We start from the raw sequence: 122,634 nt of genomic DNA, 5'->3' as shown, positions 1-122,634 counted from the left end.
TCCTGCCTTTCTACTGCTTATAGCAGTACTTTCACTAGTTGAATACTTTGCTTCCACAACCTACCTCTTTGGTCACAACCTAACCTTTTGACTTTCACTAGTTGAATACTTTGCTTCCACAACCTACCTTTTTGGTTACAACCTAACCTTTTGACTTCTTGCCTTACTACTGCTTACAGCAGTATTTTCACTAGTTGAATACTTTGCTTTCACAACCTACCTCTTTAGTCACAACCTAACCTTTTGATTTATGCTTTAAAACTATCTTTACAATAGTATATAGCCTTTTCTTTATATAGTGCTTAGTCTATCTTTTTTTCTGCTTGTCTATAAGCTAGCTTTGATTAGCATGTAAGCTAAAGATTTCTAGGAATTCCAAGACATTCTTGCTATTAAAGATTGTAATTTCCTTTTGCAAAGGCATTAAAAGCACTGACTTGACCTAATATTAAAAGCCTGCTATTAGAAAAGGTTTTGCTATAGGGGGAGGTTTTGCTATAAAGAAAGGCATTGCTATTCTTAAAGGTATTAAGGTTTAATCTTGTAGCAAGCTAAAGGTAGGTTAATATGATAGAAAGAGAGTAGGCTGCCTTAAAGAATTGGAATCTTTAGTAAAAGCTTATATAACTTGCAAGGTAAATAATTGCTTAGACTTTCTCTTTTTGTAATTTGGTTTAATTTCCTTTGCCTGCAAGGAGCTTATTGTCTAATTCTTGCTTTCCTAGTCTCTATAAAAGTGGCTTGCCTTTTCTAGATATCTAATTAGAAGCTTTAGGTTTTTTGCAATAGCCTATCTCTACAATTCTAAGTCTTTAACAAATACTAGAATGCTTTTTAGGCTTTCTATACCAAGGAATATAAACCATAGCAATATTATTACTACTCTAGCCTAAACGTAAACTTTTGCGTCATTACTAATTATAGGTTATTTCTTTACTACTTTTTAAACTAGAGAGTCTTTTTTCTTAGGTTTCTCTTTTAGGCAATTCTTTCCTATCTTAATGTTTTGGCATCTCTTTGCGCATATATTAGCCTTCTTAGCAACCAACTAATTAGTTTATACTAGCTAGTTTTTAGGCTTTAAGATAGGTTGTCTAGTCTAGGCTTTACTAGCTTTTGGCTTTCCTAATCTTTTTATTGTAGCTTTTAGCTTTAATCTTTGTCCTTTCTCTCTTTCTAATCCTAGCACTTGTCTAATTATACTCTTTTTCTCAACATGCTACTCTTTTAGCTAATTGTAACTCTAGGTTTATATTATCTCCTTCCAAGATTTTTTGGAAAAAGAAAGAGAAAGGGGAAAGGTTTTCAACGCTACTTTAGCATAATCAAGAGTTTTTTTTTGCTTAACGCTTGGTTGCCTTAGCAATGCAGAAAGCTAGTTGCTTTGCAAAATAAGAAAGCTATTGCTTTTAAGGCATCTTTGTATTTGGTTTGTGACAAAAGAAAAGAGTGTACTGACTAGAAGCATTTAGGGTTAAGCTAGTGCCTTGGCTTTTCTTGTGGTTGCGTGGTTTGATTAGACTGCAGCTTTTTAGTAAGCCTTGTGAATCAAATCTCAAATCGCCTTTTAAATATAAAGAGGAGAGATATAAAACTACCTACCTACCTACCTCTTAGCATAGTATACTGCTGCTAAAGCGTAGGCTCTAACAGCAGTAGCTATGTAATTGGCTAGCAGGTAGATAAAATCGTGCTTTTTCCTTACCTCTAGCGCATGTGACTAGTTAGGTAACCCTAATTAGCCCTATTACATCTTACAGTAGTGCCTAAATCTAGTCATATAAGTAAGGTAGGAAAACGCTAGTGGCGTAATCAATTGAATTGAAGGTGTAAGAAAGGAATAGAATGCAGTAAATCAAGTATTATTGCATAGAAAGCTTTGAAATAACTAAGATGTAAAGAGTGCTGCTTGTAAATCTGTGTAAGTCTGCGTAATTGATGATGATCTTACAATTTAAAGCTCTAATCACGCTTTTATATAAAAGCGCAGAAAATCTAGTCCAAAGCTGACTCATCCTAGCCTAAAGCAGCCTGTGCCTTTTCCATTCACCACGTTATTACAAGGTGGTAATACGTATTAAGTGGTTTGACAAGGTTTGAAAGTTTTAGGTGGTTTGATTTTCTACACCTACCTTGTACTTGCAAGGCTACCCTAGACTTGCCAGGCTACCCTGGACTTGCTGGGCTACTCTAGACTTACAGAGCTACCTTGGACTTGCTGGGCTACTCTAGACTTACAGAGCTACCCTAGACTTGCAGGGCTACCCTGTCCTTAGGGTTAGGGTTGCCTTTGGCAGGAAAGTCCTTTGAACTTCAAATGCCAATTATAAGGTAAGGATTAATCACATGACTTAGCTACTTTGTAGGCTTATAAATAAGTCATATGTAATGCTTAATTAGCAAACTGCCTAGTCATCACTATTGCGGTTACCTTAATATATAGGTTTGAAGTTAGATTATCAAGTAATCTTTATAAAGTTAGAAGGTGCATAGATTGACTAGTTGAAAGAGATTGAGCAATCTAGGCTTATAACCTCAAAAGGTTAGGTTGTGACCAAAGAGGTAGGTTGTAGAAGCAAAGTATTTAACTAGTGAAAGTACTGCTATAAGCAGTAGAAAGGCAGGAAGTAAGGTAGGCAAGTAAGGTGCAAAAAACTAGTTGTATTATGTGGTTTATAATAATTTCACCAAAGTCAGCTAGCTAATCTAACTATATAGTAAAAATTTAGTCTTTTTGCTTTACTTGATCTACTAGATCAAGTAACTTGATACCTTGGATTGGCTAATCAAACCAGGTCCGTAGGATCTAATTGTTTAAATCAGTAGTAATACGTAGATCACACACTTATAAGGTAGTAATACATATCAAGTGGTTTGACAAGGTTTGAAGGTTTTAAGTGGTTTGATTTTCTACATCTAATACATAGATCACACACTTACAAGGTAGTAATATGTATTAAGTGGTTTGACAAGGTTTGAAGGTTTTAAGTAGTTTGATTTTCTACACCTACCTTGTACTTGCAAGGCTACCCTAGACTTGCTAGGCTACCCTAGACTTGCAAGGCTACCCTAGACTTGCTAGACTACCCTAGACTTGCTAGGCTACCCTAGACTTGCTAGGCTACCCTAAACTTGCCAGGCTACCCTAGACTTGCCAGGCTACCCTGGACTTGCCAGGCTACCCTAGACTTGCAGGGCTACCCTATTCTTAAGGTTAGGGTTGCCTTTGGCAGGAAAGTCCTTTAGACTTCAATTGCCAATTATAAGGTAAGGATTAATCACATGACTTAGCTACTTTGTAAGCTTATAAATAAGTCATATGTAATGCTTAATCAGCAAACCGCTTAGTCATCACTATTGTGGTGACGTGGTGAATGGAAAAGGCACGGGCTGCTTTAGGCTAGGATGAGTCAGCTTTGGACTGGATTTTCTGCGCTTCTATATAAGAGCGTGATTAGGGCTTTAAATTGTAAGATTAGGATCAATTACGCAGACTTACACGGATTTACAAGTAGCACTCTTTACACCTTAGTTATTTTGAAGCTTTCTACGCAATAATACTTGATTTACCGCATTTCATTCCTTCCTTACGCCTTCAATTTAATTGATCACGCCACTGGCGTGTTCCTACCTTACTTACACGACTGGATTTGGGCACTACCGCGAGACGTAACGGGGCTGATCAGGGTCACCTGACTAGTCACGTGCGCCAGAGGTAAGGAAGAAGCACGATTCCATCCGCCTGCCAGCTGATCACGTGGCTACTGCCGTTGGGGCCTACGCCTTAGCAGCAGTATACTATGTTGAGAGGTAGGTAGGTAGGTGGTTTTGTGTCTCTCCTCCTTAGTGGTTACCTTAATATATAGGTTTGAAGTTAGATTATCAAGTAATCTTTATAGACTAACTTATATAAGGTGGCTAATTGGCATAGGTTTTGACAGGGAGGTTTGCTGCGATAGTATTGCTAGTAAAGTAGATAGGAAACTATCTTGAGTAGCTTCTTAGTCAAAACGTATATTGAAGCCTGCCTTTGTAAACATTTGGATAGGTCTATCGCGGTCTTTAACTTAGGGCTGCCTGGGGGTCCTTACGCAGGCCTTTCGCGGGGACCTTGTAGGACCGGTTGACTGGGCCAGCTGGACCTTCCTACCCTGCGGGGCAGGACTATACTAATTACAGGACCTTCCAATTGAAGGCCGCGCTCGCGCTAATCACTCGAAGCCACTTTATGTGGCGAACCAAGGCACCTCGGCCACTGGGCTTTCCTAGGCCTCGCGCGTGGGGGCTGGAGCAATATTGACCTGGGCCTTCGGGGCGTAACAGAATAGCCTGCTTGCTCTCTACTAAATGGACTTTTTATTAAGGCTTGCCGCCTTGACAAGCTTAACTCGCCTATTGCAACCCCTCACTGCACTACCTATGCTAACTAGTTGAGTAGGCACTGGTTTGTAGTAAGTAGACTGACGAAGAGGCTTAGGGTGTTTAGATGGGCAGAGTTTGTGCGCCTAAGAACTTGTTTCAAATAGGTAGGAAGCAGGAAGTATAAGAGGAGACAGCCTCTTAGAGACGTGCCCTTACCTAGTCCCTTGCTTGGAAAGGGATTGCACAGCATATGTATGGTTGGTCGAATTGCAAAGGGACATGTCGCAACACAAGCGCTATTGGAGCCCCTTAGCCAATAGAAAGGGTGGGGGCATGCCGAATCACCCATGCCTGTTCAGGCTATCCTTTTACAATGTATGGAATAGGAATATAGAATAGCCAGAGCCGATCACTGCAGGTGCATTTGGTGTGTTGCACGAGCGCGGCGTCAGGAAAAATCCCAGCCGCATGCGATAGAGGCCCGATGACACGCCTAACATAGCATTCGTGCGGTTGTCAAGTGTTTAAACTCCGCTCATGGTAAATCATTCTTCAGCCATCCCAGCCTAAGCCTCACCTCCCCCTGTTCAGCATGACTCCCTTTTGCAAACCTTGTAATAAGTCTTTCAAGCAGGAGGCGGACCTGCGACGACACCTTCGATACTCCCCTCTCCATCAGAGTCGGTGCGAAACTTGCGATCGGATCTTCAGTCGAGATGGCCTGCAACAACATCTTCAAACTGCACGAGTCCACCTCACGGGAATGAGCGCAACAGAAACCCCGCTAGACAAGTTCTTCCTCTCGTTTCCGTCATTCGCATATGATCCTTTCTTACCACCTGCAACGTCGTATAGTCGACTACAAAGACACATGGGATGGCGGAGGGAAAGTGAGGGAAGCGGGGAAGCTTGGCATCAATATCAGAGAGCACTGGAGGAGGAAGTGAAGGTCTGGTTTGGAAAGGAGGACGACCTGAATTCGTGGCACACTCTCTGTGGGACCATTGGAATCAAGCAACTTCCGCCGACTATTGCGGCGTGCCGAAGTGTCCGTAACCCGAGAACGTACCGATTGATTATGCACGACTGTCAACTAGCTAACAAGTTGTCGCAGGTTGTTCGGAACACGCACGTCAACATCGTCGATCTAATCGAGTGGGGGAGACGAGGCTCAGGGGAAAGAGGTGTGCGAGTATTCAGGAGCCAGGAAGCACTATGGGAATATACAACGAAGGAGAGGAAAGTATTCCCGCAGTCCTCGGTCAGGAACGACGATGGCGAGACAAATGTTGTTCTTCGACATTTGCTCCGGCACCTTCGTCTGTGAGGGTAGCTATCCGAGGGGGGGGGGTTTCCTCGGGGTGGTCAGGGGATTTTGCAAGACGCGGGAATAGCGATTGGGGAAAACGCCGTGCTACACTGCCACTGTGTGGCTCTGTTGGTGCACCAATTCGCACATGTGCGGCTACAGACGACGCACTTATCATTCGCAGCTGTCTAGGCGAGTCTATTTGCAGGGCTATCAATTTGCCATGTCCTCCTCTATAGCAATACCATGCTTAACCAAGGTCTGCAATCTGGCCGCAAGCCTTCCACTGTAGAACTCCCACCGCAATACAACCCGACGGATGTCACTAAGACTGCAACAACCTGGCTTTGGGCCACCGGAGTGCACTCAGTCTTGTGCTTCTTCCAATTCGCACGCTGGCACTCGCTAGAGCAGTATTTCGCCGTGCGACATTTAGCGCAAGTGAGAAGGGAACTTCCACCTTCCGCCCGGTCACGATTGCAGACACGACAAGCATCTCCAATGACTTCGAGAGTACGCCGCTGGTACCGTCATGGGTCTCGTCCACATGGGGGCACGTGAACAACGGAGAGATGGCAACCCGAACAACTTGCTTGGAAATGACGCGCCAGTTGGCACCACCCGCCATAAACCGGTCCTGAAGCACACCGTTCCCACATCTGCAGAGAACTGGTTCGCCCACTTCCACCGACAGCGGGACCCGGCCCTGGACGGCGTACTCGCAACTAGGCCGGTGTTCCCACGTGCGGCAGCGCTCGACCCACGCCGGCAGCACGTTCTTCCAGAGACGCGGCTCCGCGTCGTCGACGCTGATCATGCCGAGTCCGGGGTCCGGCGGGGCAGGCAGGTGCTCGTCGATCTGGGGCGTCCGCTCGCGGTCGATCGGCAGCACCGCGGCGTCGAGGACCAAGGTGCGATTGGCGAGATCGAGGCGAAGGCCGGACACGAAGACGAGCATCTGTATGCCCCCGCCGGCAAAGTTGTTTATGCCGAATGTGTGCGCCTTGTGGGCCCCCGGTAATCCTGCAAAGTCTCTGAACAGTGTGAGCAGCGAGGCTTTGAAGTTGGCGCGGGTTCGCTCCCCCTCCAGGCTGGGCAGCGAGGGGTCCATACGCAGGGCCTGCTCGCGCTTGGAGTACATGAACGGGACGTGCTGGTCTAGCCACTTCAGTTTTCTCGGCTGCGAAGTATTGAGGAGGGGCAGAGCTTGCAGGTTCAGATGAGGTAGGTTCCAGGGTATCGGGGTGCGATTGTCGAGAAGCACGGGATACATGAAGGAATGGAGAGTCTTTTTCCAGGCCTCGGCAACCACGGGTGCAAGGACCTCGACATAGCCGGAATTCCGAGAAAGTAGAATCTTGCATTTGGACTCCATGACAGGGATAGGAAAGTCCAGTTTGAGAGGCGACGCCTTGCCAACGGAAATAAGGAAGTTGAAGGGTGACAGGGAAACCGACCGTATTCGACAGCCGACAGCAAGGGCTGACTTCAAGTCATCGGAAAAGATGTCGAGGCGGCCTATGAGGGAGGCTATTCTCCCCGTGGCTGGGTCGGCGTTGGCAGTGACGACGGTCCTGGCACCCGGATTCGAGAGAGCTGCGACATCCTTGGTGGCAAACCCAGAGCCAAACATGACTCCGGCCTGGTTCGGGAGATCTTGGCTGATGTGGACGTGCTCTGCGTCCCCAAGACTCGTCACGAAGACCTTCAATTCGGGTCCGAAGCGATTCGCCAACTCCTTCGCAGTCGCAAGTGAGTTCTGAAAACCAAACGATATCTTGGCACTTCGCGGCTCCAATAGCAGCACCGAAGCCGGGGCTCTGAAGGACACGAAGAGTGGAGAATCCCCATGCCAGCCGAGCGGATCATCGGTGATGTGCAGCTTGAAATCGCTGCTGTGTCTGGCGCCGCTGGCCGACAGTTGCCCGAAACCCATCTGAACGGTAGGAAAGAAATTCAGCCATGGTTTAATGGTAGACGCCGAGGAACTTTGCACGAGGCAATGGACAGGGGGCGTGCCGAATTTGATGAAGAATTTGAGAGGGTCGTCGTCGGTGAATGCTGCCAGTATCGCTCTCGGCACCTTCAGGATGATGCAAACCGCGGACGGCATGTTCCTCCAGTCGCGTACATCTCCCGTGGGCGTAGTAATCGGGCCCGTGTTGAAGGGTCTTCGGTGCACGTCGACCGAGTGAACGCCGAGGAGGTGCAAATACAGGTAGAGTTCCTGGAGGTAGCCCACTTCCAACGGGAGCTTATTAGAATTGCTCTCGATGAGCCCCACGAGAATATCCATGGTCTTCTCCCAGTCGACGGTGACCCGGCTCTTGACTAGGCAAAGCAGCGATGCAAAGACTGGCCTGTTGTAGAGTTGCGGGAAAAAGAGGCTCTGAAGCTTCGAGGCAAAGCTTTGTGACCAGCCTGCGCCGTGAAACATCTGTAGGTAGATACGGTGTAGGACCTGTGCTAGACCACTCTCATCAAAGCGGAGGGGCTGCAGCGGTGTCGGCGATCCTAGCCCTGCGCGCTGCGAAATCGGTCGTTTCCATGTAGTCCTGACGAAAGCATGGCCACCAACAAGCTTGTTGCTGTCCTTGGAAGCTGCAGCGTCGAGAATCTTTTCACCTCCGGACACGAAGGAGGCATTTGTCCAGTACTCAACCGGAACCAAGCCGAGGAGAACCGCCACAGTTGGGAGGTGACCGCAGAGCAGAGTGTCGACCGGTTTCGGATGTATCTTGCTCGTCTTCGCTATCGAGTCCGTGTAGAGACTGGCCGATGAGCAACCATTCAAGAGCGGTGATGCTGCTACCAGCAGGTTGAGAGCGCCAATGCGGTCGGCGAGGTTTGACGTGTCGATGACTGCGAAAGAGAGCGGCGCAGAACCCCACGGGATGTAGTCATCACCGTCAAGTGTGAGCGGATCGAGGTGATGTTGGTCGCGATACCAGTGCGCAGAGGTGGCAGTGGTTGTGGCGCGACGATGTTGTAGGGTGTAGGAAAACGCGAGGGCGTCTCCAGCGAAAACTCGCATTGTGAAACTTCCTGGGCTGCGGCTTCTAAACGAATCTGACCATGCCCGGAATTCTGCACGGGCAGCGGCGACGATGTCTTCTTGCAGGCGAACCACGGGAGATGCGGCGTCCAGCGGGGCATAGGCGGTGGAGAGGTGAAAACCAAGAATGGGATCTGTTCCGTAATGGAGCATGGCGTCGTTGTCCGGAGAAGCAAACATGGGGTCACACGGACAGCTTGCGAGACAGCCTTGCGATCAATATCGGTGGTGCCATGTTCCCAGAAATGTTGGTGCAGATCATTCAAGTCCTCCAGAAGTCTGCCGGAACAAACCGGTGCACCAGATCGGAGACTGGTCAGAATCCCTAGCGAGCCTTTATGTTCGTTGGACCTCTTGAATCTGGAGCTCTGAATGCTGGACCTGAAGCTGGTCTTGAAGGCGGACTGCTGGTGACCCTTCCTCTCGGTGGAGTAGAAGTCCCAAATCTGGCGGACCTTGTCGAGGGTGCCAGAATCGCAAAACCTGATCTGCTTCCATTGCTCTTGTCCCAGGCTGCCATGGATGATGACAGGCCATGGAGTTTCGTTGCCTGTGCGCGGAGCACGTCGAGGCGATGTTGATCGAGATACATGTGGTAGTAGATGTTCCAGTTGTCGTCGTTCTTCCGACCGTTTGAGTCATCGAGGATTGACGTCAAGAGGATGATGTTGCGAGCTTTCTCAGTTAGCTCAAAGTTCTCTGCAAACGAAATAGGCACCCAGAGAAGGAACGTCATACCCAAGACTGCCCTCTCGACATCGCAGCAAGTGATGTCCATCTGACGAACTGTTTATATGTTAGCAAGTAACTTGTATTCCAGGAGAATCTCGGCTGACCGTCGGTATGAGAAGTGAAGAGGATGTGGCGGACATCTCCACATCCAAGGAGTAAAATATCGGCATGTTTGTCGCGGGGATTAATGCCTTGGGTCAGGCATACGGCGGGAGTATCGCCGATGGGGTCGAATAATTTCAGCACTGTCGCAAGTTGTGGTGTCAACATTGTGAACCGCTCGAGATATGTCGGCTGAAGGAGGTTCGGAGAATTTGTTAGGGAAGTTGGTACGAGGAGAAAGGCGTGGATGGATGGATGGATGGATGATGGAGGATAAAGGATGGATGGTGGATGGGGGACGAAATAAATAGCTGATTGATGCCCCAGGCGGAGATCCTTCCTCCAAGTGATTCCGGGTTTCAGATCCCTCCAGGTGTAAAGCACGCGTTTCTCTCCGCGAGAAGTTTGACAAGACGCGTGCCTTGTCGGTCAAACCATGAGGGTGTTTTGTTTGCTGAGTTGGTTTTGTCCTGGTCAGGCCTGACTATTTGGACAAGTGAATTTGTCTCCACAGACTACATGAGGCACGTGCCCATGGAAGCTACTAGGCCGATTTGGGTGAGGCGGTGGGCCACGGGCCACCTGGGGGATTCAGGCAAGTACGTACCACCTTGCCGCTGCCATCAACCCCGACGGTCCTTTCCAGAACAACCTAGACTCGGACTGATTCCACGTAGCAAGCTCGAAATGCCTTCGACCTCCTTTCTCGGCATTCTTCCGGCCATGTCGTGGGCGTAGCAGCTGCTGGCCCTTCCTCATGCCGTCATTGCTCCACCAACACCGACCCTCTCCGGCTTCTACGTCAATGGGAGCGTCCCCATGAACGACAAACCGTGGACCCATTTCGACGCCATGGGCCCAAGAATTCAACCAGACCAAGGACGAAGACCGATCATTCGAGGGTGTGTCAGCCGATGGACAAAGATGCTATATTGGTCCCTGGAAGAGATATTGGCTGTAACTATCTGCTAGGAATTGCTCATCCCCGGTCATTTCCGAAGAAAGGTTTAGCGCCTCACTGATTGTCTGGTCCTTGTATGGGTCGCCAAATATGTCGCCAATGTGAAAGTCAGTAAGGATGTTGGATCCTTGCGTGCTACTTGGCACCTCCCTGGTGGCCGCTAGATCTTGATCTGGGCCCGACCGCACGTTGTCGTCAGTTGTGGTAGAGAAGGGCCCGTCCCGAGGTTTTCTCCTCTGACTTCGTGCCGGTTCCCGATGCCTCTGCAGCACATTTTTAACCAGGGCGGCGCATTTTCTCGACTGTCCGGAGTTGATATATTCGAATACCTCGATACTCTTGGAGCAGGTTCGAACGTACTCATCTGCTTCCTCCGTCGGACATTCAAAGATGCGCATCATCAGGACGAGAGTCGCCGATAAACAGTAGTAGCAATAGTACCTCCAGCGCCTGTTGCTCGGGTCCTCGGCGAGAAGATGATGGATCAGCACCACGTTTTCCTGTGCTGCCCCCAGGCAAATTGAAACCGACATGTTGGTTGAATAAAGAGGCATCGTTATCTGGCTCTTTCTGAAGAACGGTCGGTGCAACATGACCATGAGGTGGTTGAAATCTGGCCGTGTTGATTAGAGCGAGCCGCCAATAGTCAAGACCCTGGCGATGACAATTATTACTCACGAACTTGAATGCTTTGGCGCTGGCGTTTCACCCACTTCACCGTCTCCCATTGCGGGTTTTCGGGGTCTTGGGAACCTTTGTCGAACTTGAGGTGTGGCGGAAGGTTCTCGCGCCAAGCACACAACTCGACTTGGAGATTCATTAAGCGTCCTGCGAACGGTTGTGCCTCAGAGCCCTCCTCGTTGATTGCCGATATCTGAACCCACGGTTTAATTAGTTGGTGTCTATTTCCTCTAATCGAGTGGGCAGGCTTTTTTTTTACCAAGTCCATAACCTTTCGCATGGTTCGACCAAACTTAGCCATGACGGTGATGAACGTGACTCGGCCGACGCTTGCCAATGGTTCCTGTATGGCTAGTTAGCATGGCAAAAGTAAATGGTGTGTCATCACTGTGGTTACAGGAGAATCTTTTGGGAATGGAGCTTTTGCATCTGCCTCTCGTATCGACATCGGGCGTCCCGAGTCCAGACACTGCTCAGCTTCAATGGTATATAGCATCCACCACGTCCTCGACGCTGCCTGAGCTTGAGCTTGAGCTTGGGCAGTGGTTTTGATACCCGCGGAAGCTCGATTGAGGCCGATCGAGTAAGCGAATCTGATGGCGATACCGATATAGTTATATGCGACTACACCTAGTCAGAACACAGCCAAACAAGGTTCGCTCAGTGGGTCGGTCACATACGATTTGGTTTTAATACACTTTGGGCATAGCACCCCTTCATGCTTGTCAGTTCACAGAGCCTTGAAGTTGGGGTGAGGGACGATAAAATACCATAAACAGGGCCGCTTGGACGGTCTCGATGCTCACAGCGTCGAACAACTTCCCCAGAACTTCCTGAGCTTCGGAGAAGTAACTTGCAGCCCACTCGGCATTGTTCGACCCCGAGTCGGATTTCAGCGCGCCCATGGCAAGTACCGAGTATACCAGGCACTGCCGCTGCTGAGAAGCGAGGCTCTCAGTGTCTAGCGGGGGCGCGTCCCAGAATGCGCGGTAGGCGGTCATGAAGGAATCGACGTCGAGGACGGGCAAGAAGTCGTGGATCGTATCGAAGAAACTGCGAACATGAGCATTGGCAACGTCTTCTCTCAGCTTCCATCTCCTCGTCTGCGGCTGCCAAGGGATAGGGATGAAGTCGTTGTGCTCAAAGAGCCCGTCCAGCTCGAGCGAGGACGTCTTCGTGGCGGGGACTGGCTTTTTGGATGGCGGCTCGTGTATATGGTGTTCTCCTTCAAACTCCCGCAGCCGGTTACCCAGAAACCGGGCTAGTGCTAGGATGGAAGTGCTGCCATAGAACTCAACCGAGCACGTGCTGGTGTTGAGAGTCATGACCGACTCAAACCATGGCTCCGGGGCGTTGAAGCTGCGACCATTACTGCGGCTTCCACCCGCATTGTTCGGGTCTGATGCCTTGTACGTTAGCTCGCTAAACACGGCGTGTTCGAGCTCCAGTAGCCGCTTGTTAAACCCGTCAAACTCTCTGCGACAAACACATGTCAGATACATATACGCTGGCTCCGAGATGCTAAGGGGGAGCAGGCATACGCGGTCAATTTGTTCGCCGACGTCGACGGATCGTAAACACATCGAAGGTTGTTGTGAGTACATGATTTGCAAGGACTAGCCCCATCGCACTGGTGGAATTAACTGTGGTCAACATCTACAAGTACTTCAGGAGGAGTGGACAACCTGGCTCAGGAAGATACCTTGGATTTTCGTGCTCGGCAAGGGTCACAGGCCTCCACCGTCTTCTTTCGCTGGCTCACAGGCGCGAGGAGTTTCCGTTGCTCCATAGCAGTATTTCGACATACAAATGCTTCAAGAGAGCAGGAAAGACCTAGCAAAACAGAGAGAGAGAGCTTCGAAGCAAGGTCAACTTCCCTATCTTGGATGCTTGGCAGGGCGCGGATTGACCGGGGCTGGAGGAGCCCCCGGGCCGAGGTACGGATACGCCGCCAAGACGCCAAAGAGGCTGGCCTAAACGCTAAGGAGACTCCACTCAAGTAGGCCCCCAGCAGGAAGTACATACGGCACCATGCGGGTCCCCCCCGCAAACTCACCCCGCAAACCTCCCTCATTCAAAAGCCCGGCAATTGTTATGTTCAAGAATTGGTACCGTCGGCAAGTAATGACGGGAGGGAGGTCTAGACCCATCCCTGCACCTCCCCACGGCTTAAGGCTTGGCGTGGGAACCCACCCGCCGGAATCTCCGCGAGCCAAAGAGTATGTCCTCATGAATTGTAGCTAGTCAATGGCTGTCGTATTGTGTTCAAACCGTGTATAGGGGTTTGGAATCTCGATGATATAGAAATGATTCTTCCCCAGTGCGTATCCGGAGCGTGCTCTTCGGAGAGATTCGCCAGTCCTGTATTACTCCTCACATTACTTCAAGATGGCACAGACTGACATGGCCCACGACATCGCCCAAGACAACGCGAAAGGGACTCGCGGCAGTGTGGAGTATGTTGAAAAGGCCGTTATCCACGGGGACCACCACAAGAAGGCGGATGCCTTCGTCACTGGCACCAACCTCCCACCGATCGACCCGGTGGCAGAAAAGGCGCTGAACAGGAAGCTCGACATCTGGGTCATGCCTCTTCTAACGCTTAATTTCATGTTTGCATATGTCGACAGGTGTGTTCATTCGCAGCCAGACCACGCAGCGGTATGGAAGGAGAGAGAGGCTTACTTACTTTTCTTGCAGGTCAAACCTAGGGAACTCCAAGATCATTGGGTTGGAGAAGGACCTTGGGATGGAGGGATACGACTTCAACTGGGCGTCCACCGCATTTGTGAGTGTCCTGAGAGCGACAGGTGCTCTTAATTTCCACCTCCAAGTTCGAGTAGTTAACCTTGTTCCACATGCAGTATTTTACGTACATTCTCATCGAGTTGCCCGCCAATATGGTGTTGAAGAAAATCGGCGCCAAGATCTTCCTCCCTGCCCTTTGCGCCTGCTTTGGCATTATTACCCTGTCGACTGCCTTTATCCACAACTTCCAAAGCCTCGTGGCGATGCGGCTGCTCTTGGGCCTTGCTGAGGGCGGCCTCTTGCCAGGATATGCTTACTATCTATCGTCTCTCTACCCCCGTTACGAGCTTGGCGGTCGAGTTGCAGGGATGATGACTGCATCGCTCCTTTCTGGGTTTCTAGGCGGCTTCCTAGCCCTTGCCTTTGGCAATCTCCGGCCTCTAGGAATCCTCCATACCTGGCGCCACATCTACTTCTTCGAAGGCATTATCTCTCTATGCCTTGCGGTTGTGTCATATATCGTCTTTCCAAAGGATATCGAAAGCGCCTGGTTCCTTTCCGCCCAAGATAAGGAAGTTGGTCTTGAACGCCTCAGACGCCAGGAGTTGACAGATCCATCGACAACCATCAAGAAGAAGCACATTGTGCAGGGAGTAAAGAATATCAACAACTGGATCGCCGCTACTATCTTCTCCATTATCAATGTTCCTGTGCAATCCTGCATCTTGTTTCTCCCCTCAGTAAGCAATTTGTTGCTGTCAGATTCGTTCCTTATTATTACCACTCAAGTGAGACTAACATCTTGTGCCCAATTTTAGATTATTCACTCCATGGGCTATACCTCTAGCAAAGCTCAGATTATGTCTGGTGCACCATTCCTGGCTGGTACAGCCATGTTGGCTCTGCAGGGATATCTATCAGACAAACTACGACGCCGGGGCCTTGTTATCTTGATCTGTGTCCCATTTCTAGCGGTTTGCTTTATGCTCCTCTTGATTTTCACCCTTGGCGGACAACATCTGCTCGACATCCCTGGGCTTCGCTATATGGCGTTATTCATCGGCGTAACGTTTGGCACCGGTGGTGGACCCATCACCCTAGCTGTATGTTGCCTCTCCTTACTCCCACTCCTCATCCCTTCTTCAAACCCTCCCCACCTAACTAACATGGCCCGCCTCCTTCTCTACCACTAGTGGGCAATGAACAACAGCCCCAACCCGGGCGTACGCGCCGTCTCCACGGCTATTATTATCGGCTTTGGCACTATTGGCTCGTTCATCGCATCCTGGACCTATACGAACAAAGAGGCGCCGCTGTACGTCACAGGGCATGCCATCAACATGGGCTTCTCGGTCACTGCCGTCGCCCTGATTGCCGTCTACTGGTGGTACTGCAGCTGGGAGAACCGACAGCGGGACCTGGGCAGGCGGGATTATCGCCTGCTTGATCTCTCGCAGGAGGAGATTGACGACCTTGGACATCGGCATCCTGATTTTCGATATGCGTCGTGAGGTGATCACAGGGGTATGCCATTCTGTGGTGCACGTGGGTGCTGTTTCTTGGGCGATAGTGTGATTATCTATTGGCTAGACGTTCGGGACTCACGGGGATTTGGTCATTTCACTGCCGATGAGAAAGCATTCTATTACTATAGTTACAGATAGATCTACAAGTGAATTTACGGTCGTGGTGACGCTAGAAACCTGGCTTATGCCAACTTGTTTGCATGCTTAAAAGTACCATGGGCATGGTATGTTTCTAGCCGTATCTGCTTTATGGGCATGGTGGACCACGGCTGGGTAGACAACCAGTTTGGCCTCGGCAGGGGCCGTGTATTTGGTGCTCTCGCTTGGCTGGGGATAAATGAAGGGCAGCAACGGAGAAGCGCCGGGAAGACAAGTAGAGAGGTGAGGAGGACTAGGACCCTATCTAGGCTGAGATTTTTGAACTGCCGCCTGTTCGAGACGCCACGTTTCTGAGTGGTCGTTCATGTCTTCTCACATCAACCTTGACCACCCTGAGGGAGAAGAGTAAAAGTAAATCGTAATACTGATGGGAAAGCTGATTGAGCAGATGGAGAAATCTAGTGTGAGCTAGGTAGGTAGTTGCTGGTACTTTTGTGGGGGGCACCGCAGCCTGACGGAATCTCCGCGAGCCCCTGGACCAGGATTCCGGGTTGTTGGCTGTGGAGACGGGATCCACACTCGCTTTCAAGCTCGTTGCGAAGGCCCTACCTGGACTAGACCTCTGGGTCTTGACCCATCCCTCTGGCCTACCCCATTGTCTCCTCTTCTGACAATTTAACAACAGTGCAAAGTGGTATAGATGAATATGTGTAAAATATAATCGCTAGATACACACTACGCGAAAAGATACCCACCACGCCCCGGTCGCTTCCGTAAGTATACGTTAAGACCGGTTTGTCTGACGAACCAGTAATTATGGAGCTCCCACGACGCCTTGGGGTTCTCGAGCTCGAGCTGCTCGTACATTTAGCGGCGTCGGGGTTCAGTGAAGGGAGAGAAACATACCTCGAAGGCCCACAAGAGTTGCGGGACGATCTTGGCCATCTCAAGCATCGAGATGTGCCGGCCTATGCACGTGCGAGCCCCGGACCCAAACTGAGAAAGTCAATTATCAGGCCTGCCAATAACACCAGGAATGGAGTGAGGGAGTTAGACGCTCTTACAGCCAAAAAGGACCTGTCCATGACTTTCAATGTCTCCGCGTCGGCTTCGAGCCACCGCTCCGGCCGGAACACGTCGGCGTCCTCGCCATACACTTGCTTGTTCCGATGCAGCACCCAGGGATCGATACCAACGGTCGTACCCTCGGGGAGCCAGGTGCCGGCTATCTTGCATCCCCCACTGGGCACTAGCCGCTCCAAGAGCAGCCCCACGGCTGGGTGAACACGCATTGCTTCTTTTAGCACCGCCTGCAGGTAAGGCATTTTGTTGGATTCGGCAAACGAGATGGGCTCTTGCAAGCAATCTCTCCCGTCGACGGCGCTGTCGATCTCCTCCACAACCTTGCGTAGCGTCGGGGGATTCTTCAGCAGGTGGTAGAATACAGACCGGAGGGAGATGGCGGTGGTGTCGCTACCCGCGAAGATGTTGGTCACGCTGTACGAGGTGACCTGGCGATCGTTCACCAGGTCCGGATGCTCTTCCTTGGCCTTCAGGAACATGTCGAGGAAATCCTGCCTCTCGGAAGGGTGTGCGAGCCGGTCGTTCACAAGGTCAAGTGTGAATTTGACGACGTGATTTGAAGGCATCATGCGGACTGCGATCGGACTTTTGACGAGGAATTTGTCCAGAATTGGTATTTGCCCGCACTGTTCGTTCCTTGGGTGAGCATTTGCTGCATCAAATCCAACGGAGGGGCATCGCATCCGTGACTTAGTTACTAACCCACGCAAAGTAGTTCAGCCTCCATTCAAGATCCTTGATGATGCCGCCGACATCGCTGCCCGTCTCCAGGAAGCCGAGGCGCTTACTGAAGGTCATCTCTCCGCTGAAATGATGTTAGATGTCGACACTGCAAGAAACCAGGCTCAAGATGCTGTTTCAATTCTTACATGACATCGAATGCATAGTACTGCAGCCATGTGCCCAAGTCACAGGCCTTCCCCGTGTCTCCATAGAGCTCATTCAGTCTCTGCAAGAACACCCTCGACGTGGTGTCGACAAATGGTTCGTACTTGAGCAGGGTGGTCATGCTGTATGCGTTCGCGATTGGCCGCCGGATGGCCGCATGGAAGTCTTCATTACGGGTGTTGAACAGATTCTCCAAGGGCCTTCCTTGGCTAAGGCTCTGTTGGACTGTGTAGAAGTCTGTCTGTGAAAACCTGTCAGTTGGTTGATCACCAAGCGCGCGCAACTCAGCGCGTGGGAAGGATCGGACTTTGATGAAGCCGGATTTCAATCCGTATATGATCCTCACGGCCTCAGGATCCGCCACAGACACGGCGTTGGGGCCGATCCTAACGAGCTTCGACTGGTACTTTCGATGCAAGTTGATCAGGGTGTCATGGTGGTTTCCTCGCGCCACGTCTACCAAACGCCATAAATTCGTGACAGAGGCGATGAATGGCCCTGGTAGAGATCGCAATCCGGGCTTGTAGCAGGCCCTGACACGGTTGCCCAAGAGGAGGAGGAGGAGCAGAAGGGGGATAGCAAATGACAACCCCCCAAAGGGAATATTGGATGCTTGGTAAAAATTAAGAATCATGATGCAGTCGTGTGTGTACAGAGAGACACAGCAAGCGTCGGCGATGCAACTGAGCCGAAGACAAACAGAGGCAGGTTGGTTTTGATGTTATTAGCATCCATGTTGCGCCAAGGCTATGCATGTATGTATGTATGTATGTATGTATGTATGTATTTACCTCATGTTCCCACATACACGATAGAACGGTCGCGGAGATTCCGATTGGTGCCCATCTGGTGGATCCGTACTCGGCACAGCTTCGGGTATCGGGTTTACGGGGCTACGGAAAACTTTCGCGTGCAACCAAGTTCTCCACCTGATTCAAATTCCAAGGTCGATCAATCCGGCACGATGAAGCTCTCAGATGGCTACCGTCAAATCCAAGACTCACCTTGCATGCGACACGTGTCGGCAACGGAAATCGAGATGCGACGGCATCCGTCCTAGCTGCAGCCACTGCAGGGTTGCGGGTCGGGAGTGCACTTACCGGCCCACGCCGACGAACCTAGAGACGTAGGGTTGCATTTGCATTTGTACCTGCAGGGATTGAAGCCCGCTCTGATCATCTGACATTGCCATGCAGTGACGTCTCGGTCCTCTCGCGCCTCGCAGGCGTCGAAGCCCGCCTCCAGGCCATTGAGGGCAGGGGTCGGGGCACACCAGACCGGGGTGGGGGGTCGCATGCGGACGGAACCACGACAGCGGGGCCGGCAGGGAGCCCGAAACCACCGTTGCTCAGCACCGCCCCCGATCTCCACACCGCCTCGGCCTACAAGATGCTCCACTACTGGCCCAGGATCCGCCTCAACCTCACCGCCCCCGGCATTGTGTCGACGTCGTATCTGGCCGAGGCCGATGCTGCGGACCCGGTCCTGCTGCAGACGCCCACGTCCGGCCCCGATCCCCCGCAGCCCCCTCTCTGGCAGTTGGTCCGGCTCGTCGAGGAATTCTACAGTAGCTCCGTCGAGAAATTGCCGGTTTGTATCCTGGAGGTGTTCGATTCCTGCCCGGCCTTGGGTGTCCATTACGTGCTCAACGGCCTGGCGCAGCTTTATCCTCCCGACGCCGTCTCACAGCATTCTGCGACGGTTGATCTTCATAGGCTTTCGATCGCACAGCTTCTGGTTGTGTCCCTGGCCAAGAGATCGTCGAATGATAGCGCCATGCAATCCGATTCAGCCACAACGGCAATCTCGGCCGTCTCCTTCACGATCGCTCTTCAGAAACAATGGATGCTGATGTCCAGCTCGGATGAGGAACGGCTCCCCTTGGCAATACTCGCGGCATACTGTCTGTTTTACTACTGGGCGCGGCCCTTTCATGCTCTCGGTCTATTGCAGTCTGTCGACCCGGCCATCAAACGCTACTCGCTCCGGCATCCAGATGACTCGTAAGGGCGCATGTGAATACCCCGGACGGGGCATGTCTTTTTCTAACTAAATGCGGATAGACTAGTGTGTCGCTACTCCAGACTGCACTTTATCCTCGAGAGGTAAGGACGGAATCCCAAGCTATTCGAGATTCAAGTCATTTTGGCTGACGGTGCGATGGCACAGTGACATTCTAACGGAGATCGACGGCTTCCCATCCAAAACATGCGTGTCACTACTGGGTGACCACCCTCAGAGCTCGCTCCCCTTGCCAGCGAGCCCCGACAACTCCCTAACGGGCGATCAAGGGACGTCGTCGGCGGTCGGGAACTATATCGAAAGCCACATGTGGTTGAGGTGCTACCTGAACCGGACCCTCCACCTCCTCTACGGCACCAACAAGGCGTACGCGCAGCCCCACGAGCTCGCGGACATTGTCTGCAGCCTGTCCGCCGAGCTGCGGCAATGGTACCAATCCCGACCCCTCGGCCAGCAATTTGTGCGCGACGCGACGACGCTGAGGATGAACGTCCCGCCCGTGTCGCCCCGCCTTGTAAGTCAACATCATCATCATCATCACATCACCGCCCATGCTCTGCGTCCAGGTCTTCTAACCAGCTTCCTTTGGAACCGAAGAGGGAAATCGCGCTGCGATACTTCTCGTGCGTGTTCCTCCTCCACCGCCCGGTCCTGTACTTCTTCCTCCACAAAGACATGGAATACACCGTGCGGCCACCCGACAACCGGACGCTGCACTCGGACCGCGAGCCCTGGGTCCTGGAGTCCTGCCGGGACTGCATTGAGAGCGCCGCGCTGCTGATCCATTTCGCGTACATCCCGATCGAGTTGGGCAACAACGGCGGGGTGGAGAGGTCGTACCGCAGCTGGGGCGAGGTCCAGCTGCTGTTTGCCGCGTACCTGGTGCTTCTCCAGGTCAAGTCCGTCACGGCCCTGTTCCCGATATTTCGCAACATTGGAGACTTGGATGAGCTGCTGGATAGGGTGGAGCGGGTATTTGAGGCGTTGCCGGTGGAGTCGCTCAAGGTTCACAGGAGCTTGGTTATCTTGCGGAATGAGCGGCACAACTTTGAAGTCTCGTCGCCGGGATATTCGATTGGTTCGGTTTAAGCGCCTGGCCTGGCCGTATTATGTCACTTTGTGGGCGCACGGGTTTTGTTCTTCTGGCTGCAAAGAAGGAGTTGGATACGAGGCGGGGAATATATTATGGGAAGCACATGTCATGGCCTTTGACTGGGAAATCTAATTAATTATCTGGCCCTCTAATCTCCATCTGACTATACACCGCCAGGTAATGTTACATGCCAACTCATTAGACCTTTTCAACCTCGGCAGACGCGCCACTGGGAGATGCTCTCTCATTCTCGACAACCTTCTCGTCCTGGAGCTCGGGAAGATCGGTGAACTGGTGATCCCTCCACTGGCGGACGGGGATCTTGTCAATGAAGAACCGTTCCAGCTCGTAGTTCGTCCGGCCCGTGGTCTCGCCCACGCAGAACCAGACGTACGCCAGGGTGATGATGGTGGTGCCCGAGTAGATGAAGCCCAGCATGGGCCCCAGGTTGGCCGAGTAGTACAGGTAGGGCGACGTGAAGGCGATGACCCAGACGGTGAAGAAGAAGGAGACGATGGAGCACGACATGATCTTGTTCCTGTTGCGGCCGACGGCCATCTCGGACGCAATGGTGAAGGCGAGCGGGCCGAGCGAGAAGTTGAAGCACACGATGACGACGTACGAGAAGACCACGATGGCGGTGCTGATGCCCGTGGGGAACTCGCGCTTGGTGCCGAGCCCGCCGACGACGATCAGCGCGCCGAAGATGCCCACGCTGCAGGCCAGCAGGTTCTTCCGCCGCTGGATGCGGTTGCCGAGCAGGACCGCCGCGGCCACCGAGATGACCTGCAGCACGTTGGTGATGAGCGAGATGGTGAAGGCCTCCTTGATGCCGAGCGACTGCGCGAACACGACGCCGTACGAGTAGAAGAACTGGATACCGTTGATCTGCTGCGCCACCATGGCGCCGCACGAGTAGAGCAGCTTGCGCCGCTCGATCGGTTCCTTGAGCAGCGACGCCCAGCTCGACTCGGCCTCGTTGGCCTGCTCGCGCCTGACGGCCTCGTCGAGGACCAGGAGGTCGTGCGCCGGGTCGTAGCCCTCCATGCTCCGGTTGATCTTCTTCAGCGCGACCTCGGCCTGCTGCGTCCGGCCTTTCATTGCGTACCATGTCGGGCTCTCGGGCGTGAATGGAAGCATCAGCATCATCAGACCGGGAAGCAGGATGAGCAGGCCCATGGGGATGAGGTACGAGTTCTTGTTGGGGATCGACTCGGTGCCCTGTGTGATGCCGGAGCCGACCAGCTGCGAGCACGACTGCATGAACTGGAACATCATCAGGGCAGGCCCGCGGATGGCCAGGGGCGCCACCTCGCCGATGTAGAGTAGGCTGGTCACGGTGAACTGGCCGATGCCAAGACCGATGAGGATGCGGCCGAGGATGATCAGCCCTTCGATGCCGTGCGACGTCAGCTGGACGATGGCCCCGGCGATGATGCATGTCGAGGCGCAGTAGAAGACCGCCTTCCGGCCGAAGTAGTCGTTGATCGGGGCGGCGAGGAGGGCTCCACTTGGCACAGAGTTAATAAAACAGTCTCCCTTGTAAGTTCATCTCCACCAACAGATTGCCGACTTACAGTAATTCGCCGACATAGATGATCGACGCAGTGAGGGAGACGAAGGATGTCGTGAGTGCAGTCAGGCCGTCCGAGTCGGTCGTGGTGCCGAACTCGTTGATAAAAGGCCGCATGCCCAGGAGGCCCGTGTAGTAGATCTGGTCATATCCGTAACAGAGGGCCCCGAACGTCGAGACGCCGCAGTAGAAGATGGCCCATTTGTGGGACCGGAAGTCGATGCTTAATCTGCCCATTTTGGGAGACTTGATGGAGAGAGGATGAAGCCGGATGAGTTGCTGGTAAGGGCTACAAAGGGAAGAGAGAAGGAAAAAGGGGGGTGGCTTGGGAGATCCAGTGGCCAGGCGTTTGTCTGAGTTCGCGAGAGGGCTCGTTATATATCCATGAAGTGAAGGCCGGGGTTGTCGAGTAGATAAGAGGCGTCTATTGAACCCCGGTTGTATTTTCCGATCGAGACCATGCAGGCTTTGCCATGTGGGAGACCAGCAGCCCCGGATTCTGGCTAAGAGAACAGCATGCAGGCGACAAGGGGCAAAAAGCAAAAGGTGGTCTGATGATGTTCTTGGAATCGGAGCAACGAAATGACTCGACAGGAGTCATCCTCTGGATCTTCTGGGGTACACATGCGAGCTGGGGTATATCTTGGGGTAGATGGGGATGGCAGTGGGTGCCGAGTTCGTGGCACTTTTCCACCAAGTGGGCCAGGGCTGACGAAGAAAAACCCATTAGTTCCAGCAGACGGGCACTTTAATTGGCTGCATCGATATCCTCAACACCCTACTGATCTTTGGTTGGGAACTAGTGAGGGTTGTGGATCTCACGCCTCGGGGGAGTCGCCGTCGGAGGCTCCCCCGTCAACAAGTCCCGGTGGTGGGGATGGAAAGAAGATGGACGTCTTGGCAGAATGTCGCAAACGAGCGATCTCACGCTCATGGCATATTCAGAAACTAGTAGTCTCGCGAAAACGAAGACCTCTTTCGTGTTTCCCGGTATATTTGACAACCCCCTTTTTCCTGTATCCTCGGTTCTGCCCCTAACTACCAAATTACCGGGACGAAGAAAGAAAGCAGACACTCCAGAATGGCAACCGCAGGTCTTCAGCAGCTTCAAGCTGCAGGTACGGTTTTGATCGCCGACACGGCTGACTTCGAAAGTATGCGCATTCTCCCCAGTTGGGGGCTCCGGATGATTAGTCGCTAATGTGTATATCGGAAACAGAAATCGCCCGCTTCAACGCCTCCGAGGGAACGACGAATCCAAGCCTCCTATATGCCGCTGCCCAAAGCCCCTCGTACGCGAACCTGATCGCCGACACCGTCTCGTACGCAAAGGCCCTCCCGGCGTCCGTCTCAGCAGCCGAGCGCCTCTCCGCAGCGGTCGATTTCCTCGCCGTCCAGTTCGGTACGCAGATCCACAAGCTGACGGGCAAGGTGAGTACCGAGGTCGATGTCGCTCTCTCGTTCGACACGCCCGCCACTGTCGCCTCGGCGCTGCGCATCATCGACCTGTACCAGCGGCAGGGCGTGCCAAAGGAGCAGGTCCGGATTAAGATCAGCGCCACTTGGGAGGGCGTCCAGGCCGCTCGAATTCTGCAAATGGAACACGGTATCAGCTGCCTGGTGACGGTGGTTTTCGGCTTGGCCCAGGCCATAGTTGCTGCGGAGGCCGGTGCCGACGCCGTCGCGCCGTACGTCGGCCGCATTGCCGACTGGGGCAAACTGCACGGTGCCGAGGGAGACCTGGGCGTCGATACAGTGTCCAAGATCCAGAACTACCTGAGGAAGTACGGTTTCCAGACCAAGGTCATGGCTGCCAGCTTCAGGAACGTGGACCAGGTTCGAAATTTGGCTGGCATCGATCTGCTCACCGCAGCGCCTGCCATTCTCGAGGCCGTCGAGAAGGAGACGGAGCCCATTGTCCCCAAGCTGACACGGGAAAGCGGTAAGAAGCCCTTGCTTTGCTTGCAAAACATTACGAGGGGCAGCGACTAACATGTCTATGTCTATAGCCCAGGCTGCGGACTTGCCAAAAGTCTCCTACATCAACAGCGAATCGTCGTTCCGGTGGGCTTTCAACAGCGATGCATGTGCGGTGGAGAAGTCGGCGGAGGCTATGAGGAAGTTTGGAGAGGACACGGATAGATTGAAGGCGCTTCTCGCGACCAGACTTTGAGCAGCCATTCAGATTTTCATGTGTTATTACTTCCTTCGTCGTACCTATTTAAATTACCTAGATAAAGATAGATGACTGAAATTCCAGCAAACAATTCTAGTGTACCTACCTTGGTGGAAATCGTGTGTGACTGTGGACCGTGCTACGTCATCGTGAAACAAATGTGCCGTGTTGACCATGGTCGAGACCCAGAGGACGGAATGGACCTGTAAGATTATCCTTTGCGGCCCCTGATTCCACTGCATTATTGGGGTATTCATGGATTCTCCGATTCCTCCCATGGGGAAGAAGGTCGACTCCTTAGGCCGTGGCATGCAAATGAGACGAGCTAAGAGCTTGTCTTTGGTTCACGAGTCAAGATGACCACTAGTTGCTTCCGGGCACTTGTCAAAATCGGCTCGGCACATCCGTCGGAGCATCCCCCGAAAGCTGAGCAGCCCTCACTTCCGAACATTCTCCACATCTTCACCGTGCTTGTGTGATCAAGTCCCCTGGTTGACATATAAGATTGTGACCGATCGGAATGGCTCAGTCTCTTGACCATGTGGCTTCGGGGGATCCTCCGATATCGAGCCCATGTGATCTCCCGTATCGGGTCTTCCGGTGGGCGGCGAATCACAACCTCCCCACACGTATTATGGCCAAGTCCACTACCAAATACACCAACCACATCCTGGTTTCTCCATTCTCAGCTCTGGCGATCTGGATTTAACGGCCTCCTTCTCCTCAGCCAAAGTCATCTCACTATCTCACTCCAGTGCAATAGCATTCCTCTTCTGTTCATTACTCCGTGATCCTTGTGCCCTGGGAACACTCTTACCCTCACATATCTATCCATTTACCTCGACACCATGTCGTACATAGTCGGCCTCAACAGCGGCTCATCTTTTGATGGCGTCGATGCCGTCCTCTGCAAAATATCCCTCGCAGAGGACGGTCACCCAGCTCGGCCAGAGTACATCGACGGTCTGACGGTCGATTGGCCACTGGAGTTGCAGCCCCTCATCCTCCGCGCATTCGACAACGACCTCACCATCTTTGAGATGACAAGACTAAATTACGTTGCTGGTGCCCTCTACGCAGAAGCAGCCAACTCCATCATCAAGAAGAACAACCTGAAGCCCCAAGACGTACACGTCATCGGGTACGACGGCCAGACCATCTACCAGGAGCCGCCAGATCGCGTCAAGGAGCGCAAGTACGTGCAGAGCGGCAACAAGAGCCTGGTAGACCTGTGGTTGAAAGGCGGCTACGCCTGTGGCTTCTTCATCGCCGAGTCCGGCGTGGTGGCCGCCCTGACAGACGTGGACACGGTGACGCAGTTCCGGCCCATCGACCACGCCCTGGGCGGCTCGGCCGCCCCGCTGATGCAGTACCTGGACTTTGTCTCGTTCCGCAACGACGGGCCGACCGTGACGCTCAACATCGGCGGCATCGCCAACCTGCAGCTCGCCGACGCGGACCGCAGCAAGATGATGGCTTTCGACACGGGCCCGGGCAACGTCATGATGGACCACGTGGTCAAGGCCCGGACGGGCAAGGCCTACGACGCGGACGGCGCGCTCGCCGCCCGGGGCCGGGTCATCGGCCCGCTGCTGGACGAGCTCCTGACGCACGGCTTCTTCGCGCGCCAGCCGCCGCGCTCGGCGTGGCGGCTCGACTTCGGCGCCGCGTACGCGGACCGCATCCTCGAGCGCCACGCCGCGTCGTCGACCGAGGACGTCCTGGCCACGCTGACGGCCTTCACGGCCCGGTCCATCGCCCGCAGCCTCGCCGACTTCATCCTGCCGCGCACGCCCGTCGTGCGCGTCATCGCGTCGGGCGGCGGCACGAGGAACGCCACGCTGATGAGGGACCTGCGCGCCGAGGTCGGCGCGCTGGGGCTGGAGGTCGCCGTCAGTGACGAGTTTGGCATCCCCGCCGCGTACAAGGAGGCCATCAAGTTCGCGACGCTCGCGTTTGCTAATAAGAGGGGTCTGGCAAATAACATCCCCGCCGCTGGGGGGGCTGTCAAGTACGCCGTGCTTGGAAAGCTCTCACTCGCCCCCTGGAGGGCTAAGAATGGCGGGGAGGTTATTGGGAGAGCTGAGAAGGTGTTGGGGTTGGGAATTGGTGGGTGCCCCCGTTGAGCCCGCATTTTAGAAACGACAGGACTGACGTGGAAACATAGCTGACGGAACTACGAACGGAACTACGAACGGAACTACGAATGGAACCAACGGTGTGCATAGGGTCAACGGGGCGCGTTAAGGCAATAGAAGGTCATGTAGCAAGATGTGTCTGAAGGAGGAAGATGTTTTGAACCTTGTTCTCACCAGCATACCGATGTGATAGAGGGTGTATTTTAGCCAAAACACAATCACTACAGCGAGTGGGCTTCGTTGAGATATGATTATTCTGTCAGCACTGGCTCTCGCATTGTTATCTTGCCATCACCGAAGTTTAGGGTAATTCATGAGATTGCTATACCACCCTATCCTGTCCGATTTAAACCCGGCAATCTTAACAGATCATGGCCATATTTCGTCTCCTCGAGGCGTGGACAAGCAGCCCCTCACAAACCCTCTTGTTTGAACACGATGATGAGAACCCTCAACGTTGGGAGATCAGTCGAAGCGCGGCTCCGCTATCGTAAGGCTGCGGATATCACACAGCGGCCGATCACCTCAAAGGCCCGTGTAATACTGCCTCTGCAACGCCATCCAAAGCAAGGCGGAGCCCGACATAATCAACGTAGGCGCAGACTCCTTGGGCCGGGCCGTGCGGTAGACCAGCAACTCGGTGCCGTTGAGGAAGATGACGCCGGCAAACGAGGCCATCCCCAGCGAGTAGAGTTGCGGGTTGGACATGTGATACGCGGCATATCCGCGGATGAGGGCGGTGTAGACATTCTTCACGCCATAGACGTGGGCGAGCAGCGCATTTGGAGGCGGTCGTTCAGGGCCGCTGAATTGTTTCATGGACACCTCGGGGGGTGAGGTGTAGCACACGGCTGTGTGGATGACGGCAAAGGTGCTGAGCTGGATTTGACATTAATCAGTGCACAGTCAAAATTGGATAATTCATTAAGACGTACGAAGAGTAGGAAATATGGCAGGTAGCCATCGCTCTGCGGCAGGAAGGTGAGAAGACTAGATGAAAGCGCCATGTTGATTTTTGTTGTGTCGTGAAGAAATGGGGATAAGGGTAAAAAGGGGCAAAAAGGTGGCTTGTTCTGACATTTGTTCCTGTACCCACTCACATCTAAGCCACCCCCACCATCCATCCCACCAAAAATTTACCGCCACATTTGTCCCTCAAGGTGTCGTGATATGCGGTACGCTCGTTGCTTGTTCAGTTAGGAGACTTATACTTTGCCTCTTCGTTTTCTTTTCCTATGAAATCGAGTTCGGCCATGTAGACCATTCTTGCTACTGAGGATTATAGGGATAGTTACACTAAATGGATTTTGTCAGTGTTTCCAGCCAGTTTGTCAGGGACCATCTCTCCCTGCATCATGCCATAGACATAGGCGTGCCCCACTAGCTCGAACTTGTCCATCACGCCTGACTGCCGCAGAACCAAGGGCATCCTACATCCAGAGACCACGCACAACCTATCCCCCGGTCTTGCTCCAGGGGGGCAGAAGCCCATGTAGCCAGTGTTGCTCAAAAAGAAACCGTGACGTAGGCAACGTCGGAGTTCGGAATCAAGTTCGACCATCCCCTCTCCGTAGCTTGCTCCGTCGGCCTTCTTGCTAGCATTGAATATTTTTTCCATCAGCTCAGACCTACAAGAATCCGGAAAGACGTCCCACAGGTGGAGAACAAGAAACCTGTGTTTGAGCTCCTGCTTATCGGAAAGGTCGTGGCCGTCTTGAGCCAGCGCGTAAATGCTTCGTGGCGAAAGAAAGAGCAAGCAGAGCTGTCGCAGGTCTAGTCCCTCGGCCATGGCAAGTTCGATCAGGTAGTCGAAGAAAACCAGTGCCTTTGAAAACTTTGTCCGGCCGTCTTTCATCTGAGCGAAGGTGGAGTACTGCCCGGTGTCTGTCCTTGCCGAGTCTCGAATAATGCTTCGAAAGAGAACTTCACTCCAGGGCACGCCGACTGGGTTGACCTTTGACAGGGCCTGGCCTTCGGAGAACAAGAACTCGACGCATTCCCAGATTACATGCCACGTATCCTTGGCCGAGAAAGTCTTGACGGACTTGATCTCATCGCACCAAGTTCCTTCTAAAGCCAGATCATCTGTAGCCATGTCCTCTGGGAGAGTGCAAAGCTCCCTATGGCCACATGCTTGATATGAGTTGTAACTGGCGCCAATGTTCCAGTGGAAGGAATAATCTGGTACCCAGGAAGGGAGACCAGTGGCGTGTAATCGATCAGCTGCTGTGATCCAACCAATTCCAGCGTTGGCGAGAAGTTCGAGGGATTTAGATTGACGAAACTCGGCGATCGTGTATGACATGTAGAGGGAAGACACGTCAGAGCCGTAGTCAGGCTGAACAGGCCAAGTTTCTTTGTCGATTAATCCCAACAATCCAAAGATTCTATCTCGAGGGTCGGTGGCTAGGCAGGCCGATGTGGCCTTGAGCAACCTCGGCATGTCTATGTTCTCTTGGACGGGTCCACGGTTACGGAGCATGATGTAAAGCATCCCGAGCTCGTAGTCGCTGCTCTCATCTCTTTTGCGAAGTAGACCTCCCCGTATCATTGCCATGTTGAAGAAGATGAAGGATTCGGAGAGGAACGACCCCACCCAAGGGCGTTCGAAGTCGGTGAGTCCCCCCCCCGTCTCGATAGCATTGAGAGCCAATATGGCAGCAAGCATGTCGTATGCAGCAATAGTGTCATTGCCACAGACGATGAGCCGTTGGCGGGCGAGGGCGTGTTCCTGGATAATCCAGATTCGATGCCAGTATGGTCGATTATACAACGCAGCGGCAGCCCGTAGGGCTTTCTCATCGAAATACTGTCCACGACCATTGCTTTCCGCATCTTGCATGATGGATTCCTCGACTTGCTGTTGTTGCTGCCGACTCATTTTCCCAGTCTGGAGGGATGTTTTGATGACCTCGCGAAAGTCCCGATTTTCCTTCAGCAAGGTAGCCCACATCTTGATGAACTTGATCGCACTATGGCTATCTCCATCCTCGGGGCCCAGCCACATGATGACTTCGCTGGCACGGGCGTAGATGTCGCTCATTATCCCGACTTGGTGGTTCTTTTCGAGGACGTCGTCTTGGTTGATGCATATTGCGTCAATCCAGAGATGGTCGACACCCGCAGACTTTCCACTCGCTCGCCACATTTCCCGAATCTGACAAAGCGCATCATGAAGATTTGCTGTAACATGTTTGGGGACGCCGCCAAATATTATGGACTTGGTGATTGACGGATCCCCCCAGACGTAGGACAGTGCCTGGTATTTTCCGCGGAATGTGTCGAGATCGACAGTGGTGATATGAAGATCAATTGGGTTGGATTTGGCGAGTGACGAAAAGGTGACCAGCCGTATCTCCTTCTTTCCCCTTTTCAGACAATCGTAGGGTGAATCCGGTGACGAGGACCTCACTACGATGCCGAAGTCGTGGGAGGCGGAGGAGCCTGGTGACTCAGGGTTTCTCTCCCGCGAGGATGTGGAAAGCTGCGAGGTTCGATTTGGCGAAACCTCTTGCTGCGTTGGAATGATGTTCTGTGCGGCATATCTCGAATTTTGTCGTGTGAAGGAGAGGGTCTTGGTAGGCGGATAAGAAAAGCGACGACATCGCTGGCAGTTGGACATGACTGCATTTGCCCGCCTCATCGTGTCGCTCTAGACTGGCCCAATCTGGGGCTCCAAACCCTTCGCGGACGAGAGAGTCACGTATGATGTTGGCGGTACGTTCTTTCTGATGCATCGCAACGAGTTCATGTCAAGAGGTGTAGCAGGATGATGATCGAGTCTCAGCCCCCCGGAGGCCGTCCGGAAGTAACATATTCCGCACCATCCTGCCACGTCTGGCCTGTATGTGGTGTGGTGAGCCATCTTATTGGTTAATGCAGGCCATCCTAATTAGTGCAGTCAGCCTTCGGCTGTCAGCTTATGTTCATGGCTAATAAAGCAAACCACCGAATCATAAGCTGGAAGCTTTGCTTCAAGGAAATCAGTCGTAGCCACTATATCCCACCGCCTGAGAAATGATGGAGGTACTGAGAGAGCCCACGACACAGTGGTCCCGATGTTTTAATTTGATGACACGCCACTTCTGCGGCACGCTATTAACTGCTGGACGCTCAGATTCAGCGCCCCACTCAATGCCGACAAGCTCAGAGGTGCCCTGCCGAGAGAGAGGGCTGGAAGGAACTCGGAAAACGGATCCGCTTGAACGTAAGACTGTATATCGCCGTGACAGCGACTAAGATTGGCTCCCTGACTCAAAATCCACAAACAGAAGGAGCAATAGCTAGAGATCCACATTCCCGAGACCTTCCCCGTGAAGGGCTGGCGCCGAATTTCCACCACGATTCCCTCGACGTAAGAATCGACGAGGACCCCATGGCCCGGGTCGGGGCCGATCCGGCCTTTGCCAAGAGGCACGCCACCGAGGAGCAGCTGCTCACGGGCTTGTGGCTGTTCCTATAGGGAGCGCGCTTTGTCCTTGACATGTTTTGGTGGCGGAGGATGGAGACCCGGACTGTCTTCCTGCCGCGGAGGACGGTGCGGGATCTGCGTGTCGAGGCAATGGCCTCGCTCGCCGCGGATGCCGACGCCGCTGCCAGAGATGGGCCGACGCCGTTTGTCAGCGAGGGCGACGTGCTAACGGCGTGGATGATATCCATGGCGGCCTCGGTGCTGCCGCTGTCCTCTTCGCGGACGGTCGGCATCTCTAGTGCTTTTGGCTTCCGTGGCCGCTTGACTTCAATGTTCCTCGCGAGGGAGGGCGAAGGGGCGAATGTGCAAAATGCGGTGCTCCCCTTCTTCACGAACCCTCCGGCCAGCGACCTCATTGCCAGGGATAATGCGCTCGAGTTCGCGGCACGGCCCATCCGTCGTAACATCGAGACGCAGGCCACCGAGGCCCAGATCCGTGCTTTCGCCCGCCTTGCGCGCGTGTCGCTCGTGGAGACTGAATTACTGCCGTTCTTCGGCGATACGAGCTTTTTCTTGGTGAATTGCTCCGACTGGACTAAAGTTCGGTTCTTCGAGGTGTTGGATTTTGGACCGGCCGTCCTCTCCAGAAGGAGCGCGAATAGCAATGCTGCTCTCAGTCACAGCTGGGTGGATGTCCGGGGGATGAGCCGGACTGCCAGCCAAGCGGTGGAAACGGTGGCGCCGAAGTACAACCCGGTCTACTACCACGTCCAGGGGGTGAGCCCGAACGATATGCTGGCTCGAAATTCGTTCTTTCTCGTGGGAACGCCGAATGGCGATTACTGGATCACTGGCTGTTTTCCTCCCGAGGTGTGGAGGAAGGTGGAGGTGGCAGTCTCCGCGACTTGATGTAGTAGATAGGCAGCGTGATCACCACCCATGAGCTAGGCAAATGCAGCATACAACTAGAGCAGACGAAAGGCCATCTCCCACTTCTCTGTCACAGGATCAGACTGTAGTGTAACAGCATGGATAGTTGTATCAATGAGCGGTATGACAGTCTCTAGAAATCCTATTCCACTTCCTGAACCCCCAAATGACGCTTACTTAGGGCCTCGGTTTACTCCAGCGCTTTGACTTCTCGGAACGTAAGGCCGTTCTTCACAGCAATCAGTTCCCCATGCAAACAAAACACCACGTCATCTCCCACCGTCTTGACAGGCAACCCCTCGGCGCCGCTCGACCCAGCCAGATAGTCCTTTGGCACAAAAAAGTGCTGCGTGTAGCGCTTCTCCTCCAAGCTTGGCAAGTCGATACTCGAGATCCACGAGTTCTGGTGGACGAAGACGATGCTCTTGGTTGGCTCGCTGAAACCCACGAAGTGCTTGCAATGCTTGGGCAGAACGTCACTTAGTGGTTTTAGTATGATATCTGACGGCGACCCTGTGGCTGGGGGTGGGACCTTGCTGAGGTCGAAGAGGAACATTGTAGAAGAAGACATAAGGAGGTTTGAATGGTGGCGCACTTCGAGGACCAACGTTCGGGTACTTGTGCTGACGACTGCAGTATTGATGCCTGTCTCCACGTCACCTTCGTCGAGGTCGTATTGTAGGCGGATCTCTGGGCTTTCAAGAGGCGCGGGGAAGGATTGGGCGTTGTAACGCCGGATCACGCCGTCCATGAGCAGCGTGAAGTGTTGTTTTTCCTTGTCCTCGTGGGGAAGGAGGAGCCATCGCCAGGTCTTTCTCTCATGTTTGTCAAATGCCCATGACCCAACGCAGGAACCGTCAATGACACGATAAACATGGTCCGAACTTGTCGTCCCCACAAGAAGGTACTCGCCGTCGGCACTGAAGCACAGTTGTTTGACCTTCGCCGTCATATGTATTTCGGCGAGCAACAACTCGATTTTCATGGTTGAGGACTCAAGCTTCCTGACTTGCACCACGCCTGCGACGTCGCTCGAGGCGATGATGTCGTTCCTGGAGATGGCCAGCTCCATGACAAATGCCGTTTGTGAATGCGAGTACAGCACTGTGGTCGGCTTCTCTCCCTTTGTGCCGAAAGCAACGACCTGACTATTGTACTTTCCTGCAAAGACAACGGGCAGCGACGGATGCGAGCAGAGCGTCATAATCGTCGCATTTTTGTGAGACTCGTACGCGCCCTCCGTCACAGCTAATTGAATAGCATCGTCGCTCGTGCTAGCGTCCTCTTCCAAGTTCTTACGGACGAGAACGGCAGGAGACCAGATCCGCATGGCGGAATCCATCACGTCGACCACGCTCGACCCATCCGAGGTGAAGTTCAAGATGCGGAAGGAAGGGAACGGAGACAGGACGTGATACAGGACAGACAATGACTCGAAATCCCAGATGTGCATATTGCCACGCGTGTCTGTGGTGACCAGGGTTCGGCCGTCAGGAGAACATGCCGCCGATAACAGACCAATTTCGTTAGGCATCGTATGGGTTCGAACCAGGTTTCCCGACCAGGTCTCATACAAGGCAAGGCCGTGGTCCGTATATATGACAAGCAAGAGGTTGATGTTGGGATCGGGGTTGAAAAGCACCTTCGCAGCAAGTCGTCCAGCTTCGTCTCGTGCCCAGCCGGTGAGTTCGGCCTCCCGGATGTCCCAGAGGCAGACTGAACCCCCGCGATATCCGAGAGCAAGCATCTCCATATCTGGTGATATCGATGCGACGTGTGGTGCTCGAGCCACAAGCCCGTTGTGCATAGTGGGGACGTCGTAATTTCGATATTCAACATTTTGGTCCTCCAGTAATGCACCGCTCATTTTATCCCACCGCAGAAGGTGACCGTGCTGGGATATAGCGATGATGCTGTCATCCGAGGATGTTAGCAGGAGGCAGCGGAACCTCAACCGACTCTCCCAGATTGTATTTCCATCCAATTCCTGGAACACGATGGCCTTAGTGGTACAAATGGCGATGAACCTGTCCGTGAGATGCACTAGATCGACCGGATGCTTGTGGTGGATGAACCCCTCCTTTTGATAACTGCGGTGGTTGTACAGGTTCACATCTCCTGATTCCATTCCAACGGCAATGAGGTTCTCGCCACAAGAAACGGCTACTGCGACGTCATCCCCAAAGCCGACGTACGCGACGCAGTCGTCCCATGCATTGTTCTTCACTCCTACAACGGAAAGACTGTCTGGTCTCTTCCCGAACTGTTGGTAGATGGAGGAGCCAGAGGGGCACAACGGGGGAATAAGAAGATAGATCGACGAAGGGTTGTATGAAAGAGCATCTCCAAATTGGGTCACCAGCCTGCTTAGATCGGTTGACCATCCGTCAATGTTGCGTAACTGGCTGCTTAGACCTGGTCCACGGTTAGGTCTCCGGCTCAGATATGCCCTGAGATTCTTCGATGCTCGGACAAGGCAATGGAGGTTGTCATTCAGGGCAAGTCTTTCGATCCAACTGAGGACATTCGATTTAAAAAATCGGTCCATCGCAAATAAAAGCTCGTCGCTCTTTGAAGATGGAGCGTAGATGTGCTCAGGAAACTGCATCAGAGCGTAGCCGAGAAACGGCGAGGCCTCGGATTGTCTCTGAATTTGGCTTATTGGTCGATTCCGTGGACGACGCATTTCGCCGCGCGAAAGCAGCTTCAAGCACGTCAATGCTATCCTCTCGTGGGCGGCAGGCTTCGAGACCATGAACTCGCCAGCTGCTTCGGATAACAGGAACTCGCGGGCGGTTGGATGGATAAGATCGACCAAGCCGGAATCGTTGTCGACAGACACCAACTGGCCACAGAGTCCTTCGACTGCAATTTTTGCACTAGGGAGCGCTGTATTAATATCAAGCTTGAGTGCCACGGAAAGCTCTGATATGGTTAGTTTTCGGGCACTTGCTACTGTCCAGACGAGGACTGCCTTGGCGATGTGCTTCTCCAGGGTGTTTGCCGTCATCGCTTTAACTGTTCTCTCGTAGTAGGGAAGCATTCCTCCCGGGATTCTCTCAAGGACTTTTGTGATGCTCTCGCTAGAGTATACGTTTTCCAGCTCGTCCAGGACCAGCCGGACCCATAGAAAGCAAGCATTAGACTTGTCGAGTATGTTGATTGCAAGTTCTTCTCTGTCGGTAAAGCTTCCAAGTGGCAGGCTATCGATGCGACTCTGTATGTAAGACCGAATATCGTTGATGGTGTCTTGAACTGGTATCTCGATGCAAAACAGCGATGCTGACGACTCCAGCGATTGCTGCAGTCGCTGCATATCGTGAATGTTTCGACTTGTCATGAAGATCCGGAGAGGAAAGGCGGGGTTCTCGCCTCTTAGCATGGTGAAGAATTCTTGATACTTGTGGGACTCATCCATCGCATCGATGACCCAATACTGTGGTGTATGGACTCGAGCCTTGATGGGCGAAGTTGGTGAATACACATTGCAACCTGATCAACTGCAGTCCCCAAGAACGACTTACCTGAAGAATGCCTTTTCTGAAAACCTTCGTCCAAATGGCCCAAAAATCGTCCAAGTCAAAGCTGGCACCTTCATAGCATAACTTCAATAAGTTTTCGCGGATGACAGGATTCGACATGGCCATCTGGTAGCACATCGATCTCAAGAAGGGCCCGAGAGACTGCGAAGCCTTGTCGCCGACATGAAAGTAGTGATAAGCGCACTCGAGCTGGAACTCCCGAAGATGAGATATGACATGTGAGGTGAGAACTGTCTTCCCCGTCCCGGGATTGGCATGAACCCAAAAGATGGACAGATTCTTGCCCCCAGTTTCGGCGAGTGCTTCGGCAACAACCTCTTCGGCGCAATCTCTCCAATCTTGGAAGTCGTCCCGAGCTTCGATCCATCGACAAGAGCCTTCGACTCCCTGGTGATGTTCGTCTGGGCTGGCTGGCACGCCGAGAAAAGATCTTAAAGTCGTCATTTGTTCTCTGGATTCTTCTCGTTTGGTGGCCGAAACTGTGCAGGTTGGTCAGCCAGTTTAGTTACTAGCCATTTAAATTCTCCTGGGGAACCATACCATCTATTAGGAGATCTTCCACCGCACAAGCGAGGGCATTTTTTACGGTGACATAATTATGATCATTGGGGCTTTCGAATTTGCATATGTCGCGATGGTTCGCGTGGACATACTGAACCCGTTCATTCTTGTAGCCGCGTCCTAGGGTCAAATTAAGTATTAAGTCGGGTCAACATCAACGAGGGAGGCGGACATGCATGGATATGGCCCGAGAAGACATACCAAGGATAGCGGAATTTTTCTCAACAATCAAGGCTGAAGAAATGGCTGGAAGCATCCCTAAAGTTTCATAGAAAGTGAATATAGGCAAGTCGTGGGCGCACCTCTCAAAGTCGTCGTTGATCAACTGAATCGAGGTCGAACCCGTTGCAAGATCGGCGAGGTAGTGACGTGAAGACATTATTCCAGAAACCGTCAGAAGGTTGTTCAGCGTTGCAGCATGCCCAGATCCGCGGTGGGGGGTTGCCAAGAAGAATATACACCGAACACGGTTCTTGAAGTCCGGTACGTTTTGAGCCAGAATGAATGCCTTCTTAATGACAAGACCGCCCATCGAGTGACCGATGAGTATGATAGGGCGCTGGCCCGTGGTAAGCCTCGTCTCAGCAGCTTGCCAGTCCAAGTGGCCTTACCTCTCCTTTGTCTCTCAAGGATGGCGAATTTCTCATCTCTTCCAAGAGAACCTGCCCGAAATCGTGTATGTTGAGTATGCTTGGTGTCGAGCTTGCCCAATCCGAGTCATAACCAAAACTATGGATACTGGCATGTTCGAAAGCGGGCTCCATAGGCAGCCAGAACTGCGGCCAAAAACAGCGAGGATCATTTCCTTTCCGCCATGTCTTTATTGAACCTCCCCGCAGACCATGTACAAATATCAGGTCGATCAGTGGCGCCGGGGACGAATGCAGAAGTCGCAGCCCGATCGGGCCGCGAGCTCCTTCCTCGTCGTCCTTGTCGTGGCGATTCCGTGTCCACGAGGAGGTGAATCGGGTCGCACTTGCTGTTGATTTACCATCATCGAGTCCCGGGATACCCTGGATAGACGAAAGGGCAGTGACGGGGCTTCGTACGTCGACTCTCACGGCCCCGCGGGCGGGGCGTGGGGTGCTGGGCCCTTGCCCCCCTAACTCGCGCCGAGAAATCTGACCGGGTGGATATTAGCAGTGCGTGTGATGGTTACCCAGAGGGAGCTAGGCCTAAAGCCGTTACTTACGGTCATCGCGAAGGCAGAGCCATATAATCGCAGCGAGCGGAGAAGGTGACGGAAATGCCACCGCCGCGAGGGATCGCGCCGAGCCGCTTCCCGCGGTCCGCCTGAGGCCGCCATGCATGAGGCATCCTTCCTCCCTGACCAGTCATAGGAGAGCAATGAGTGCGATAAGCCCACATCAGCCGCCCGAGCGAATTTGGGGAAGAGGGGGTGGGCGCGTAGGGCAGGTGCTTCCAAGTAATTCGTAATTAGATGATATTGCTAGGCAGGCACCCTTGCGTCGCCATGAGCATTGAAAACTTGGATCCTGCCATTGTCGCAGGTGAGACTGCTCCTCTCAAAACCTCCATGACACGATACCCTGGTGGGGATGCTAACATGGAAGGATCGATCTCAGCATTTCCTACTGGAAGCAGAATCCTTTCAATAGTCCAGCACGGCGACACAAATGTAGGATAGGGTAGTAGCTTCTGAACTTGGGACGAATAATTACTGACTCAACTTCCACAGTGGTCAACTGGGTTTAAGGTCGATGTTGAAGTAGACGGCAAGGAGGAGAGGTACTTCCTCAAAGTGAGCGCTTCATCCTGAGCCGGGGCTTGTAGGTTTTCTCACATCTTGCTTCCTAGATGATCGCGCGTGAAGACCTGGTTGGGATGGCGGAAGCAGAATATGAAGGACAGAAGGCTATATCTGCTGTCATCCCAGACAATGCTCTAGAGCCGATTGCATGGGGATATTTCGATGGCGATGAGACCAAGTCGTGGTTTCTCACGCACTTCCGCGATCTTCGGGCTCGCACACCTTTATTGCCCCCTCTTGTCTCCATTGTCAAGAAGTTGCACCAAGAATCCGTATCTCCGACGGGCAAGTTTGGATTCCACGTTACGCCCTTCTACGGCCCGCCACCGATGATTGTTGACTGGACCGACAACTGGGAAGAGTTTTGGACGCGCGAATTCCAGTCTGGCCTGAAGTACGTGCAGAAAATGCTTGGCGATGATCCCGAACTGGTTGAAGTGGCCGAGCAGTTCATTTGTACGGTTGTGCCCAGGTTGTTGCGGCCCTTACAAGCTGGCGGCAGAAACATCAAACCCAGTCTATGCCACGGAGACCTTTGGGATGGAAACATCCAGATCGATGCTGAAACACAGCAGCCAGTGCTCTTTGATCCGTGCCCGTTCTATGGCCACAACGAGATGGATCTACAGTGCATGAGGAGCGACCGATATGCCATCGGACTGGATTTCGTTGACCTGTACAAAAGGGAGGTGGGCGCATCTAAGCCCCAGGAAGACTTTGACGATCGGAATGCTTTGTACGCAATGTAGGCACCTCCTGCAGATGATAAAATCTGGCTTGAAATCTATAACTAACCTCGTACAGACGGAACGACATTATGACCGCAGGAATGTGCCCCCAGTGGTCTTCGTTGATAGAAAAGTTGGTAAGAAGTGCCAAAAGTTCGGCACCTCAGAGACTGACGAACCGCAGGGCCAAGGAAGAGATGCGGCGACTAATAAACAAACATCCCGAGGGACTCGGCGGCTTCAAGGGTGATATGACTCCGAATGAGGCTTGGGAGATGGAGACGGGTAATGAAGGCCCAAGTAAACTACGAGACGAAATCTTAGGAGAAGGTCCCCCTTTGAAGTGCCAACTCCAGTAGAATTAGTGCCCTTCGGAACGGAGAATCTATACCTGACTCAAGATAGACGACGACACGAGGCATCGGCGTGGGGCATAGGGCCATTCTTAGCATCTCGACATTGAAATTAGGTCACCCATCAGGGGGGAATGACGAGTAACGACTGTTCTTTTGGTACTATGGTCTGAGCATCATCCATAAATACCAGTCCGTTCCCCAGAAATCATCTAGGTCTAACTCTGTGCCACGGCTTGCCATGTGATTTATCCCTGCATCGTCTGGTACAGCTCCCGCAGAAGCCCACTCTCCTTCTGCAGCAGCTCCGCCGGATGACCCACCTCAACAACCCTCCCACTCTCCACCACCACGGCCAGATCAAAGTCCATGATATGCTGCAGCCGATGGATGACCTCGACCACTGTCTTCTCCTTCAGATCCTCCTTCACGACCCGGCGTACCAGCATCTCCGTCTCGCGGTCCATGCTGCTGGTGAACTCATCCATCAGTACGATCTGCGAGCTCCCGCGCTGGAACAGCGCCCTCGCCAAGCAGAACAGTTGCTGCTGGCCGATGCTGAGCCGCTCCTCGGGATCGAGGTCGCTGTCTAGCGAGACGGGCTCCGCTTCCTTGTCCTTTTCCTTATCATTATCCTCGCCCTTGTCCTTGGCCTTGTCCTTGGCCTTGTCCTTGTCCTTGTCCTTGTCCTGATCCTGATCCTTATCCTTATCCTTATCCTTATCCTTATCTTTGTCCTTGTCCTTGTCCTTGTCCTCGACCTCGGACTCGGAAGACGTCTCCTCCTTCTTAGGATTCTTGCGGGCGAACAGGGCATCCCAGATGCCTACCTTCCTGAGGACGGCTTCGATCAGCGCGTCTGTCTCTTCCGGAGAGCGGGACGGGTCCTCGTCCCACAGGGTCATGTTTTCCCGGATGGAGGCGTTGATGAAGAGGGCCTTCTGGGGAAGAGTCATGATTCGCTTGCGGAGCGAGTCCCGCGACACCCTGGTGATGTCTTGGCCGTCTATGACCACTGTGCCGGAGCTGAGGTCAAGGCAGCGGAGGAGGGTGGCGAGGAGGGATGATTTTCCACTGTTGGTCGATGGGTCAGCGTTTTCTCCTCGACATGTAGGTCTAGATGCGAGGGAGTGGGATGTCTTAAATACCTTCCACTTCGGCCACAAACGGCGACTTTCGTGCCGGGCTGGATGCACAGACTCACGTCGTACAACGCGGGCGGCAAGCTCGGACTAGAATGCACAAGATTAGTTACTCTGCTTGACGCTCCGTTGGAAGTGGCCTCTTACTTGTATGTCGCGGATACGTGGTGGAACTCGATCTCTCCTCGACCGGGCCAATTCCTGTGAGGCGCTGGAAGCTCCAGCTTCTCTTCTGGCTCGACGTCGGTGTTGAAGCGCTTAATCCTGGCGACGGCTCCAATCGAAGTCTCCAGCTGTGCCCAAAACGTGATGAGATACTTGAAGCTTGAGCTGAGTGAGATCTAAGACGGTGTTAGATAAAAGGATAAGCAACAGCATGCTGTTCAGGCAACATACCAGGTTGACCAAGGCAAGTCCGAGGAAGCCAAGGGATTGAGAAGACCGGAAGTTGACAGCAAGGCTCGTCACTAGCACTGCCAAGATGGCTACCACAAAATCGAGAATCATCTTCAGCCAGACCTGAACCGAAAGGAGCATGTACATGGCTCGCTGGGAGTAGTCCAAGTGGGTCGTGTTCCTCGACGAGAACTCCCCGGTGCGGTCAAAGGCTCGGATGGAAACGATGCCTTGGATGGTCTCCAGGACAAAGGCGGATAAGGGGGCCTTTGCCTCGATGTCCATCAGACGGAGCTGTTTGGATGTTCTGAGGTAGAACTTTTGGATGATCCATAGCATGCCGACTAGGATTGGGACCGAAACAGAGACATATTGGGAAGAGATGAAGATGATGACCGCCTCGGCGCAGGCTCCGAAAAGGGCTGGGGTTGGGAACATGTTAGTCAACGCCGTTGTTGTGGATATCGGGGGGTCTGCTTACCGGTTGTGACGTTCACCAAAGCCATTGGTAATTCATCGTCGATAAGCATGATGTCTTGTATGAACCTGCAACGATGTCAGTAGCCGCAACCGGGCAAAACATGGATGTCTTCTTGCTTACCTATTCGCAAGCGTTGTTGAGCCGACAGAAACAACATACGAGATGGAAGATCTATGCAGGGTTAGCAATGCTTATCCGCGCAGTTGAGTCCAACGTGTTCTCACCTCATCAGGGTGTTGAGCTGTCCAAAGTACAGCTTCAAGGACGACGAGGAAAGCAAGACATCGAAAAAGAAGCTGTGTTGATCCGTTAGCCCACGCACATGCTGAGATCGCCGAAAACTTACAAGCACAAGCCGTAGAGCAGAGTCAGGCCGCCCACAATGAGCCCTGTAAAGATGGTAATGTAGTAGGTCAAGGAATGATTAGTTGACTCGGCCCACATCTTCAGCCAGACGCCTGCGAGGTGGGAAGAAATTAGCAACATTCTGGATGGGACATCGGCATGGAACAGGAGTAGTCGACTTACTCTCGAAAGATCTCTCGGCCGCCAAAATCGCAGCGAGGACAAAGAATAGAGACATCCCCATCAGGCCACAGGATTTCAGGAAGTACCAGTAGACGGTGAAGTCGGACGGAGATCGACTGTTCACAATTTCCTCATCATCAGCGCCTTGGTTGATGAGAGCGACTTGTCCGTCGCCACTTGAACTGGAGTCTGCCTTGCCGAGGGACTCGGATCCGTCCGACATGTTCTCCACGTTGATGATTCCCTCTGCGAGAAGTTCGTCGTAGCCAGTCTGGTGGGTGATGATCCCGTTATTCAACACGAGAATCGTCTCGAACCGGGGCAGGAATTGAGCTGCGAGCAGGTTAGCGGGTTGTCTAGGCCATCTAATGAGTGTTGGTTGGGATCGAGGGGGAGTACGCACTGGAATGAGTGGCCAGCGTGACTGCGCAGTGGAGCCTGGCTAGGAGTCCTGTTTCTGAGAACAGGGCGGAGAAGACATGCTGCGCCGACTTCCGATCTAGACCGCTGAAGATGTCGTCAAGGAGGAGGAGATCCGGCCTGCAGTAGATGGCGCGGGCAAGAGCCTTGGTACCGCACGTATGGTCAGCACGATGCGAATCCCAAGGAGGGGGACAAAGTCATCTATGTCACTTACTATGCGACTTCGTTGGCCGCCGCTCATCGCGGACCCTTGACTTCCCACGCCCGTCTCGTCTCCCTTGGCGAGGCCAGATATGTCTTGGGTCAACGCACAAGCGTCGACAACCATATTGAACCACTCCGGATCGTACGGCAAGGAGCCCACGATGTTCTCTCGGACGGATTGGTCGAGAAGCCACGGCTCCTGGTCGCAATACGCTACCCTGAGGTTAGGGCGGAGTCGCCTGAAGCCCGAGATCTGCTCCACTTCTCCGAGCATGGCCTTGAGAAGGGTGGATTTGCCCGAACCGACTCTATGATGATCCGTTATTTGGTGCACTCCAGGGGAGCTTTTGTGTGTGAGGGAGACTTACGGCCCGATGATGGCTGTGAATGAAGACGGCTGGATCGAGAGCGCCATGACGTACAAGACCGGAACGTCCCGGTCCTTCCAGCAGAAAGTGGCATCAGCAATCTCGACGAGATGCGACGGAGGGCTGATGTCACTGTAACCAAGCTGTGGCACGTGCTGGACGTAACCCGGAAAGGGGCTCAGTGCCGCGTCACTGTCCGGCGCCATCTTGACTCTGATGAGGCTGTTTGGAGATGATGCTCCCGAGCCCTCAAGACCATGACCCATTTGCCTGTCGTCGTTGAGGAGGTCCTGGATTCGTCCGAGACACTTGAACATCGACACGAGAGTGGGCGTGCCCTGGATGAGAAGGAAGAGGGGATCTAGGGAGATGCGAAGGAGTGCCAGGGATGCAAAAAGAGTCTGGGCTGTGAGAGGGACACCGTGGATCTTGCTGATTATTGCGAAACCGCCATAGGCAACAAGGATTGACAGCTCGGTGGAGGCGGCAGCTGGAAAAAAAAACATGTTAGAAGCGCTTAAAACAAGGGATGTCTGCTACTCGTCTAGTTGGACTTACACAGTACAATAACGATAGAGATGATTCGCCGAAAGCGTCTGCAGTAGGGTCAGTTGTCCGCGTCGACAGATTGAAGTGTATCTCGGCGGAGCACCGATTCTTTGGGCCTTACCTGCCAAGCTGGACCTCGTTCAGACGGAGCTTCTGGAGGCTTTGAAGATAGTCCCCTGAGAGGCCCAACATCTTGACTTCCTTGAAGCTTGATATCATGGTCATGGTGGATTTCACCCGGCTCTCGGTCGCGGCAAGCCACGCCACTTGTCTTTGGCCTATTGGACCGCCAAACAGTCCACCTAGAACAGTCATGACTAGGCAAAACACATATTAGCTTCTGGGTCATACAGCGATATGGATGTGTTCCGACTTACCCAGCGTGCAAAGAAGCGGTGCAATGAATCTACAGACGAGTTGGTTAGCCCAAGTAATTACCACAAAGCAGATTGTTGGATGACTTACGCAAGCTGGATCTGCAAGTACAAGAGATACACAGCAATGCCGACGGTGAGCACGCTGGCCCAGATGTCATGGAGGATGAGCGAGCCATCCATGATGTGCTGCATATCCACGTTGATGAGGGTTGTGGCCTTGCCCGTGTCGAGTGCAGCGGGCCTCAGGCGCAGCAAGTGCCGGTACGTGGCATCGATCAACTGGCTTCGCAGCTCGAGGGCAAGCCTGTTGGAAGAGTGCGCGAACCAGGCATTGAAGACGGCCGTCAGGATGTACAGCACGCCGAAGGCCCCAATCAGGGCATATCCGATGTCGGCGCGCTGGTTGTAGCCCCCTCCCTGGACAAAGTCGAGCATCCGTTCCAGCAGCATCGGTTGGGCGAGAGTGATGGCCACGATCGCCACTCGCGGGATGGCCGGAACGAGGAAGTGTTCCGGCATGGACTTGAATAGCGTGAGGAGCAGTGCCGTCTTTCCGGATTTGTCAAGACGCTGAGCCCAATTCTGTCGGAAACGATCGCGGAGTAATTCCGCGGACTCATCGTCCCGAGGACCAAAGAGATCCGACGCATTGAGAAAGCGATTGAAGCCTGGCGAGGAAGAATCAGTATCTCTGGACCATCAATACCAATCGTCTGGGGTTCTGGTTACGTACCATTCCACAGCGTTCTCCCAAGCCAGAGGAATAGGGTCCTGCCATATAGACCCGCCAGCTGCTCTTTGGTATAGGCCTTGTCGGACTCCTGGAGGAGCCCGTCCTTGGCCCACGCTTCGGCAATCGCCAGAGCGAGCTTGATGGCCAATGTCACAGACTCCATTGCCGCGAGGGTTGTCGCCCCTGGCAGGAACCACATGGTTCTGACTCTCACGATATCGAAACCGATGGTGAGAAGGAGATAGAGCTCTACCAGGAGACTTGGGGAGACGCGGAAAACATGTTCGCAGTACGATAGCAAGCAGAGGGGGAACACAGCCAAGAAGTTGAGTGCCGCAGCAGTAAGAGTAATCTTCGTCTTCTGTGGCCCCGAAACGGCCCAGAGGATGAGCAGAGCGAGCTTCAAAGCTCCCAGAATGCCGATTAGACCCTGTCACACATTTTGTTCCTTGTCAGCCAGGTCACCAACCATGTATCATGGGGGATTGCACGCACCTGCTTCAGGGGAAGGAGGATCCCGTTCCTCGCCGTCTTGGCTCTCCCGCGCAGGCATGATATGTGAATGAGGGCGGCAATGAGCAGGAGGGCGGTGGGCAGGATGCAGAAGACGGACTCCTCAAAGAGAAGGGTAAAATCCAGGCCCCCACGGCAATCCCCGGCCCACGGGCCCCATGAGTTGTCGACGGCGACACACTGGGTGTCCATGGTGCTTGCTTGGCTCTGTGATGGAGTAGAAACCGAAGCAGCCAGAATAGGGGGAGGTGTTAGGAGAGATGGCGAGGAAAAGTAATATGCCACGATGGGTCGCCTTTAACCAAGAGGAATACTTGCAGCGGGGAAAGTGGGGATGGGGGAGGCTGCTTCATGTGTATCCGCGTCCAGGACCAAGTCCATGGGATGGCGACATGGGTGGGGATGATGAGGGCTGGGAATATATTGATAAGACGGCGGAGGAGAGGAGCCGCGGGAAACGTAAGAATGGTCCATATTTTCTTGAAAAATAGTATTATAATACTCTAACCATTTATCAGTTATTCGAATTTGAATTTTCCTTCCGTTTATTTTCCCCAGTCGGGACTTTAGATGACGCGAAGCATCGCAACAGTAGCGAGAAGAACGAGAGGTTGGACAATTATGGTGGGTCTTGCGTGGGAAAAGAATAAGATGCGTCTATTTTTGGTGGGTCTTGCATGGAAAAGAACAAGATGCGTCTATTTCTGTGGTGCTGAGTGTGGGTGGGGTGGCGGAGCAGAAGCAGTGGGGCCTCGAGCCGAGCAGATCTGTCCCGGTTTTGTATGGATCATCAAAGTTCTTGTTTTAGACGAGGCGTTAGTTTAGCTTAGCTCTCCGATGTAACGGTTACCAGATCTTGCATTAGCTGAGGTAGTTGTTGTGCTGATGGGAAGTCGGGCCTCGAAACCATGTGCCAAGGGCAGCTTGCTTGGTAGATGGTATGCTGTGTCGCCAATATTGAGGCATGCAATACCAATTAGGTAATCCCTTTTGTGCGCCCCGGTACCTGAGGCCGTACCTGACGCCCATTCCACGACATGGTGGAGATGATTAGACGCACGTAGGTCCTTTCGCGTCGAAAGAGTTTTCGCCCCAGTGCTACGCCTCGGCAAAGATAGCAGCACCTTCGTCGTACGAGCCCAGAGGGAAGGAGTCGTCTTAGTAAAATATCGTCAGTCCCAGCCCAGCCAGCCTCACGTTATACCTTCTTGGCATCTTGGTTTGCAACTCAAACTTTAGAAAGGGCCTAGAGAGGAGGAGGAGGAGGATGGTGGAACTGAGACATTCGCAAATCGATCCCACAACCAACCCCTCTCCCCTCTGCCGCCGCTACCAAAAGAATAGGCGCCACCGCTTTCTAAATGCCGGCAGAAAAATCTCAATACTGTACCTTGTAGAGAACTTAGGGGCTATGTCCACTCGCACCCAGCACCTATCAAAATTGCTAGCAGGTTTGTGCTACTAAAGTCACTCAAGCCCGAGCACCTCCAATTTAGGCGGTGGGGTCCGGACCTTGCTCGCCGTTTCCGTCGGGAGGACCCGCAGTGGGGTGCTCTGGATTGGGAAAGGGCTTGCCACTCTAGCGTCGATGGGGGTGGCCAAAAGTGGAAAGCCCCTGGCAAGCCAAGGAATAAGCCCTTGATCCAGACTCTCCGACGCGGCACACTGACTGGTAATTATTTGGAGTATTTGGAGCCGCACGACAGCCACAATGAGCCCCTCTGGCTGTCAGACCTACCCGACTTGCCGAAAGCGAGCATTCCTCGCGATACTTAGGTTGTATGCATGCCCTCCATGCTTGTGCAAGCATTCAGGAACGAACTATTTGCGGAGACTGAGCCGCACATATTCTTAGAGTTAGACTACTCCCCTCGGCTAACCCCTGGAGAGCCTCAGCTGTACGCGAGCGAGACCGGTGGGACCAATCAACCAACGGGATACACGATCTTGCAGAAAAAAAGTTGGAAACTCCGTTCTAATCTTGGCACCCAGCAGGAACTTATGGGAACTAACTTACCATCACGCCACATGTTCGGTGAGCTCTTCTGGATCAGCTCATCAGCCCCCGTTAACCACCAAGGGCCAGACGGAATGGCACCTCCTCCGCAAAGTAAGCATCATGGATAAAAATAATATTCTTACTCCATCATCTTGTCTCTCCGCCTCTCCGACCGGCTTCGCCCGATCTTAGCTCAACAACACTACCGACCTTGATCTAGCCCTCCTCGGCCATCAATTGCCTAGTTGACTCTTGCACTATCCCTAATAGCGAAGTGACACAGGATAATGGCACGGGAGAACCCCTCGTGGCGGAGTCCATATGGGGGGGAGTGCTACAGTCACATCAAGCAGGTTACACATGCTGAGCTTGTCGTTCGCCCTTGAGGTTGATCCTCCAATTATGGACTAACCTCCTTTACTCCGCTAGACTACCCATGCGAGATATATCTCACCATCTGCATGTCATGAGGCAATGTGGAGAAGATTGACGAGTGATGAACACAATAATCTGCCTTTCAATAACTTAAATGGCTACTGGTCTGTTATGATCCCCATCAACGATATTCGAGGTATCCAGTCTCTCATCGCCAGTCCAGCCAGGCACTCTTCTCGTTTCGAGGTTGAATCTCAGTTGTGATCGCACGACAACCTAACCTCACCGTCCTCCAAGAGCTTCCATCCCCGACATCGCTCACCAACATCGCTCACCTATTCCACGAAGCCAACAAACAAACAAGTGCTTCATGCATCCTTCTTGATTACCCTCGAGTGACCAGCATCCAACCAACATCCACCAACATCAATCCCTTCCAGCACCTTCCTTCCAGCACCTAGAGGGCCCAATCAATCTTCACTGTGTGCAGGAACCCCGTTGTCGTTCCACGCGAAGATATCCAGCAAACCAATTTTTTCCAAGTCCCAACACTCGAGCTCAGCTCCCAGGCCCTCGCGTTCCTCTACGTCAACAGCAACGACAACGACAACGACAACGACAATTCCGAAACCAGGCCATCAACAATGCATAAATCCAGCCTGTCCACCGATATCACCAGGAAGTCTTTCTGGGCACAACGCATCCAAGCTGTCGAGAGTGGTCCTGCCACTCCCATTTTCTCCGACCAAGCTGCTGGTTCCCAGGCCGCCGATGCTTACGGTCGGACCGCCGCGGTCATGGCTGTCAACTCTGGGGATCTCCAGGTGGCAGCTGTCATGCACCGCCTCTCCCCGGATACCATCATCCTCGCCGCATGGGCCGTGCTGCTTCGAGCGTATGCCGGGGAGGACGGGCCGGTCAACTTCGGCGCCTGCCTCGACCGCGAACAGGCAGCTTGGCTGTTCGCCATGACGGTGTCCGGTGACGAGCGACTCCTGAGCGCCATGCGGGCCGCCGAGGAGGAGAAGAAGCTAGTGTTGAGCCATTCCCTGACGTTCGAATCCCTTGCCGCCTTCGCCGAGGGGACTGGCTACGGCGACATCGCTACGGCCGTCTACATCCACTCTGGGAAGCCTACCTCTCCCGATATGCACTTCCCTGTAAGGAAACCCCGAACCTGTACCTGACTCGGGGATCTGAAAGCTGACATTTTTCAGTCGATGGCGACACTTGTCGTCAACATTGCCGAGGGAGCCACGATCCAAGCGAACCTCACCTTCCGCAAGGATGCGCTCTCCGAAGACCGCGCAAAGAGCGTCGTCGACAACTTCTGCCACGTCCTCAGCACCGTGACCAAGAAAATGCAATTTGCCAGCAGGTTCGAGGTCGACGAGTTGCTGATCAAGGACATCGACACTGTCAGCCGGAACGACTACCGGCGCATCGTTGACTTCAGCGTGCCCCTGCCGCCGAAGCTCGACGCCTGCGTGCATGAGATGATCCTGGCACGATGCGCCGATCCCAGACACTCCCAGCGAGTGGCGGTGGCGGCGTGGGACGGTGACTTCACGTACGCCGAGCTGGCAACACACGCGATGCAGCTCGCGGGAGCCATTGCTGGGGCCGCCCAGAACCATCCCCAGGCAGACGGCGGCCAACTCTACGTGCCGTTCTGCCTGACAAAGTCCAAGTGGACACCCGTCGCCATCCTCGCCATCCTCGCCGCGGGAGGTGCCTGTGTCCCGCTCGAGCCGAGCCACCCGCCCGCCCGCCGGAACGAAATCCTGGCCCAGACAAACGCGAGCATCGTCCTGACCAACACGACTCTCTTCCAAGTCCTCACTGAGAGCTTCTCGGACGACACCACCGTCAGGCACGTCATTTCCGTCGATCAAGAGGGCGGTCCTGATCCCACCGCGGCCCGCCCCGACTCCCTCCCGCCGGTCCACCCCTCGGACCTCTGCTACGTCATCTTCACCAGCGGCAGCTCGGGGACGCCCAAGGGCGTCAAGTGGGCGCACGACGCGCTCGCGACCAGCATCCGGGAGCACGGGCGGGCGTTCCACATGGATGAGCACAGCCGCGTGCTTCAGTTCGCGTCGCACGTGTTCGACGTGTCGGTTGCGGAGCTGGTGACGCCGCTGGCGCACGGCGCCTGCGTGGTGGTGCCGTCGGACGCGGACCGCGTGGACCCGGCCAGCATGGCGCGCTTCATGCGGCGCATGGCCGTCGACTGCGCGCTGCTGGTGGCGTCGTACGCGCGCCTGCTGCGCCCCGCCGACGTGCCGTCGCTGCGCACCCTCGTCCTCGGCGGCGAGGCCATCGGCCAGGACAACATTGACAGGTGGACGCCCGCCCTCGACCGCCTCGTCATCGGCTACGGCTCGGCAGAGACGTGCATCAACTGCGCCGCCAACGAGCTCTCGGTGCGCACGCGCGCCCGCAAGCCCTGGGCAGAGGGGCTCGGACACGCCGTCGGGGCGCGCATGCTCGTCGCCGATAGGCACGATAGCGACCGGCTTGTGCCCGTGGGCGCCGTCGGGGAGATCATTGTTGAGGGCCCCGTCCTCGCTGAGGGTTACCTCAACGACGACGCTAAGACGGCGAGGGCGTACATTGAGAACCCCGCGTGGGTCCGCAAGGCGCACTTCCGGCCCGCTCAGCCCCGCCGCCGGTTCTACCGCACGGGGGATCTTGGGCGTCAGGCTGTCGACGGATCTATCACCTTCATCGGCCGCGCTGATTTCCAGGTTAAGGTTCGTGGCCAGCGTATGGAGCTCGGGGAGGTGCGGTCGCACATTGTGGCTTGCCTGCCTGAGGCTGTTGATATCCACGTCGACGTCATCTGTCCCGAGGGGGAGAAGGTCCTCGCGGCCTTCCTCTCGTTCGGCAAGGATGGCGACGACGGCCAGCAGCAGAAGCAACAGCAGGGCGCTATCCGAGTCCACCAGCCCGACCAGGCTCTGGGGGATTCGCTCCGCTCCATGGTTGAGAAGCTGAGACAGACTCTGCCACCTGCTGCGGTTCCATCTTTCTTCGTTCCCGTAACCGGGTTTCCCTACCTCGTCTCCGGGAAGGTTGATCGGCGGAGCCTGCTGAGCTTCGCCAACGGGGCGTCGGTGGAGAAGCTGGCGTCTTACAACTCGAGTTTCATGGCGGCCGCGGGGGAGTCGGCAGCCCCTGCGTCGGCGATGGAAGAAGCCCTCGTCACCTGCTGCAGAGAGGTCCTGAAGCTGCCGTCTCTCGGCATCGGCGACAACTTCTTTGCCTCGGGCGGCGATTCCATCTCGGCGATCAAGGTCGTCGCGGCGGCTCGCTCCCGGGGAGTCAATGTCACCGTCTCGGATATCTTCAAGACCTCAACAATCCGAGACGCTGCACAGCTCGCCACCGCGTCGGAAGACGCGCCGGATTGCGCGGACAATGCCGCTCCGGACGCCTTCAGCTTGCTCCCCACGGACCTGGCACACGAGATCGTGTCTGGCGTGGAAGTTCAGGGTCAGAAAGGAGGCAGAGTGATCGATGTCTACCCTTGCACGCCACTCCAGGAGGCCCTCATCGCCCTGTCTAGCATGCGCAGCGGGGCCTACATCGCGCAACACGTCTTGGAACTCCCCGACCACGTCGTTCTCGACAGGTTCAAGTCTACCTGGGCCGCCATGGTGAAGCGACACGACATCCTCCGGACCCGCATCCTCGAGAGTCCGCATGGCGCCGTCCAGGTAGTCTACGACTCCGAGATTGAGTGGCACGGCGGATCAGACCCGGCTGCTTACTGCGAACTGGACAAGTCAATCCCCATGGGATTCGGCGACAGCCTTGTCCGGTTTGGCCTGGTCAACCGCACCTTCGTCTTCACCATCCACCACTCCCTGTTCGATGGCTGGTCGATCACTCGCCTCTTCGACGACGTCGAGCGCCACTATGCTGGACTATCCCTCCTCGACCTGAAGCAGTACAACCTCTTTATCAAGTACCTGTCGGGACTCGACGCCGAGGAGCCGAAGATGTTTTGGCTTTCCACACTTGCCTCCGACACTGGCTTGGCCTCTTGCCATTTCCCGCAGAGTCTCAGCTCGTCGTACACCCCAATCCCCAATTCCGAGGTGAGCTTGAGGATCTCCACGGCTGCGTATGGCAAGTCGGAGTTCACCATGCCCACTCGGATCCGTGCCGCCTGGGCTCTGCTCGTCGGTCGCTATCTGGACTCACAGGACGTCATCTTTGGCGAAACGCTGTCTGGACGGACCTCGACCATGGACAACGTCGAGGCTGTTGCGGGCCCGACCATCTCAACTGTGCCTGTCCGGGTCAGGTGGAATGCAAGTGGCTCCGTTTCCGCCCTCCTACACGAGATCCAGAGCCAGGTCGTCGAGATCACCAACTCGGGCCACCTCGGTGTACAGAATATCTCCCGCCTGAGCCCCGCAGCCCACGAGGCGTGCCAGTTCCAGCATATCATCGTCATCCAGCCCAGGAAGGCTTCTCTCAGGTCGGCCCCCTCTGAAAACGAGCGGAACCACGTCGGACTCCTCCGGCGAAGGATCGGCCTTGAGGATGTCTCCCTGGACCTGCGAAACTTCCACAGCTACGCGCTGAACATGGACTTCACGCTGGAGGAAGATGGCGTGACGGTCACCACGACATTCGACTCTCGCGTCTTTGGAAAGCGGGAGATCGAGCACTTGCAGGCCCAGTTCTCCCACATTCTGGATCAGATCTGCAGGATTCGGGATGCCGCGCAGGGAAAGCTTAGCGAGATCGACTACGCCAGCCGAATGGACAACGAACTGCAGGTTGAGAGTAACAGCCGACAGAGTCTGAAGTATGACCAGACCACCCTCCTGCAGGCCTTGGAGAGACACGCCGCCGTCCGTCCTAACGCGCCGGCCATTCACGCCTGGGACGGCTCGATGACGTACCAGGAGCTCGACGTCGCTTCGACGGCGTTGGCAAGCCACCTCGTCTCCTTTGGCCTTGGAAAAGGGGACTACATTCCTTACTGTTTCTCTAAGTCTGTTTGGACAACTGTCGCTATGATGGCTACCCTCAAGATGGGAGCCGTCAGCGTCGCCCTCGAGCCGTCGCATCCGGACTCGAGCATCTCAAAGGTGCTGTCCCAAGTCAACCCTAAACTGGTGCTGTGCTCGAGAGACTTCTGTCCCAGACTCCAATCTTTGGGACAGGGATCATTGGCGATCGACGGCCAATCCATCAGCGACTTCATCCGCTCAAACACAGCTTCCGCTCGGCAGAGCCATGCCGTTCAGCCTGACGACACAGCCTTTGTCGTCTTCACGTCGGGATCCACCGGCGAGCCCAAGGGCATCCCCCTGGCCCACGGAGCCGTGTGCATCATGGCAAAGCAGCACGGCGACGCCATGAACATCGACAAAAGCTCCCGGATACTTCAGTTTGCAGCGCACGTCTTTGACGTCAGCATCGGCGACCTCGCCATCGCCGTCTTCCACGGGGCATGCCTATGCGTGCCCTCCGACCACGACCGGATGAACGACCTCGCGAGCGCCATCAACTCGCTTTCCGCCAACCGCGCCTGGCTGACCCCGACCGTGGCGGCGCTCATCTCCCCGGCCGAGTGCCCGACGATGGAGTGGCTGTCCGTCGGCGGCGAGCAGCTGACGCAGGCCTGCAAGGACATCTGGGCCGGCGTCCCGCTCGTCAACGTCTACGGCCCCGCCGAGGTCACCAACCTCGGCACGGCGGTGCGGGTGTCGCCGGACCTGCCCATCACCAACATCGGGCGCGGGAACGGCGCGCGCGTGTGGATCTGCGAGCAAGGTAACCCCCAGAAACTGGCGCCCGCTGGGTGCATCGGGGAGATTGTGTTTGAGGGCCCCAATGTGTCTCGAGGGTATCTAGGCAACCCGAAACTAACTGCAGATGCCTTCCCCGAGGTCTGCAGCCGCGACGGGAGGACGGTGCGGATGTACCGCACCGGTGACCTCGGCCGGCTCAATGCGGATGGGTCGATTGACTTCAAGGGAAGGAGGGACACGCAGATCAAGCTGCGCGGCCAGAGGATCGAGATCACGGCCGTCGAGGGCGCGCTACAGGCGGCCGTCGATGAGCCCGTCGAGTTGGCGGTGGACATCCTCGCTGGGTCCGATGATGGCCGAGACTCCTCCCTTGTTGCGTTCCTGTACCTCCCCGCGCGACTTACTGATGCTACTAACGACGAATCTGCAGGAATCTTTAGTACCATCGACCTCAAGGCGCTGGCCCTCGAGATCCGGTCGTGCGTCTCGCTCGTGCTGCCGCCGCATATGATCCCGGCGCTATTCATCCCCCTCAACCGGCTCCCCAAGCTGGTGTCGGGCAAGATCGACCGGAAGACGCTGCGTCTCGCCGCGGCGAGGCTTACGGACGAGCAGATCGGCTCTTTCAAGCTTGATCAGACCACGGAGAAACGACACCCTACAACCGAGGCCGAGGTGGCGATGCAGAAGATGTGGGCTACCGTCCTCCGCCTGCACGAGTCCGACATTGGCGTCGACGACAACTTCGTTAGCCTCGGTGGAGACTCGATAAGCGCTATCAAGCTTGTGGCTCATGCAAGGACTCAGGGGTTGCGTATCACCGTCTCGTCAATCTTCGAACACGGCACTATTTCCCTCCTTTGTGCTTCATCCGGGACGCCAGAGCCTGCCCAGGCCGCAACCCCAGTGTCGGCCATCTCGGTTGATCAGATGAAGCCGTCGGATATCACTGACATTGCCCTTCAGTGTGGCATATCCGAGCATCAGATCGAGGATGTTTACCCCTGCACGGCGCTCCAAGAGGGGATGCTGATGCTGACGGAGAAGAACCCAACCGCCTACATCGCCCACCACGTTATGGAGCTCCCGGCATGGGTTGACGTTTCGGTATTCCGCCGCGCGTGGGAGGCTGTCACCAGCGAGAACGCCATCCTGCGAACCAGGGTTGTACCGGCGGGCTTGCAAGTCGTCCTCCAACCGAGTCCGCTCCAGTGGGAGACAACTTCTTCCGACGATCTCGCTACATATATGCAGGACGCTCGCAAAACCCCGATGGGATTCGGGACACCCCTCAGCCGGCAGACGATACTCAACAACCCCAAGCGTTTCGTCTGGACCGCACACCACTCCATCTACGACGGCTGGTCCATGCCACTGGTCGCCGACGCAATCACGAAGACATACATGAAACTCAGCAAGCCCGGAATTCCTCTGGAGCCCCCACATCAGGACTCGGCAATCAGCTTCCGGACCTTCGCCGACTGGGTCTCGAGGGTCGACAAGGAGCAGGCGAAGGAATTCTGGCGCAGCCAACTCGACGGCGCAGATGCCGCGCACTTCCCTCCCAGCCTGCCATCTTCCTACGAGCCGCTTGCCGACTCAATGGTGGAGCAGAAGATGGCCTTCTTCCGCGACGCGAAGTCCACGACGACAACTTCGACCATCATCCGGGCGGCCTGGGCCATCTTGATCTCGGCTTACTCCGGGTCGCACGCCGACGTTGTTTTCGGATCCGCCGTCACGGGAAGGAGCGTCCCCATCGATGGCGTGTTGACACTGATCGGGCCGACCCTTGCCACCGTTCCCGTCCGGGTGGTCCTAGACCCGAAGCAGCCCGTCCGGGACCTCCTCGCCAAGCTCCAGCAACAATCCGTTGCGATGCTGGAGTTCGAGCAGTACGGACTGCAGAACATCCGGAAGTCAGCCACGGGAGCACCGGCAGCCTGCGACTTCCAGAGTCTTCTAGTCGTGCACGCCGAGGCCGAGCCCTCGACGGCAGAGACGAGCTTCTCCTGGAGCGAGGAGCGATCCGACGTAGACTTCCTCACCAACGCGCTGACCCTCGAGTGCCAACCGGCGGGGTCCTCGCTGGGCCTGACCGCCTCGTACGACTCCTCTCTCATGGACGAGCGGCAGATGCGGCGCATGCTCGCGACCTTCGAGCACATCCTCCGCCAGCTCTGCGACGACCGGCGGGGCGACAAGCTGGTGGGCGACCTCGACACGATCAGCCCCGGCGACAGGGCCGAGATCGCAGACATCACCCGCGACCTCCCGCGCCGCGTCGAGGCCCGCGTCCACGACATGTTCGCGCGCCAGGCGGCGGCCACCCCGGACGCCACGGCCGTCTCCGCGTCGGACGGCGACTTCACCTACGCGCAGCTCGACAGCCTGTCGACGAGGCTGTCGCACCGCCTCCGGGCCCTCGGCCTGGGCCCCGAGTGCTTTGCGCCGTTCTGTTTCGAGAAGTCGAAATGGGTCCCCGTGGCGCTGCTGGGTATCCTCAAGGCTGGGGGTGCGTGTGTACCCCTGGACCCGGCGCAGCCCCTGGACCGGTTGCAGGTGATCCTTGGAACTCTCCAGGCGCGCATAGTCCTTACTTCCTCGACGCACGCCCGTCTCCTGGAGGGCTGTGCTGGTATCGAGCACTTTGTCGAGGTCTCGGCGGAGGCGCTGGACCAGCTTCCTGCCACTGACGGACACATCGGTGCCGGGTCCGAGCCGTCGCCGAGCTCCGCGTGCTACGCCATCTTCACGAGCGGCAGCACGGGAACGCCCAAGGGAGTTGTCTGGGACCACGCAACGCTCTGCTCCAGCATGACCGAGCACGGCGCAGCCTTCAACTACTCGACCGAATCGCGGGTTCTTCAATTCGCCTCGCACACCTTCGACGTCAGCGTATCAGAGCTACTGACGACGCTCGTCTTCGGCGGCTGCCTGTGCATCCCCGACGACTTCACGCGGATGAACCGCATCTCCGAGTTCATCAACGAGCAGCGCGTCAACTGGGCCTTCTTCGCGCCCTCGTTCGCGCGCCTGCTGGACCCGGCCACCGTCCCGGGCCTCCGCACCGTCGTGCTGGGCGGCGAGGCCCCCGGCAAGGACAACATAGAGCGCTGGTCGGGCCGCCCGGGGCTCGAGCTCATCGTGACCTACGGCCCGGCCGAGAGCTGCATCTACTGCGCCAAGAACAGCGTCGGCGCCGGCCCGCAGGTAGACGGCAGCATCGGCCGCTCCATCGGCGGCGTCATGTGGATCGCCGACCTTGGGCGGCCCTCCGCTCTAGCTCCCGTGGGCGCCGTCGGCGAGATCGCCGTGGAGGGCGCGATCCTGGCGCGCGGCTACCTCGGCGACGCGGCCAAGACGGCGGCCTCATTCCGGCCCATGCCTCGGGGCTGGGCGGGCGGGCGCAGCGACCGCATCTACTACACGGGCGACCTGGGGCGCGTCAACTCGGACGGGTCCATCAGCTGCCTCGGGCGCCGCGACGACCAGGTCAAGATCCGCGGCCAGCGCGTCGAGCTCGCCGACATCGAGTACCACCTCCGCAAGGACGCGCGCGTCCGCCAGGCCCTGGTGCTGTACCCGCGCGCCGGGCCGTGCGCCGACCACCTCGTCGGCGTCCTCTCCGTGCTCAGCGACGCCGAGGTGCGCGACGGCTCTGCGCCGCGCCCGCCCGCCTCGTCGGCCGATATCAGCATGGCGCAACCCGAGGCGTGGGCATCGACCGTCGACGTGCAGGAGCGGCTCGTGCAGAAGGTGCCTGCCTACATGGTGCCGTCGGTCTGGATCGTGCTCGACTCTGTCCCGCTCATGCCGGCGTCGCAGAAGGTCAACCGCAAGATGGTCGCTGAGTGGACGCGCCTGATGGACCGGCAGACCTATGAGCACATCGCGGGCCTGTCGGCTGGGCAGCAGGCCGCTGAGGCTGTGGCTGCGCCGAGCGATGAGCTTGAGGTGCGGGTCCGTGGCCTGTGGAGCGCGGTGCTTAATGTCGGGGTGGACATCATCGGCCCTAACACGTCGTTCCTGCGCGTCGGTGGCGATTCTATCTCGGCTATGCAGATCATCGCTCGCTGCCGCAATGAGGGGATCCATGTCACCGTCCAGGACCTCCTGAAGGCGAGGACGTTGGCCGAGTTCTGCGATCGCGCAAGGGCTTCGATGACGACGCCGCAGGCGGGGCTCGACACCCTGATTGAGGAGGCCGAGGACGACACCGAGACCCCCTTCGCGCTGTCGCCGATCCAGGCGTGGTTCATGAAGCTGGCCCCCGAGGGCGAGAACTACTTCAACCAGAGCCATCTCCTACGCTTCACCGAGGAGGTCAGCTTCAAGGACCTCGAAGCCGCCCTCCTGCTTATTGTCCAGCGCCACTCGATGCTCCGGGCTCGATTCCAGACCACCGACGATGGGCAGTGGCAGCAGTACATTTCCGCAGACGCCGGCGCGGCGCTGCAGTGCCGCCTGTTCCAGTCGGTCACGATGAAGAAGGCCGCGTCGTACGCGCTCAACGCCCAGGCGGGTCTGGACATCGTCCATGGGCCCCTCGTGGCGGCAGACATGTACAAGATGACCGACGGGACTTCGGCCCTGTTTGTCACTTGCCATCATCTTCTCGTTGATCTCGTCTCCTGGCGCATCATCCTCCAGGAGCTCGAGGAGATCCTTCGCGACGGGAAGTTGGCCACGGACCGGAAGCCGCTGTCGTTCCGCACCTGGTGCAAGCTGCTAGACGAGCACACCAAGTCGTTGGCCACTGAGGAGAACATACTCAATGATATCCCCGCATCTAATTTCGAGTTCTGGGGTGTGTCTGCCGACGACAACCTGGCGGCACACGTCGTCGAGAAGAGCTTTCGGCTGGATGAGCAGGCAACGCAGCTCCTGCTAGGACAGTCCAACGAGGCCTTCAACACGGAGCCCCTCGACATTCTCCTCACCGCCGTTGCCCACTCATTCAACCAAGTCTTCCGAGACGTCCGCGGCCCGATCTCCGTCTTCAACGAGGGCCACGGCCGTGAACCGTGGAGGCCCGACATCGACCTCTCCTCAACAGTGGGCTGGTTCACGTCCATGTGCCCTATCCTCCTCTCCGACCACGGAGATGACGCCCTACGTTCGCTACGGGAGGTAAAGGACTTCCGTCGCCGAGTCCCGGAGAAGGGGTTACCGTTCTTCTCGTCATTCGCTCGGGAGGCCTCGTCGGCGGTGGAGGTCACCTTCAATTACTTCGGGCTGTACCAGCAGCTCGAGCGAGACGGGGCGCTGCTCAACCGGATGAGCTGGGGGACGGTAAACCAGCCGTCCGACCAGTCTCCCGAAGTCCCCCAATTCTCGCTCTTCGACGTCTCCGCCGGCGTCGAGAACGGCCTCCTCTCGATCAACTTTGCATTCAACAACAAGATACAGCACCAGGACCTTGTGCAGAGATGGATTGAAGCCTGCTCCAAGACCCTCAGCTTGCTCATCGAAACCACGAGCCAGCAAGAGGAACCGACGCTCACACTCAGCGACCTCCCACATCTCCCCGCGACGTACGACGAGCTTTCGGAGATGCTCACAACTACTCTCCCGAAAGCCGGTGTGTTGACGGGTAATATCCAGGACATTTACCCCTGCTCGCCCATGCAGACGGCACTGCTCGTCAGCCAGGCCGTGGATGCTTCGCTGTACTCCGTCAGATATGTCTGGGAGGTTGTCCCGCGATCGTCTGAGCGGGCTTCGCTAGAACGCATGGTCGAGTCGTGGAAGCAGGTGGTCACACAGCACCCGATGCTCCGCACCGTGTTTGTGCAGGGTGTCGCGTCTGGCGAGGGCAAAAAGACGTCAGTCTACAACCAGGTTGTCCTCAAGGAGCTCAGGCCGGGCGTCACCATCTGCGAGGATGAGACATCGTTCCCTCTTGGCCGACCCGAGGATCACATCCAGAGCGGTGCACCCCATCACCTGGTCGTCTGCCAACAAGCCTCGGGGACGCTGTTGGTCCAACTCGACATCAGTCACGCCCTCATCGACGGGACATCGGTCAACATCCTTCTCGACCACCTGATCAAGGCCTACGATGGCACACTCACCGCCGCAGCTGCTGTCAACTCGGACTGCTACGCAAACTACGTCACTTATCTAAGGCGCCAGGACCTCGAAGCATCCCGCAGCTTCTGGAAGGAGTACCTCGGCGGCTCGCAGCCATGCCATTTCCCCAGCCTACGAACCACAGAACAACCTACCGAGGGCAGCCCAGCTACACGGAAGCTAGAGTACCTCGACTTCACCTACCACTCTCCCGCGCGCCTGCACTCGTCCTGCACCAAGGCCGAGACAACAGCGGCGAGCGTGTACAAGCTCGCGTGGGCGCTGCTCCTCCGAGCCTACACGGGCGACAGCTCCCCGTGCTTCGGCTACCTTGCGTCGGGGCGAGACCTGCCCATCAACGGGATTGAGGGCTCGGTCGGGCCTTTCATCAACATGCTCGTGTGCAAGATCTCCCTGGAAGAGGACGAGCTGGTTGAGACCGTCCTCCGCGGCGCGCATGCCGACTACGCCAACTGCTTGTCCCACCAGGTCTGCTCGCTGGCGGAGATTTTGCGGGGTCTGCAGCTGGGAGGGACGGGACTGTTTAATACTGTCATGTCCGTCCAGAGGCATCTGCCGCCGGGGACGGATGTGTCCAAGGTTGACTTCCAGCCTGTTCATGTCGAGGATCCGAGTGAGGTATGTTTATTAGATGAAACGCAACTTGGACGCGAATCACCTGCTAATCATCGCTTTCTGTCCAGTTCGATATCGTGCTCAACATCGGAGACTCGGCCGACTCTGTCGACGTCAGCCTGACTTACAACACTGCCCTGCTGTCCGGCGCTCAGGCGAAACGCCTCGGCTCCGCGTTCACTCGCGCCATCGACGGTGTTCTGGACTCGCTCACCAAGCGGGTCAACAGCGTTGATCTCATGACACCCGAAGACCACCAACAAGTCGTCGAGTGGAACAGCACCACCGAGGTGGGAGCAGTTTCTGCACTCTGCGACGACCTTATCAGTAAGAATCTCGCATCGAGAGCAGCCAAGCCAGCCGTATCCGGCTGGGACCTCTCGATGACGCATTCCGAACTGGACGATCTCACGACAACACTGGCGGACCACCTCGTGTCGACATACGCCCTCACCCCCAACACCATGGTCCCCTTCTGCTTCGAGAAGAGCGCCTGGGCCATCGTTGTCATGCTCGGCATCATGAAAGCCGGCGCCGCGTTCGTGCCGCTGGACCCGCAACACCCCATCGACAGGCTCGCGCAGATCGTGCAGAGAGTGCGCGCACCGCTGATCATCTGCTCCGAGAAGAACGCTCTCATGTGCCGAAGCCTCGGCTCCGATGTCCCGCAGCTCGTGGTCGGCCCGGGAATAATGGCAACCATCAAGAGCGCAAGCGCAAAGACCACCATGGCAAGCAGCGTCAAGGCCACTTCCCTCCGGCAGGCCCGAAACCCTTCCGACCTCGCCTACTGCCTCTTCACCAGCGGCAGCACAGGGACACCCAAAGGCGTCCTAATCCAGCACCGCGCCCTATGCAGCAGCGCAACAATGCACGGCCGCGCCTTCGGCTACAGCGCCGACAGCCGGTCTGTGCAGTTCGCATCATACGCCTTCGACGCGTGCATCGCCGAGATCTTCACGACGCTCATCTGCGGCGGGTGCGTGTGCGTGCCCTCGGACGCGCAGAAGATGGACCCGGAGCGCCTGGCGGCCTTCATGGCGGCCGAGCGCGTCAACATCAACTTCTTCACGCCATCGTTCCTGGCCCTGCTCGACCCGGCCGCGATCCCCGACCTGACCACCCTGCTCATCGGCGGGGAGGCCGTCGGGGCCCAGCTCGTCGATCGCTGGATGGCGCCGCATCGCCGCGTCGCTGTTGCGTATGGCCCGACCGAGTGCTGTGTCTATTGCGTGGGTTACGACTGCACCGATTACGGCGGCCTGCCGCCCGGGAAGAATATGATCGGCACCGCCGTCGGAAGCGTCTCGTGGATCGGCGACGCGCGCGACAGCAACCGTCTCGTCCCCATTGGCGCTGTTGGCGAGCTGCTGGTCGAGGGCCCTATCCTGGCCAAGGGATATCTCGACGACGAGGCCAAGACTGCTGCCGTGTTCGTCAGGCCGAGGTGGATGGGCGGTGACCGGGTGGCGTACCGGACGGGAGATCTCGTGCGGTACGCCGAGGACGGGAATATTGAGTACCTCGGCCGCCGCGACGACCAGGTCAAGCTAAGGGGACAGAGGCTTGAGCTGGGCGAGATCGAGCAGCAGCTTGTTGCGCAGCCTGATGTGCAGCAGTGTGTTGTCCTGCTGCCGAAGCAGGGGCTCTGCGGGCAGAAGATCGTTGCCGTCTTGACGTTTGCGTCCGGCGGTGACTCGGCCTCGCGTGTTGCTGGCACAATCACCCCGTCGACGGCGGCTGGCTCCGAGGGAGGACTGCGGGCTCTTGCCGGCGAGTCGGTGTCGACTAGGCTGGGCAAGATCTGCCAGTCCGTCGCCGGCACGCTGCCACCCTACATGGTTCCGACATGCTGGGTCGTCACCGACAACCTGCCGCTGCTGCCGTCGGGCAAGGCTGATCGCCGCTTCATCGCAGGCTGCGTCGCCAACATGGATGAGGAGATGCACCAGCTCTCCGTCGACCTGGTTTCGGCGGATGGTGGTGCAGGTGGTCGTAGTTCCGCCGCGGAGGAGGCGGCCATGACGCCCGTCGCCGAGACGCTGCGTCAGGTGTGGAGCGCTGTGCTCAACATCCCCGAGACACGCATCAACCCCGCGGCAGGCTCGTTCATCCGGATGGGTGGCGACTCCATCAGTGCCATGGAGGTCGTCGCGCAGTCCCGCGCTCAGGGAATACCGCTGCTGATCGAGAACCTCCTCAAGGCGACCTCTGTCAACATGTTGGCTTCAAGCATCGAGCTGGCCAACCCGTCTCTGAACTCGGGATCTGCAACCGGTGGTGTGGGTAAGGGTGCTGGTGTCCAGGACTTCGATGACGACGAGGAGGGCGAGGAGAGGATCGTCCTGTTTGGCTTGTCGCCTATCCAGCGCATGTTCGCGAAGCTCTCTCCGGGAGAGAACCACTTCAACCAGAGCTTCCTCCTCAAAGTCTCCACCGACCGAGCTAGGGTTTCCGAAGGGGACGTCCGCAAGGCACTGAATGTCATCGTCCGGCGGCACGCAATGCTGAGGGCGCGTTTCCAGAGGCTTGGCCGGTCGTTCAAGCAGTGGATCGAGCCCGCTATCGAGGACTCGTACACGTTCCGGTCATGGAATATCGCCAAGTCGACACCTTTCCCCGCCGAAGCAGCAGAGAAGATGGAAGCAACCCAGCAGCTGGTGGATATCGCCGACGGACCCGTATTTGCGGGCGACATGTTCAACGCCGGCGACGAGCAGTACATCTTCCTGACGGCGCACCACCTGGTCGTGGACCTGGTGTCGTGGCGAATCATCCTCAAGGATCTGGAAGACTATCTCACGCAGGGTTCCATCTCGAGCTACCGGAGCCTGTCCTTCGAGAAGTGGTGCGGTCTCCTCAACAACCACCGCAAGGCACTTCTCGAAGCCCCTGCCAAAACCCACCTTCCCTTCGAGGTTCCGAAGTCTGACTACAACTTCTGGGGCATGGCCGGCAAGCCAAATTACGCCGCAGATTTCGAGCACCATCAGTTCACCCTGTCTTCCGATGCATCGCGGGCTCTTCTTGGCCCCTGCAACGACGCGTTCGGGACCGAGGCCCTGGACCTGTTCATCTCTGCCGTGATGCACTCATTCGCAGCAGCATTTCCGGGCCGCGAGATTCCCCCGATCTACAATGAGGGCCACGGAAGAGAGCCGTGGGAGGATTCGCTTGACCTCTCGAGGACAGTCGGCTGGTTCACCACCATCGCTCCGGTGTGGATCAGCGGGCGAGACTGCAGCGAAGACGTCCTCCAGTACGTCAAGCAAGTCAAGGACGTCCGACGGAAGATCCCCAGCAAGGGCTTTTCCCACTTCACCTCGCTTGATCTTGAGCGGGAGCCATTCAATATTGAGGTATCGTTCAACTACTTCGGATCGTTCCAGCAGCTCGACCGCTCGGACGCGCTCCTCAACCAAGTCCACTGGCGGAACATCGGCGTCGACCCCTGCGAGGTCAGCGAGGAGCACAAGAAGTTCTCGCTCGTCGACATCGCTGCCGAGAATGAGAACGACCGGCTCGTCTTCACCTTCAGCTTCAACAGCAAGATTCAGCACCAAGATGACGTCCACCGGTGGATCAAGAGCTGCCAGGAGAGTCTCGAGCATATCTCCCGAACACTCGATTCCCGCGAGTCGGAGCACACCATCACCGACTTTGACCACCTCCCGCAGGACTACGACCTGCAGGCGCTGCGCGATTCGACGTTCAAAGACTTGGGTATTGTCGAGGCCAACGTCTCGGACATCTACCCGTGCTCTCCGATGCAGCAGGGTATGCTCCTCACCCAGAGCAAGGACCCGGAGATGTACTGGTTCAGGTCAGTCTACGAGGTACGGTCTGGAACAAACAAACCCGTTACACCTGCTGGACTGCGCCAGGCCTGGAAGGCCGTCGTGCAGCGCCACCCCATCCTGCGGACTGTCTTCATCGAGCAGAACTCAACCGACGGCCTCTACGACCAGCTAGTACTCCGCGACTGCGAGCCTGACGTCTCCGAGGTCGAGCTGGGTGCCATCCATAGCAACGACAAAGAGCTACTCTCCCAACTGAAGATCGACTCCGTCCCGCCCGAGCTGCAAGCCTTCCGCAAGCCGCAGCACCAGCTCCGCATCTTCCACCAGGCGGCCACGGGGAGGATCTTCTGCAGCTTCCTGATCAGCCACGCCATCATCGACGGAAGCTCCATGGGGATCATAATGCGCGACCTCGGGCTTGCCTGCGAAGCCAAGCTCGTGGACACCGAGCCACTACTGTACAAGAACTACATCACGTACCTCAAATCCCGCGACCACGCCGCCGACGTCAACCACTGGAAGCGGACGCTCGAGGGCGTCGACCCCTGCCTCCTCCCCGCCGACGCCGACGCAAACTCCTCGGCCAGGACCATGGGCCGGGCGGGCGTGCCGCAAGACCGCGGCGTCTACGGAGGGATGCAGGGCGTCGCGCGCCGGCTGGGCGTGTCGCCGTTCACGCTGCTACAGGTCACCTGGGCGCTGACGCTGCGCGAGCACGTCAACCCGGACCGCGACGACTGCTGCTTCGGCGTCGTCACGTCGGGGCGGGATTTGCCTGTCGACGAGATTAGTGACATTGCTGGGCCGTTTGTCAATATCCTCGCGTCGAGGGTGGCGTTGCCGCATGACGAGCCTGTGTCGAGGATCGCGGAGGCGGTCCATGGTGGGTTTATCGATAACTTGGCGCACCAGACGGCTTCGCTGGCTGAGGTTATGCATGAGATTGGGTCTGGGCCGCTGTTTAATACTGGGATGACGCTCCAGAAGATGGGCGCGGGTTCGAAGGACTCGGGCGTCTCGTTCCATGCTCTGGGAGGGGAGGATCCTACTGAGGTATGTTTTTGACCATGATCTATTCCTGTGTGTATGTGTGTGTGCGAGATTTTGGGACTAACTAAGTGTGTACCACAGTTCGATATGGTTGTCCATGCCATCGACGACGGTGAGGCGATGCATATCCACTTGAGCTACTGGTGCGACAAGATTTCCGACACCCGCGCCAACGAGATGGCACGTTGCTTCTCCTCTGTGCTGTCGCAGATAATCCAGCGCCCGGATATCACACCGGTCAACCTACACATGGCCTCGGACAAGGACGTCGAGCAGCTATGGTCCTGGAACGCGACACTGCCGCAACCCTCGGAGAAGCGCATCGAGGAGATGATCGCCCAGCAGGTCGCCGACCACCCAACCAGGGAGGCGCTCTGGTCTACCGACGAGACCCTCAGCTACCAGCAGCTCGACCTTCTCTCGACAAGACTTGCCCGGAGCCACCTTGCCGACGTGGCCCGCGAAGAGATCGTCCCGCTCTGCTTCGAGAAGTCCATCTGGGTTGCTGTTGCGATGGTAGCCGTCCTCAAAGCCGGAGGCACCGTCGTGCTCATGGACCCATCCCACCCAGTCGAGCGCCTCAAGTCCATCGTCGGGACCGTCAAGGCGAGGCTGATCCTCGCATCCCCGACTCAGACGGACCTGTGCTCCAAGAGCCTCGGTATCCGGACCGTGGCCGTCTCGAAAGCAAACTTCAACCGCCGATCGAGCATGCCCGGGACCCCGACGCGGGCGATGATGGCCAGACAGAAGCAAAAGCCCAGCGCCACCGACGCCGCCTACGTGGTCTTCACCAGCGGCTCGACAGGCACACCCAAGGGCTCGGTAACCGAGCACCGGTCCTTCTGTACCGCGACACAGGGCTACCACGAGGCAATCGGCCAGCTCCCCGGCACACGCGTGCTGCAGTTCGCGTCATACAGCTTCGACGCCAGCATTCTCGAGATCCTCGGCTCACTCATGGTAGGCGCGACAGTATGCGTGCCAAGCGAAACCGAGCGATCCAACCAGCTAATCCCCTTCATCAACCGGTCGCGCGTCAGCTTCGCCGTCATAACGCCGACGGTAGCCTCCCTCCTAACCCCTGACGACGTCCCCACGCTGACCTGCCTCGCGCTGTGCGGCGAGCCCATGACGGCCGCGCACATCGCGCGGTGGGCGGACCGGGTGCGCCTCGTCAACGCCTTCGGGCCCAGCGAGTGCTGCGTCGGCAGCGCGGCCAACCGGCGCCTGGGCGCGGCGTCGAGCCCAAAGTGTATCGGCTGGGCCGTCGCGTGCTGCTACTGGGTTGTGCACCCGCGCAACCACGACCGGCTCGCGCGCGTCGGAAGCGTGGGTGAGCTGCTTATCGAGGGGGACATCCTTGCCCGCGGATACCTTGGTGAGGAGGCTAAGACTAGGGAGGCGTTCATTAGTACTCCGCCGCAGTGGGCGAGGCCCGGGAGAGCTGTTAGGTTGTATAAGACGGGGGATCTGGTGCGACAGGACCCTGTGGATGGGTCGTTCCATTATGTTGGGAGGAAGGATACGCAGGCCAAGATCCGTGGCCAGAGACTTGAGTTTGGAGACATCGAGCAGGCGTTCCGGGAGGTTGTCCCGGAGAGTGAAACCGTCGTTGCTGAGATTGTTCAGCCTGAGGGCCAGCAGTCGCGGCTGGTGGTCTTCGTCTCCGGCAAGGGCGACATTATCGACGTCGACACCGCCGCGATCCAGTCCGAGATGGCCAAGAAGATACCCGCCTACATGGTCCCGTCTACCGTCATCCCGCTGGAACAGATGCCCCTCATGCCCTCCGGCAAGGTCGACCGCAAGAAGATCCGGGCCCTCGGCGCCGCCGCCCTACCAACGACAACACGGCGCGGGAAGAGGGCCGGCCGCGCCCCGGAGACTGAGATGGAGATCGAACTCGCCGGTCTCTGGAAGGACGTGGTGAAGGGAGACACGAATCAGATCCTCGCCGACGACAGCTTCTTCCAGGTCGGAGGCGATTCGTACACGGCCATGAAGCTGGTGACGGAGGCGAGAGCGCGGGGCATTGCGCTGAGCGTCTCGATCGTCATGCAGACGCCCAAGCTGGCAGACATGGCGCGCAAGGCGACTCGGACTTCTGATAACGGCAAAGACAACAAGACACACAGCACCGGCTCCCAGGCCACCGCGCCCTTCAGCATGGTCCAGTGGACACCGGCACTCAAGGCCGAAGTATCCAGACAATGCAGCGTCGCAGCCGACGAGATCGAGGATGTCTACCCCTGCACGCCGCTGCAAGAGGGCCTCTTCGTGCTCTCAGTAAAGCAGCCCGGCTCCTACGTGGCGCGACACTGCTACCGGCTATCCCCAGAGCTCGACCTAGCCCGCTACCAAGAAGCATGGCGCACCGTCTACTCATCCAGCGCGATCCTGCGCACGCACATCGTGCAGCTCGACAACGCCGGCGGGCTCGCAGACCGGCGATCGGGGCTCTACCAAGCCGTCATCAAGAAGCCGCTGACCTGGCACCGCGCGGACTCCCTCGCCGCCTACCTAGCAACACAGCCCCTCCCCTCGCTCGGCACCGCCCTCGCCGACTTCGCCATCGTCGAGGAGACAACCACCACCACCGACAGGGCGGCGCGCTACCTGGTCCTGACGATGCACCACGCCGCCTACGACGCCGCCTCGCTGCAGATGCTCCTCCGCAGCGCCGAGGCGGCGTACACGGGGGGCGGCCGCGAGGTCCGGCCCGCCCCGTTCAGGGAGTTCATCAAGCACCTGTCCGGCACGCGCGGGCAGGCGACGCGGGACTTCTGGACGCGCTACCTCGACGGCGCCCGGGCCGCGTCCTTCCCGTCGGTGCCGGCCGGGTACGTGCCGTGCGCGGACTCGACGTTCGAGCGCGACCTAGCCGTCCCGGCGCCGAGGTCGGGGGCGTCGCATACCCTGGCCACGATGATCCGCGTGGCGTGGGCGGCTGTCCTGGCCCGCCGAGACGGTACCGACGACGTGGTCTTTGCGGAGACCCTTGGTGGGCGCAACGATTCCCTCGCTGAGGCCGAGGGACCCATGATTGCGACCGTGCCGGTGAGGTGCCGCCTTGGTGGACCCGGTGCTGGCGTTGGGGATGTGCTGTCGGCTGTGCAGGCTGGTCTGGTGGATATGATCCCCTTCCAGCATGCTGGTCTGCAGAATATCCGCCTCATGGGCGCTGGGGCGGCGGCGGCGTGTGACTTTGCTTGCCTTGTCACTATTGCTACGCCTGATGCTGGTGCGGCGCCCGAAGCGGGGGATGGGATCGGGGTCGTGCCTGTTGAGGGACCGAGCTCGCCGGCGATGGATTACCCTATGTCGGTGCAGTTTGTTGTCCGGGGTGGGGGTGTGTTGACCGTGTCTGTATGCCATGACGCCCGGCTGGTAGGCGATGTGAAGATGCGGGGGATGGTCGAACAGTTTGCTCTTGTGCTCGAGCAGCTGTGCAAAGGGGAGAGGAAGACGATGGGAGAGATTGAGATGGGAATTGGGGAGGAGATTGTGGAGGAGGAGATTGTCGTCGGGGAGTTCAAGGCCGACGCCTTGGGGGTGCTTGGTAGAGGGATTGTGGAAAATCCCGAGGAGATCTTGACGCAACAGCTGGTCAAGGCTTCGTCCCCGGCCGAGGTAGCGCGTCAATGCCCCGCCGCCGGTAACATGGAGCAGGAGATGCGAGCGCTCTGGGCTGGCCTCCTCGGGGTGGATGCGGAGGAGCTAGCCCCCGAAGACAACTTCTTCCAACTCGGCGGCGATTCCATCAGCGCCATGCGACTCGTCACTGCCGCGGAGCAAAAGCAGATCAAGATCACGGTCGCCGACATATTCCACCACCCGACCCTTGAGGACATATGCGCATTCGCATCGCAGGCCAACGCACTAGTCGCCGAGCCAGCTGCACTCGCGTTGGCGGCACTTCCCGACTACGAGCCGTTCGTCGTGCTCGACCACCTGGGCCTCGAACGCGAGGAAGTCGTCGACGCCGTGTGCAGGCAGCTCTCGGTGTTCCCCGGCGACGTCGAGGACGTGTATCCGGCCACCGACTACCAGGCGTGGGCCGTCAGCCACGGGCTAATGCGGTCCCGCGGCAACACCAACTACTTCCTCTTCCGGCTGCACGGCGACCTCGACACGTTCCGGCTCGAGCAGGCGTGCCGGAAGATGGTGGCGTCGAACCCGATCCTGCGCACCCTCTTCACCACCATCGGCAGCCAGGTCATGCAGGTGGTGCTGCGGTCGTACCAGATCGAGTTCCAGCGCTACGGAAGGGAGCACCTTGCCGACGACGCCTTCATCCGCTGGCTCGTCGAGCAGGACACCCAGCGGTCGACGTACCTGTCGCAGTCCATCGTGCGCTTCAAGCTGCTCCGCCACACCGAGGGCCACTACGTGCTGGTCATGCGCGTGTCGCACGCCCAGTACGACGGCATGAGCCTCCCGCTGCTGTACCAGGACCTAGAAAAGTGCTACGGCGGCCACGAGCCGATGCAGCGCCCGTCCTTCGGCAGCTTCATCCAGGGGGCCACGGTCAGGGAGGAAAAGGCGGTCGGTTTCTGGAGTGAGCTGCTCGAGGGCTCGTCCATGACCGAGGTCGTGCAGCACTCGGGCCCGGCGTACAAATACAACGTCGACACGGTGCGCACGCGCACCATCCCGCCGATCCCCGTCAACGTGGCGGGCATGTCGCAGGCGACGCTGGTCAAGGCCGCGTGGGCGCTGGTGCTGGCCAAGATGTCCGGGCAGCGCGACGTCGTGTTCGGCAACCTCGTCTTCGGGCGCAACATGCCCGTGTCCGGCGTCGAGGACATCTCGGGCCCCTGCATCAACATGATCCCCGTGCGCGTGCGCCTCAACGAGATGGACAGCGTGTACGACCTCCTCGAGCTCGTCCAGGAACAGCAGCTGGCCGCCATGCCGCACGAGAGCCTCGGCTTCCGCCGCCTGATCAGGAACTGCACCAACTGGCCGACCTGGACGCGCTTCAGCTCCGTGGTGCAGCACCAGAACCTCGGCCGCGACGGCGCCCAGGAGTTCGCAATGGGCGACGACCTCAAGTGCGAGATGGGCGTGCTCGGCCCTGCCTACGACTCGTCCGACCTCTGGGTCCAGACCACCCCGCACGCCGACTCGTTCAACGTCGAGATCGGCTCCTGCAGCGCCGTCGTCTCCCCCGACATCGCCGAGATGCTCCTGGACCGCCTATGCGCCGTGCTGACCGTCTTCGCCGACGTCGGCTCCGGCGGCGACCGACACCTGTGGGAGCTCCTGGCGCGCGACCACGCGCCGCTGATCCCCATCAAGGCGTCCATCGTCGACGAGGTGTGGGCCAGCGTCCTGCCCGACGCGGCGGCCATCCCGTGGGACGCGCCGTACTACGAGCTCTGGGGCGACGAGATCGCGCCGGTGCGCTTCCTCGAGGAGTACGCCGAGCACGGCATCCACCTCGACATGGAGGACGTCATGGAGCACCCGACCAAGCAGGCGCAGATGATGCTGACGGCGCGCGTCCTCGCCGAGAAGGACGCGGCCCGCTCGTCGCGACGACGGCGGGAGAGCAGCCCTTCGTCGACCGCGTCCGCTTCCACCTCCACCGCCGCGTCGTCTCCACCGACCTCAGGATCTGGCCCGCCGGGCCGCAGCTTCTGGGTGCTGGACTCCAAGGCCGCGCCCGTGAGCAGCAACGCCAACAGCCGCGGCAGCTCGGCGCTGAGCTCGCCGCGCATCGGGTCGCCACGGATCGGGGCCTTTGCGCAGCAGCGCGGCGGCAGCAAGCCGGGACCCGGGCATAAGAGGGTGGCGCCGTCGCGCAGGGGCTCGTACTGGGACCTGCCGTCGGCGACGTCGTGGCTGGAGAAGAGCGCTTCGACGGTGAGCCTCAGCTCGCCGCCGCTGTCGTGGGGGGCGTCGACGACGAGGCAGAACACGGTGGGCGGGGGGGAGGCGGGGACGAGGCCGGGGATGGGATTGAGGAAGAGGAGTACGATTGAGTGGTGATTGGATGATACCCACTTGGGTGAAGGGCTGTCTGGAGGAAGAGACTTTTCTTTTGTTTTTCTTGTGTTTTGCTTGACTTTGGCTTTACTGTGGTGACGAATTTCCTTCACTTTCCTTTGTCGCGGGATAGCGATGAGCGTTGGTTTTAGCGTGGCGTTTATATAGACGAGCAGTAATTAATAACGAGTACACACTCTCATAAAACCCGTCTGCTTCATGTGCTTTCTCTCGAGATGGAAGATTGGGGCGGCGGCTCGGTATTCGGAATTCATTTAAGATACGTCTGTTCACCCCTACAGCCCCTCACTCAGCTCCCCAGTAGTATCGCTTGGCTCTCCATGCTCTCCACCAGTCTCTCCACCAACAACGAACCAGTCCCTGACCACAGCGGTACCTGCTTCAACCATCTCCCAGACCTCAGGCAGATAAGTCAACGGGTTCAGAACATAGCACCTCGCAGCCGGCCTCTCGGACGGCACATTCTTGATATGCCAGACATCCTTCGGGCTCACGGTCACCAGGTCATTGCGTGACGGGGACCAACCCAGTAGCAATATCAAGATCAAACGTGGCGCGCCTAAAACTCTCATAAGCAGCAACGGGCTGATACGACGGGACCTCATGGCCAGCCTGTTAGACGCGCGAGGCTGAGATTCCCACTCTGGCGGGTCATACCGACGACTCCGTCGACGGCGGTGACGAGGGGCGCGTACCCCGCCTCCACGAACGCCGACCGCCGGGCGTGCGGGATCGCCAGGCTGACGCGCTCGCCGCCGATCGAGCCGCAAACGTAGTCGCGGTCGCCATAAACGAGGTGCACCTTGACGCCGGCGTCGAGCACGTAGGCTAGGGAATCGAGGAAGCCGCCCAGGAGCATGTCGTGGCTGGTGAGGGAGTTGGCGGCCACGGCGCTAGAGACCTCGCTGTAGTTGACGGGGACGCCGAGGGCGGCGAGGACAGGGCCTTCGGTTAGGTAGCCGTACATGTGTGGCGACGGGAAGGGGTCGTTGGTGGGGCGGCTGATGTCGTAGAGGGCGTGGCCTTGTTGACTGTATGCGTTTATGACGGATTCGATGCACTCGTCGTTAACTTTGCCGAATATCTTAATCAGGTTCTTTTTCTCCTAGTTCAGTTGGACATGACCATGGCCCTTCAGCGCGTCCTGAAAGGCCAGGTGCTGGTCTCTGAAGCCCCCCGGGGCGTGTCCAGTTGTGCGTTAATTCATGCTGAGACGCACTGAAGACCTGGATACCGTAGGTCTTGTGGAGATATGGCGTTAGCACACAGTTCCCTGCACACAATAATATCTTATGAGGTGGCTCACGTTGTTATTCGGGAACCAAATGAGCTCTTCTCCTTGTATAAGGATGTCCACGAAAGCCATTGACAATGCCCAGTGCGCGGATATGAAGATAGCGTGCTCCCAGGTCCTCCAGGCTACTATTAGTAATCTTCTCGTTTTGCTTCTAGAAAAACCGTTGGAAGCCAGGCTCGTAGGGGCTACCATAACTCTCGGCCCCGGGGCTGATGCGGTTATCGCCAGGCTTATAGTGCGGGAACTCAAAGAACCAAGTCTGAGCGAAATGCCAGAGTGCGTGTGCAGCTTGTTCCGCCGTCTTGGCGGTCTGCGAGATGTCCTGGCTGGCGAAGGTGCGAGTGAGGGATGAGATGAGAACCACCGGCGAGACAGTCGGGTACAAAATAGATACAATAGTCGATACTCACCAAGGGATCGTCAATATCGGCGCGTCATTGCGCTGGTGACACGGAGCTGGGACGCGCTGCGTGATGGTGCACCTGCCTACTAAAGTTAGACGCATCACTTAGCAACTTCGAAGCAAAAGCTCTCACGCTATCCCTCTACCATTCCCGATGCAGCGTTTGAGCCAAATGTGTTTTTCAGGTTTGTTTCAGCCAGCGGTTCGACCTGTTCCTTCCTCGTGGAGTTTCGGATCTCGGGGCCCCCATGCCCCCCACGCACAGGGTCCGTGCGTGCCAGACGCCAAGTTGTCCAGGAGGATCACGTGTCTGGCAGGAAGCTGAAAGAAAACGAAGAGCTGAGCAGAACTCAGCTGAGCCTCGAACACAGTACTAGATGTTGAAGTAGCGAAGGAAGCTCATCGAAAATGCGTGAATTGAAGTCCAAGTTGTTCAAGGACCGCCTTCGCTCCCTCATCCGCAGTAAAACCCCGGAGCGGAACACTGCCGAAGCTACTGGTGCGGGTCCGCCCGTCGAAGCCCCGCAACCTGAGACCAACAACAGTCGTGACACGGCGAACGCTGGCTCCCATCCGGATGCCCAGTCTCAGACGCCTCATGCCGGCGAGAATCGCCTATCACCAATCAATGACCGAGTCCCAGGACCAGTCGAGGCTAGAAACGACCCGCCATCCCCAGTCTTGCCAGAAGAACCCACAAAGGCCGGCATTTCATTTCGTCTGTGGAACGAGGCATACGACTCCATCGAGGAGAAACAGTCTGAACTGGTGGAAACTTATGAAAAGATCCTGAGCCAGCAGATTGCAGAAGGTATGCCGTACTGTGTCGTACGCACTGGAATTATAATCTAACCCCGCGTAATAGATGGTGCCCTCCGGGTGACGACGGGTAATGCATTTACCAACTGCACCGGACAGGAACGCCTCGCACTCATGAAGTCCGCGGTGGTAAAGTCGGTTGAAAGGGCAAACAGACACGAAAGCGTTAGAGACGGCATAATCGAAACTTCAGCGTTCATTGCGAATCTCAATAAGATACTGGGTGGCATCCTCGAGCCTTATCCGCCGGCTTCCATGGTATGGTCCGGTATATGTACCGTCCTCCCGGTGAGTTGCTGCTTTGGCCCTGGGAAACAGCTTCTCGTCGTCTGACACATCTTTAGATCCTCGTTAGCCCCTTCGTTGCCGACAAGGCCATGGCCGAAGGCCTTAGCCATATCATTTCTCGCATGGATTGGTACATGGACCTATCTAATGTCCTGCTTGAAGACAGCTGGGAAAGCAGCGCCGTCTTCTCAAAGCTCAGGGTCAACGTTGAGCAGAGGATTGTGGGTCTCTACGAGGCCCTGCTGCAATACGAAATGCAGAGCGTCGCGTACTGCTTCCACGACCACCCAGTCGTGAAAAGCATGAAGACGATACTTGGTTTCAACGATTGGGAGAGCCGCCGAAAATCCATCGACCAACTGGAAGCAGGCCTTGAGAAGGACCTGGACCAGTTCGCAAACCAGGAGATGGTCCAGCATCTTCGTGGCTTGTCACAGTCGACCGGCGATATCTCCCGGGGGTTTCTGCAGTTCTTCGAACATCAGCAGCAACTTCAGAGGCACGAGATTCTTCGTGAGCGAGCCGAGCGACGAAAGCACCAGAGCAGCATAACCGGCCAGTTTAAGACAACCCGCTATGAGGAGCAAATGAAGTTAAACCCAGATCGTGTTCCAGAAACATGCAAGTGGTTCCGACAGCACGAAAAGTTCAAGCAATGGCAGACAGAAAGCAACGGGCTTCTTCTCGTTTCGGCGGATCCTGGATGCGGGAAATCCGTCCTAGCTCGCTACCTAGTCGAGGATGTCCTGCCTTCCGATGATCCGGCTGCCACGGTGTGTTACTTCTTCTTCAAGGATAACCCCGAACAGGCAAGCCTCCCCAACGCACTATGTGCCTTGCTTCACCGGATATTCTATGAGAATAGCTCTCTCGCCGACCACTGCGAGGGGCAGATCAAAGCTGCCGGGTCAAACCTCCACTCGGATTCCACGTCGCTTTGGGCAATTTTTGAAACGGTGGTCAGTCACCAAGACGTCGGTCAAGTCATCTGTGTATTGGATGCTTTGGACGAGTGCGATCCAAGCGGGTGCCGCAGCCTCCTGCGATTGTTGAAGAGGTCCATGCTCTCATCAACCTCGAGTATCCGACAAGGTCGCATCAAGTTCCTCATCACCACAAGAGGGTACCCAGAAATCTTGGACGAATTTCAGGACTTTGAGTCGGCGTGCATCCACCTCTCTGGAGACAGCACTGGAGAGAAGCAACAGATACAGAGGGAAATCAACCTAGTCCTCGACCACCGGCTTGCTAAGCTTTCGGCTAAGAAGAGGTTATCACCGGACAGACGGACTTTGATCCGAGAAGCCCTCCGATATCCCGAATCCGAGCAGAGGACGTATCTCTGGGTCAGTTTGGTGTTTGATGTCTTGGATCGCAACTTCAATGACACTCAGGCAGGGTGGGAAAAGCTCATCAAAAATCCACCCACGACCGTTTTCCGAGCATATGAGAAACTCCTGGAGCGCGTCGACCCAGAGGATATGGAACGAGTCAAGATCCTCTTTGATCTCATCATTGCAGCAGAGAGGCCTCTTACTTTAAGCGAAGTGAATATCGCCATCCATGTGAGAGACCGCATCGGGGCCTACTCAGAAGCCGAGCTGGACCTTGCCCCGAACGAGAATTTCCGCAAATGGTTGATACATACCTGCGGGTTCTTCGTCACCGAATATGCCGACAGGGTCTTCTTCATACACCAGACCGCCAAGGAGTTCCTCTTACAAGACGCGGCCAAGGGCGAACCCAACGTTTGGCGAAACTCTGTCACGATGTCGCAAGCGCACCGGTCGATGGCAGAGAGTTGCATAGCATACTTGTCAATGAAGGTTTTCACGAGTCCTGCGTTCCGCAAAACAGTTGCAGAATGCTACAAGAAGTGCGACAAGGATATAAGGATGCGCCTGGGATCTAACAACTACGCTGTGTTTGAGCGCGGCATCCCTTCTAAACGATACCGGTTCTTCAACTACGTATTGCGATACTGGGTAGGCCACTTTCGATCCGCCCAGGAGTTTGAAGGATCGGCTGTCCGGGACATAGATAAGAAGTTTGACGCCTCCTACTTCTCCCTCTTCGACGATAAACCGCCCATCACTATGCCGTGGTTGGTGATGGCTGCGTCTTTAGAATGGGCTAACTATGCCAAGTTGACCGAGATGAATGTGGAAACCCGTCGGTGCGTTGCGTCAGTTACTGTTGCTTCAGTGGCTGCTCTGTTTGGCCATCTCCGGCTTCTCCAGCAATATACAGAGCAGAATGGTGCCGCCGACTACCAGAACCGGGAAATGGGGCAATATCCAGACGCAGCTTCCGATGAAGATGAGCCCCCCGACCAGCCGATATTCTTTGCCGCAATGGCGGGGCGTATCCATTGCCTCGACTACATACTTTCCAGGTCTGTTCAACAAATCGGCGCTAGAGATAAATTGCAGAGAACGCCACTCCATATAGCTGCACGGTACGCGCGGCTCCCCATATTGAGACTTCTTATTGATCGAGGAGCCAGCGTCAACGCCAGAGACCAAGCTGGTCGGACAGCGCTGGATCATCTGATACGATACAATCGCGCAGAGAACGATATCGTGGGCATTATTCGATGCCTCATCTCCAATGGAGGGAAGTACCGTCTCCAAACCGACTCTCTTCTTCATATCGCCGCATCTCTCTCGCATGAGACCTTCCCAGAGCTGCAGATCCTAGAACGTGAGCATCAACTGGACTCATTAGAGCCGACTCATGTTGCCTCGGAGATTGACCTGTCCTCCGATATCTTCAAGGCAGCCTACGGACAGTCCTTCATCAAGTTCCTGATAGACAACGGCGAAGACCTCAACTCCCGGGGCGTACTAGGGAAGACTCCGCTCCACCTGGCCTGTATTAATGGCCGAGTCTGGAACGCCATAATCTTTCTCCATAACCGGGTCGACATCAACGCCCCGGACGATTTGGGCCATACACCCCTACACTACGCCTGCAACGCCAAGAACGGCTCAACCCTCGTGGCCATACTCCTCAAATACAAAGCCAGTGTCACCGCCGCAGACCTACGTGGCCAGACGGCGCTTCACTGGGGGTGTGGGCAATCGAACCCCGATATCGTCCGCCTGCTCCTCGAAGCCGGCGCCGCAGTCAACGCCCCCGAGCTAAACGGCGCGACACCCCTAATGATAGCCTCCGCAAACCAAAACCTGTCACTCAGTACCGCCAGATTGGACCTCCTCCTCCGCCACGGCGCCGACGTCCGCGCGCGAGACACCAACGGCCGGACGGCGCTACACTATGCCTACGAAAGGCATGGAGCGCTCATCGTCGTCAGGACGCTGCTCAGCGCGGGCGCAGACATCGAGGCACGCGACGGCGAGGGCCGGACGCCGCTGCAGGACGCGTGCCACACGCATAATGGAGGGATGGTTAGGTCGTTAGAGAAGGGCGTGTATATTTCTGTGCCGGAGGATTGGATGCCGATGGACATTGCTGTTGAGAGGAGGTCGGAAGGGTTTGTGGAGTTACTAGAGGGTCGGGTGCTAGAGGAATAGGGTCTCGCTGGCCGTGTGTTACGATTTGTCGACAAGGGGAAAACAGCGCAGTCCTTCTTGCTTGATCCTCGAATCGGCGGCATTAAATCCAGATCTGTCCCAGCTTATAGTTGGTGGGAGGTCTGTCGCTGACCTTAGAGAGACTAGTCCTGGGAGGTCGGGTCGGTCGGTGTCCATTGTGCAGTGTCTAATGTGCCTGCCTATTGTTCCCTCTAGGTACATTTAAGCCATCTTCGCTATCAACACCCAACCCGAGTCACGTCGCCAGACCAACGACCAATTTTCCACCGCTGATTTCTCCCCTCCTCATTCTATCCAATCCCTTATTGACACTGCCGAGACCTTCCTGCACGTCAATGATCCTCGGAATAGCAATAACACCGTCGGCGAGCAGCCTCTCCAGCCAGGAACACAACGTCTCGCCTATCGATGGCACCTCATGGAAGAGCTTGACAGGGATAACATGAAAGAACACCCCACCCGGCCTCCCCCCCTTCGGAAGACCACTCAAACCAACAAGATGAGCCGGGGCCACCGCCTCGGTCGGGGGCGTGCTGGGCGGGGAATCGACATCAGCGGCACCGTTATGCAGATGGACATCCTCCGCCGCCAGGGCGCGGAGCAGCAGCTCTGCGGTGTCGCGGCCGCGGGTGTCGATGCCGAAGCGCAGCTTCCCGCCCGTGTTGGCGCGGAGCACGGCGATGGCGCGCTCGGGGTCGTAGCTGTCGACGAGCAGGTCGGGCCGCAGTGCCGGGTCGTCGGATATCCGCAGGCCGTGCTTGGCGCTGTCGACCACGGAGGCGACGCGCAGGCCCGCCAGGCGCGCGAGCTGGATCGCTATCGTCGCTGACGTCGACGAGCCGCCCCATATCGCGATCCAGTCGCCTGGCTTTGCTCGCGAGGAGGCCGGGATGCCGCTTAGGCACTCGTCGCGTATGTCGGATGGGAGGGTGCCCGGAGGGAGGGCTCGGACGAGGTCGAGGAGGTCGGGGCCGTCGTGGACGTGCGTGAAATCGATGCCGAGACACACGCCGAGTGCGAGCGATGCTGCAACGTAGGCGACGCCGAGTGTGGCCCCATCCCTCAGGGACACACGGGGCGGGATTCGCACGACATTGAAGTCGGATGCCACCACGTATTCTTGGTATGTCCCTTTGCGTTGGTCCCGGTAGTCGGTTGAGATGACGATAACCTGATCCCCGAGCTTCACCCTTGATGGAGCCTTTGCTGCCCTCACAACTGCGCCCGTTGCCTCTCGCCCGGAGATATACGGTAGCTCGGGAATACCGAATCCGAAGTCTCTACAGACGAAACTTCTGTCAGCATCATGGGCTGCTTGGAGCTGACTGCTCCCAGGAAAATTGGACGCACTCACGGAGCCTTCCAATCTATTGGGTTCAGTCCGACTGTGTGGCTTCTCACCAGAAGCTCGTGGTCTTGCCTTGTATCCGGCACCGGATACCCGTCGGTCAGCTGGTATTGCTGCTTGACTCCGTGAAGAAGAAGGACAGTCTGTGTGGTTGGTATGTCGACAGGGGGGATGGAATTGGAGCTGGAGTCGGAGTTGGGAGACGAGATGTTGCCAACGGCATTTTCTGCCCCCAAGTTAACTGTTTCCTTCTCATTAATGCCGGTTTTCCTCCTGCTCTTGCGGGAGAGCCATCGGGTTCGGAACAAGCCCCCATCCATCGTGATTGCTGGTTATGGTAGGTAAACTGGCAGGTCAGATTGCCAGCGAGTCTAGGGGATTAACGATGGGTATCGTTATAATTAGGGTCTGGACGTGGAGATATGAGGGACTGGCCTGCAGACTCAGACTGTGGCGCGATAACTAGCAGCTGTTGCGTGAGGGCTAGGCATGCAGCATAACTGTGCCTGCATGTCAATAAGCAACTCAAAGTACTCACCGGGAGACGTCTAGATTACCAAGCCTCCGATTACCGGTGTCAGCCTGGTCCCAAATGGCTGGGCCATTTGCAGGAACGCAGCTCCGACACGGGCTGGCACCTGTTTCACGTGGCTTCCTGAAGAATAATTACATACTGCAATTGCCTGGACCACTGGCCGGCGGCCCTTGCACGGTACCATGATGAGGAATACCCATCATTTGTGCTAGACTGCGAAGTTGAGCAACGAGGTATTTTTCACTAGCCGTTTGTTGATCGATGGCGCAACTTAGATATCTCGATTGCGCCATCCGCCAGCCACGTGCTTGGCCGTCCATATTGGTTATTACTGCTCTACACACCAGACGCTAGAATCGATGTCTCCGCTTCATGTACCAGTCAGGAACGGCCATTCTGAGGATGCTCGGTATTAGTCTTCTTCCTACTTGTAGTAGGAGGTAGGTAGGTAATTACTAATTACATGCTCGACAATCGTAAGTACTCGGTACAAGTACCATCCGAATCCCATCGTAGACTCGCCACCCGGCCCTCCGTCCCGATACCGGTTCGATAGACGAGTTGGCTCATCCGGATACAGTCGAAAAATAATTAGTACCTTCGGATCTCGTGGGGTTATTTAGGAGACTGCGTCAAGCGCGGCAGAAGGTTGCGAAAGGTTGTTAGCCGGCCACCGATTGGAGCTAATTAATATTTTCCTCTTTCATCTTTTCGCCCCATAACTGGCTCTTTCTGATGCTAATTAGGAATCTGGACGGCGACGAAGCATGCGCGACCTGGATTGTTCTAGCCTGATCAGAACCTGGGCTGGGCTGCACTTGGAAAGCTCAAATCTCCGTCAGCTTGGTTCTGAGTTCCGAGAAAATGTCTCAGTTCTAGCTCTCATCCGAGGCAAGGGGGCCTATGTTTGGGAACCGCCTGCCAAAACTGCAGTGACAGACTGCTGTTTTATGATTACGGCTATCGGCGTGAGCCACCATACCGCAAATAGGAAAAACAAGATCCCGCCTCAATGCTTGGCTGACTTCTGCGGCGGTCTGATGGTCAGCACTTTGCCTGGTGAGACTGTTGAGAACTATGCCGAGGGCGAGAATAGCGGTGCAAGAAACGCAGTGCTCAGGTTGTAGCGTAAATTACCTGTTGGTCGGAGAGTATAGACGGTGATGAATGCCGGACCAGGGATGGAGCCATCGTGGTCTGTTGGACGGAAAAAATTCCGCGGATGGTAGGAGTCGAGAAGCGGGAGCCCTGGTCTGTTCAAGCAACATGGTTTTCATCCGAGTCAATTGGAATGCCATCGTGACAGTTACTACTGTAAACAGAGCCTGGATCACATAGCGAGTTGATGACACATTTCAATTAATCGGAGATGGTGGCCGCTAGGATTCATTCACCGCCTTCGTTGTCGTCATCCTCCTCCTCCTCAGAATTACCATCCTCGTCCTGTTCAACTACTTCCTCCTCAGATTCGGACAGTTCAGACCCTTTCGTTGATTTGTATGGATCCGCCCGGTGACGACTGCGCCTGCACCCCGGTGCCGAGCCAAGCTTGTCGCAGCAGGTCCACCGAAAGCCTTCGGGGTATTCCTCACGCATCTCCTTTGTGTCTATTATCCCGTGACAGTTCTCGTCGTGGTCGGCCCAAAAATCCCCCTCATAGTCCACTTCTAGAGTGCCTATAGAAAGATATGATCAGTCTGCATCCAATGTGTAGGACATACTGAGAAGGTGGGGGATGTACCGGAGTGGTATTGGCAATCTTTCGTGATATTATGGTCGGGTTCGAAGACATCGTCGCACTGAACGCAAATGGCGACCGAGTACTCAGCTTTGCGTTTGCGAGCGGACACAGATAGAAACTTCGCGGCTAACGAGGTTGCCTTCTGACAGACCCGGGAATCATTGCAGAGGAAGATCAGGATGGAGCGCGCATCTTCGGCGGAGATGGCCTTGAGTACATCCGTATCGCTAGCCCACGGCGTCATAGTTTTGTCGATCTGCGATATCTCGACGTGTAGTGATTAATTTTGTTTAGAATGGTGTTCGCAGAGAACGCGTCGACACGCGAAACACGGAAATGAGGTAAACATGGTGGGGCCGGGGCCGGGGCCGGGTCTCGGAGCCCCACGTTGAGGGGAATTCCGTATTGCGCGTAAGATCCCCGATTGAACCCAAGCCGATTAACCCGTTACCGTATTGAGACATTAGGGTACATTACAGAGACTTGTTCCATAGTAACTTGAGATGTCGCGTATTACTGATAATTACAACGCAGAATCTCGACTCTCGGAAGATTGCTAGACAGGAAGCAAAGAGTGTGAAGAGAGCAGGCTTGTCATGACGCATTTAAATCTTGGAATTGAATCTTACCAAGTAACCCATTTTCGACGCAGCAGTGGTATTCCCCGAATAACGCCTATTACATTCCGCAAAGTGATTGTTTAGATTTCCACCCTGTCATGCACGGATTAGCTCTTCGCGTCAGGCAGGTAAACACGCAATAGGCCCACTCACGGACGAGGAACCTCCCTGTCCATCTCCCTCAGACGCAGATCCCGCGCTGCCCTCTCCTCGTCGAACATGACTACGAGGTCGGCATGCCCCCTTTGCGCGGCAAGACTCGAGGGCGAATCGCCGTCCACGTCGATGTTATCCAGGTCGGCGTCGTGGTCGAGAAGCAGACGAGCGATGGCTCTGTGGCCGCCGTAGCCACACATGCTCAGGGCGGACCATCCCCACCGATCCCTGGCGTTGACGTTCATTCCCAAGCCTATCAACTTGGCAACCCGGTCGATGTCCCCGTCGCTGGCCGCCGTGATTATGTCCGTGTCCTTCTGGAACAGCTTCTTCAGCAATCTGCTCGGGTCCGTCCTCCTCCTCACCCTCGCCCGCGGCGGCGGCGCCTCGGCGGCGAGATACTCGAAGATATCCTCCAGCGGCCGTTCTGTCCGCTGCGTCTGCAACTCCTCCTGGAACTCCTCGTTGGCGGCATTCAGCGCCACGACGCTGGGCCGACGGATCGAGCCCTCGGCGCTGCCGTAGGCCGAGTCACTCGGCGCGCAGCCGGGCGACGGGGCTCTTTCTTCTGCCTCTGGTTCGTCCGCCGCGGCGTCTGCTGCCAGCGCCATCTTCATCCAGCTTATGATGTACTCGCGGTTCTCCTCGACGGTGGCGGCGCTGATGCCGACGTCGTCTAGCTCCCGCCGGAGCTCGGCCCAGACGCCCGGCGAATCGATCGTCTCGGCGGCGTTGGACGCCTCGGCTACCGAACCTTCTCGTAGGCCGGCTCGGACTTCGGTCATGAACTTGCTTAGCCTCTTCTCGATGCGCGCTGTGGAGGAACTGCGGGCGGAGTTATGTGGTCAGCGAATACACGGCAGCATACGCTTGGGGCGGGGCGGGCTTGCTTGATCAGTGTGGTGTTATACGCATTGAGCAGAGTCGTGGTCGACACGAGCCTCGACCGGACCTCAGATAGGTCGTTAAGGCCGAACCTCATGCGGTCCCAGGTCCGCTGGGCCTGCGTCCCCAGACTCTCGTAGCGGCTGACGAGGCCCTCGAGGTCGTTCAGCGTCGACGCGCATCCTTGGCAGAGGATCTCCAGGCGGTTCCGCCGCGAAATGTCCAGGTTGCCGTGCTCCTCGACGTATTCGGCCGTCTCGCGCAGGACGGCATCGAGCGACGCCAGCTCGGTCGATAGGCGGCGGAAGTCCTCGCTTGACTCCCTGCATTTCTTGTACAGGCGCCAGGCGATGCCCGCCACCATGAGGACGTCGCCAACGCCGACACCGAAGTTCATCCTGAGTGGTTGAGCTTGGATCGAAAGTGGACTTGCAATGGTGCTGGGCTAGTGGTGGATCTTAGTTAGCTTGGGAATGGGCTTATAATGGTCCCAAAAGGCGACGCTGGGTCGACGATGGCAAGGCAGAATTCCCCGCCTTTATGGGTTCCCCTCCATACTGCGCAGCAATCAATACAAACTGCAGTGCACTGCAGGGGACAGCGTTTAGCGAGATGTGATGGGAGGCTTGGTTCTGCTGCGGAAACCACGCAGGCCAATTAGGTATCCTCGAGAGCGCCACCACGACGGGCCCGCAATCGGGAGGGCGGGTAGTTAAGCACCAGCCTCCTCCCTTCATATGTCCATCGCGATCTCACCTTGCCCTGCCCACTTCGTCATTGTTTTGTTACCCAACTGATCGTCCAGTCTCGAGGCCTTGGAACAGCTGCTACAAGTACGCAGGAGGATTGGGTCTCGCTCACGATGGGAGAGTTCCAGGAGCAGAGTCCCCGCCATGTCGGCATCGTTGGGGCTGGAATTTCTGGCCTGCGTTGCGCAGATGTCCTGCTTTCTCGTGGATTCGAGGTCACCATGATTGAGGCCCGGGACAGAATCGGAGGGAGGGTATGCTGCGTGCTATGCTCGAGCTCTACAAGTCTCTAGCTGATGCATTGCAGATCTGTCAGTCAGACGAGCTGGGGTACACTGTCGATATGTGAGAGACGGCAACCTAACCCCGCTCCCCCTCCCTTCACCCCACCCATTTCGCACCAGGTCGCTTGGGCTGACAGGGGCAGTGGTCCCAATTGGATCCATGCCTGGACAGACTCGGACGAACCCCATCCGATCTACAGGGCTGCTACCGAGACCGGCACTCCCCTTCACCACTGGAACAACAAACAACTGATCTACGACTCCGCCGGCGACACCCTGCCCGACGCCGTGACGGAGCGTCTGTCCACCCTTCTCTGGGAGATCATAGAACAGGCCTTCAAGTTCAGCCAGGACGCTCACGACACCGGCAGAGCTGCCGACATTCCGAGCAAAGAGTCTCTTCATGACTTTGTGAAGAAGAAGGCCGAGGAGCTCGTGCAGGATGAGACGGAGCGGGGCCTCCTGGTCCAGATGAGCGAGATGTTTGGCGCCTACGTCGGCGAGCCCGTGTGGAAACAGAGTTTGAGGTTTGCCTGGATGGAGGAATGCTGTGGCGGAGGTCTGTTGTTCGCGCATTTTGTTCCAAGCTTGGCTGACTGACTTGCTGGCCGGCAGATGAGATGTTTGTCGAATCCAACTATTCCAGCATCCTCCAGCGTATTGCTGGCCCCGCCCTCAGGAGTGCACGCATTCTGCTGGGCAAACGCGTGACGGCCGTGTTGACTCCCGAGTCTCGCGCACCGGGAGGGAAGGTGACGGCGACGACGCAGAGTGGCGAGACGTTTTTCTTCGACGAAGTCGTCATCACGACGCCCCTGGGCTGGCTGAAGCACAACCTTGACGTCTTCTCGCCGCCTCTACCGGCTCGGATCAGCGCGGCGGTGAACAACATCGGCTTGTCACAGCTGGAAAAGGTGTTTATCACCTTCCCGTCCGTCTTCTGGACAGCCGACCCCGACGCAGATACATTTCCGTGCTACGCCAACTGGCTGGCCCCGGACTATGCAGGCGACACCAACCCGCAAGGATGGCCGCAAGAGATCTGGGACCTGTCGTCCTTCAAGGCGCCCAACAACCACCCCACCATCCTCTTCTATCTCTACGGCGACTGCTCCCGCCACATCGTCGACACGATTTACGGGAAGCCCAAAGACGACAAATTCCGGCTGCTCGACGATTTCTTCCGCCCGTACTACTCCCGCCTGCCCGGCTTCGCGGCGGGGGACGAGAGGTGCGTCCCCGCGGCCATCCTCGCGACCGAGTGGCTGAAAGACGAGCTCGGCGGCGGCGCGAGCTACTGCAACTTCCCGGTGGGCATCGAGGAGGCCGACGAGGACGTCTTGGCTTTCCGACGCGGCTGCGAGGAGAGGCGGCTGTGGTTCTGCGGCGAGCACGCCGCGCCGTTTGAGGAGTGCGGCACCGTCGCTGGCGCGTACCTGAGCGGGGAAAATGCGGCGGAGAATATCTCCCGGGTCTACGGGGTGAGCTGAGAGGGAGATGACCTCGAGGCGAGCCTGCTTTTCCTGAGAATTAGGTGGCAATCAATGTTCCTGGCAAATTACATGTCTAGAGTCGGGCCAAAGTAAGGAAACTACTATGCATCCAAATATTATCAACTGATAAGGGATCTATCACAAATTGGCGGACCTGACACTATTGTTATAAAAGACAAATCTCGTCATTTCGTCCTTGCAGGGCTGCGGGGGGCCGCTTCAGTGTTCCTTGCAGCCCTACGACGCTAAAAGCTACACTACGAGTCTACGACAATACCGGACCACTCAGTGGGTAATAGCGGTTGACACGAGGTCGTCGTCGTCGCATCCTGTCGCCTCTCCTGATGAAAGTGTACGTGGAATCAGGCATCAGCCGGGGAAGGAGTTCTCGGGACCGATGCAGCATGTTGAAGCCCTTTTTGTGCGCAGTTACACCTCCTCTCGCATTTAATTGTTAGTGTGGCAAGGGTGACACAATTTTAGATGGCGCTGGCAGTATCGCCCCACCAGGTATGTACTCATGCTAATGTTTGAAATGCTAGAGGAGGTGTGCCGCGTCCAATCACATCGTCAGCCAAACCGCCAGCACCAGGTTCGCTCGCCTATCAGATTGATGCCCAACCTAGCAACAACATCACGGCCTGGTGAAATGAATAGCTTGCTGACTAACAAATACAAAACCTTGACTAGAGGGAATAGAGAAGCTTGCTGACTAACCAAAGCGTTTACTGTGGCGTTTCTAAGCGCTTGTTCAAGCCGACAAAACGGTGCCTCTGTAAAAAGCAGAAAACTGCACCAAAGAGATTCAACACGCTTTTTTTTTTACACTTACTCTTCTAAAGTACCTTGATACGCGCTAACCTGCTATAGCCCTATGCAGAGGTGGATAGATCATGGTTAATATAAATGGCCCAACTTAGCCTATTCCTAACAATGTCACCACCAACTATAAAATGGTAAGCTCCCTATCAGATTATTCTAGTCTCACAAACAGCACACTATCTCTTCCTCTTTGGAAATTACCAAGCTATCCAAGATAGTTGCTTGCAATGCTAGGTTAGCGCTTTATATGCAGTACAATCCTATACAGAAGAAAAAAGCCTGCAAGTATATAAAAGAGTACGCATTGCAGCTAATTAACAATTCTACTCTTGTCTCCAATAGTACTAAGAAAAAGCAAGACTGCCTTTAGGCTATGTAGCTTAAATATACAGCATATGCCTTTATTCCCCTTCCTACGCTTTTCCTTGTAAAGAAAGATGCTAATAATATTACAAGGGTATGCAAGGTTGACTTGCTTGTCAGTTCTAAGGCTGCTTAGGTTAGCTTTCTCTGCAATCCTAGAATCCCTACATATAAGGCTCCCTTTAAGTTGTTCCTTAAAAGCTATATGGTAAACACAATGCAGATATGCATAGTCTTAGACTCTCGCAAGCGTATACCCTAGCAAAAGTTAAACTCTTTGCACAGTGTTGTTAAGGTGTAGCGCTAGCTAGTTGCCTAGGCTAACTATCACATTATGCTTTTAAAAAGGAGAACCAAGCTTTCCAAAGCGCATAAATAGAGACTTTGTCATAGCGTTAAAGAAAAGAGTATAGTAAAAAGCCTAACTTACCTTATAGTTTAAGTAAGTTAAGCTACGCCAATGTAAAGATAATGCTATGCTAACCTCTTTGCAGTAGATTTACGTTTACCTTAGCCTAAAGCTTAGGCTAGAAGCATCTCCCAAGTATGTCAAGGTTGCAATAACTAAAACCAACATACAAGTTATGTTTTGAACTGTATAGACATATGCTTTTGACATCTCCTGCATATCTATTATCTATATATCCTTTTATGCCATTATCTTTATAGAAGCTTTAGAAGGCTTTAGACTAGGCACTCTTATAAACTTGCTATATAGGTAGTTTAAGATAGCAGTTATGCATAACCTTACAAATCTAGCTAAGACAAAAGTCATCTGTATAATCTAGATTAAGCAAAGCAAGATTAAAGAAGCTAAGCAGTTTAGCAAGTTAAACAATAGTGGCTAGTAAGTTTCTCCTGTTTATAAAGCAGGTTTCTTAAACTATGCATAGACTTAGCTGTCTTGTTTTTCCAAGCTAGACGCTGCTTTCCAAAGCCTACTTGCATACCAAAGAAGTGCTAATACTTTTAGCAGAATCTGTTTTTCAATTACGCTTGTGCCTAACAAGACATTCTGCCTTGCATTTCTTATTTTTGCTTAGGCAATTCAAGACAATGCATTCAAGGCAAACTATAAAACAATTGACAAGATATTTGACATGCTAAACTTAGACAATGTAGATTACATCCCTTTAGCATGAAAGGAAATATCTCTTAACAAGCATATCTTTCTAATTACCTATGCTATCTTAAACTAGCTGTAGATTTATATTCTAACTATTGCAAGCTATTAAAAGCTGTTTTGGCTATATAGTCTCTATGTTGGCACTAAAGGTTAACTTAATAGTAAGTTTATGTCTTATTACAAGTCTCTACTAATTTTTTAGTCTAATGTTATTGTCTTAAAAGTGCTTTTTAATTATTTACGCAATTATATTCTTTCCTATACCTTAGTAGTCTTTAAAGACAGCTACTAAACTTATCATCTCTAGGTTAATCTTGCCAAATTAGCGTTTGGTGATAATGCAAGACATAAAGATGCCTTATTTCAAAAAATCTGCAACATATCTCTAACCTAAAACCTAAACACCTCTATCAATCTTAACCTAGATAACTATCAAAGCTTTGAAAAGCAAAGGGATATCACAAGTTACCATTTCATGATTAGAAAAACCATAGACAGGAAAAAAAGACACCTGCTGCAATTAAAGCTAAATAGCACTTTAAAGACACTCAAGTGCCTTAGGCTAGTTAAAAAAAGGCAGCAGTACTTTGATTATGTCAACAGTTTACAATCTTAAGGCTTAAGTATGATAAATTAGCATGTGTTAGAAAAACCTTTTGTCTATTCAATAGCTTTTAGAGTAGCTAAGGCACTTCTAGATACTTTAACTTATTTCTTAAACCTTATAGCTACTTTAAGGCAATACAAGACTTAGATTCTTCATTTTTTAAACAGCAAGGCACTTTTATCAAAGTAGAGAAAAGGAAAAATCCTGTCTTATATTGCAAGACAAGAGAATAATGCTAAGTCAAATACAATGTCTATATGCTATTTATACATTTAAAGCTTTAGCAATCATGCTAACTTAATAAAGCATTTTTAAAAAAAACATACTATAGATATAACCTTTAATTGACTATTCCTTTGCTTCAAATGCTGCTGTTTAGGCTTTTGTGATACTATTGTAGAAAGCTTTTGCTACTAAAGCAACTATGTTAAGACAATGCATAAAGAAGCACATGCGCTTAACCTTACATCTTAAACAATCTTAGTACATAACTGCTTAATTTGCCTGTCATAGCTATCTACTTTCAATGCGCTTATTATCTATATAAACTGCTATGTTGCAGCATGCTAAGAGCTAGTTTGTTGCTGCCTATGTCTTAACATAATAGCTAAGCTTAGCAGTATGTAGCACTAGATAAAGCATTGCAAAGCATATCATATGCTAAAACTAAAGCCTTGTCTTCTCTATAGATAGTCTTCTCTTTTTTCAAAAAGCCTTATGCAATACATTAACTTTACGCATAAGGAGCACTTCTAAAACCCTAGCCTTTGCCTAGCATATGACAGACAAGAGATTAAGGGAAACAAACTTTACAACTCTTTTATTTATTAGTCTGCATATGCAAGAATATTTCACTTTAGTTACCTAGATGCAAGTTTTGTACTTGTAAAGGCAATGCATAAAAAAGTTGGTAAAGATCTAGACATACCTTAGATAGTCTTGCTTGTTGCAATTGACTCTAAAAAACCTATATATGTCTTAGCTTGATATAATATTACCTTAATAGCAATTGACAGCTTAATAGGAGAATTAGGATAGAGCAGCTCTAGGTTTACCTGTCTTTTAACAGACATTGCTAATGATAGTATAGACTTGTCTATAATGTCTTTTGCCTTTAGCATATTATCTATTAAAGATACAAACTATAGGCTAAGTCTTAATACTAACCTACTTGTCTTAGATGATTAGGAAGATAAAGACAAATGACAAGGATAAGAAATATAATAGCAACTAAATTTTAGGTTTGTTAAGCCTAGGCATCTAACATGCCTCTCTAGCATATCTAAGCTAAAACCTTTTGCAATATATTTAGTTAATCTAGCTTTTGACAATATGTTAAAGATAGATGCTATAGAGGTTATTACAAATCAATCACACCCTTGCTATAGCCTTAGCATGACAAACCTAGACAGTAATATACTATTAGACACAAGAGATAATCTTGTTATCTACGCAACTTCTATTGCAAAACATATGCTAAAATAAGCGCTAGTGGATAACACTATGCTAGTGGCTTTCAATAGCGATTCTCTAGATATATATCTAAATGCAAGTTTCTTAAAGGCTTTTTTAGACATTATAGTTATTAATGCAATCTAACCAAACCTTAATTATGTCGCTAATTTAGGCATAAATGCTTATGTCAATGCTAAATGCATTACTAAGGCTAATAGCAGGCATAATACTGCACTGCTAGCTTAGAATCTAGTCAAGGAGGAAGAATATAAAACTTACATTGTAAAAAAGATACTTAAATATAAAGGCTTTAAGCATAACTGCTTATATTATGTCAGCTAGGTTAGCTATATAGATTGTATATAGGAGCTGCTTGCATATTTTATGCATTGAGATATAGTTAATGACTATAAGAAGTTGTTATCTAAACGTAGGAGGAAATAATAAAGATAAAGCAGTTGACTTAAAGATGCAGTTGCAAGTGGAAAATTCTATTTTAGTTGAAGGTCTATCTTAAGCATGACTAGACATTTGTAAAAGGATAGGCTAATGCCTTGCACAGGGAAAGAATATAGTAGCAGGCATGCGGGCAGGAGGGTAGGTCTTGTGGTAAGCGTGAACTTTAGCTTGCCTTTCTTTAATTGTGTGTGCGATAGGATTTCTATCGCCGATGAGTTAGAATCTTGGTAGAACCTAATTCTAAGAGCTTAGACTGCTGCCTGCAGTCTGACTATTCTCCAACCACCATGGAGGTCTTTACAGTTATCCTCCTTCTTAGGCTGCTAGTCTCTAGCGGCTATCAAGCCTTGTTCTTTGCTACCTTTATTAAAACCCTGTGGGAAAAAGAGTAGTAGCCTCCCTGCCTGCATGCAGTTGGCTTCTAGTTGCAGCCTAGTCTTTGTGTGGTTGTTGTAAGGTGGTGTGGCTGCCTTACATCTAGGTGCGCAAAGCTGCAACACTATAGCGTAGATTGCTATTTGCGCGCTGGGTGGTTGCGCCTTGTATACGTGAGTGTCTTCCTTGACTGTGTTTGTATGTGTAGATAACTAGAAGCTTCCTTGCTTTGCCTAGTCCTTTGTATTGTTGGGTTGGCGATCTGGTTCTGTCAAGTCTGCGTTCTTTGTTGTGCCTGAAAATAGTGAACGCGCTAGTCGCTTTGTTTACATTGTAGATGTATTACCTAAGGTTGCCTCTCTTTTCTAGCCAGTGGTCTCTACAGGCTGTTGCTAGGCTAGCCTAAAACTTTGAAGGTCTCTTTCATCTTTCAACTTCTTCCTTTCCTCTGCATCTTTCGCGAGATCTTTGTCTTGTCGCAAACCTATTGTCAACATGCTGGGTGCCTTTGTTTAATTGGCATCTTCCGTACTTTGTCTCTCTTATCTTTAACCAATCTGCGATATGGCTGCAGAGAATAGTGCCTGTGCTGTGCTTTTGGCTGCGTACCTTGTTTCTCCTAAGGGGGTTGACTAGTCTTGCCTAGGCAACGCTGCTGTATGTATTACTTTAAGGTTTTAGAGATTAATTGGCTAACTATAGTAGGATAGTTTTGACTGTTATATTTGTGCTAGGTGTGTAGGGAAAGCCTATCTAGATCCTGTGGAGATTATATGCTCTTGTGTTAACGCAAATAAGGATTGCTGCGTTTTGTGCAAGTAGGATAACAAGCATTGCAAGCCAGTATGTACCTCTATTATAGTCGCATCTGCAACTTGTCTAACTTGGTGTTTTAAGTCTCTTCTACTCTTTGTCTTGTTGGCGCAGTTATCTAGTCCTATAGTTGCAAGCTTGCCAACATGTTTTCAAAGCATAGCGACAACAAGGGTATTGTTAGCAGTGCCTAGCATACAGTCTGTATTGGCTGTCTGCACAACCTTCTTAAGACTGCAGCGCTTGCATTCTAAGCAGTTGTAGACTATGAGTACAATCCTGTAGCTAAGGCTACTGTCAAGGATATCAACTGCCTTTTGGTTATGGAGGTAACCTTGGCTTGCCAGATTGCTACTATCTAGGCAGAGATTGCTCTTGCTGCTGCTTCTAGGCCTGTCTTTGCTTGCGCAGCGACTGCGTTTTGTACTTGCCTAGCTAACGCCTAGCCTTTTTAAAAGGAGAATGCAGGTCTATACACTGCCTTGCTCTAGGCAGTGAAGAATCTTGTAAGGTCTGTCTCTTACCAATTGCCAATTGCGTTACTAATTGTCTGTTTAGGAAAAGCATTCAAAAGCCAACTCTTTAAAGGCTAAGCAGAAGGGTTGGGAGAAGCAAGGTGCTAAGAGGTTGCTTTGCCTTGGCTGTCCTAAGCACTAGGCTGCGCTTGCTGCTGCTGAAGCTGCTAGCGCTTTTTTGCGCCTGTCTATTCTCTCTATGTGCTTTTTAGTCAAGCGCAAGCAATATACTACTGCTGTGTGTGCTAGCTAGATGACGCCTAAATGCTAATGTATTGCTGCTCTAGCTTCAATTGTTGTGTCTGAAAATAAGGGTGAGGAGGGTGATAATAAGGACGCAGCGTGAGCCTTTAAGGCGTTTCTACAAGGCAGTACGCTTATGCTCTGCCTTCTAGTTTGTTTAGTCTGTTTTTAGTTGACTTTGAATTGTCATTCTGTTGCCTACTAATCTTATTTGTTTCACTTTTAGTGTCTATTGCGTTTCTTCTTCTTATAGTCAGCAACAAATCGCTTTGCATTCTCTAGGTGCTTTTAGGGTTTCTATGTGTTGTATTTTACAAGCTAGCCTACCTATTTGACAAGAAATTGCCTTTCTTTGCCTTTGCTTTAATAATCTACAATTTGTTTAACCTTTTATTCCTCTTAGTCCTTCTCTAAGTCTAGAAGTAGCGCTGTGTTGGCATCCTTTTGACAATTAGTCTAGGGTTTTAGTAAGAGAACTAAGAATACATTATGCATGCAGGTATACTTGGCTAGTAAAGCTACCTAGTATGCATCTTTGCCTACTTGCTGTAGCACTTTGACTTAGATATAGGTAAGTGCTAGTTTTCAAGCTTCTATGCCTTTGAATTGGAAATGCTTTGTCAACAACCTAACAATCTAGCCTTTTTTGAATTGCTTAGGTTGGTGTCGCTAGTTATAATACTTCTATTGTAAGGCAACTGCTTTCTTCTAATAGTTGCGCATCTGTTAGCATATAGTTGCTAGTTATCGTAGGCATTCTTTGACTTTTTAGACCTTACCTGTGGAGTCTGGGACATATTTTACTATACAAGGGTTGTACCTATACAGGGCTTTGTAGGGACTTACCCTAATGGTAGCATAGGTGGCGTTGTTATATGCAAACTCTGCTTTATAAAGTAGCGCTGCCTACCTATTTAGGTCTTTAGTGCCTACTGTTTGGAGGTAGTAAGTTACTATTTGCATTATCTTCTTAGTCTAACTGTCTATGTTTAAGTGATATGCTATAGATAGTTGCTGTTTGGTTAACCTTGCGTTAGAGAACTTCTGCTAGAAGTTGCTTGTAAATAGGGAGTCTTGGTTTGTTAGGATCTCTAGTAGGGTGCCAAATTGGCATTCCATATACTAGTATAATAGCGCTGCAAGCTTTAGAGCTGTTAATGTCTTTTGCATTGGAATGTAGATGCCTAGCTTTGTAAACCAGTCGATGATTACTAGGATTGCATTATACATGCGCCTGTTAGACTTTAGCGCTAGGGGTAATCCTGTGAGAAAGTCTATGGTGATTTCTTAGAATGGCTCCTTTGGGAGTAGTAGCAAGTAGAGCTAACTGTATGGCTTGTGCTTAGGTTTTCAAGCCTCTAAGCATGCCAAACACTCTTTAATATAACTTTATATATCTTGCGCTAAGTGTTTCTAATGAAACTTCTAGCTAAGCAGTTCTACTGTCTTGGCAAGGCCTATGTGACTTGCTTAAGGTCTATTATAGTGCTGATAAATCAGCTGTTTCCTTAGTGCGCTTTGCGCTAGAACTACTAGTTGTCTCTTGTAGTAGAGTACTCTTTTCTTGTCTAGGTAGTAACCTCTTTTTGCTACCCTAACTTGCTTTTAACAAAGCTTTGCTAAGGCAGCGACCTTTATATCCTTAGGCTATAGTCTCTGGATAAGTTGGTATAGTCTCTTGCTTGGCTTTAAAAGCCATGCTGTTTTATCTTTGACTAGCTTGTTAGTCACAAGGCGCAGAATGTATTGGTCATAAACAATAGCTTTAGCTCTAAGCGGTTTACCTAACAACCCTTTGTTGTTGGTTTGCTAAGTAGTTGCGACTAGCTTTCTAGCACTTTCCTTAGCCTTTTTAGCTGTGCAAGTAAGAGCAGCAACTATGCTTTGCATTGCTATTTGCAGGTGCGTTAGGAGTGGGGAGTCTTCTTGCTCTAGACTAGCCTTTATAGCCTTCAAGCTTGTCCTAACTGTTTAGCGACAAGGTGTTTCTTTCTCCTTTTAGGAAAGGGCATTGACTTGTACTGTCAATGCAGCAAGGTTATCAATTACCTTTAGGCAGTTTACTTGCTATATGTAACAGTCTTTGACTGTATTTTCTTGCAGCTTACTTTGCAGTTAAGCGATACTTGCTTAAAGCAAGCTTGGCAACTAGTCTGCAAGCTGTAACTTCTTGCTTAAAGTAGGTAGTATATCTTTGTATGTAATCTTTCCCTTTATGTAATCAAGTCTCTAAGATAGTCTATCTGCTAGGTTTGTAACCTTTAAGCAGTGCTATATGTCAAAGTCAAACGTTAACATTTGGTAGACTTACTAGGCAAGGCAACTTTGCAAATCTCTTGCCAGTACATTGGCAACCTTTTTAAAGGCTTGGTAGTCTGTCAAGACTGTAAACCTCTTGTTAGTCTTTTTCAAGTAGTAGCGCTAATGCTCTAGTGCTTTCACTATTGCTAGTAACTTTTGCTAGCCTATTGCCTATTGCAGCTCTATGTTAGTCAACTTCTGCAACTAGTATGCAATTAGTTGCCACACGTTGCTAACAAGTTAAGACAGTATTCCTAAGACTGTATAATCTAACGCGTTAGTCTTAACCTAAGTCTTCCTAGCCAGGTCCTAGTGGCAAAGCACTGTGGCATTCAAGAATACTTTCTTTAGCTTCTTAAATGCCTAGTTAGCAGTTAGACTCTAATAGAATTCACTTTTCTTAACTTTATTCTTGCTTTCCTTAAGCATTTTAGTCATAGGTGTAACTACTTGCAAGTAGCTAGCAATAAACTTCTGATAGAAGTTTGCAAATCTAAGAAAGACTTAGATGTTGTGGAAAGACTTTAGTGCCTTCCATTTCTAAATAGCCTTGACCTATGCAAGGTCTATGGAGATGCCTTTAGTGCTAACCTTAAACCCTAAAAAGTCAATACTATCCTTAAAAAACTCGCACTTGAAATGCTTTGCAAAGAGTTAGTATGTTTGCAGCTGTTTAAAAACTAGTTAGAGATATGTTGCATGTTATTCTGCATTGTCATTAAAAATAAAGATATTGTCTAGGTAGACAATGCAGAAGATATCTAACAACCTTGCTAGCGCCTTATGCATATAGGCTTAGAAGGTAGCAGGTGCATTAGTTAACTCAAAAGGCATTACCATATACTCAAACAATCTATACTGTATATAAAAGGCAGTCTTCTATTGGTTAGAGTCTTTAATGCAAATCTAGTGGTAGGCATCTTAGAGATTAATCTTAGAGAATACTTTAGCGCTTTCTAGGCAGTCTAGCATTTCTCTAATCAGTAGCAGAGGGTAATGGTTTTTGATAGTAACCTTGTTTAACCTTTGGTAGTTAACGCATAGTTAGAGACTACTGTCTTTCTTAGATACAAAGAAAACTGATGCTTCTGCCTAGCTTGCTAAGTCTTTAATATAGCCTAGGGTTTTATTAGCTTTAACATATTCTTGCAGCTCTTTTAGCTAAATGCCTAAGCATAGGTAAATAAGCTTAAATGGTAGCTCCTTTCCTAGTTGTAGATTAATTGAGTGCTTTGCCTTTTCTAAGATAGGCAACTCTTTTGCCTTCTAGGCAAAAAACATGTTAATAAATAGTTAGAGACACTTATGTCTTAGGTTATCTAGAGTCAACTCTAGTTCTCTCCTTTTGTCATCTACAGTGCTTATAGCAGGTTCCTTGTCTATCAGAATGTTTGTTAGCACTGCTATATATATAGATTGTCTAGCAATTACTTTGCAAGCAAACTTTGCTAGGCTGATGATTTAGTAGCTGCCAAGCTACTACTTTTTCTAGCCTGTGTTAACTATAATGCCAAATGCCTTTATCCTAGGGTATGATAATAGTATGTCAGGGGCCTCCTCTAGGCAATTGATAGCGAAGAAGAGTTGCTTGTCTTTTACTACCTTACTCTAACTGTCCTTCAAATGTAAAGGGAAGAGATAGGCGCTGTAGATCTAGGTAGGTAACTTACTAGCGCTATCCTTTTCCCAATCTATTTGCATTAGACTCTAATTTAGAAAGCTCTTTAATGCGCTTTTAAATGTCTTGGCTTAGCAGCTATATACAAGCCTTCTCTGCTTGTCGGTTTGGTAAGGCTTGGTTAGGCTTTAGACAAGCAGCTATATAGTGGCTTTCTTAGTTGCAGTTAAAGCATTGTATATTCTTGTTTGGTAGTCAATTAGCGTTTTGTTAGTGATTGCTTGGCTTATATTGCTGTAGGCAATTGTTTCTGCAATATTAGTCTCTACTACAGTAGCAATCTTGTCCTCTGCATGTCTTGTTAGGTTAGCAGTTTAGCCTTTTGCTAGAGTTAGGTTTCTAACTAAATGGCGCAGTTATATCATATTGCTACTTTATGCCCTAATACCTTTTCTTGTTATCCTAGTAATATGCAGCATTTGTCACTATCTTGTAGGAATTGTTAAGTTTAGCGCAGTGGTTTTGCAATTCTTTGCAAAGCTATTGGGAAAGTCTCTTCTAGAATTCTCACGCATTCCTTTAGAGATTGGTTTGCAGTTAGTTGGCAGTCTCTACCTATTGTAGCAGACTGTGCCAGTTGTAGTAGAACAATAGGAGGTTCTAGTTGTCCTCTTGGTATAAGGTAAACAATTGCTTTTGGTGTTTATATTCTAGCAACTTAAAGGCGATGTGTTTTTTTTGGATGAAATTGCAGAATTCTTTCTAAGTAACTAGTTTTGCCTTAGTCTTTAACTATGCAGCATGCAATTGCTATTTTGACTGCATTGTGTAGTTTATAGGCTTCTGCGCCTAGTGGATAAGCTAGGAGTTAGGGGTGCTAGGTTAGGTGTTATTTGCCTCCTTAACTCCTGCAAGCTAGTCGAAGATTTTAGCAGGGGTTGTTTCTTTGCGCAGTAATGCTATATTGTATTGTAGTAGTTTGTCGTTGTAGCTTAGATTGCAACTCTTTGCTGTCAAGGCTTTGATTAGTGCTTGCTTAAGGTTTGTCGTTGAGGGTTGAGGTGCTTTGCTGGCATGTTGAAGTTCTTGTAAGGCCTAGTATTCTTCTTTTGAAATAAGTTGCTGTCTCTTAGGTAGGTGCGTGTCTTGCCATAGTCTGCTTTAAGGCAGCGACTTGTTAGGAAACTGTTAGCTCCTATGTGGTTGTCTCTAGGGCTTGCTGCCCCTTTTGCCTAGGTTACTATGTTGTCTCTTGACCCTATTGTCTTCCTAAGTCGCAAACCTTTCAAAAGTCAATCGCTAGTCTCAGGCTAGTTCTAAGGGTCCTCCCTGCGTCTTGGGAATAAAGGTCTTGCCTTTTCCTTTGCATCCTGCTACCATTTTCTCAGCCTATGCTTTTGTAAGGAAATAGAAGCTAAAGAATTGTAAGAGGATAGGCTAATGCCTTGCACAGGGAAAGAATATAGTAGCAGGTACGTAGGCAAGAGGGTAGGTCTTGTAGTAAGCGTGAACTTTAGCTTGCCTTTCTTTAATTGTATGTGCGATAGGATTTTTATTGCTGATGAGTTAGAATCTTGGTAAAACCTAATTCTAAGAGCTTAGACTGCTGCCTGCAGTCTGACTATTCTCTAACCACCATGGAGGTCCTTACAACATTCTTATATGCATAATAGCTAGCTATGTCTCTAAAAAACCCCAATGCAAATAATCAAAACCTTAGCTAAGAAGCGTATGCTAGTATTAGAAATAGTTAAGTTAGAAAATTATTAACTTAAACCTAAGGATGATTAGAGAGAATTTTTCTTAAAAAGAATTTAAGGCATATTAGCACTATATATTTTCAAAAAACACAAGTATATATAACTGCTTAGTTTAAATGCGCTTGCTTTTTTCTTACTCTATATGCTTTATGACATGCTTTTCTCTAAAGCTTCTTTTGCATATGGCAAACCTAAGCTAGCAAGGCTAGCCTTCTATGCAGATCTTTTACCTAGGTGTCACAAAATGACTTTACTTAGTAGTTGACAAGGTTTTCTCAATTACTAGTGGCTGCTAACTGATTGACATAGACGACTTTCTCTCCTTTAAAACAAACTGTCTAAGCAAAGCTTTTGACTAGGTTAATTGACCTATAGAGTTTTAGACTAGTTTCAAGAACTAAAAGGAAGTTAGAGCTAGCATGGCAATTATGGTTGATAATGTTGGCAATCTTATCCTATTGTCTGTTATGTCCTTCTAGCATTACAATGTTAGGCTAGAGTTAGCTAACTAAGGTGCATTGTAGACCTTTAGCTAACCTTTAGGTTACATAGTGAGGAGGAGAGACACAAAACCACCTACCTACCTACCTCTCAACGTAGTATACTGCTGCTGAGGCGTAGGCCCCAACGGCAGTAGCTACGTGATTGGCTGGCAGGCGGATGGAATCGTGCTTCTTCCTTACCTCTGGCGCACGTGACTGGTCAGGTGACCCTGATTAGCCCCGATACGTCTCGCGGTAGTGCCCAAATCCAGTTGTGTAAGTAAGGCAGGAAAACGCCGGCGGCGTGATTAATTGAATTGAAGGCGTAAGGAAGGAATGGAATGCGGTAAATCAAGTATTATTGCGTAGAAAGCTTGGGAATAACTAAGGTGTAAAGAGTGCTGCTTGTAAATCCGTGTAAGTCTGCGTAATTGATCCTGATCTTACAATTTGAGGCCCTGATCGCGCTTTTATATGGAAGCGCAGAAAATCCGGTCTGAAGCTGACTCATCCTAGCCTGAAGCGGCCTGTGCCTTTTCCATTCACCACGTTAATGCAAAGCTTGGAAACAGAGGTATAGGCAGTATATAAGAAGAACAAAAAGCTACAGCAGCAGCTTGTTGCATAGGATGAAAAAGTTGCCAAGAAAGATTGCCAAATTTCTTCCTTATAGGCATAGAACTAGCAATACCATTGCAACATTGATTAGCAAAATCACCTTATTGCTTAAGTTGCAAACACCTTACGTATAGTATTTTTGCAATACTAGTAGCTTTAGAATACTAAGAACTAGGCAGCTGCAAAGCATAAACACTAGTCTAAGGAGATACAAATTTATAGCGCTTTTAAGTTTGACAATAACAATTGATAGACTGCTTTGAGATGCAGTTTTTAGCATGCAGGAAATTCCTACTTTTTAACCAAATTTGGTTTTTGGTTTGGTGTTAATCATATCTAATTGGCTAGCATATCTGCTTTTTTCTAATTCTATATCGTATTTGCAAAAAGTACCTTGCTTTTCCTCTATGCATGCGTCTTGTAATAACTATGTCTATGCTACTCTTTCCTCTACACTATAGTATTTGTCTCTGTTTCTTTCTAGCATGTAGATAGATAGCCTTACCTAGCTGCCTAATTGTATAGCAAGTCTTACTGCATGTCACACTTTTAGGTAGTTTGCTTTTATATGCAAGCAATGCTTTTAGCTAGAGATATTTTTCTCTCTTATGTTAATAGATATTACAAATGCATGTTAGCTTTAAATATATGTATAGGTTAGGTGAGAGTTTTGGCAGAGGTAATCTTAGGGAAAGGTGGTAGCGTTTTGTCTTTGATTTTCTATACTTCTAATTTAGTGTTTAGCTAATAGAGATAAAATTTGGTTCTCTAAACCAATTAGAGTTTATCAAGTTGCTTTAAAAAGCACCTGCTTAGCTTTGAATAGCCAATTATAACAAACCAACCTAAACTGTTAGTATATGTTACAAGGCAACTAGAGTTGCAACAAGCAAGGTTTTGTATACTAAGGTATATCTATATTTCTAAACTTTAAACTATAGCAAGGTAATTGCCACAAAGTTTACATTGATAGCCTAGAGTCTAATATAGTGCAATGTTGCTTTTGAGAGAGATTAAGCTTTAGCAAGATGTCTAGGCTACATAGCTTAATCTCTTGTAAAGCATAATGTGTTTATTTCTCTAGTTTTACATGTCTATTGTAGAATCCTAGCTGCTACGCTTCTTTACCTTTCTTACCCTACTCTCCTTTAGTCTATTATTGCTATTATCAAATACATTACAAGCTATCTAGATGTCTTTTATCTTGCACTTTTCTATTTCTATCTTGCTTTCTTTTCTCTAGCTTTTATTCCTCTAGCTTTCTTTTCTCTAGCCAACCATTTTGCAAATAGGTTTTATTAATGCCTTTAGGTGTAAATTAAGGTGTGGTAGAACTAAATTGATGATAGAATAAGCCTATGCTTGACTTATAGCTAGAATAGAATTGAGATTTGCCTTCTCTTTGCTACCTTTAGCAGGAACTAATTTGAGAGCTTTTTACTCTTTGTCGCTATGAAGAAAATAGTTAGTGGCTTGCATGTAAGCTGCATCTTGTTCTTTCTTTTAAGCTGCGTTAGCCTTTAATGCTTTGTTTCTTGCAAATAGGAGAGTTGCAGCCTAAGCCTAGGCTTGCTTTAGTGTTAGAGAGAGATTTTTGTCTTTGTTTAGTGCGCGACAATGCAAATTGAGAATAGCGTTTAGAGGTAGAGTGATAATGCCTAATAGTTAGGTGTTAGAAGCTAGAGAATGTAAGTTTGCCTTGGCAGCTAGAGGGATAGGCTAAGGTATAGCATAGAGTAAGTTTAGGTGGTTAGAAACTACTTTTAAAGGTCTCTCTCTAAAACCTACTGCTAGCTTGAGATTAGTAGATAGAAAGTTAGCCTCTTTGGAAAGCTTCTTTGTGGTTGGCATAAGGATAGACTAGCATGTAGCATATAAGAGTAGGTTTAAGCAGTCTATAACTATGTTAGGTGGCTTAAGGCTAGAAAATGGCAAGTTGGCTGCTTTGGCAAGTCTTACTATAGTAGGTAAAATCACAGTCTAGCATGCATTATAAAGTATGCTTGAGAGATTAACAATAGCATTTAAAGACTTATAGTCAAACCCTATTTGCAACTTAAGACTAGCAGCTAGAGCTTTAGTTTCTTCAACAGCCTTTACTATAGTAGGTAATGTTATAAACTAACATGCATTATGCAGCAATAGGTTAGATAGGTTAGCCTAGAAAGCTGTGTGTTTATGTTGTTTTGCAAAGGCTTAGTCTTTGTTACTAGTGCTTCTATTCTTTTCTATAGCCTAAGGCTAGTCTTTCTAGATTAAGGCTTTCTAAGACAAACGCTTAATTTAGGCTTTGCTAGCAAGCTTTTAGCCTTTTGTGAGTGCCTTGATCTAGATCTTAGTCATTGGCACCTTTATGTCAAAGGCTTGTTTAGGCTTGATAGCAAATTGCATATCTTTAAAAAAGGCTTGGATTATATCCTTTAACACAAATATAGAACTAAGCTTGTCTTTTAGAGCTTGCTAGAGCTAAGATAGATATGCCTGCGATTAAAGCAGCTAGAAGTTCTTTGTATATAGCTTGCTAACCTGCCAATTGCAAGCCAACTTCTTGGCAAGCAGAGTAGGCTGTAGGCTAGCGCTTGGCTTTGCATAGCGTTGCCATTTGTTGATTTTGTAACCTTTGCAGCTAAAAGCATAGGCAATGCCTGCAAGGTATAACTTGCAAGTAGAGTTAACTTGTGCTACAAGATTTTCCTCCTTGTCTTAGAAAGGCAACACTAGGCAAAGCTATAGGAAAAGCTGTAAAGCTATTAAAAATAGCTGCAAGTATACTAGATAGAGGTGGAGATTTCTAACTAATTTTACATATTTGTTGTCTTTTACTTTAAGAAGAGACATTTTAGAGGCTTTCTAGTTCTTGCGTAGCCTTTTGTAGATTGTTAGCAGTAAGCTTCTCTTGCCTTGCTTAGCCTTATCGCTCTCTAGTGCCTTCTTTTCTTTCTCTTTTGGCATGTCATTTATTACGTGACGTTTTAGGATAAATACGCTAAGAGAGATATAAAGCAAGTTTCTATGCATAGTTGCAAGGCTAGGAATAATAATATCTAGGGAAAGAATAACAGTCTTTATCTTCTCTCTTGTATTAAGGTTGGTGATTTTTAGAAAGATTTTCCTGTCTTAGAAGAGTGTCTTGATTTGCATGCAGCTTGCTAGACAGCTGCTGGGAAAGTAGTACTAGACTTGCTTAACACTTTGCAAGTTAATTAAACACTTGGTTTCTAGGTTACTAGCTGTAATCCTTTGCTAGACCTTATATATATAACTTAAGTAGCACATGATTAGCTTAAGGCAATAAAAAGCTAGGATCTTTAAGACATTTCTAAGCTAGAGTCTTTTGATAATACTAGAGAATTCTAAGAGGTAGTCTAAGGCTTGTACTATCGTTAGCTACTTGAATTAACCGTTTTTCTTAATCTTTAAGAGGCTTTTAAAGGCATGCTGCGTAGGTAACAATAGTTGACTATACTATTGATCTCGTTTTGCCTTATTCCTTGCAGCTATATACTTTCTAACATTCTAATATACCTCTCTGCTGCAATGCTTAGACTTATGCAAGTAGGTTTTGATTTTGTCTATAAGACTTGGCTTGTTGCTTGGCTTGGTTAAGGTTTGTCATAGCAAATAGGAAAACGCATATACCTTAAGCAAGAGACAGCTTTACCTCCTACTATCTGCATTTTCCTTAGGCATGCTTGGCAGCTTTGACTTGTCTTTGACTGTAAAGGCATTTGACAGGATAGCTATTAAGTAAAGGATAATGCTTTGCATTGTAGTCTTAAGTAAAGGATAATGCTTTGCATTGTAGTCTAAGGTTAAGCGTAGCTAGTTGGCTATGCATGCTAGAATCTTTAAGACTTGGCTAAAGTTGTTAGGATGTATAATGCTGCATAGGTGGTTGCTAAGATGTTTAGATGTGCATGCTGTTTAGCTAAACGCATTTACTAGCCTGTCAAGGTTGTTATTGTAGACCTTTCTAGCTTAAGGGAATGTCAATGATTTAATTAACATACAAATGATTCTTACGAATAGACTTGACATCTTTGTACTAGTTAGAGATTATATAAAGGTTTTACTAGCGGTAGTTGCATCAAGTAAATAATAGCAAGGAGCTAGGTGTAGAAAATAGCAAATAGCAAGTTGCAGCCTTTTTACCAAAAAAAAGCAACTATAGCCTACATGGTTAGGTTATAAGGCAGCGCTAAGACGCAGATTTTCAAACTGTAGGCACTATCTCTTCTTACTATAGAAGAGTGGTTATAGTTGCGTATAGAAGTGCTAGGCTTTAATAGCCTGTACCTTTTTGAGTTTTGCCACGCGTATAGCATGCTTGACTGCTGTCTTGCCTTACTACGCTTGATTCTTGCAATTAGTAGCGTAGAGAAGTAGTAGTTTCTGCAATGCATACTTCTTAGGCTTAAAACAGTTATCTATATAGATAGAGTTGCTTTCTAACTGCTATCTTAATTGGCTATCTTTGTAGACTACAGCTTATACAATGTGCAAGCTTTGCTAAGAATTAAGGCTAAGCTTGCGTGTAGAGATTAGCATTGGCATGTTCTTTGCGACATTATACTTGGCAAGCTCCTTAACTATAAGGTTTGCAGACTTGCATAAGACTTGTATTGGCATGTCTTAGCCTTTCTCTTTCCTATTATGCTGCTTTTTGCTAATGACTTTGGGAGATTCAAACAAGTTATTGATATTCTTGCTGCTTAGGCTTAACTAGTGGTTTGGAACCTTCTAGAAAGCTTGCTAAGAGTCCTTGTTCTTTACAAAGAGAACATAGACATTATAGGCAAAAAGCTAAACAAGCAACTTTGAAAGAGACTTGCTACTTTGCTGCAAAGGCTAGACTTTCTCTAGCTAGTTATGCAGTCTATTGCTAATCTGCAGTGCTAAAAGGCATTTGAAAGCGTGCTGCTCTTGTTGCAATTAAAGTTGCTAGATATCTTATTCTATGCCAAGGAAGGCTTTTGCGTATGCAAAGCTGCTAGGCTTGCATTTTCTTTGCTGCATCTAAAATGTCTCTCCTAACAAACCATGTCTAACTTTAGCTAGCATAGGCAAAGCCTTAATTTATACCAATTGTCTAGAATGCGCAATCTAGTCTTGGTAAATCTTGCAGACTATATTGTTAGCTTGACAAAGGCAAGCTGCATATGCATAGACTTAGACATTGTCTAGGTTATAGCTTTAGCATTAAAACTTGATTCTTACTCTTTAGGAATGCACTGTTTGTGCCTTGCCACTTTCTATTTCTATATATATGCGCTAATAATGGCTAGTGTTTTGCCTAGACTATGCCTTTTACAAATTCTACAAAATAGCTATGTCTTAGGCTAAGAAGTGACTTAGGCTCCTAAGGCTAGCTCTGCAGGTATGCAAGGCATTCCTAGGATTAGCAGCTTAAAGGCAAGACAGTAGATTTGCTACTGCGCATTTAGAACTTCTTGGTAGCTATGAATAGTTATGAGAGAACTGCTAGGTAGATAGTTTATGCCTTGTTTGCCTAACCTAAAAGCCTAGCAATATATTAATCTGCTAACATTGGCTATGTAATCCTTGCATTGTCTTTTGCAGGTTCTTCTTAGATTTTTTAATATTTGTAGTTTTGAAATGTCTGCTTTGCAGCATGTACAATAAGAATGTGTTTGACATAAAGCTACTAATAGCAAGCGCTTAGGCAATCTAACTTAAAGGCTTGATAGAGAATAGACTTATGCTTTATAAGTTCTTAAAGAAGCTTTAGTTTCTAGTAGGCTTAGTCAAATACCCTTTTAGAAAATATTTTGATATTGTTTTTGGTTTTAATATAGGTTTGTTTCTTTTATCCTGTCTCTTATAGCACTAACCTCTCACTAGGCGCATATTTCACACAGACTATCTTTGTAAAAGGCTAGTCTTTAGTTAACTGCAAATACTATTTCTTTAGGTTAAGGCAGCTAAAGCTAGACATGAATCAAAGTACTGTCTCTTTTAGTAAATTGTTAGACTAAGACTTGTTGCAGACAACATTTGCTAATAGGCTAAAGGCAATCTTAGATATCAAGGGCTGCCTATTCTCTAATCTAGATTCTAACACTATATGCGTATTGCTTTTTACAATCCTGCATGCACTGCTAATAAGGTAGGGCTGCTTGGTTTGCTAGTCTTAGGTTTTTTCTAATAGACCTTACTGTCTAATACAAGAAAGGTAGCTACAACAATGCTACCTTGCAGTCTATTGCATCTTATCTTTAATCTTCCCTCTTTTATATTAAGCTTCTAGAGCCTTTTGTGTTTTATTTAATACTAGATTAGATATGCGTTAAGCTATAGTGCTGCATTTCTCCTAGCTAGCTGCTAGTAGAACTTATTGCTAGGTTACACTATAGAAAGGTCTATTTATACTACTATAAAGATGCTTTTAATGCTATGATAGAGGCTTTAGTAACTTTAGCAGCTTTAAACTAGTGTTGTCAAAGAGGCTTATTTTTAAGAGTGCTAGAAATGTGCATAACGTTAAGAGAATTAGTTTTAGATGTGAGAGTAGATAGCTTTATAGACAATATAGATTACATTAGCAATTGCCTATACAAGTTGCAGAAACTAATAAGAGACTAAGGTTTTGATTGCTGTTTTGGTAGAAAGGATTACTAATAGGCGCACTATGCAAGAGGATTAAGAGAGGCGACATCTAAGGCAATTGATTAGCTTTAAGAAACCCTAGAGCTAGTGGTTTAAAGGGAATATGCAGTTTGAATACAAGTCTAGTTAAGTGTAGCAAATTTACCCTCTTTACAGCCTTTTTGTGCATCTTGTTATGTCTCTATAGGACTGTATTGGCTGTCTTCTTCTAATTTTTTGTTTTTTTTTTTTTTTTAGCCTTTAGCAAATGTCTGCTTTCCCAACACTAGCTATTTATACGCTTTATCTCTAGACTAAGCGTAGCGCTATGCCTCTTGCTATCTATATGCAGGTATCTGTAGTTTGATTAGCTATGTTAGTACAAACAAAAGGGGTTTTTGGAGAAGCAAGAGGCAAGGGGGGAACTGTAAAGGCAAGTATCTACTAACAATATAATTTGTATCACTTTCTTGCTTTGGTTTTTGCAAAGGGTTAATCTATGCTAGAAAACAAGCATGGTGATAGGTAGAATGGTTTTCTCTCACTTTCTTTAGCACCTATGCTAGCTAGCATTTTCTGTTTCTTACAATGCTATGCATCTTACTATCCTGCATAACAAAAGACAGTTTTTAGCAATCTTCTTGCTCCTAAGATGTCTAAACAACAAACCCTTAGAGTAGCAGAATAAGTATATATAAATAGCTTCCTACATAGAAATTTAATATTTTTTGTCTTATACCTAGCATAGACTTTATAAGGAGGCAAATACAATATGTTTAGTAGCTATTACTATAAGCAAACAACATGCTTTACTGCTTACATTAGCTACTATGCTATAGGTTTTGGCATTATCTCTTTTAGGAAAGAGTAGAAAGTAACTAGCAAATGCATATAGACAACGCCTTACTCTTTTTTGCAAAGCCTACAAGCTTTACAAAATGTGCAATGTGTAAGTGTATGTCTTGGTTTTACACAATTATCAATACTATTATGCCTTTTTTGGCAGTTTTAATCTATAGCTGCTAGAATCTTTGCTAGCTACTAAACTGCCTAATGCTTTAGCGTTGTCATTTTGGATAGAGACAAAGAATTAACAATCAAATGCATGCAAGAGGTGCCTTACTTTTTTCCAAAAAGCCTACAAGCTTTACAAAAGTTGTAACGCTTAAGTCTATATCTTAGTTCTTAGAAACAACAAATTTCACAGCATTTCCCTAGGCAATTCAAAGTTGTAGCCTCCTTTCTTAGCAGACGTTGTCAGTAAGCCTAGGAAATTCTTCACGTCTTGCGCTAACGTCTTTGTCTCTAGGCAAAAAGCTATCTTCTTCTAGTTAGGTATAATCTCTTTCTATACAAGCCTAGGTTAAGGAAAGATAGGCATGTTAGGGTTTGTAAGGAGGGTGATTTAGGCTTTGTATAACAGTTAAGCAGGATATAATGTAACTATTTTTATATAAGGAGAATGGGTTTTAAGTGCTACTAAGCTATTACAGTATGCTATTCTCTTATTCTTTGCTATAATTAATGCTAGACTTAGTATAAGAACTTGCAATAGCAGGTATTTCTATTCTCTACAGTAGGAAGTTGTTTTAATATGACACGCTTGCGCTAGTGCTAGGCATTTGGCACTGTGTGGGATTTCTAGCTTGCATAGCATAGTTAGCGGTTTAGTTAGCTTAAAATTGCAGCTAATCTAGCTAACGCTAGGAAACTAAAGCAGCGACTGGTTTTAGCAAAGGAGTGTTATGTAAGATTGTAAATAACTATAAAGGTAGTATGACTAGATCTAAGCTTAGCAATGATAAAAAATAGATATAGGAACTTGTAGTATATTTTGCAATATTAGAAATAAGTTAGGTTGCTTCCTGCTAGAAATGTCTATAGCGTTACAATTTGTAAAGCCTTAAGCAGTGTAAGTTAGAGTTTAGTTGCAGGAAAAGCCTGCTACTAGATGTAAAGGAATGTGGGTAAAATTTATAGCTATGACAATCTAATATCTATGACTTAAGCAAAGAAAGACGCAAGCAAGCCTATAGCATACTAAGAAAGCTAGTTTGAAACTAAATAAAGGTATTATAGTTTTTTCTCTTTTTCCACTACCTTTACTTAAATCTTCTTTATATACAGAATAAGCTTTTTATAGTTTTTAGCTGTTTTTTCTTTCTTTGACTTCTTTGAGGGGATTGTCTGCCTAGCTATTGCTATGTGTGTATAAAGCATTCTTTGCATGTCTGCATTTGTCTACTAGTCTGCTAAGGCAGTATGCAAGAATGCCTTATACCTACTTCTCTTTATAGATTTAGGTATGCTATATGCGATTAGCTAGTAGTTGTCCCCCTATTTAATAGGGAAAATGGCGTTAATTTTGAAGTTGTCTAGTTTTTCACACTTTGCTAAAAGCGCTAAGTTTTTGACTATAAGAATACTGCTATTGTCTGCAACAAAAGCAGCATACTTCTTTTGGTAATCCTTGCTATTGACATAGAGTTTGCGCTTGACGCTTAGATAATAGCTATTGTTGCTAGATATTACAACTGCAAGCTATTTTAGTCTTTTGTAATGCTTGGCAATAATTTTGCCCTAGACTATTTGACTAGGATTATTTAGATTAGAAACTGTAATGTAATGTCTATGCAGTATTTTGACAGGAATTTTTTAGCAGTTATTTCTCTAAGTCTAAGTGTCTATCTATACTGCTAGTGTAGCTTTATCTTCTTTTAATAGTGGTAAGGTAGGAGCTAGAAGCTTTCCTCTTATAGCATAAAGCTTACCTAGCAATAGGTATACAGCTTGCTTCTAGAGTGCTATAGAATTAGCTTATTCAAAGTACTGCAGTAAATATTCCACTATGTCTAAAATGTCTGTCATCTATAAAAATAGGTTCTAAAGTGCATTTTTATAGTCTACAACCCTAGCATAAAGAGTAGCAAGATAGTAGTTTATGTAAAACCAAGTGTTGACAAGATTGATAAAAGTGTTACGTTTTGAAAGCCTAGGTTAATATTGCCCTAGCCTCTACGCGCGAGGCCTAGGAAAGCCTAGTAGCCAAAGTAGCTTAGTCTGCCACATAAAGTGGCTTTGAGTGATTAGCGCAAGCGTGGCTTTCAATTGGAAGGCCTTGTAATTAGTATAGTTCTACCTTGCAAGGTAGGAAAGCCTAGCTAGCCTAGTCGACAGTCTTATAGGGTCTTGGCAAGAGGCTTGCGTAGGGACTGCTAGGCAGCCTTGAGTTAAAGACTGCAATAGACTTGCCTAAAGGTTTACAAAGGCAGGCTTTAATATACGTTCTAGCTAAGAAGCTGCTTGAGACAGTTTCCTACCTAATTTACTAGCAATACTATCGCAACTGCCTTCTCTCTCAAAACCTATGCCAATTAGCCACCTTGTATAAGTTAGTTAGACTAATTACCCCTATGCCTTTATCTTGCTGCCAACCTAGGTTCTGCAACCTGTTACAACTTTAAAGCCTTTTTCAACAAGCTTGCTATACAGCATGCTTTTGCCTTTAATCTAATACACCAACCCTACCAAATTCTACAATGTCAAACAATAACAATACTAGCATGCTTGATTAACCTAGCGTTAACCCTTCCGCTAGCCTTGCAGTAAACTCCCCTGCCACTACCTTACTAGCCAGACAAGTAGCCCCTACTGCTACAAACCTAAAAGGCTACCTAGCCTATAATATCAACCACATCTACTTTTACTTGCGTAGGTAGATCTAATACTACATAAATAGCGCCTATATTTTAGGTAACTAGCTAGCTGCCTTTGTCAAGGCAGTAAAGCTTTGCAACAAAGCATAGCAATTTACTAGCCTAGGTTTAGAGACTAACAACAAGTTGTTGCAACTTACTAGTATGCTAGGCCTAAGTATAGTCTAAGGGAGCCAACTAGCTACCCTTTAGCTTAAGAATATAGCTGCAAATCTAGCTTAAAGAGCCTGCCAGGAGCCTAATCAAAGGTTTTGCCAAGCCTCTAATCAAAAGTCTTACCTAAGACCTTACTAGCTATCTCTTAACAAAGACAGCAAGCCTAACAATTACTTCAAGGCTTATCCTAGCTTAAAAGACACCTGTATTGACAAGATTACTATACTAAAGGCTAATAAGAGTCTTGCCAACTACTACGCCTAGTTTAACAATCTTAAGACTGCTTTTATTGCAGACCCTAACTAGTACTAGACTGCTAATATATAGGTTGCCTTTGCTACTAGTTACTTTGACTAGACTATAAAAAACTGTTAGCATATAGCAATTGATACTTACCTATACATATGCTGCCACTAGCGTAAATTTGTTTGCTAGGTTTAACAAAACCACTCTTATATACAAGCTAACTGTCAAGACAATCTTTAAAAGTAGTTTAAAGCCTAGCAGAAAGATAGTAAAAGCCTAGTCAACTTCTATACCTAACTAGAGTCTCTAGCCTTTAAAGCTAGCTAGACAATTAGCTACAACTTTTTTTTACACTAATTTACTAGCTAGCTGCATAACAGCTTTGTATAAATTGACTACATTAGCATTGCTACTAATTAGCTGCTTAACAATGCCTAGGAGATTTGAAAGACCTATAATACTAACAAGCCTTAACCTAACTAAGACTCTATAGGCAATAACTAGTCTTATAGCAAAAACTGCAACAAATGCCTAGCTAACAATAACTATAGCAGTAACTATAATAACTGCAGCAACTATAGTCAAAGCTTTTAGTTATAACCTTCTAGCAAGATAACTAATGCTAAAAAGCAATGCTGCAAAGACTAACGCTTTTGCTTTAAATATAGTAAGGCAAGGCATATCTTGAAAGACTGCTAAGGTTAGTATAACCCAAACCTACCTGTCAATACTACTATAACAACCTTTTTGACAGTGCCTGCAAGCGCTATCTACAAGGCTAGAGCCTAACTAGCTACTACTAGAAAAGTTATAAAGCTTGACAATAACACTAACATTAACTATGCTATGTCTGATTCTAATAGGCATGTTGCTAAGTGCTAAAAAAATGATTAGAGAGCTGTATAGTCTTTAATGCAAGCTTTACTAACTACCTAGAAGTAGTTAAAGCAGTCAACATTTAGAGAAAAGTAGCTATTAATAGCAAGGCTAAGAAAGTTCTAATTAGCCTAGACATCTATGCTAAGTTAGACTTAATAGCCTTTAACTATGTCAGACTAATAGGCTTGAAGCTTTGCTAGCAATGCAAGCATAACTACTTAATACTAGAAATTGAAGGTGCTAGCAAGACTATAGTAAAAACCTACAAAGTCTACCACTTGCACCTTAAACTTACTAACTGCTAAAAGCATAGCATTGAAGTGATTAAGCTTTTTATAGCAGTCAACTGCAATCTATTTAATGCTTTAGTCTTAATAAGCTAGCCTATTTTGCAAAACCTAAAGATTAATATTTACAACGCTAATGCTATGTAAGAATACTCTTGCTGCTTGCAAATCTACCTAGTAAAAATTAGTGAATTTACCTAAAAAGACCTTACGCAAGTAAAGATCTGCATTTTCAAAGTCTAGGCACAATACTAGCCTTTAGTTGCCAAAGACAATAAAGATAACCCTTTAGAAAACCCTAGTCTTCTAGACTTTTAACAATTACTGCAATGCTTAGCTAACTGCAATAGCAATGTATTTGACAGTTGCTAGGCAAAGCTACTGCCTTTCTATAAAGAAAGCAATTATGCAATTGATATAATACCTAGTAAATCACTACCTTTCTAGCATATATTTAACCTCTCTCTTGCAAAACTGCAAGACTTAGAAGACTTTATCAACAATGCCTTAGAAAAGGGTATTATTAAAGAGTCTATTAGCCCTGCTAAAGCTTCTATACTCTTTGTTTCTAAAAAGAATAAGACTCTCTAGTTATGTATTAACTACTAAAGACTTAACAAAATCATAGTAAAAAACTGTCACCTACTACTTTTAATTAGTAAGCTTTTAAACTACCTAAACAGCGCTATAGTTTTTTTAAAAATTGACTTACAAGTAGCTTACTACCAAATACAAATCTAAGAAGGCAATAAGTAAAAGACTGCTTTTTGCATATGCTATAGCTACTTTAAATTCTGCATAATGCTCTTTAGGCTTACCAATATGCTTGCAACCTTCTAAGCTTACATTAATAAAGCTTTGCAAGGCTATGTTGATAGCTTTTGCATTGTTTATCTTGACAATATCTTTATTTTTTCTTAGTTAGAAGAAAACTATTAGCAGCATTTTGATTAGGTTTGTAAATAGCTATGCTAATTTGAATTGTTTAGCAATGCAAAGAAGTGCTTTTTTTTCTAGACTAAGGTTGAATTCCTTGGCTTTATTGTTAATACAAAGGGTTTCTAAATAGACTTTAGCTGCATAGAAGTAGTATGTAAGTGGTTAAACTACCTTCTAAAAACTTATAGAGATATTTAGGTCTTTCTTAGCTTTTGCAACTTTTACTAGAGGTTTATTTTTGCCTTTTTATGCATAGCCTAGCTATTACATAACCTACTAAAAGGTATAAAGAATAGCTAGAAGCTAGGTTAAATTGGTGATAACTAGAGAAAGCTTTAGCAGTAAGCCTTTTAGGCTTTAATTAACGCCTTTACCACAAAGCTAGTACTGCGTTACTATAACCTTAACTAGTTACTGCATGTAGAAACTGACGCTTTTAATTACGTGTTAGCTAGGATAATTTCCTAGCAATTTGACAATAGCTAGCATCTTATAGCCTACTACTTCTAAAAGTTTTCTAGGGCTAAGGTAAACTACCTAGTCTATAACAAGAAGCTAATAGCAATAGTTATAAGCTTTTAGCACTAAAGGCATTACCTTAAAGGCGCTATGAAAGTCTAGGTTTACTTAGACTATAAAAACCTCAAGCAGTTTATAGATTAGACCTAGCTTAATAGTTGTCAGACTTGCTAGTTGATTTACCTAGTGCTATACAATTTCTAGATTTTCTACTAGAAAGGTGCGTTAAACTTAGCAGATAGGCTCTTATATAGACTTAACTATGTTAGCAAAGACTGCTTTATTAATAATATGCTAGTTACTTAGCTATTACCCTTACTATGCGCAAAGCTAGTGAAACCTACTAGTATAGTAAAAGCATAGCTAGGCTTTTAAGCAGCTGCTAAGCTATAGCTAGGCTTTTAGGCAGCTAAAGCATAGCTAAGCCTCTAGGCAGCTGCTGATTAAGATAAGTGCAGGCTAGCTCTAACCTATGCTTTTCCTAGGCTTAACCTAGTAGAGGCTAGAGTTTGCTTTTTGTAAGACAAGACAGCCTAGACTGCTAGTAAGGCTAAGAAAAGAGACTAAGGTTTACAGAGTTAAAGATTACTATTGTATACTAGTGACTCTGCTACTAGCTACAAGCAGGCTTGCAAGACATTGCCTTTGCTAAATTGCGACAAAGTAGTTGCATGCAAACTTTGCATGCAAGTTGTTACTAGATAGCAAGCTACTAAGGTAACCTAGGGTTTTAGATTACTTGACAAGGAAGCTAAGGCTTTGTCACTGATTAGACTTGTTACAAAAGCCTAGAAAGCTGACTTTTACTGCTAGAAGGTTTAGGCAGGCCTTTTTAAAAGCCTTTGCTTTAGTAAGGTTAATATAAGAGGCATAACTATGTAAGGTTTTATTTAATTCCTTAACTATGCAGATAGTAGCTTTCTATTGCATTATTAGGGTAAGATTTATGTCTTGGCATAAGAATTGCTGCAGCAAAAGCTTTTTTAACGCTTTTACAACTACCTTATAGCAGATTACTAAAGCATAGACTAAACTAGAGAGCTAATCTAGAGACACTTTAATTGGAAAAGCCTTAAGGCAAAAGTCTAAAAGTATATTAGTAGCTGCTAGCCTTGCCAAAGCAAGGCAATTCACTAGCACTGCCTTTATAAAAAGCTGCAAGCGTTGACTTTGCAAGACAATGCATGCCTTTTCTAGCATATATTGTTAGATTGGATTATAAGGCTTTTAGAGTTTTAGAAGAAAAGTACTAGCAAGTGGTATAACAGTATTCTTACTATTATAGACTGCCTTACAAAGTTGGTTTGCCTTATACTAACCTGTAGTAACATGTCTATAGTAGATTTTGCAAAGCTATTTTTTAAGCATATTAAATTACAGTATAGCATGCCTTTAAGCATAGTAAGCAACTAAGACTTCTAGATTATAGCTTAATTCTAGCAAGAAGTTTGCATGCAGATTCTAATCAAAAGGCAGCTTTCTATAGCCTACTACTTGCAAACTAACAAGCAGTTAAAGACTTTCAATTAAGTAGTAAAAGACTATTTAAAGGCTTATATAGCAAACAACTAAGCAAATTAGGTAAATCTTCTTTTGCTAGCGTAGTTTGCTTACAATAATAGTTAAGGCTATATAATAGGAAAATCACTAAATTATCTATTATATAGCTTTAATTGCAAAGTCAAGTTTTACGCTATAGATAGCGTGGTTTTAAAAGGGAACTACTTGACTAATCAAATTACTAACAGCATGCTTTTGTTAGCATTTGCTAGTGCTATACTAGGCAGAAAGTGCCTAAGGAAACGCCTGCCAATGCCTAAGGTTTAAGCCTAACTGTAAAAGTTAGAAGCTTTTAGAGACAACCTATAAGTTAAGTTGGCATAGGCTGCCAAGCATATAGCTAAGTATTACAACTGTATTTACATGCCTAAGCAGTTTAAAGTTAACAATTTGGTTAAGTTATCAACCAAAAACCTATAGTTAAAGACTTTAAAGCTTAGCTTGCATTAGATTAGGCTTTTCTAGGTGATTAAACAGGTAGGCAGTTAAGCATACTAACTTGCATTGTCTAATAAATATAGCTGCCTTTATAACATCTTTCTAATCTAGCTACTAGAAGACTACTGCCTCTGCTTTAGCAAAAGTCTACTACCTTCCCTAGACTTTGACAACCCTAAAGAAGAATAGAAGGTTAAGAAAATCTGCAACAATGCTAAATTTGACAGCGTAAAGCATTACCTTGTCAAGTAGGCAAATTGGCTATCAAAATATAACACCTAGGAATTGCTAGAGTACCTAGAAAACGCCTTGAAAGCAGTCTGCGCGTATAAAAAGGCTTGCAGAAAGAAGAGGCTTGCGCCTACAAAGGCTAGAAATAATAGCAACAGCAATAATAATAGTGGCAAAAACTTTGTAAAGTCTTTACCAGACTCTTAGGCCTTAGCCTACAAAGCCTTGACAGTAGGCAAGTAGATTAGACAGTTAAAAAGAGTCTAGAAGTAAGGTTCTTGCCAAGTTAGTTACTCTTTTTCCTTACCTAACCAAAAAAAAGGTTGCAAAAGGTTTTTTTAACAAGGATTTGGCGCTAGCTAGTTAAGCAAAAAGTGCCTACCTACTAGCAAGTAATTAGGTAGGGCGCAGAGAGTGCTAGAGATGCAGATGTCTCCTTAGAGAAAGGTTAGTTGTTATGCCTTAAAAGCCTAGGTTAATATTACCCTAGCCTTTACACGCAAGGCTTAGGAAAGCCTAGTAGCTAAAGTAGCTTAGTCTGCCATATAAAGTAGCTTTAAGTGATTAGTGCAAGCGTAGCCTTTAATTAGAAAGCCTTGTAATTAGTATAGTCTTACCTTGCAAGGTAGGAAAGCCTAGCTAGCCTAGTCAATAGTCTTACAAGGTTCTAGCAAAAGGCTTGCGTAGAAACTGCTAGGCAGCTTTAAGTTAAAGACTGCAATAGACTTGCCTAAAGGTTTACAAAAGCAGGCTTTAATATACATTCTAGCTAAGAAGCTGCTTAAGACAGTTTCCTACCTAATTTACTAGCAATATTATTGCAACTGCCTTCTCTCTTAAAACCTATGCTAATTAGCTACTTTGTATAAGTTAGTTAGACTAATCACCTCTATGCCTTTATCTTGCTATAATAGGTTGCAAGACTTAGGTTGGCAGCGAGATAGAGGCATAAGGGTGATTAGTCTAACTGACTTATACGAGGTGGCTAATTGGCATGGGTTTTGAGAGAGAAGGCAGTTGCGACAGTATTGCTAGTAAATTAGGTAAGAAACTGTCTTAAGCAGCTTCTTGGCTAGAATGTATATTAAAGCCTGCCCTTGTAAACCTTTAAGCAAGTCCATCGCAGTCTTTAACTTAGAGCTGCCTAGCAGTCCCTACGCAAGCCCCTTGCAGAAACCTTATAGGACTGTCGACTAGGCTAGCTAAGCCTTCCTACCCTGTGGGGTAGGACTATACTAATTACAAGGCTTTCCAATTGAAAGCCACGCTTGCGCTAATCACTCAAAGCCACTTTATATGGCAGACTAAGCCACCTTGGCCACTAGGCTTTCCTAGGCTCTGCATGTGGAGGCTAGGGCAATATTGACCTAGGCCTTTAAGGCATAACAACTATCCTCTCTCTAAGGAGACGTCTGCGTCTCTAGCGCCCTCTGCACCCTACCTAATTACTTGCTAGTAGGTAGGCGCCTTTTGCCTAACTAGCTAGCGCCAAATCCTTGTTAAAAAACCTTTTGCAACCTTTTTTTCAGTTAGGTAAGGAAAAAGAGTAACTGACTTGGCAAGAACCTTACTTCTAGACCCTTTTCAACCGTCTAATCTGCTTGCCTACTGTTAGGGCCTTGCAGGCTAGAGCCTAGAGGTCTAGTAAAGACCTCACAAAGTCCTCGCCACCACTGTTATTGCTGTCGCTATTATTTCTAGCCTTTGTAGGCGCAAGCCTCTTCTTTCTGCAAGCCTTTTCATACATGCAGACTGCTTTTAAGGCGTTTTCTAAGTGCTCTAGCAGTTCCTAGGTGTTATATTCTGACAGCCAATTTGCCTACTTGACAAGGTAGTGCTTTACGCTATCAAATTTAGCATTGTTGCGGATTTCTTCAACCTTCTATTCTTTCTTAGGGTTGTCAAGGTCTAGAGAAGGTAGTAGACTTTTGCTAGGGCAGGGGCAGTAGTCTTCTAGTAGCTAGATTAGAAAGACATTGTAGAGGCAGCTGTATTTATTAGACAATGCAAGTTAGTATGCCTAACTGCCTACCTATTCAATCACCTAGAAAGGCCTAATCTAACGCAAGCTAAGCTTTAAAGTCTTCAACTGTAAGTTCTTGGTTAATAACTTAACCAAATTGTTGACCTTAAACTGCTTAGGCATGTGAGTATAGTTGTAATACTTAGCTATACGCTTGGCAGCCTGCGCTAACTTAACCTATAGGTTGTCTCTAAAAGCTTCCAACTTCTGCAGTTAGGCTTAAACCCTAGGCATTAGCAGGTATTCTCTTAGGCGCTTCCTGCCTAGTACTGCGCTAGCAGAGGCTAACAAAGGCATGCTGTTAGTCTAATTAGTTAGGCATAAGCAATCCTTTCCTAAAGCTACACTGTCTGCAGCATAAAACCTAACTTTGCAATTAAAGCTATATAACAGGTAATTTAGCAATTTTCTTGTTATATAGCCTTGACTATTGTTGTAAGCAAACTGCGCTAGCAAGAGAAGGTTTACCTAATTTGCCTAGTTGTCTGCCATATAGACTTTTAAGTAGTCTTCTACTACTTGATTAAAAGCCTCTAACTACTTGTTAGTCTGCAGGTGGTAAGCTATAAAAAGTCGCCTTTTAATCAAGATCTACGCGTAGACTTCTTGCTAGAATTAAGCTGTAATCTGGAAGTCTTAGTCGCTTACCATGCTTAAAGGCATGCCATACTGTAATTCAATATGCTTGAAAAACAGCTTTGCAAAGTCTACTGCAGACATGTTACTATAGGTTAGTATAAAGCAGACTGACTTTGTAAAGCAGTCTACAATAATAAAGATACTGTTATACCACTTGCTAGTACTTTTCTTCTAAGACTCTAAAAGCCCTATAATCTAATCTAACAATATATGCTAGAAAAAACACGCATTGTCTTGCAAAGTCAACGCTTGCAGCTTCCTGTAAAGGCAATGCCAGTGAATTGCCTTGCTTTGGCAAGGCTGGCAGCTACTGACATACTCCTAGACTTCTGCCCCAAGGCCTTTCCAATTGAAGTGCCTCTAGATTAGCTCTCTGGTTTAGTCTGCGCCTTAGTAACCTGCTATAAGGCAGTTGTAAAAGCGCTGGAAAAGCTCTTGCCGCAGCAATTCTTGCGCTAGGACATAAATCTTACCCTAATAGTGTAATAGGAAGCTACTGTCTGCATAGTCAAGGGACTAAATAAAACCTTGCGCAGTCACGCTTTCTATATTAACCCTACCAAAGCAAAGACCTTTAGAAAGGCCTGCCTAGACCTCCTAGCAGTAAAAGTCGGCTTCCTAGGCCTCTATAACAAGTCTAATCAGTGACAAAGCCTTAGCTTCCTTGTCAAGTAATCTAAGACTTTAGGTTGCCTTAGCAGCTTGCTATTTAGTAACAACTTGCATGTAAAGTTTGCATGCAACTACTTTGTTGCAATTTAGCAGAAGCAATGTCTTGCAAGCCTGCTTATAGCTAGTAGCAAAGTTACTAGTGCATAACGGTAATCTTTAACCTTGTAAACCTTAGTCTCTTTCCTTGGCTTTGCTAGCAGTCTAGGCTGTCTTGTCTTGCAAGAAGCAAACTCTAGCCTCTACCAGGTCAAGCCTAGGGAAGGCATAGGTTAAGGCTAGCCTGCACCTATCTTAATCAGCAGCTGCCTAAAAGCTTAGCTGCGCTTTAGCTGCCTAAAAGCCTAGCTATGCTTTAGCTGCCTAAAAGCCTAGCTATAGCTTAGCAGCTGCCTAAAGGCTTAGCTACACTTTTACTATACTAGTAAGTTTCACTAGCTTTGCGTGTAGCGAGAGTAACAGCTAGGTAACTAGCGTATTGTCAATAAAGCAGTCTTTGCTAACATAGTCAGGTTTGCGTAAAGGCTTATCTGCTAGGTTTAACATGCCTTTCTAGTAGAAAATCCAGAAATTGTATAGCACTAGCTAAATCAACTAGCAAGCCTGACAACTATTAAGCTAGGTCTAATCTATAAACTGCTTAAGGTTCTTGTAGTCTAAGTAAACCTAGACCTTTGTAGCGCTCTTAAGGTAATGCCTCTAGTGCTAGAAGCTTATAACTATCGCCATTAGCTTTTTGTTATAGACTAAGTAGTTTACCTTAGCTCTAGAAAACTTTTAGAAGTAGTAGGCAATAGGGTGCTAGCTATTGTCAAATTGCTAGGAAATTATCCTAGCCAACGCGTGATTAGAAGCGTCAGTTTCTACATGCAGTAACTAGTCAAGGTTATAGTAATGCAGTACTAGCTCTATAGTAAAGGCATTAATTAAAGCCTAAAAAGCCTGCTGCTAAGGCTTTCTCTAGTCGTCACTAATTTGACCTAGCTTCTAGCTATTCTTTATACCTTTTAGTAGGTTATATAGTAGCCAAGCTATGCGTGAGAAGGCAAAAATAAACCTCTAGTAGAAGTTGCAAAAGCTAAGAAAGACCTAAATATCCCTATAAGTCTTTAGAGAGTAGTTTAACCACTTACATACTACTTTCACGCAGCTAAAGTCTATTTAGAAACCCTTTATATTAGCAATAAAGCTAAGGAATTCAACCTTAGTCTAGAAGAAAGAGCACTTCTTTGCATTGCCAAATAATTCAAATTAGCATAGCTATTTACAGACTTAATCAAAGTGCTGCTAGTAGTTTTCTTCTAACTAGGAGAAAATAAGGATATTGTCAAGATAAACAATGCAAAAGCTATTAGCATAGCCTTGCAAGGCTCTATTGATATAAGCCTAGAAGGTTGCAAGCGCATTGGTAAGCCTAAAAGGCATTACGTGGAATTTAAAGTAGCTATAGCGCATGCAAAAAGCAGTCTTTTACTTGTCGCCTTCCTAGATTTGTATCTAGTAGTAAGCTACTTGTAGGTTAATTTTTGAAAAGACTATAGCGCCATTTAGGCAGTCTAAAAGCTTACTAATCAAAGGCAGTAAGTGACAGTTTTTTACTGTAATTTTGTTAAGTCTCTAGTAGTCAACGCATAACTAGAAAGTCCTATCCTTCTTAGAGACAAAGAGTATAAAAGCCTTGGCAAGACTGACAAACTCTTTGATAATACCCTTTTCTAAGGCATTGTTAATAAAGTCCTTTAAGACTTGCAGTTTTGCAAGGGAAAGGTTAAATATATGCTAGAAGGGTAGTGATTTACTAGGTATTATATTAATCGCATAATTGCTTTTTTTGTAAAAAGGCAGTAGCTTTGCCTAGCAACTGTCAAATACATTGCTATTGCAGTTAGCTAGGCGCTGCAGTAATTGTTGAAGGTTTAGGAGACTAGAGTCTTCTAAAGAATCATCCTTGTCGTCTTTAGCAACCAAAGGCTAGTATTATGCCTAGACTTTAAAGACGCAAACCTTTACTTGCGTAAGGTCTTTTCAGGTAAATTCACTAATCTTTACTAGCTAGATTTGCAAGCAGCAAAAGTATTCCCACATAGCATTGCTATTGTAAATATTAATCTTTAAGTCTTGCAAAATAGGCTAGCCTATTAAAACTAAAGCGTTAAACAAATTGCAGTCAACTGCTACAAAAGGCCTAATCACTTTAACGCTATGCTTCTAGCAGTTAGTAAGTTTAAAGCGCAAGTAGTAGACTCTATAAGTCTTTACTATAGTCTTGCTAGCACCTTCAATTTCTAGTATTAAGTAGTTATGCTTGCATTGCTAGCAAGGCTTTAAGCCTATTAGTCTAACATAGTTAAAGGCTACTAGGTTTAACTTAGCGTAAATGTCTAGGCTAATCAAAACCTTCTTAGCCTTGCTATTAATAGCCACTTTTTCCTAGGTATTAACTGCTTCAACTATTTCTAGATAGTTAGTAAAGCTTGCGTTAAAGACTATGCAGCTCCTTAATTGTTTTTTCAGCGCTTAGCAACATGCCTGTCAGAATCAAACATAGCATAGTCAATGTTAGTGTCATTGTCAAGCTCTATAACCTTTCTAGTAGTAGCTAGTTAGGCTCTAGCCTTGTAGGCAGCGCTTGCAGGCACTGTCAAAAGAGTTGTCATGGTAGTATTAGCAGGTAGGTTTAGGTTATACTAACCTTGGCAGTCCTTTAAGATATGCTTTGCCTTACCACATTTAAAGCAAAGGCGCTAGTCTTTGCAGCATTGCTTCTTAGCATTAGTTATCTTGCTAGGAGGTTGTAACTAAAGGCTCTAACTGCAGTTGCTGCAGTTATTACAGTTACTGCTATAGTTATTATTAGCTAGGCGTTTGTTGCAGTCTCTACTATAAGACTAGTTATTGCCTATAGAGTCTTAGTTAGGTTAAGGCTTATTAGTATTATAGGTTTTCCAAACCTCCTAAGCATTATTAAGCAGCTAATTAGTAGCAACGCTAACATAGTCAATTTGTACAAAGCTATCATGTAGCTAGCTAGTAAATTGGTGTAGAAGAAGGTTATAGCTAATTGTCTAGCCAGCTTCAAAAGCTAGAGACTTTAGTCAGGTATAAAAGTCGACTAAGCTTTCACTATCCTTTTGCTAGGCTTTAAACCACTTCTAAAGGTTGTCTTGACAGTTGACTTGCATGTAAGAGTGGTTTTGTTAAACCTAGCAGACAAATTTATGCCAATAGCAGCGTATGTATAGGTAGGCATCAATTGCTATATGCCAACAGTTTTTCATAGTCTAGTCAAAGTAACTAGTAGCAAAGGCAACCTGTATATTAGCAGTCTAGTACTAGTTAAGGTCTGCGATAAAAGCAGTCTCAAGGTTGTTAAACTAGGCGTAGTAGTTGGCAAGACCCTCATTAGCCTTTAGTATAGTAATCTTGTCAATACAGGTGCCTTTCAAGCTAGAGTAAGCCTCAAAGTAATCATCAAGCTTGCTGTCTTTGTCAAGAGACAGCTGATAAGGTCTTAGGTAAAACCTCTAACTAAAAGCCTAGCAAGACTTCTAATTAGACTTCTAGCAGGCTCTCTAAGCTAGATTTGCAGCTGTATTCTTAGGCTAGGAGGTAGCTAGTTAGCTCTCTTAGACAGTGCTTAAGGCTAGCATACTAGTAAGTCGCAACGACTTATTGTTAGTCTCTAAACCTAGGCTAGTAAGTTGCCGCGCTTTATTGCAAAGCTTTACTGCCTTGACAAAGGCAGCTAGCTAGTTACTTAGAATATAAGCGCTATTTATGTAGTATTAAATCTGCCTACGCAAGTAGGAGTAGACATAGTCGATATTATAGGCTAGGTAGCCTTTTAGGTTTGTAGCAGTAGGAGCCACTTGTCTAGCTAGTAAGGCAGTGGCAAGAGAGTCTATTATAAAGCTAGCAGCAAAGTCAACGCTAGGTTAATTAGGCATGCTAGCATTGTTGTTGTTATTTAACATTGTAGAATTTAGTAAGGTTAGTGTATTAGATTAAAGGCAAAAGCATGCTATATAGCAAGCTTGTTAAAAGAGGCTTTAAAGTTGTAACAGGTTGCAAGACTTAGGTTAGCAGCGAGACAGAAGCATAGAGGTGATTAGTCTGACTAACTTATACAAGGTAGCTAATTAGCACAGGTTCCAAGAGAGAAGGCAGTTGCGACAGTATTGCTAGTAAATTAGGTAGGAAACTGTCTCAAGCAGCTTCTTAGCCAAAACGTATATTGAAGCCTGCCCTTGTAAACCTTTAGGTAGGTCTATCGCAGTCTTTAACTCAAAGCTGCCTAGCAGTCCCTACGCAAGCCCCTCGCAGAGACCCTATAGGACCGTCAACCAGGCCAGCTAGGCTTTCCTACCTCGCAAGGTAGGACTATACTAATTACAGAGCCTTCCAATTGAAAGCCACGCTCGCGCTAATCACTCAAAGCCACTTTATGTGGCAGACTAAGCCACCTCAGCCACCAGGCTTTCCCAGGCCCCGCGCGTAGAGGCTAGAGCAATATTGACCTAGGCCTTCAAAGCGTAACACTCGCTGCCAACCCAAGTCTTGCAACCCGTTACAAAAAGCACTTTCAATTTCCATTACTATAAGAAACTAAGCTTGATAGTCTAAGTTTAGAAATATCCTTAGCAGCAAATTCTTAATCACAAAGAGCTTTAGAAAGTGCATTTTATCTATAGTTAATGGCTTTTTCTTTGACTTTTTGATTCTTTCTTTCAAAGCTGCTATTTTTGCGGCACAATTGCCTTGGTTGTCATCAACTATCATATCATTATCTTTTAGCTTAAGAGTGGCAACGTTGTCCTTTAGCGCAAGGGTAGCAATGTTGTCATTTGGCATAAGAGTGGCAATGTTGTTATTTGGCATAGGGGTGGCAATGTTGTCCTTTAGCATAGGGGTGGCAATGTTGTCCTTTAGCGTAAGGGCAGCAATGTTGTCTTTTAGCTTAGCAGGAATAGCAGGTTTTGCATTACTAGATTGCTTCTTGGCTAAGGATTAAGGTTTAGGCTCTAGCATAGGTTTTGGTAAAAGCAATTCTTATACTATATCTGTTTTACTTTTCTTAGCTTTTGTATTATCTCTAAATTGTATTGCGTCTTTAAAGGTAATTCCATTATCTTCTAGTGTGGTGATAAAATTGTCTCTCTTTGCCTTTAGGGGAATCTTGATATTGTGCTATTAAGCTAGTAGCTTAAAGGCGCTGTCGATTGAGACTCCTAGCTATTTCGCTAGCATAATGTATAGACAATGAGAAATGACAAGGATATCTAGCTATAGGATAGTTAAGGTTGGTGGTGTTTATCAAGGCTATTAATCTCTTAAGGAGAAAGCTGTAGGTAAGTAAGGGAAGAGAAGTGCTAGGCAGTAGTACTAGAAAGAGACTCAATTTATAGGCAAAAAATATTACGCTATATATAAAACAGTATTTTGCATTGTGAAACAAAAGGATAAGGTGGGTGAAAAGTAGAAAATAGTATTAGAAGGTAGCAAAGTCTTACATGCACAAATAGTAAAGTTCTCCTAGTACTTTAATCTATTCTGCACACTATGTCTACTACCTTTACAATGCTATGCCAACAACTTGCCAAGCTTGCGCTAACCTAGTTTGGTGAGAAAAACTATCTATGCCTACCAACACTTTATCTAAGCAAATTCACTTGCTATACATACTGCTATCCTCTTTAGCATAAGGTGTTT

At 50.4% G+C, this 122,634-nt stretch overlaps 23 protein-coding genes across 23 annotated transcripts; 10 read left to right on the top strand and 13 right to left on the bottom strand.

The window, feature by feature from the left end:
• Nucleotides 1-4,954: 4,954 nt before the first annotated feature.
• Nucleotides 4,955-5,689, top strand: QBC33DRAFT_596391 (uncharacterized protein; the record flags this gene model as incomplete). The annotated part of the gene is made up of 2 exons (XM_060431878.1): nt 4,955-5,410; nt 5,477-5,689. The coding sequence occupies 2 exons, from the start codon at nt 4,955-4,957 to the stop codon at nt 5,687-5,689; spliced, it is 669 nt and encodes a 222-aa protein (XP_060280249.1).
• A 156-nt stretch (nt 5,690-5,845) lies between these two features.
• Nucleotides 5,846-9,728, bottom strand: QBC33DRAFT_596390 (uncharacterized protein; the record flags this gene model as incomplete). Its single annotated transcript, XM_060431877.1, has 7 exons — nt 5,846-5,869; nt 6,028-6,167; nt 6,200-8,935; nt 9,016-9,209; nt 9,257-9,401; nt 9,465-9,512; nt 9,563-9,728. 7 exons carry the CDS (start codon nt 9,726-9,728, stop codon nt 5,846-5,848), a joined length of 3,453 nt encoding a protein of 1,150 aa, XP_060280248.1.
• A 462-nt stretch (nt 9,729-10,190) lies between these two features.
• On the bottom strand, nt 10,191-13,093 carry QBC33DRAFT_613449 (fungal-specific transcription factor domain-containing protein). Its single transcript, XM_060432541.1, has 8 exons — nt 12,905-13,093; nt 12,744-12,832; nt 11,973-12,678; nt 11,883-11,916; nt 11,600-11,826; nt 11,462-11,545; nt 11,200-11,395; nt 10,191-11,134 (listed from the first exon to the last, which is right to left on the bottom strand). The coding sequence occupies exons 1-8, from the start codon at nt 12,989-12,991 to the stop codon at nt 10,488-10,490; spliced, it is 2,070 nt and encodes a 689-aa protein (XP_060280247.1). The 5' UTR covers nt 12,992-13,093; the 3' UTR covers nt 10,191-10,487.
• A 497-nt stretch (nt 13,094-13,590) lies between these two features.
• Nucleotides 13,591-15,584, top strand: QBC33DRAFT_572968 (major facilitator superfamily domain-containing protein; the record flags this gene model as incomplete). Its single annotated transcript, XM_060430678.1, has 5 exons — nt 13,591-13,832; nt 13,903-13,990; nt 14,067-14,690; nt 14,769-15,053; nt 15,144-15,584. 5 exons carry the CDS (start codon nt 13,591-13,593, stop codon nt 15,459-15,461), a joined length of 1,557 nt encoding a protein of 518 aa, XP_060280246.1. The 3' UTR covers nt 15,462-15,584.
• Nucleotides 15,585-16,167: 583 nt separating this feature from the next.
• QBC33DRAFT_548591 (cytochrome P450) lies at nt 16,168-18,266 on the bottom strand. The gene is made up of 6 exons (XM_060428867.1): nt 17,854-18,266; nt 17,528-17,787; nt 17,361-17,463; nt 16,640-17,284; nt 16,482-16,571; nt 16,168-16,430 (listed from the first exon to the last, which is right to left on the bottom strand). Exons 1-6 carry the CDS (start codon nt 18,178-18,180, stop codon nt 16,311-16,313), a joined length of 1,545 nt encoding a protein of 514 aa, XP_060280245.1. The 5' UTR covers nt 18,181-18,266; the 3' UTR covers nt 16,168-16,310.
• A 218-nt stretch (nt 18,267-18,484) lies between these two features.
• Nucleotides 18,485-20,805, top strand: QBC33DRAFT_548587 (uncharacterized protein). The gene is made up of 5 exons (XM_060428866.1): nt 18,485-18,672; nt 18,743-19,549; nt 19,610-19,651; nt 19,716-20,082; nt 20,166-20,805. The coding sequence occupies exons 1-5, from the start codon at nt 18,524-18,526 to the stop codon at nt 20,655-20,657; spliced, it is 1,857 nt and encodes a 618-aa protein (XP_060280244.1). The 5' UTR covers nt 18,485-18,523; the 3' UTR covers nt 20,658-20,805.
• Nucleotides 20,682-22,564, bottom strand: QBC33DRAFT_211688 (putative sugar transporter protein). Its single transcript, XM_060422669.1, has 2 exons — nt 22,239-22,564; nt 20,682-22,171 (listed from the first exon to the last, which is right to left on the bottom strand). Exons 1-2 carry the CDS (start codon nt 22,469-22,471, stop codon nt 20,860-20,862), a joined length of 1,545 nt encoding a protein of 514 aa, XP_060280243.1. The 5' UTR covers nt 22,472-22,564; the 3' UTR covers nt 20,682-20,859.
• A 532-nt stretch (nt 22,565-23,096) lies between these two features.
• Nucleotides 23,097-24,494, top strand: QBC33DRAFT_548582 (uncharacterized protein). Its single transcript, XM_060428865.1, has 2 exons — nt 23,097-24,160; nt 24,228-24,494. Exons 1-2 carry the CDS (start codon nt 23,435-23,437, stop codon nt 24,405-24,407), a joined length of 906 nt encoding a protein of 301 aa, XP_060280242.1. The 5' UTR covers nt 23,097-23,434; the 3' UTR covers nt 24,408-24,494.
• Nucleotides 24,495-24,989: 495 nt separating this feature from the next.
• On the top strand, nt 24,990-26,822 carry QBC33DRAFT_596373 (uncharacterized protein). Its single transcript, XM_060431876.1, has 2 exons — nt 24,990-26,519; nt 26,578-26,822. Exons 1-2 carry the CDS (start codon nt 25,259-25,261, stop codon nt 26,655-26,657), a joined length of 1,341 nt encoding a protein of 446 aa, XP_060280241.1. The 5' UTR covers nt 24,990-25,258; the 3' UTR covers nt 26,658-26,822.
• QBC33DRAFT_548575 (Erg28 like protein-domain-containing protein) lies at nt 26,739-27,584 on the bottom strand. The gene is made up of 2 exons (XM_060428864.1): nt 27,484-27,584; nt 26,739-27,427 (listed from the first exon to the last, which is right to left on the bottom strand). Exons 1-2 carry the CDS (start codon nt 27,553-27,555, stop codon nt 27,074-27,076), a joined length of 426 nt encoding a protein of 141 aa, XP_060280240.1. The 5' UTR covers nt 27,556-27,584; the 3' UTR covers nt 26,739-27,073.
• Nucleotides 27,585-27,587: 3 nt separating this feature from the next.
• On the bottom strand, nt 27,588-30,310 carry QBC33DRAFT_548574 (heterokaryon incompatibility protein-domain-containing protein). The gene has a single exon (XM_060428863.1). The coding sequence runs from the start codon at nt 30,189-30,191 to the stop codon at nt 27,840-27,842; it is 2,352 nt and encodes a 783-aa protein (XP_060280239.1). The 5' UTR covers nt 30,192-30,310; the 3' UTR covers nt 27,588-27,839.
• Nucleotides 30,311-31,022: 712 nt separating this feature from the next.
• On the top strand, nt 31,023-31,868 carry QBC33DRAFT_458388 (uncharacterized protein; the record flags this gene model as incomplete). The annotated part of the gene is made up of 2 exons (XM_060424886.1): nt 31,023-31,646; nt 31,707-31,868. Coding segments are annotated over 2 exons (786 nt in total), but the record flags the coding sequence as incomplete, so codon positions are not given.
• Nucleotides 31,869-31,922: 54 nt separating this feature from the next.
• On the bottom strand, nt 31,923-37,212 carry QBC33DRAFT_548570 (uncharacterized protein). The gene is made up of 6 exons (XM_060428862.1): nt 37,185-37,212; nt 36,604-37,113; nt 36,194-36,551; nt 35,972-36,112; nt 35,414-35,910; nt 31,923-35,346 (listed from the first exon to the last, which is right to left on the bottom strand). Exons 1-6 carry the CDS (start codon nt 37,188-37,190, stop codon nt 32,080-32,082), a joined length of 4,779 nt encoding a protein of 1,592 aa, XP_060280237.1. The 5' UTR covers nt 37,191-37,212; the 3' UTR covers nt 31,923-32,079.
• A 211-nt stretch (nt 37,213-37,423) lies between these two features.
• On the top strand, nt 37,424-39,044 carry QBC33DRAFT_548568 (uncharacterized protein). The gene is made up of 6 exons (XM_060428861.1): nt 37,424-37,503; nt 37,579-37,631; nt 37,692-37,754; nt 37,811-38,508; nt 38,568-38,624; nt 38,676-39,044. Exons 1-6 carry the CDS (start codon nt 37,434-37,436, stop codon nt 38,848-38,850), a joined length of 1,116 nt encoding a protein of 371 aa, XP_060280236.1. The 5' UTR covers nt 37,424-37,433; the 3' UTR covers nt 38,851-39,044.
• Nucleotides 38,972-44,937, bottom strand: QBC33DRAFT_211581 (P-loop containing nucleoside triphosphate hydrolase protein). The gene is made up of 18 exons (XM_060422668.1): nt 44,541-44,937; nt 44,046-44,475; nt 43,401-43,980; nt 43,313-43,341; nt 43,057-43,252; nt 42,945-42,982; nt 42,387-42,876; nt 42,029-42,326; nt 41,795-41,957; nt 41,392-41,724; nt 41,210-41,321; nt 41,088-41,159; nt 40,984-41,034; nt 40,864-40,928; nt 40,383-40,804; nt 40,134-40,327; nt 39,993-40,076; nt 38,972-39,918 (listed from the first exon to the last, which is right to left on the bottom strand). Exons 1-18 carry the CDS (start codon nt 44,748-44,750, stop codon nt 39,093-39,095), a joined length of 4,593 nt encoding a protein of 1,530 aa, XP_060280235.1. The 5' UTR covers nt 44,751-44,937; the 3' UTR covers nt 38,972-39,092.
• A 2,578-nt stretch (nt 44,938-47,515) lies between these two features.
• On the top strand, nt 47,516-70,466 carry QBC33DRAFT_613436 (uncharacterized protein). Its single transcript, XM_060432540.1, has 14 exons — nt 47,516-48,092; nt 48,150-54,509; nt 54,543-54,628; nt 54,668-54,743; nt 54,777-54,917; nt 54,960-55,055; nt 55,092-55,187; nt 55,218-55,301; nt 55,338-55,493; nt 55,536-55,763; nt 55,800-59,423; nt 59,489-64,273; nt 64,352-69,873; nt 69,913-70,466. Exons 1-14 carry the CDS (start codon nt 47,577-47,579, stop codon nt 70,265-70,267), a joined length of 22,125 nt encoding a protein of 7,374 aa, XP_060280234.1. The 5' UTR covers nt 47,516-47,576; the 3' UTR covers nt 70,268-70,466.
• On the bottom strand, nt 70,423-72,195 carry QBC33DRAFT_613434 (Alpha/Beta hydrolase protein). Its single transcript, XM_060432539.1, has 7 exons — nt 71,993-72,195; nt 71,744-71,908; nt 71,643-71,707; nt 71,512-71,558; nt 70,947-71,369; nt 70,802-70,897; nt 70,423-70,767 (listed from the first exon to the last, which is right to left on the bottom strand). The coding sequence occupies exons 1-7, from the start codon at nt 72,085-72,087 to the stop codon at nt 70,561-70,563; spliced, it is 1,098 nt and encodes a 365-aa protein (XP_060280233.1). The 5' UTR covers nt 72,088-72,195; the 3' UTR covers nt 70,423-70,560.
• Nucleotides 72,196-72,363: 168 nt separating this feature from the next.
• QBC33DRAFT_211496 (uncharacterized protein) lies at nt 72,364-76,756 on the top strand. The gene is made up of 3 exons (XM_060422667.1): nt 72,364-72,796; nt 72,851-73,092; nt 73,149-76,756. The coding sequence occupies exons 1-3, from the start codon at nt 72,394-72,396 to the stop codon at nt 76,626-76,628; spliced, it is 4,125 nt and encodes a 1,374-aa protein (XP_060280232.1). The 5' UTR covers nt 72,364-72,393; the 3' UTR covers nt 76,629-76,756.
• Nucleotides 76,757-76,884: 128 nt separating this feature from the next.
• QBC33DRAFT_498483 (oxidoreductase) lies at nt 76,885-78,702 on the bottom strand (the record flags this gene model as incomplete). Its single annotated transcript, XM_060425618.1, has 2 exons — nt 78,004-78,702; nt 76,885-77,929 (listed from the first exon to the last, which is right to left on the bottom strand). The coding sequence occupies exons 1-2, from the start codon at nt 78,315-78,317 to the stop codon at nt 76,885-76,887; spliced, it is 1,359 nt and encodes a 452-aa protein (XP_060280231.1). The 5' UTR covers nt 78,318-78,702.
• Nucleotides 78,703-79,820: 1,118 nt separating this feature from the next.
• QBC33DRAFT_211465 (uncharacterized protein) lies at nt 79,821-80,614 on the bottom strand. Its single transcript, XM_060422666.1, has 2 exons — nt 80,274-80,614; nt 79,821-80,208 (listed from the first exon to the last, which is right to left on the bottom strand). The coding sequence occupies exons 1-2, from the start codon at nt 80,515-80,517 to the stop codon at nt 79,919-79,921; spliced, it is 534 nt and encodes a 177-aa protein (XP_060280230.1). The 5' UTR covers nt 80,518-80,614; the 3' UTR covers nt 79,821-79,918.
• A 30-nt stretch (nt 80,615-80,644) lies between these two features.
• QBC33DRAFT_613431 (uncharacterized protein) lies at nt 80,645-82,690 on the bottom strand. The gene is made up of 3 exons (XM_060432538.1): nt 81,940-82,690; nt 81,047-81,874; nt 80,645-80,986 (listed from the first exon to the last, which is right to left on the bottom strand). The coding sequence occupies exons 1-3, from the start codon at nt 82,329-82,331 to the stop codon at nt 80,974-80,976; spliced, it is 1,233 nt and encodes a 410-aa protein (XP_060280229.1). The 5' UTR covers nt 82,332-82,690; the 3' UTR covers nt 80,645-80,973.
• On the top strand, nt 82,646-85,074 carry QBC33DRAFT_622493 (uncharacterized protein; the record flags this gene model as incomplete). The annotated part of the gene is made up of 8 exons (XM_060432840.1): nt 82,646-82,937; nt 82,991-83,028; nt 83,111-83,526; nt 83,583-84,448; nt 84,538-84,549; nt 84,636-84,812; nt 84,944-84,970; nt 85,003-85,074. The coding sequence occupies exons 1-8, from the start codon at nt 82,797-82,799 to the stop codon at nt 85,072-85,074; spliced, it is 1,749 nt and encodes a 582-aa protein (XP_060280228.1). The 5' UTR covers nt 82,646-82,796.
• A 15,793-nt stretch (nt 85,075-100,867) lies between these two features.
• QBC33DRAFT_458296 (uncharacterized protein) lies at nt 100,868-101,128 on the bottom strand (the record flags this gene model as incomplete). The annotated part of the gene is made up of 1 exon (XM_060424885.1): nt 100,868-101,128. A coding segment is annotated over one exon (261 nt), but the record flags the coding sequence as incomplete, so codon positions are not given.
• Nucleotides 101,129-122,634: the final 21,506 nt, after the last annotated feature.

This window comes from Phialemonium atrogriseum, assembly GCF_030411735.1.
Source record: "Phialemonium atrogriseum strain 8032-3 unplaced genomic scaffold QBC33scaffold_27, whole genome shotgun sequence".
In the NCBI taxonomy this organism is placed as follows: domain Eukaryota; kingdom Fungi; phylum Ascomycota; class Sordariomycetes; order Cephalothecales; family Cephalothecaceae; genus Phialemonium; species Phialemonium atrogriseum.
The sequence above is the reverse complement of the archived record's forward strand: the minus strand, read 5'-3'. Positions and strand labels throughout refer to the sequence as shown.

Coding starts and splice junctions, on each gene's coding strand:
- QBC33DRAFT_613449 (XM_060432541.1), bottom strand. CDS start 12,991: ATGGAGCAACGGAAACTCCTCGCGCCTGTGAGCCAGCGAAAGAAGACG. Junction 11,396..11,461: donor TGCGAAAGGTTATGGACTTG/GTAAAAAAAAAG, acceptor CCGTGGGTTCAG/ATATCGGCAATCAACGAGGA. Junction 11,135..11,199: donor GCGCCAAAGCATTCAAGTTC/GTGAGTAATAAT, acceptor CAACACGGCCAG/ATTTCAACCACCTCATGGTC.
- QBC33DRAFT_548591 (XM_060428867.1), bottom strand. CDS start 18,180: ATGATTCTTAATTTTTACCAAGCATCCAATATTCCCTTTGGGGGGTTG. Junction 17,464..17,527: donor TACTATGCATTCGATGTCAT/GTAAGAATTGAA, acceptor ACATCATTTCAG/CGGAGAGATGACCTTCAGTA. Junction 17,285..17,360: donor GGCTGAACTACTTTGCGTGG/GTTAGTAACTAA, acceptor AGGAACGAACAG/TGCGGGCAAATACCAATTCT.
- QBC33DRAFT_548587 (XM_060428866.1), top strand. CDS start 18,524: ATGGCTACCGTCAAATCCAAGACTCACCTTGCATGCGACACGTGTCGG. Junction 19,652..19,715: donor CTGCACTTTATCCTCGAGAG/GTAAGGACGGAA, acceptor GCGATGGCACAG/TGACATTCTAACGGAGATCG. Junction 20,083..20,165: donor CGCCCGTGTCGCCCCGCCTT/GTAAGTCAACAT, acceptor TTGGAACCGAAG/AGGGAAATCGCGCTGCGATA.
- QBC33DRAFT_211688 (XM_060422669.1), bottom strand. CDS start 22,471: ATGGGCAGATTAAGCATCGACTTCCGGTCCCACAAATGGGCCATCTTC. Junction 22,172..22,238: donor ATCTATGTCGGCGAATTACT/GTAAGTCGGCAA, acceptor CTCTGTGCCAAG/TGGAGCCCTCCTCGCCGCCC.
- QBC33DRAFT_548582 (XM_060428865.1), top strand. CDS start 23,435: ATGTGTATATCGGAAACAGAAATCGCCCGCTTCAACGCCTCCGAGGGA. Junction 24,161..24,227: donor CGGAGCCCATTGTCCCCAAG/CTGACACGGGAA, acceptor GCAGCGACTAAC/ATGTCTATGTCTATAGCCCA.
- QBC33DRAFT_596373 (XM_060431876.1), top strand. CDS start 25,259: ATGTCGTACATAGTCGGCCTCAACAGCGGCTCATCTTTTGATGGCGTC. Junction 26,520..26,577: donor GGTGTTGGGGTTGGGAATTG/GTGGGTGCCCCC, acceptor GTGGAAACATAG/CTGACGGAACTACGAACGGA.
- QBC33DRAFT_548575 (XM_060428864.1), bottom strand. CDS start 27,555: ATGGCGCTTTCATCTAGTCTTCTCACCTTCCTGCCGCAGAGCGATGGC. Junction 27,428..27,483: donor TGCCATATTTCCTACTCTTC/GTACGTCTTAAT, acceptor TGTCAAATCCAG/CTCAGCACCTTTGCCGTCAT.
- QBC33DRAFT_548574 (XM_060428863.1), bottom strand. CDS start 30,191: ATGAGGCGGGCAAATGCAGTCATGTCCAACTGCCAGCGATGTCGTCGC.
- QBC33DRAFT_548570 (XM_060428862.1), bottom strand. Junction 36,113..36,193: donor GAAAAATTCCGCTATCCTTG/GTATGTCTTCTC, acceptor ATTTGACCCTAG/GACGCGGCTACAAGAATGAA. Junction 35,911..35,971: donor GGAAGATCTCCTAATAGATG/GTATGGTTCCCC, acceptor CAACCTGCACAG/TTTCGGCCACCAAACGAGAA.
- QBC33DRAFT_548568 (XM_060428861.1), top strand. CDS start 37,434: ATGATATTGCTAGGCAGGCACCCTTGCGTCGCCATGAGCATTGAAAAC. Junction 37,504..37,578: donor GGATCCTGCCATTGTCGCAG/GTGAGACTGCTC, acceptor GATCGATCTCAG/CATTTCCTACTGGAAGCAGA. Junction 38,625..38,675: donor TGGTCTTCGTTGATAGAAAA/GTTGGTAAGAAG, acceptor GACGAACCGCAG/GGCCAAGGAAGAGATGCGGC.
- QBC33DRAFT_211581 (XM_060422668.1), bottom strand. CDS start 44,750: ATGGACACCCAGTGTGTCGCCGTCGACAACTCATGGGGCCCGTGGGCC. Junction 42,327..42,386: donor TTCACAGCCATCATCGGGCC/GTAAGTCTCCCT, acceptor GGATCATCATAG/AGTCGGTTCGGGCAAATCCA. Junction 41,725..41,794: donor CACGCTGGCCACTCATTCCA/GTGCGTACTCCC, acceptor ACCTGCTCGCAG/CTCAATTCCTGCCCCGGTTC.
- QBC33DRAFT_613436 (XM_060432540.1), top strand. CDS start 47,577: ATGCATAAATCCAGCCTGTCCACCGATATCACCAGGAAGTCTTTCTGG. Junction 48,093..48,149: donor CTCCCGATATGCACTTCCCT/GTAAGGAAACCC, acceptor GACATTTTTCAG/TCGATGGCGACACTTGTCGT. Junction 55,764..55,799: donor GCCTGCTGGACCCGGCCACC/GTCCCGGGCCTC, acceptor CTGGGCGGCGAG/GCCCCCGGCAAGGACAACAT.
- QBC33DRAFT_613434 (XM_060432539.1), bottom strand. CDS start 72,087: ATGCGTCTAACTTTAGTAGGCAGGTGCACCATCACGCAGCGCGTCCCA. Junction 71,909..71,992: donor CCGATATTGACGATCCCTTG/GTGAGTATCGAC, acceptor CACCTTCGCCAG/CCAGGACATCTCGCAGACCG. Junction 71,559..71,642: donor GGGCATTGTCAATGGCTTTC/GTGGACATCCTT, acceptor TATTGTGTGCAG/GGAACTGTGTGCTAACGCCA.
- QBC33DRAFT_211496 (XM_060422667.1), top strand. CDS start 72,394: ATGCGTGAATTGAAGTCCAAGTTGTTCAAGGACCGCCTTCGCTCCCTC. Junction 72,797..72,850: donor GAGCCAGCAGATTGCAGAAG/GTATGCCGTACT, acceptor CCCGCGTAATAG/ATGGTGCCCTCCGGGTGACG. Junction 73,093..73,148: donor GTATATGTACCGTCCTCCCG/GTGAGTTGCTGC, acceptor ACACATCTTTAG/ATCCTCGTTAGCCCCTTCGT.
- QBC33DRAFT_211465 (XM_060422666.1), bottom strand. CDS start 80,517: ATGACGCCGTGGGCTAGCGATACGGATGTACTCAAGGCCATCTCCGCC. Junction 80,209..80,273: donor AGATTGCCAATACCACTCCG/GTACATCCCCCA, acceptor ATCTTTCTATAG/GCACTCTAGAAGTGGACTAT.
- QBC33DRAFT_613431 (XM_060432538.1), bottom strand. CDS start 82,331: ATGAACTTCGGTGTCGGCGTTGGCGACGTCCTCATGGTGGCGGGCATC. Junction 81,875..81,939: donor TATAACACCACACTGATCAA/GCAAGCCCGCCC, acceptor CTCCGCCCGCAG/TTCCTCCACAGCGCGCATCG.